Below are 131,647 nucleotides of genomic sequence, written 5' to 3'. Positions count from 1 at the left end.
AGCCACTGATTAACAAACCTCAAGCTACTTTCCTCCATACTTTTTGTCATGTGAGATAACATAAATCATTTTTTCTTGCTACTGATACCTTGTTACTTGGAGTCAAAATAATCGTACCTGATGTGGAAAAAAAATAATCCTATTTAGCATGGCATACTTTTGGGAGAAGTTAGAACTTCTGCAGAAGTGCCTGAATAATCTAGGAGTTGTATGAAGCACTGGATTTAGAACCCAAGAGAATTTCAAGGGATCAAAAAAAGCAATATTTGTATACTCCTTTCATTGTAGTACCTACCAAGAACCAACTTTGACCTACAGTTATCCTTTTGAAAGTATGTAAAAATTTTCCCAAAATAGAACGACAGATAATGAATCATATTTGCCAAAGTTATGTAAAATTATCCAAACTAACTAAATCATAGGTCTGGTGGTCCAGCATGCCTTTGTGAATGTGTTAATATTTTAGACTTCTAACCAACAACCCACTTAAGAGATGGGCCAAGGACTTCAATAGACATTTTTCAAAAGAGGAAATCCAAATGGCCAACAGACACATGAAAAAATGTTCAAGATCACTAGCAATCAGGGAAATGCAAATCAAAACCACAATGAGGTTCCACCTCACCCCGGTTAGAACGGCTCACATACAGAAATCTACCAACAATAGATGCTGGCGAGGATGTGGGGGAAAAGGGACACTAACCCACTGTTGGTGGGAATGCAAACTGGTCAAGCCACTATGGAAGTCAGTCTGGAGATTCCTCAGAAACCTGAATATAACCCTACCATTCAACCCAGCCATCCCACTCCTTGGAATTTACCCAAAGGAGTTTAAATTGATAAACAAAAAAGCGGTCTGCACCCTAATGTTTATTGCAGCACAATTCACAATAGCCAAGACCTGGAACCAACCTAAATGCCCATCAATGGTAGACTGGATAAAGAAATTATGGGATATGTATTCTTTAGAATACTATACCGCAGTAAGAAACAACGAAGTCCAGTCATTTGCAACAAAATGGAGGAATCTGGAACACATCATGCTGAGTGAAGTAAGCCAGTCCCAAAGGGACAAATACCATATGTTCTCCCTGATCGGTGACAACTGACTGAACACCAAAAAGGAAACCTCCTGAAGTGAAATGGACACTAGGAGAAATGGTGACTTGATCAGCATAGCCCTGACTGCTAATGAACAACTTAATACATTATCCCTCATAGTATTTTTTTTTGTCTGTTCTACTTAATATGACTGGTTTAATTCTGTAATTATCACACAGTTATTCTTAAGTGTTGAAAATTAACTGAAATGTGATCCCTGTTAAACATAAGAGTGGGAATAAGAGAGGGAAGAGATGTATAATTTGGGGCATGCTCGGGCTGACTTGCCCCAATTGGTAGAGTTGGAAACATACCAGGGGATTCCAATTCAATCCCATCAAGGTGGCATGTGCCAATGCCATCTCACTATTCCAAGTGATCAATTTCAGTTCACAATTGATCATAATGAAAGGACTAAGAGTCAAAGAGAGCACATAAACAAGTCTAGTATCTGCTAACACTAACCGATAGAATAAAGGGGAGAGTGATCCAACATGGGAAGTGAGATACTCAGCAGACTCATAGAATGGCGGATGTCCTAAATAGCACTCTGGCCTCAGAATCAGCCCTAAAGGCACTCAGATCTGGCTGAAAAGCCCATGAGAGAATTTCAGGCATGGAAAGCCAAGACACTCTGGCAAAAAGATCTCTGTGAGTGAGATCCCAGTGGAAAGAACAGGTCTTCAAAGAGGGAGGTGCCTTTCTCTGAAGGGAGGAGAGAACCTCCACTTTGACTATGACCTTGTCTAAACAAGATAAGAGTCGGAGAACTCAAGGGGCTTCCATAGCCTTGGAAACTCATGACTGGTGCATAGGGAGATTACTGATGCCATAAACAGGAGTGTCAATTTGTAAAGTCAACAACAGGAGTCACTGTGCACTTACTCCTCATGTAGGATCTCTGTCCTTAATGTGCTGTACACTGAGGCTTAATGCTATAACGAGTACTCAAACAGTATATTTCACTTTGTGTTTTTATGGGGGTGGGTGCAAACTGTTGAAATCTTTACTTAATGTATACTAAACTGACCTTCTGTAAAAAAAAAAAAAAAAAAAAAAGAAATTATCAATTCCCAACTTGACTCTCACTGGGATTAAACATGACAATAGGTCTGATCTGATTTCATCATCATTTAAAAAAAAGCATCTATTATTTTTCACTTTATGTTTCTGTGTGGGAGCAAACTGTTGAAATCCTTACTTAAGGTATACTAAGCTGATCTTCTGTATATTAAGATAATCGAAAATGAATCTTGATGTGAATGGAAGGGGAGAGGGAGTGGGAAAGGGGAGGGTTGTGGGTGGGAGGGACGGTTTGGGGGGGGGGGGGAAGCCATTGTAACCCATGAGTCGTACTTTGGAAATTTATATTCATTAAATAAAAGATAAAAAAAATATTTTAGACTTCTCAGATCAAGTATTTCTATACTATAGGGGCTGTTGCTGTGGTGTAGTGGGTAAAGCCACCGCCTGCAGTGCCAGCATCCCATATGGATGCCGGTTCAAGTCCCGGCTGCTCCACTTCTTATCCAGCTCTCTGCTATGGCCTGGGAAAGCAGTACAAGATGGCTCAAGTCCTTGGTCCCCTGCACCTGTGTGGGAAGACCCAGAGGAAGCTCCTGGCTCCTGGCTTCAGATCAGCGCAGCTCCAGCTGTTATGGCCAAGTAGGGAGTGAACCAGTAGATGGAAGACCTCTCTCTCGCTCTCTCTTTCTGCCTCTCCTCTCTCTGTTTAACTCTGACTTTCAAATAAATAAATCTTTTTTAAAAAAGAGTATTTCTACACTATTCAAATCATGAATCTTCTCAACTACTCAATACTCTCAATACTTTCAACTGTATAAAATAGAGAAGTACAGTTTATAAAGTAAAAATAACACCAGATTTAAAAATCAGAAGCCCTAGTAGTGAGTTCTTGCTCTATTGATTGTTTTTATGACTCCTGGATTAAATTTTCTCAGATGATAAATGGCTTAACAATGGGCATACATTCTGAGCAGTGCATCATTGGGCAATTATGCCACTGTACAAACATAGTGTGTGCTTACACAAATAAAGATGGTTATATCACTAGGCAATATAATTTAATAGAACCACTGTTGTATACGCAATCCTTCAGTAACCAAAACTTTGTTATACAGCTTAAGACTTGTCTTATATCTTGAGGTTTTATGAAGATTATACTTATAGCTCTGAAAATGTTGTATATTTTGTAAAAAAAATAAGCATTCTAGACAAGCTGTTTAATAACATAGTGTAGGAGATGGCTGAAAATAAATGAACGATTCCTTAGTTAACTATAAACTGAAGAGCAGACATGACAGAAGTGAATCATTTTTTCAAGTTTAAGAAAGCTTCATGGCTTTCTGTGCACACTATAGCCACTGCCCTTGCACAAAGCCAACACCAACAAAATCTCAAGTTAAAATGCATTTATTTTTGAAGACCCTACCTATCATTATATTTTTATTTTATGCTACTAATATGATAATATACCATTTATGTACCCTGAAATTCATGATACCAAAACCAGAGTCTTTACAAGGAAAAAAAGTTACAAACAAGTATTTCTTGTGGATGGAAATTTGAAAACTGAACAAGCTTTACACAAATCAAACGCAAAACATAAAACATTATATAATGACAAAGTGGAACTTTCCAGGAAAACAAAAAGTTTAACATTCAAGATTCAACTAAGTAGCAGGCATTTTGCTTAGTTGCTAAGCAAATGCTGGTTATGTCCTCATATATGAGTGCCAAGGTTCAGTTCCTGCCTCAAGCTCCTGACTCCAGCTCCCTGCTAACACAGACCCAGGAAGGAAGTGGCAATGGCTGAACCAACTGGGTTCCTGCCACTCACTCAGGAAACTTGGCTTGAGTTCCTAACATCCTTTGTTGATCCTGAAGCAGCCTTTGTGAGCATTTGAAAAGGGGCCTCTCTCTCTCTCAAATAAATAAATAGATAATCCAATTCATGAAATTAGCCACAATATCAAACTATAAGAGGAAAATCTATAATGATTGCAACAGATGTAGAAAATCACTGGGCAAAAATCTTTATCAACTCCTAATAAAACTTCCGCAAACTGGTAATACAGGATAAATTTCTCAACCTTTGAAAGGAAATCTATGAAAAACACACAGCAAACATTATACCTAATATTAAAAGATCGAATAGATTCTCATTGAATCAGGAAATGGTAAGTATGCCCACCCTCATCACTCCAGTTGAAGATATAATTGTGTAAATACTGGAAATGTAAAATATAAAATAACTATTAGGTAAAACTATAAATCTGTCACCAAAATTCCCACTTTGCATTGTACATGACTTATATCATTGCCTTCCCTTGAGTAACAACACTATCAGAATAAATTTCACTCCTGTGATTATGACATTCATGACAAAAGGAAATCTGTAGATGTAATTAAAACTCCAAATCAGTTCATACTGACTTTAAATCGAGATTATGTGTGGGTCGGTCTCTCTTAGGCAGCAGCTCTCAGAAAATATGAATTTGCTTACCCAACAGACCTCAGTGGAGATAGAAGTCACATGAATTTTCCAACTGCAAGAAACTGAATACTGTTAAAACATGAATGAGCTTGGAAGAGCACTGTGATCCTCAAATGAGAAAGCAGGCTGGCGCCGCGGCTCACTAGGCTAATCCTCTACCTGCAGTGCCGGCACCCCGGGTTCTAGTCCCAGTTGGGGCGCCGGATTCTGTCCCAGTTGCTCCTCTTCCAGTCCAGCTCTCTGCTGTGGCCCGGGAAGGCAGTGGAGGATGGCCCAAGTGCTTGGGCCCTGCACCTGCATGGGAGACCAGGAGGAAGCACCTGGCTCCTGGTTTCAGATTGGCGTAGTGCACCCGCTGCAACGCAATGGCCGTAGCGGCCACTTGGGGCTGAACCAATGGAAAAAAGAAGACCTTTCTCTCTGTTTCTCTCTCTCTCTCTCTCTCACTGTCTAACTCTGCCTGTCAAAAAAAAATTTTTTTTAATTAAAAAAAAAGAGAAAGCAGTCTTGGGTGATCTACTGATTGCAGCCATCTGAACCCTGAGCAATGGAGCTAACTAGCTGGTACCCAGACTCTTGACCAATGGAAACAGTGAGAGTAACAGGGTATTGTTTTAAGTTATTAAGTTCATGGGGCTAGAGCTGTTGCGCAGCAGATTAATGCCCTGGCCTTAAGCACCGGCATCCCATATGGGCACTGGTTTTAGTCCCGGCTGCTCTTCTTCCGATCCAGCTCTCTGCTGTGGCCTGGGCAAGCAGTAGAAGATGACCCAAGTACTTGGACGCCTGCACCCATGTGGGAGACCCGGAAGAAGCTCCTGGCTCCTGCCTTTGCATTGGTGTACCTCCAGCCATTGCTGGAGAGAGAGGAAGACCTCTCTCCCTCTCTCTCTCTCTCTTTCTCTCTCTCTCTCTCTCTCTGTGTGTGTGTGTGTAATACTGACTTTTAAAAAAAGTTATTAAGTTCATGAGTTTTATTCAGCAATAAAAGCTAATAGAGGTACCATTCACAATACCATCAAAAATATGAAATCGGAAGTAAATCTGAAAAAAGATGTAAAAAACTGCACAGTAAAAAGTTTCAAAGTATTGCTGAGAGAAAGTAAGGATCTAAAAAAAAGATATACATTGGCTTCATGGATTGAAAGACTCAATATTGGTGAGAACCAAATCTCTTCAACTTTACCTATAGTTTCAATTGAATCACAATCAAAATTGCAGTAGGATTTTTTTATAAATTTTAAAATTATTTAGGAACCTTACTTGGAAACGCAAAGGACCTACGAAAAACAAAATGATTTTTTTAAAGAACACAGTTGGATCAATTATATTGCAAGTATGTAGGAATTACTCCACAGCTTTAGCAGTCAAGATCATGTAATGTTGATGTAATCATTGTCAATAAAACAATGAAACAGAACACAGACACAGAAATAGACACTCACACATACCTATAACTGATTTGCAACAAAAACGAAAGAGATATTCTTTCCAGCACACGATGCTGTAACAATTGGATATTATTCACTTGCAAAAATGAACTTTGCTTTTGACCTCATACCTCATTAAAAAGTAACATAAAACGTATCACAGATATAGATGTAAAACCTACAACTATGAAATCTGAGGAAAACATCACAGAAAAGAACATTTTTAAACCCTCACTTTGGTAAAGATCTTTTTTGTTGACAGGGAAGCACAATTTATGAAAATGTAAATGGATAAAATAGATTTTATAAATATTAGTAACATGCACTCTTCCAAGAATATTAAGAAAACTTAAAAACAAGCCACAAGCTAACAGAAAATATTTTTCAAATTACACATATGGCATTGGACTTGTATGAGAATTCATAACTGACTCTGAAACCTCAACAATGAGGAAATAACTCAACTTTTATAAACAGCAAACAAAAGATTTAAGCACACAGATATATAGTAGAAGATATACAGATGTCAAGTAAGTACATGAAAGATGATCAACATAATTTGTCATTAGATAAACGCAAATTAAAACTACAATAAGTTATCACTATACATCTATTAGAAATGTTAAATTAAAAATATTGATCACACCGATTGCTTTCCAGGATACAGAAGAATTGAAAATCAAATAAACAGCTGAGAATAAAAAATAAGACAATCACTTTGGAATATTGACAGTTAAGTTTAAATATATTATCTTAATCCAGCTGGGTGGCCATAACAAAATATCATAAACTGGGTAGCTTGTTTACAACAGAAATTTATCTCTCACAGTTCAGTAGGCTGGGAAGTCCGCGGCGGCCATTGGAGGGTGAACCAACGGCAAAAAGGAAGACCTTTCTCTCTGTCTCTCTCTCTCACTGTCCACTCTGCCTGTCAAAATAAAAAAAAAAAAATACTAAATGTAAGACAAGAAGTACATCTTCCATATAAAATTCTAAATAAATTCTACAGATATGCCACTCTAAAGGAGGAGGAGCATAATTCTCTACTCCCTTATACCTCTTTAAGTGACTCATAGTGACTTCCTTTCTAAAAGTAAGGTTAGGAAAGAAAAACAGTAATTGTTCTGTAGAGAGACCTGGCAAACACTACTTCAGCCACGTGATCAAGGTCAATTAGGTAACCTAAGTTGTAAGTCATGTTAACAGCAGGTACTCTTGATATGACATAAGTATGGCACTTTACCTCTTTGATTTTCTCCCATCTCACCCCCCAATTCATGACCTCAATCAGGAAACTACCAAGTTCCAGTAGAGGAACATCTTATAATACTTTTTAGGACTGTCAAGGTCATGAAATAGATGAGAAGTCTGAAAAACTGTTATGTCCCATAGAAGCTTGAGGAGATATGACAACAATGAAATGTAGGTCCTGGATGGGATCTTGTGAAGGAAACAGGACATGAGGTTAAAACCAGGAAGTTTGAACAAACCATTGATATTAGTTAACAACAATGAATATATGTATGTGTGTATGAATATGTGTATATACATATATTAGTTCATTAATTATAATAAATAGACTGTCAATATAAGAAACTAAAAATAGAAGCAACGATGTACAAAGAATGTGTGAGGACTCTCTGTATTATCTAATTTTTTCTGTAAATCTAAGACACTCTTAAACAGTAAAATCTATTAATAAAACATTTAAAGAAAACACTTAGACCTGAAAAATGTATAGGGGTATACAACTTAACATAATATTTAATAAATCAAATACGAATCTTTATTAAAACCCTAATTCATAGTTGCAGAAAGAAAATTGATGGTTGCTAGGGAGTGGAGGTGGTATTAGGAGGAGTGGATCCAAGAGAGAAATAAGAAGGGATTAAAGAGCAGCAAGAGAGTGACAGGCCCTCACCCAGCAGTTAAGCGGCCTGCCTTCCCTATCACAGTGCCTGGGTTCAATTTCCGGCTCATCTCCTGACTCTAGCTTCTTGTTGATGTATACCCAGGGAGGTGGTAGGGTTCTCGCCACCCATATGGGAGGCCTGGGTTAAGTTCCTGGGTTTTGGTTTCAACCTGGCCCAGACCTGGCCATTGAGGGCATGTGGAGAGTGAACCAGAGGATGGGAGTTTCCCTCTCTCTCTCTTCCTCTCCCTCTCTCTCTCTCTCTCTCTCAGCTTCTCAAATAAATAACTAGATTTACTTTTAAAAAGTGGCATGAAGAAACTTTTGGAGGTGAAGGGTATGTTTATTATCTTGTTTGTAGCAATGATTTCACAGGTATATACATATTCAAAATGTCTCAAATGTACAGTTTAAATACATGCAGCTTATTGTATGACAATAATACCTTAGTAAAGCCTATTTTGAACTATGGGGAGGAGGGGGACTTCCCAATTTAAATTTTATTCTCCAATAAATAAATAAATAAATAATCTTTGGGAATATTTGGAGTTAGCCCCACCACATCTGAATTTAACTAGTGAATTCTCTTTCAATCAAAGATTCATATATTCAGGAAGTTCCTGTGCCAACCATTATCATCACTAAGCATCAAATCTTGTGGAATAATGGTGATGCAGATATGCTGGGCACCTTTATTATTATTTTCCCACTTCAAGATTTTCAATCTTGTGGAAATAAACTAGCAGGGCCAGCGCTGTGGGGTAGCAGGTTAAGCCGCCGCCTGTAGTGCTGGCATCCCATATGGGCACCGGTTCGAGCCCTGGCTGCTCCATTTTTGATCTAGCTCTCTGCTATGGCCTGGGAAAGCAGTACAAGATGACCCAAGTCATTGGGCCCCTGCACCCATGTGGGAAGACCCGGAGGAGGCTCCTGGCTTTGGATCAGTGCAGCTCCGGCCACTGCGGCCAGTTGGGGAGTGAACCAGCAGATAGAAGACTTTTCTCTCTCTCTGCCTCTGCTTCTCTCTCTGCATAACTCTGACTTTCAAATAAATAAATAAATATTTTAAAAAGAAAAGAAACTAGCCAGACTCTCCGGCTTAGAGGGAAGATGTAAAATCAACCACAGTTAAATATAATTTGTCAGATTTAGGATGAGGTCAGGTGCCAATTTTACGGCAGCAACCTAGAAACCAAGTCTGAGTCATCTGATATTTAAAATCACACTCCTAATAAGATACTTTGGCCATTTGGCATCAAATCTGTCAATGCTACTTACTATATTTATAATAGTGGGTAACTTTGTGTCTCACTTTTCCCAACAAGGAGAGAGATAATAGGACCTATTTTGTGGACTGTTGAAGTATTAAATGAGTTTTCACACATATAGGGCTTAGAAGATTACTAGGCAATGCTGTCCAGATTCTAATATTTCTACAGATTCTATGGCCCCGGCCATCAAGGATACACAAATCAAAGCTTCTGTGAGATACCCCTGCATACAGCAGAAGACCAAGAATAAAAAAAAAGTACAGTTCGTAAGCATTGCTAGTGATGTAGAGAAACTGAATCCTCGTACACTGCTGGTGGGAACATAAATGCAATCACTTTGAAGAAACAATCCAGCAGTCCTTGTACGCACACATTGCAATATATCCTGGCAATAAAAAGTAATGACGTACTGATACATACATATGATAGTTGAAACTAACATTATGCTAAGTGAAAGAAAACTGTCAAAAAAAAAGATCTCATGGCATGGTTAAATTTATATAAAATTTCCAAAATATGAAATTCACAGAGACATTAAATTAGTGGCTGCTGGGAGGTTTGGGGGGAAGTAGGGAATAACTACTAACAAGGTATGAGATTTCTTTTTAGGATTCTATAAATGTTTTAAAAGTGAGAATGATGATAGTTTTGCAACTGTGAACATGCTAAAACCCATTGAATTTTATGTGTAAAATGGGTAAACTGTATGTTACCTGAATTATATCTCAATAAGACATTTGTGTTTTAAGATGTACTGAAAAGAGGAAAAGCCTGATAAACATTATGAATAGTAAATTAGTTTGTCTGTTGGGCTTATGTACTTCCATTCCCATACTTTCTCTGTACTCTTTTGATAATGATCCTCTCACAGTTCCTACATTATGTTTTCCTATTCAACACCCTGTGACCACAATGGCTTCCCGAGATTTTCTTTTCCTCTCCTCTACCTGCCTAACTTCTTTGACACATTTAAAATTAGCCAGTCAGGGAGCATTAATTGCTGGAACAATCAGTTCCCAAACCCAGTGACCTAACATGGTAAAGGTTTATTTCTCATCCATATAGCCCCTCCCCAGGTGATCCAGGGTCCTCCCCTCCAGTGGCTCTGTCCATCCTGGAGTCCTGGAGCCCTCCACTAGACCCTCCTATTTCTGGCTGAGAGAAATTGTGAGTAGCAGGGGTGGTCCTACAAGGAGGTTTCCAAATGACTAACTCTATCTTGAAGATGATGCCAGGACACCCAATGATCCTGGGTTTGGCACAAGCTTGTTACTTCATGGCTCTCTCTCTCTCTCTCTCTCTCTCTCTCTCCCTACCTACCTACCTATCTTTTGCCACACTTACCTTTCTCTGCTGTGTATTCAAGAATTTAGAGGTGATCTGTTTAAATAGCTGAAAGACAACAATTCCTAAGAGTAAGAATATTGCAGGGAGAAAATACTATTCAAGCAGTCTTTGGGGAATCTTATGATGTGGCACAGAGTATCAAGGAAACTCCTTAAATATTTATTAAGAATTGGATTGTGTTCTGTAAGACAGATCAAGACACAGCATACAACATTCAAGCATCCTGCATGGGTAGAAAGGTGTTAGCAACCATCTCCCACTTCCAAATTTTGGTCACATCAAGGACTGCTTAAGTGAAGCAGGTCATGTCGATTGGAGTGAGAGAAATTTGAAAGCACTCACTTTCATGGGACTCATAAGGGAGAGACTCTCTTAAAGATGATTTAGGATCATCTCTGATGCATGTATTCTAAAAGACAATGTTGCCAGAGGTCTCTCTCTGTACAATCTCTATAAAACCAGAATCCTGAAAACGGTGCAAAAACGGTGCTTCTGACAGAATCTATTCGCATTTCCAATTAATTGGGTATGCTTCTTAACTACTAATACAAAACCTCATATGCTTACGGGGCTGCATCCCAAAGCACCTGCTATTGGGAGTTGATTTCAGACGAGTGGGTGGGAAAATCAACTCTAGAGTTTCAGCTCTGGTCCGTAATTGGGATAGGGAGGGGCTTTGGGCGGGCCTCTCTAGAGGGAGGAGGCGTTTGTTAGAAAGCCATGGGGCCAGTCCACGCTGTCACTACTCGGGTTAAGCTTTGTAGCACTTGCGTGTGTGAGGATTCTGGTGTGTGGGGAGCCTTCTCAATGAGAACGAGCTTCACCTGTCATCGGAGACTTGGCACCAGAGGCGGCTCTTCCTCCCGGAACGCAGGGAACCGAGAGAGCAGCGGAGACCAGTGTGGCCCGCTGTAGGGGGCCGGCAGAAGCCCATTCCTGGGAATGGGCTGTACCGAGAGGGTCAGCTAGCCGCAGAGTGCTAGAGAGAGGGGCAGCGGAACGCAGTCAGGGGCTCGGAGCTTCGCAGCGTGCACGGGTTTGAAGCCTGGGGAGAAGTCGGGCGCGTTAACTGAACTGCAAGCGCTGCCGCAGCCACTCCGGGGCGGGACTTGTGAGTACTCCGCGTCGCCCGCGCTCGGACAGAAGCCAGAGGACTTCCAAATCGGAGACGAGAGCCCTGCAACTACCTTTCCCTGCTCTTCCCACTTGCCGCAGGGACTGAGCGACCGCAGCCCTGCCCCTGACCACAGGATGCAGGGCGAGGGCCAGAGCTGACCGGCACCGCCCCCTCCCGACCCAGGAGGTGGAGATCCCGCGGGTCCAGCCAAACCCCACACCCATTTTCTCCTCCCTCTGCCCCTATATCCCGGCACCCCCTCCTCCTAGCCCTTTCCCTCCTCCCGAGAGACGGGGGAGGAGAAAAGGGGAGTTCAGGTCGACATGACTGAGCTGAAGGCAAAGGAACCTCGGGCTCCCCACGTGGCGGGCGGCGCGCCCTCCCCCACCGAGGTCGGATCCCAGCTCCTGGGTCGCCCGGACCCTGGCCCCTTCCAGGGGAGCCAGACCTCAGAGGCCTCGTCTGTAGTCTCCGCCATCCCCATCTCCCTGGACGGGTTGCTCTTCCCCCGGCCCTGTCAGGGGCAGAACCCCCCAGACGGGAAGACGCAGGACCCACCGTCGTTGTCAGACGTGGAGGGCGCATTTCCTGGAGTCGAAGCCCCGGAGGGGGCAGGAGACAGCAGCTCGAGACCTCCAGAAAAGGACAGCGGCCTGCTGGACAGTGTCCTCGACACGCTCCTGGCGCCCTCGGGTCCCGGGCAGAGCCACGCCAGCCCTGCCACCTGCGAGGCCATCAGCCCGTGGTGCCTGTTTGGCCCCGACCTTCCCGAAGACCCCCGGGCTGCCCCCGCTACCAAAGGGGTGTTGGCCCCGCTCATGAGCCGACCCGAGGACAAGGCAGGCGACAGCTCTGGGACGGCAGCGGCCCACAAGGTGCTGCCCAGGGGACTGTCACCATCCAGGCAGCTGCTGCTCCCCTCCTCTGGGAGCCCTCACTGGCCGGCAGTGAAGCCATCCCCGCAGCCCGCTGCGGTGCAGGTAGACGAGGAGGACAGCTCCGAATCCGAGGGCACCGTGGGCCCGCTCCTGAAGGGCCAACCTCGGGCACTGGGAGGCACGGCGGCCGGAGGAGGAGCTGCCCCCGTCGCGTCTGGAGCGGCCGCAGGAGGCGTCGCCCTTGTCCCCAAGGAAGATTCTCGCTTCTCGGCGCCCAGGGTCTCCTTGGCGGAGCAGGACGCGCCGGTGGCGCCTGGGCGCTCCCCGCTGGCCACCTCGGTGGTGGATTTCATCCACGTGCCCATCCTGCCTCTCAACCACGCTTTCCTGGCCACCCGCACCAGGCAGCTGCTGGAGGGGGAGAGCTACGACGGCGGGGCCGCGGCCGCCAGCCCCTTCGTCCCGCAGCGGGGCTCCCCCTCTGCCTCGTCCACCCCTGTGGCGGGCGGCGACTTCCCCGACTGCACCTACCCGCCCGACGCCGAGCCCAAAGATGACGCGTTCCCCCTCTACGGCGACTTCCAGCCGCCCGCCCTCAAGATAAAGGAGGAGGAAGAAGCCGCCGAGGCCGCGGCGCGCTCCCCGCGTACGTACCTGGTGGCTGGTGCAAACCCCGCCGCCTTCCCGGACTTCCAGCTGGCAGCGCCGCCGCCACCCTCGCTGCCGCCTCGAGTGCCCTCGTCCAGACCCGGGGAAGCGGCGGTGGCGGCCTCCCCAGGCAGTGCCTCCGTCTCCTCCTCGTCCTCGTCGGGGTCGACCCTGGAGTGCATCCTGTACAAGGCAGAAGGCGCGCCGCCCCAGCAGGGCCCCTTCGCGCCGCTGCCCTGCAAGCCTCCGGGCGCCGGCGCCTGCCTGCTCCCGCGGGACGGCCTGCCCTCCACCTCCGCCTCGGGCGCAGCCGCCGGGGCCGCCCCTGCGCTCTACCCGACGCTCGGCCTCAACGGACTCCCGCAACTCGGCTACCAGGCCGCCGTGCTCAAGGAGGGCCTGCCGCAGGTCTACACGCCCTATCTCAACTACCTGAGGTGAGGGCTGGGGCAGGCCCCGGGCGCGTCTGCGGAGCAGCTGTAGGGCGGGCTCCGGCCGGGGCCGCTCCGCGAAGGGGGCCCTGGGGGGGTGGGCTGCCCGGACGGGCCACGCTGCCCAGACTCGGGCACCGGGGCCATTTGTCTCACTCCTTCTGCCCTCCTTTCCTCACTCTTGGAGACATGAAAGGGACGTAGACTATGCCTCCTCAGAAGCCCTTGTTTAAAAAAAAAAAACAAAAACAAAAACAAAAACAAAAAAACTCCCAGTCATCGAGATTCTGAAGCAGGTGCGACCCTGTTTTGAAATGTGCAGCGTCACAGCAGGCCCGCTGTCGTCCCGCGGAGCGGAAAGGGTGTGGTGGGAGGAGTGGGAAGTTTTATGAAATGCTTCTTTTCTTAGAAGAAACACACTGACCGTGACTGTCTGGAAGAGGAGCTAAGGCACCGCTCTCCTGGGGGTGGTGGGACTTCGGAAGGGTGGTCCCCCAGAACCTCCGTAGGGATTTGGGCATGTTAACGGTTTAGTTTGCAGAATGAATCTTAGGTTGAAGTTAAAATTAGGTGTGGCACCTTTAAATTGTGGGTTTATACATCAATTCCTGCAGTACTCCGCATGCTCATATTGTTTCGGATGCTCTACCACTTTCTTCATTTATTTTCAAAAACATTTTAATTTACATACAGGAGAAATGGAATCAATACTATGTAGTCTTATGTGAGGTGAACAGACAAAGCATTGTCGGTGTGCTGAGCAGTACTTTAAATGCTTTTACTTGTGTGAACTATCCTTACAGGGTAAGTTCTCAAAACTCAGTGCAAAAGCCTGGCTAGCCCACAAGCCCCTAAAGGGGACCCGTGTTTGTTGTCACTCAGCCTACAGGAAGGGTATAGCACTTCCTTTGTCAGAGAGTAAACTGCTTCTATATAAGGAGTTTTGTAGAAAGATTTTTTTTTTTTAACCAATAGACTGATAGCTTTCTTGGACATCAGATGGCACACTATTTTATGTCAGTGCTACTGAGGAATGGCTAATAATTGGCAGGTGTGAGGAATCCACTTGCCAGTAGTCTGTTACACTCAGCTTCGTCTGCATGTTCTTCAAGTGTGAATACATACAGCATTTACTCTGTGCAGCTGATGTAAGAAGCCTTTATTATAAGATAATAGTGCACCTGATGGTAAAGTGACTACTTTGTTTTGCATTTCAAGGCCGGATTCAGAAGCCAGTCAGAGCCCACAGTACAGCTTCGAGTCACTACCTCAGAAGATTTGTTTGATCTGTGGGGATGAAGCATCAGGCTGTCATTATGGTGTCCTCACCTGTGGGAGCTGTAAGGTCTTCTTTAAAAGGGCAATGGAAGGTAGGCCCATTTTCCCTCATTCCTGATTATTGGTTTGCTTGTAAATGGAAACTATTCAACATTTTATAGATATTATCCTTTGCTTCTTCTAGGAAACATTGATATTTCTACATAACTTAAAAAAGCATGATGATATAATTGTAGTACTCAAAAGGAAATGTGGCTGGATTTATATATATATTATATTTATTATATTTGTATATTCTTTAACAAACACTCTCACTGTTGGACATAAGCGATAACCCTGAGGACAGTGCTACTATTTTTTTTATTAACTTTCACTTTGTTCTACTCCTATTTTTATGTCCATTATATATGTATAGCACTTTAAAATTATGACCATAGGAAAAATGGCAGAAGTAGTTAAAATTACATATGTACATGATATGTATGTGTGTATATATAAATATATAATACATGTATGATAATTTCAAATGGATAATGCACAGATATGTGTACATTTCTATAACACACATATCAAATGTGATAGTTAAAATTTTCTACCTGACTTTACCTTTTCCTTACACACACATTTATGTAATACATATGTAATGGTAATTTTAAACACATTTTTATTTTCTCTTGTGAAATGTATTTTTGTAAATGTACAGAGGGTGGAATTTTGCTTTAAGTACAACTTTCATGTTTTTCAAATCTTTATAATACCTATTTAATCATTTTGGATTGATTTGCATAGTGTATTTCAACTTTTACAGAAAATATTTTTAAATTTCTCTTCCTACCTACATGAAACTAAACAACACATTTATATTGGAAGATAAAAATACATTTAAAGAGCATTTCACATTTTAGTACTTGCAAAAAGTGTATTTTGTAACAAGCTGAATGGAGTTCAGGGTTCCCACTGGAGTGCTGAGATCACACCTCAGCAAGGAACCAAAGAACTGAATGTGGGCTTTTCTTGTTACTGCTTCTGAGTTTTCTGGTCCCAAGAGGCCTCTGATTATAAGCAGGGAAGGAAAGGATGCAAATTGTCACTTTCAGGGGTCTTTGAATGGACTTCTTCGTTTAAAAAATGCTTTTTATATTTTAGAATGTGATTTCTTGTTCACAAAACATGAATTTATATAACTGAGTATGAAAATCTTCAGCTGCAAGGGGTTTTAATTGCATTCTAAAATAATTGAGGCCCTGTTAAAAGAGGACACTTTTAAAAGGGTGGTGACTGAGCATGGCCTTTACTTTTCCTCTACATCATTTAGTCATAGTTGCAGAAGGAGCTTCTTTGTGTGGAAGAGTCAGTTTTCTGTGGGTAATTGGAGCTATCATCCCTATCTTTCTTTGACGCTGGTTTTTTGAACATTTTCTCTGCCTTATTATTTCTTCTACTCTTACAGTTTGTCAGAATATTATAATCTTACAAGTGAATGAAACCTTTGGACTCTCCAAAAGACAAATTTATTCTGACCCAGATTCCTTTTTTGTTTGTTTGTTTGGTTTTTCTTATAGGTAAGCAAGTCCCAAAAGCATAAGTTTGAGTTTCTCAGGATCACAGGACTAGCTAGTAACTGTTACTAAACCTAGGTTAGCAAATGTTTATTTAAAAAGTAAAATAGAATTTAAAAAAGGAAAACTAGAAAAAAGGAAAATGTATAACAAAAATAAACAAAAACCTAAGTTAGCTGCTTTTAAATTGCAATGCTCATAAATTGGAGATGGTATGAAGAAATATGTATATGGTAAATGGCTGTTTAATTCTGTTACTTCATAAAGTACATATATGAAAGGAAGAGCATCATGCCTGTGAAATACAAGTGCTTTCACATCATTATGATCATCATAGCATCCAAAACCAGAAAAGATGTTTTCCCAACTGATACTTGGAAAGCAATTGTTGAACCCCTCCAGTTGGCACTGTTCTATTGTTTTAGTCTTGAAAAGTACAGATGAAGCACCCTATTCAACTATATTTACAAAGAGAAACTTAAGATAGAGATTGACAAGCCATTCCTGAAACTAGAGCAAAGTAATAAAACTATGAGTAAATTCATTCATTCAGCGATTATTGTATACCTGTTATATTTTGATTTATGCCAAAGATATTCTTTCCCTGATTTTGCCTTTCTCTTGCTTAGATCTAAATTGAAGATAACAACCATAGGTACTTCTTAGGGTTGCTATAATGATTAAGTTAATACACATAGAGTATTTGAAAGAATGCTGGCCATAATTGTGAGCATCTCTATTAGTGGTGTTTTTATATATAAGGAGTTTATTATGGTGTTATAGTATAATAACATCTATGGATGTTAAACATTTAGGCAAAGGCTCTCACTAAATGTCTTAATAATTCTGTAACATGAAAGGGATTGGTAAGGTCTGTGAGTTTGGGCAGAGGAAAGGTAGTTGTGGGTTGGAATGATAGAGGAAGACTTCATGGAAGATATGAACCTCCCCTGGTTTATAAAAAAATAAATAAAAGTCTGAGGATTGAGGAGAGATTTTTAAGTGTGAGAGTTTGCAGGAATGAGAAAGATTAATAGAAGAACTATCACAGTTAGACATAAATACCAGGTTTGAAGTCCTAATGTAAAGCAGTGATATGTGATGGGCAATGAGCTAGTCCAAAGTAGAGCTACATATGGATGCCAGTATGGCCAGAAGTTGAAAATCAGTAGGCAACAATATAGATACTAACATTACCAAGGGTAGTGGTGAAGTGGTAAAATTATAAAGTGCTTTCTGTATGACAGTGACTAGTGTTTTACAGGTGTCAACTTATTCCTGATAATGTGGGTATTCTTATTATCACATTTTACAAATGAGGAAACTAGGGACCTGCATTCAGCTGCTTTAATCACAGTTAAGGAAGTGGTGGCATCAGTATTTAACCCCACCAGCTGTGACTCCAGAAACACTGCTGTAGACCACTGTACATCCTTTCTCATGTTAGGAAATATGGCCAAAGAGAAATAGAGGGGTGGAAGAGAAAACATGAACCAGGTGATGACTTGTCTTAGAAAGGTAAAAGGAAATCTTAAAAAGGAGAACATAAGACCAGGTGGGATGAGCAGGATGTGATACAAATGAATGAATTATATCCACTTCACATTTAGGATGAAAATGACATGACATAGTCAAGGCTCAAGAACCAGTTTCCCCCCTCTCCTCCAAGTTAGTAGTGCAAAAGGATAAAGCCTGTGAAGTCAGCCTGGAGAACTGAAATGAGACAGAAGATGGAATAGGTGGAAAGAAAAAAAGATACCACTCAAGAAATAGGATACAGGGGTGGGGAGAGATGACGTCTCTTAACCTAAGTGAAACATTTGAGACAACAAAAAAGTGAATAGCTCAAAAAATGGTTGAATAGTTCATTGTATTGCTTTATCTAGACTTGTTGGATTGAAGTGAACCAGGAATTGGTGAGGAATTGTCTTTCAAAGAGATGAAATAATAGTGACCTGCCAGTCCTACAAATTCAAGCAAGTTATCCGGTGTTACGAAAAAAGACTAATCCTCATTGGCTTTTCTTTGCACTGAGACTAGTCGAGTGCTAGCAACAACTAGGCTAAGTGAACAAAATAATAAACGGATACTGACATGCTCTTTTTCTTGATTTTACTCCACAACAGCATTTGTGATGAATAAATTTGATGTAATATGGTTGAACACATGTTATAACAGAGTTGTAATGTATTATTATAAGTCATTAGGGTAAGTAGGCATTGTTGGACTTAATTGTATTGTAATATTATCTATATTATTTTATACAGGTTTTCATTACTCATAAATTGCCTTAATTACATTAGTTCATGAATTAATTTGTTGAGCACCTGCTATGTGGAGGCACTATACTAGATGCTGATAAGAGAGCAATAGAATGGGACAATCCTGACGGTGGAATTTATAGTGTAATAAGAAAGAGGGAAATTTTATCAATAAACATGTGCATAACTAACTGAAGTGGTAAGTAATTAGTTTATGCAGTGCCTGGACAACTAGAAAGTCTTGAACATTTAAAAAAATTGTGTGTGTACTGAGCATGTATAGGCTACTTTTCTTATTATTCACTAATATAATATGGTATAATGAGTATTGATAAAGTATTTACACTGTATTAAACATTATAGATAACCTAGATGTGCATAGATTGTATGCAAATACTATGCCATTTTATATAAGGGGCTTGAGCATCCTTGAGTTTGGGTATCTGCAGGGGGTTCTGAAACCAATATTCCATGGATACTGAGGGACAACTGTATTTACTGAGGAGGCCATGATTACACATCAACCTGGTGCCCAACTTTCCTCCATACTGCTTCTACTTAAGCAGTAGAAGGGGGGGAAGGTAAGCTGCCTTCACCCCCACAGGTGTCTAGGGGCCAAATACAGCACTTTTGTTCTTCAGATACTCTAGAACATTGAAATAGACTAACATAGAATGAACCTTATGGTAGAAAATTGGGGAGAAAAATTCGAGGTCACCCTGCATCATGAATGAAGGAAAAGAGCCTGGCTAGATGCAGCCAAGAACAGACAAAGATCGGCAGTACTCACTTGAAATCTCAATATCCGGAAAGCCCTGAAAACAAGTTTTTTTAGTTACTTGTCAACAATACCTAACTTGCATTCATTTGACAGCAAAGCTTGATGCAAACACACATAGAGATTTTGTGTTCTGTGTGAATATTCGTATATATTGTTGCATAAATGTTTATTTATGAAGTATTGCTGTATTTTATCTTTCTAAACTACATATGATTCTGAATTTTGAGTCAAACCTGGTCTAGAAAGTTTTAGCTAAGAGATTTTGGACATAATACTCAGCAATGAATTCATATATTGTTAAGAGTTGAGAGTGGTGCCTGCTGGCATCTTGCTAAGTAGCATTTCTGAAAATCAAAATGAAATGATTATAAACATTATTGCTATTCTTACCATATTTGATGAACTCTTATTACCATGTTGGTTTCTGCAGAGGACTACAAAAATAAATGAATCATAATACCTAACTTCATATAGTTTCTAATTCCATCAAAGAGATAAGACAACCCCATAAGCAAGTATAACATTGGTAATATAAACTGAATGTAGTCTTGATTTCAAGGAAAGAGATAATATTTAACTAGGGAGACAAAAAATATCTTTATGGAGAAGAGAGCATGTTACATGAGCTACTGAGAGTGCATGAGATTTTTTATAGCAAGAGTTTTAACAATGTACTATAAACACAAAGCATGGAATGAGAACAATTACAATTTGGCTAAAGCCAGAAACAGTCTGTTGTAACTTTATATATAAATTGTTTGTGTTTTTTTTTTCTAGGATGATCACTTTCATGGAATTTTCAAAGGCATTACTCCTCCCCCTTGTCCCCTCAAAGTTAGGTACCACTGCTTTAAAAGAGTGATGAGGATTATTATTATTAAACAGAAGGTTTACCAAAGTGGAGTTTGCAATTAACTGAATAGTTAGGGAGTAAGAACCCCCCTAAAGATTTTTGAGCAGTGTAGGAGCATATTCCAATGTATGCCTTAGGAAATTAATACATCAGCTGTGTATTGGAGGAATAGAAACAGTCTAGGGATAGCCCACTGAGAAGAATGCCTTCAGTGGATAAATTGGAGCCAAGTTTATTCGAGTAATTTAATGCAGAGAAATTAATTTGGGGGGTGCAGATAAAGGAATGTTGACCTAAGGAAGTAGGAAATTCATGATTACTTTATTAAATACAGAAATGATGTTGAAAGTAGTACTTGGAGGACAGATTATCCTTATGGCAATGGAAATAGACTTGAACAAAGATCATATGCCTTTGACTCGGAGAGAATATCTTGAAAACCAATATATGGCTTCTTTGAGTGTAGTTGATTTCAAATTATAATGAGGAATCTTCAAAAAAGTCATGTAAAAATGTGTATTATGAAAAAACTATACCAAAATAAGCTGCTTTTTATTTAGATTTTTGTATGAGCATTTTGAAGTACCCTCATAATATTATAGCTTACATAATAAACACCAGGATTTTGAAACAATATAATCTTTTGAGTATGATGAAACTTCTGAGACTTGAGAACATCGTAATATGTCAGTTCACTCACTCATCTGCTCATTTATACATTCATACAAAAACAACCTAATGCCTTCTCTGTGCCAGGATTTGTGTTATATGTTGGAACTCACTAACAAGCCAAATTTATAACTTAGTGAAAAAGATACTTGAACACAATATTAATATTAAAATAGAAACAATTCATGATAGGTAGGCACCAAGGATTATGGAAGATGGGAAACAACTGACTCTGGTGTGTAATTATTGGGGTTGAAGTGGGAAAGGATGAAGCCTGATTAAGCATTAGATGAAAGCACTAAATTTTAAAAATTAGTTTAATTGTACTTTGTAGCAGTGTTTGTGTTAACAGTAAAGACCACAGTTGTTGGTCTTTTGTTAAACTGAGCATTTTAGTGAATGTTTCTTTATCCAAAGATCAGTCCAGAATTGGAAAGATATGAAGAACTGAACTTTTCTGTATACAATTATAACAAAGTGGGGGAGTGCTATGGTTTGACACTTGATCACACCGAAACTATGTTGAAATTTAATTACTGATGATATGGTATTGAGAGGTGGTTGGGCCTTTAAGAGGTATTTGGGTGGTGGAACCTCCACCCCCATTAAAAGATTAAAGAGAATGGGCTAGTTTTCTCAAGAGTGGGTTACATATAAACCATCCATTCCCCTCCCCCTCACACACATGTACCTGCTTCCCTTCTGCTTTCCACCGTGTGTTGATGCAGGGAATCCCTCAGCAGATGCAGCTCCCCAGTCTTAGACTTCCCAGGCTCCAGACCTATGAGCCAAGTACACATCTGTTCTCTTTAAATTACCCAGTCTCAGGTATTCTGGTATAGAAGGGATTAGGTCACGAGAACAAATGCTTTGGGTTAATGCTGTTATGAAAGATACCCCCAGAGAGCTAGCTCACCCCTTCTACCGTGTAAGGACACAGTGAGAAGATACCATCTATGCCGAATCATCCAGTGCCTTGTTCTTGGACTTCCCAACCTCCAGAATGGTGAGAAATAAATTTCTGTTGTTTATAACCCACCTAGCTTATTATGTTTTGCTATAGCAGCCCTAATGGACTAAGACAATGTAGAACTCAGAACCTGAAGCAAAGTGCTACAATTTTGTCAGCAGTGGTTAAGGACATGTGATATAGGTCTTTGTCATTCACAGATTTCACTTAATCCAATGAAAAAAAATTTAGAAGCCCCCTTTGCATGTTCCTAAGTACTAGTGACAGATAGAAGTCCCAGTAAACAAGTTCTTGCTCTTTCTACTTTGATACAAGTAGCTGAAATAATACATGTTAAACAAGCTGGTGGCAAGCTAAATGCATTCAGCAAATATATTTGGAAAATATGTAGAACATACTGCTGAAGATTTAAAGAAATAAGTATTAAGAAAAGGTATTGTGTGTAGGGTTTACTAGACCAAAGAAACAACTGAGCTTCACAGGTCTTGATTTATGGTGAATTACTGCTATAAAGTGATCAAAAAACTCAAGAGAGGTGAGGTCAAATGACTATGGGGCTAATGAAATAATTGGGGGCAAGTTTGCACAACATGGTAACTGGTGACTCAAGGGCCCATGGTTCAGCACAAATCCCTCGTCAGTAGAACATCAGTAGAAAAGATCCTGGACTTCCTGAGCAGAGAGTCCAGGAAATATACTTAGTTGGTATGGATTTTGTCAGCTCTCCAGGGGAGGTTGGAGCAAATTACAATGGAAAGAGGCTGCCTGCTTTTTCTCAATTTAGCTTCATTCTCTTCTCCACTTTTGGGAATAGGAACCACCAATGACAGGAGCCATGGAAGGGTTCATTTTATCTGAGTTAACATTATCACAAGATGTGTTATGATTTTTTTACTGGTTGCTAGGCTGTTTCAGTAATAAAATATACCAGAAATGTTTAAGATGATTCAATAAAGCAAAGATAAGTAGGGACAATATAGTCTCAATAGTAACTGCTTTCTGTACTTCAAAAGTTTTTATGAGAAAACTGTGCTAAACACTGACAGCATTGTGGCTGTGATGTTAAAAAGATTTCCAGTTAAGGGTTAGGTAGTGTCACATGTAAAATTTATTTACTGCTTCTTTCAGAGGCAAGCTATATATTGTAGCACATAGGTTGAAGCCTTAAGTGAACAAAGCATTGCAAGATGTCATTACTGTGGTTAGTTGTTAACACAGGGCCCAGATAATACAGTAGAACCTTAATGATACATTGCAACGTGATGTGTTATGGCCATGAAAACTATCTCTTGCCACACAATAGCCTTTGACTGTACAGTACTTGCAAAGAGTTGTTAAATTTAAGACAAGCTACATGTTTAAGGGAAGGATGTGTTCTGTAAATTGCTGACATTTTGTATGACAAGTGTCTCGGTAGTACATAGGAGGTACATATTTAGCAGAAAAGATGCTTAAGTTGCCTGTTCAAGTTTAAAATGGTGTTCTTCATATAGAAAAAGGAAATAACTCTTTTTGAAAATGTGTATAGAGCATTTTGAAAAATAGGTGTTGTGGATGATTATGTTGCTATTTGATTTTGTCATGAAAGCATTATACAGGATCACAAATTTCATCACTACATAAACACATAGAAGCGGGCTTTTCTAACATGTTAAAAAAGAAGTTTCAATGGTGAGGTTCTGAAGATATTTAACAATAATAATAGCATTGACTGAATACTTATTACATGCCAGGAACTTGGCTAAATGAGACTCAAAGTGGTTGAATCACTCGCATAGGCAAATAGAGAATTAATGGCAGAGCTGAGATAGGAACCCCAAAAACCTTCTCCCTTATCCATTACATGACATCTTACCCATTACCTAGTGTCTCTGTCCTAATTTTTTGTAATAAACACTGACATCAGGGAGGAGAGAAGTTTGTTAGCTGAATTTCTGGAGAAAAGAAGCCTTGCATAACTGGTACATAGGCTTGAAAGATGAAGATCACGACTAAGGGAACTGCCCCGCAGTCTCAGTCTCCATGGCTTCTGGACGGCTGCCTTCTACCTTCTCCTCACTTTTCTGGCCTCTCTATCAGCTGATAACCTTGCTTCTGAATTTTTGGGAAAAAAATTTCTAAAACTCCTGCCACTACTTGTACTCCTGTGGCATCTGGCCCACAACCCATTTTTCTTTCTCTTAACTAGGGATCTGCTCCACTTCACTGGCAGCTCACCCCCTGTGCACTAGATCCAGACTCCTGCCCACTCAGAAGCAGGCTCAAGTAATTCTTCCCTCCCCTTAGGTCATTTTGTTACCTCTCCACTGGGCCATGACCATCAGCATGCAAACATCTTATTATTTCTCTCTTAAAACCAAAATACATCTGGTGATTTTACTCACCTGTCAGCCACTAAAAGTTTTTGCATAAAGTTCTACCAATGAGTTTTCTTTCCCCATTATCTCTTAAACCTAATCCAATGAATTTTTTTTTTTTGCCTTTGTCACTCCACCAAAACTTCCCTTGTTAATGTTTCCACATTGCTAAATCGGAGAGCCATCCTGAGTCCAATGTTATTTAACCTACTAATGCTGTTTGACAGTTGCTCGATCACCTTTCTGGAAGTTCTTCACTGGATTCTCGGGAGACTGACACCAGTCAGAATCTTCTTTAGCTTTTGAAGTGGTAGGGCCCATTGCTCAGTGTTCGGATCTCTTCCCTTCTGTTTATAGACTGACTTCTGTGGCGATCTAATCCAGTCTCGCAGCTTTAGATAATTCATCCCTATTGTGATCCCTCCTAAATGTCTGTCTCCACCACAGAACTTTCCCCTTAACTCCCGAGTTTTAGGTCTAAGTGTTTACCTGTTATCTTTATAGTATGAGTACTAAACAACTCAAACTAGTAAGTCCAAAGATTAGCTTCAGATCTACTTTGATTTTGTCTGGTAAACCAGTGCTTTTCCTTTGATATTCAAACTGCTTGGCAATCACCAGGGGTACTGGTTTAAGTGAAGATTGCTGAGCCCCACACCAGGCGGAGGAAATCAAGGTATCTAGAAAAGGGTTCCAGAAATCTGCCTTGCAATGAGCTATTCAGGTGTTTGCTTATGCACTCTTGACTCAGAGAGGAGCGAGGGACTTTCAGCTGTGAGGTGCCCTTGTCCATTTTGTTTTGGAGAAAGCCAGCTCTAGAATCAATGGGAAGGTGCACACAAAGGCTTGTCCAAGAGGCCAGTTCTAAGATTATTTAAACTATTCTCAGGTCTAGATCAGAGGATCTCCCATCCTTTGCTGAGAAAAAGCTACTTTTCATTCCCCAAAGCAGTAAGGTTAAAGTACAGAGGGCAGAGTTCTGTTGCTGCTACCAAGAAGGCTCCCTCCTCCAGAAAAAAATTCTAAAAGAGCCTACAGGGAGGGAGGATGGAGGCTTACACTTTTTGTGTCCTTATTATGTGCCAGACACTGCAGTAGACATATTATACTGTATTTAGCTCTCAGGAGTTGCTTGAGGAGTTACTACTATCCCTCTTTTCAGACAGAGGACTTGAAAAAAGGAAGGGAAGGTTAGTAACTTCTGTAATGTCACCCAGCCAGTAAGTAGTGGAGCTGATAAACGTAGTTCTGCCACACTGCCAAGGCGAAACTGCTTCTGCTACACCAGACCTCTCAGCACTGTTTGAAGTAAGACGTGCTAGTAGCAATTGATTTAAGAGATTTATGAGACTTGAAACTCTGATAGAAGTCTGGTCTTATATTTGAGGGCCTAGACCTAAATTAGGAAAATGTTAATTGACTATTGCCATAATTTACTTTTTTACAAAGCCAATTTCAGATGAGGTTGAGGAAACTCTGGAGAAGTGGAAGAGCATCTTGATTTCACCTGAAATCAAAAAAAGCAGAGTTTGCATATTAAACAATGAAGCTTAACATTCATAAATTCATGGGTTTTGTACTCAAGAAGAAAATATAAACTGCGTGAATATGAGATAAAGAATGAACAAATTACATGTGTGTTGTAATCTTATATTACAGTAGCACAATGATTTAAGCCACCTTGTTGGCAAACAGCGTGGTAATTTTCATGTTTTTATGTGAATGTTTTAAACCTCTTTCTCAATGGTATGTGTTATTTTTTTTAAAAAAATGTGTGTAGCATATTGTGCCTTTTCCTAAATGCCTACTGGCTAGCTAAATACATAATTGTAGGTGTCAGGTGTGGCTAGTTAGATGCTGCCTATAATTTGGTGTTTTACAAGTGAAAAGATGTGTAAATAATTACAAGCATCTCAAAGAGAGCCAGAAGGATGGTTTTGTTGAGAAAAGAAGTAGGAAAGCACCTTCAGGAAGGATGAAGGAGAGGCTGTTCTGTGTCAGAAAGAAATTAAATTTAAGAGAAATAAAGGAAAGAGGGAAAAATAATTCTGAGCAGTAACAGGAAGGACTGTGTTCCTTAAAAAAAATTCAATACTGGAATGTGTCATAAATAGAGTTCTAGAAACTGCTTGGCTCTGCCTTCAAAATATATCCAGGTCTGACCTCTCCCCACCTCACTGACCACTTTGGTTCAGGATACCGTTATGTTCCTTTCCATTTATTTCAATATCCTCTTAATCCCATGTCCCCCCTTGCCTTCCTAGAGCCTGTTCTTATCCTAGAAGTGAAAGTGATGCTGTTAAAATATGAGTCAGATTGTATCATTCCTCTTCTCAAAGCCCTCTACTTGCACTGTATTTCTGTCACAGAAATAATCCAAGTTTTCATAGGACACCAAGCCCTATTGCACTCCTGATCCTACTTTCTACTCCTGTTCTTTCTGGCTCTATCAACTCTCCCATTACCAACTTCCTGAAATGGTCCAGGGCACCGCTCAGTATCTTGGCAATTGGCTCTTTCCTCTCTCCTTCCTTTTCCCCAAACTCTTCCCACATCCAGCTCAACCTAACTTCCATCTCCAGTGGATGTCCTGAAGAATTCCAAACATCAATGATTGCCAGTTTCTCATTTAATTGTTAGCATTCTCCCACTAAGAGTGCTGTCAAGTTGTCTAATTTAATACTTCTATCAATAACAGATTAAGAATGGGCACGTGGCATAGCAGCTGAGAAGATGCCTGGGACACCTGCATCCCATATCAGAGTGCCTGGGCTCAAGTTCAGGTTCTGCTTCCAATTCTAGCTTCCTGCTAATGTGTAACCTAGGAGGCAGCAGATGATGGCCCTGGTACTTTAGTCTTCACCATGGGAGAGACCTGCATTGGGTTTTAAGTTCCTGGCTTCTGTGTGGCCCAACAGTGATTGTAATGGGAACTTGGGGAGTGAACTAATGGATGGAAGATTTCTGTATCTGTCTCTGTCCCTACCTTTCAAATAAATAAATACAGCAATTTTAAAAAGTATTAAGCAAATTAGATCTTAAGACTAGCAAGTTCAGCAAATGTATGAATCAATCACAGAAAATAGCCACCTGGGGTCTTTTTTATACTGTATAATCAGCAGCTAGAACAGTGTTGGCGCAATGGTTAATATTCAAAAGGTATTTGTTTACTGAATGGTCATTATCATTACCTTTTAAGGATGTATCTTTGTCTGTTATGGTGCCACAGGTTTTATGTTATTTAAGGCTCAAAATGACAGCTGACCTGTTATTTCCCAGATGAGGGGTATGAAGCACCAAGCTGTTAAATCATCTATTCAAGATCATAGAGCTAATAGCTGGTAGAACTTGGATAACAAAAGTAGATTTAGCCATAAAAGAGACATTTCACTTTGTAAGTCGAAAGGAATCACTGCTTCCCAAGAAAATACAATTTTAAATGCTGCTCTTTTGCATTTATTGGAAAATTTACAGTTTTTCTTTAAAAAGAAAATGTCAAACATGATTTTAAATGAGACCAAAAACCTGGTTAACTACCAAGAAAAAAAAGTGGGCAGACCTCAGACTCCCTTTTTGAAGTACTGAATGGCTGGAATAGGCTAGAGTTCTATCAAGTTAAGTTGCATTTCATGAGTGAAGACACTATATAGTACGTGCTTAGATATCTAAGAGTTTAAGCATATGCCCAATGTTGTCTGAAGCACTTGTCTGTATGATATTTGAAGAACACTGGGATTCCTGCTGTGGCCTGTGGTTCAGGGTGTAGCTTAGCAGATTTCCTGGTATAAGAGACAGGAGCGGGGCCAGTGGTGTGGCACAGAGGGTTAAGCCTCTGCCTGCAGTGCCAGCATCCCATATGGGTACCAATTTGAGTCCCAGCTGCTGCACTTCTGATCCAGCTCTGTGCTATGGCCTGGGAAAGCTGTGGAAGATGGCTTGGGACCTGCACTCACGTGGGAGACCCAGAAGTTCCTGACTCCTGGCTTTGGCCTGGCCCAGCCGCAACTCTTGTGGCCATTTGGGGAGTGAACCAGTGGTTGGAAGATTGATCTCTCTTTATCTCTGCCTTTCAAATAAATTGATAAATGTTTAAAAAGAGAGAGAGAGAGAAAGAGAGAGAGAAGGGGGGGGGGGGGGACAGGAGCACCCTCCTCTGCTTGCTCTGCTGACTGCCAGGCTGTTGTAGTTTGAGCCAGGAGCTCCTTTCAGGTGTCATGCGCTCATGTCTTCGTGTCTGGTACCCAGTGCACATTTCTTTGCTGACATGTTCTGTATCACATCAGTTCCTAGTTCAAGACTCTTTAGGTCTACTTTTCTCCTTGGGGAAACTAAATAGCTATGTAATATCTATTTTGTTGTATGAACACATGAAATAAGTTGGTTTACTTTATTGTTGCATTAGTCTATAATGGTGCTCAATGAGATTTTGTTTCCTTCCATTCTTCTTTCCCTTGGCCTCTCTTCTTTTCTTTACTTTTATTAAGATACTCTAACCAGTTCCTTATTGCACAGCCCTCGTTCACACCCTGCCAAGTGTTCATTCCTCCCTTCTGTCTTTTTTTTTTTTTTTTTACTTGTTTGACAGATAGAGTTAGACTATGAGAGAGAGAGAGACAGAGAGAAAGGTCTTCTTTCCATTGGCTCACCCCCCAAATGGCCACTCCGGCCGGAGCTACGCCAATCCAAAGCCAGGGGCCAGGTGCTTCTTCCTGGTCTCCCATGCCGGTGCAGGCGCCCAAGCACTTGGGCCATCCTCCACTGCCCTCCTGGGCCACAGCAGAGAACTGGACTTGAAAAGGAGCAGCTGGGACTAGAACCTGGCACCCATATGGGATGCTGACGCCACAGGCAGGGGATTAACCAAGTGAGCCATGGCGCCGGCACTCCTCCTTTCTCTTTTAACTTCAGTTTTATGTGACCAGCTCCCAATTAACTATTGGGAAAAACTAGTTGCAAATTCCGTCTCTTCTATGTGCATCTTTAGAATACTTTGGATTTTTGAAGAAGGCACTAAAAAAAAATTGTACAGTGAACCTTTTTACTCAGTTATTTGAAAGTAAGGTGCAAACATCATGATATTTTACCTGTTAATACTTCAAAATTAATATCCTAAAGACAAGGATATTCTTTTTTAAATATTTATTTATTTATATGAAATGCAGTGTTATAGAGAAAAGGAGAAAGAGAAATTTTCCATCTGCTGGTTCACTCCCCAAATGGCCACAATAGCCAGTGCCAGGCCACTCCAAAGCCAGAATCCAGGAGGTTTTTCCAGGTTGCCCACATGAGTGCAGGGACCCAAGCACTTGAGCAATCTTCTGCTACTTTTCCCAGGCCATTAGGAGGAAGCTGGATTGGAAGTAGCACAGCTAGGACTCCAACCAGTTCCAATATGAAATGCTGGTTCTGCAAACAGCAGCTTTACTTGCCATGCCACAATGCCAGCCCCAAGGATATTCTTTATTATAACAGCAACATTGTTACTCCTGATAAATTTAATGTTGATACAATAATTTTCTAATATTTATTGAATATTAGAATTTCTTTCTATGTTCCGAAAACGTGCTGTATAGAATCATTTTTCTCTATTCAGAATCCAATGAAGGACTATGCGTTTCTTTAGCCAACAATTCCATTTAGTTTCCTTTAACCTAAAAAAATCTTGGATCTTTTTTGTCATTCAGGACAGGCTAGCTGTTTAGTAGAAAGCCCCACAATCTGAATTTGTCTTATTTTTCCCCAACATGATTAGATTCATATTAAACTTTTTGACAGTAGTACTACACAGGTCAACAATGCTCAGACACTCCAGTCTCATGATGATCCCTTTACTTGTTTAAACATTGTTGAGAGCCTGAAAATTATCTTGTATGTGGATTACATCTGCCAGTATTTATATATTAGAAATTAAAACATAATTTCTGAACTTTCTATTAATTAATTCTTAAAATAACAGACCTATTAGATACTCTTTTTTTCAAACCAAAGACTATAATGACAAGCATTGCATTGTTTTAGAGTTTTAGAAGTCATTCTAATGTCTGCTTTAACAGAAGTCAGCTGGATCCTCATATTTACATCCATATTCAGTCTGTTGTAATATGTTGTTTTGGTTGAAGAATGAGAAGAAAACGTGACCTCACAGAGACATGTAGTTGGAAAACAGAGAAGTATTTTGTCTTTCAGACTTGATGAGTGGTGATCCTTTTTTTTAAGGGTTGCAAAGGATGATTTTCTGATTTTATTATTGTTTCTGATTTTATCAGTTATACGTTTTTTATAGTTCTTTCTTTGTTCCTTTTAAAAGGCAACTCTAATTTATAATAGAAAGCCTAATATATTCTTGATGATTTACATTTAATTACCAACTTTTAAGCTAATTTTAAAATGTGCTCTAGTAGCTGTCAGTGGTTGCCAGTGAATTTTTTCTTCTCTTATTCTTTTTTTGTTTGTTTGTTTGTTTCTCTTATTCTTTCCATTCCATGTGTCATTATGCATTCATGACTATTTGAATGAATGCTGTGTTCGAACTGTCTTAAGTCATTTTCTGTTTCTAACACTACAACATTATAGATTGGGTAAGTTATAAAGAAGAGAGGTTTATTTTGACTTACAGCACTGGCCCAATTGGGAGCCACTTCTGGTGGTGGCAGAGTCCCAAGGCAGCACAGGGCATCACATAGTGACAGAAAAGGAGTAGAGAAGAGAGCTAGTCAAACTGGCTACCCACTCTTGAGATAACTCATTCACCCATGAAACCAGTACTTTCCTTGGAGGATTAATCTATTTATGAAGGCAGAGCCCTATTAAAGTCCTCTTTAAAGTCCCATCTCTTAGGCCAGCGCCACGGCTCAATAGGCTAATCCTCTACCTGCGGCGCCCGTTTCTATCTCGGTTGCCCCTCTTCCAGGCCAGCTCTCTGCTGTGGCCCAGGAAGGCAGTGGAGGATGGCCCAAGTGCTTGGGCCCTGTATCTGCATGGGAGACCGGGGAAAGCACCTGGCTCCTGGCTTTGGATCAGCCACAGCGGCCATTGGAGGGTGAACCAACGGAAAAGGAAGACCTTTCTCTCTGTCTCTCTCTCTCTCACTGTCCACTCTGCCTGTCAAATAAATAAATAAATAAATAAATAAAGTCCCATCTCTTATTACCTCATATTGGGAATTAAATTTCAACATGAGTTTTGAAGGTGACAAATCATACGTTTTTATACAATTTTATTAGCCCTCAGTCAAGTCAAATCCTCAAATCCTCTGTCACAACAAAGCATCTCAGGCTTAACGTGTACATTTATTTAAAATAAAAAACTTATTTGAAAGGGAGAGTTACAGAGAGGGTTTGGGGAAGGTGGGAGAGGGAGAGAGTGAAAGTGAGCACATGAGAGAAAATCTTCCATCTGCTGGTTCACACTCCAGATGGTCACAAAGGCTGGGACTGGGCAATGTTGAAGCCAAGAGCCTGGAATCCATCCATGTCTGCTTTCCTAGGCACATTAGTAGGGAATTGGATTGGAAGTGGAACAGCTAGGACTCGAACCAGTGCTCATATGGGATGCTGACATCGCAGCTGGTGGCTTAACCTACTAGACCGAAACATTGGACCCTCAAGTTAAACATTTCTTTCCCCAGTCCCAGATCATCCATTTCTTATGTGATACAAAATTGACACTAGGCATTGCCAAATGTCCTATAAAGGATGAGAGAAGGAGGTAAAATTACCCCTTGTTGAGAATTATTGGCTTACATTTATATTTCTAGCAATATTAAAATATTTACCAAATTGTTCCATCTATATGCATATGAGGGGGTCTTCAAAAAGCTTATGAAAAATGTGTGTTATGAAAAGAATATGCATGGATTAGAAATTTTTTCAACAAAAGTGGTCTTTAATTACATTTTCCATGAACTTTCTGAAATACTTTTGTATCTGTACGCGTATTTGTATGCATATGCATAATATCTGTGTGACCCCTAACAATAAACACACTTTGTAGCTTGTCTTTCCATCCCCTGCATGAAATTTTACACCAGTCCCAGAGTTTTTAATCAAAAGAACAATCCCATGTCTATAATCAAAATGCCCAGGCCAACGTTTTAGTCAAAATTCCAAAATCTCATTTCTTTTCGGATTTCCCCCTTGCCCCAGTGCAGCAGCACATGCTTGGGCTTGAAGTTTCCAGGGTAAAATGAACACGATCAGCTTCTTCTCTGTTTATCCAACTATACTCCTATGGACCCATTAGTACTTTAGTTGACCTCTCCAGGACCAAGGATGAGAAGTGAGGTTGGAGAGGGGCAGAGTTGTCTCCAGCAGGTAAAAGTGTAACTCTCACCAGCATTCCCGGCATTTGGTAGATCCTTAGAGCCTCTGCTTCTCCTGACTGCCTCTTCTGGTGGGTCCATGGAGCTGTTTCGCTGGGAAGTTCCAACTGTCATCTGACAGTGAAGGTGATGCCTCTCTTCTCTGCCACTTCTGATTGTGACCCTCAGCTCTGGACTCTGAGTGGGCAACCCTCTGTAGCCCTGTTGGATCACAGTGTCCTCCAGGTTATCCTTTTAGAACAATCTTTTAGCAGAAAGAAAGAAATTTTATTGACAAATATTGTCAGAAAAATACTCAAATTAAACACATGAAGCTTATGAAGTATTACCAAGTAAATGAAGCCATGTTACTATCACCCAAATGTATAAAGTTAAAAATCACTGGGCTTCCTGAAGCCCCATTTTGCTCTCTCTGGCCACTTTACCCACCACCACTCCAACTTCTAACATCAGAGATTGGTTTTGACACTTTGAGAACTTTATACTAATAGAACAATACAGTATTTTTCTGTGTCTACTTATTTCTCACATTATACTTATGTAACCCAGCCACATTTTTGAATGGGTTAGATAGATATTCATTCATTCTCATAGCTGTATAATGTTACACTGAATAAAATAGTTTATTTACATATTATGTACATTATTCTATAGATCATCATTTGCAACCTTTATGTCATTGTTTCATATTTGCACATGTGCTCAAACTTGTCCCTAAAGGTATTTTTTGTATTTATTTCTTATAGAATTCCTAGAAAATTTCAGTGATCCTATACCAGTCTTTGTTTTTTGGCACAGGTTCTTATACCATGTGGTAGTGAAAATTCACCCTCTATTATAGACTAAGATTTTATATAGCTTGTTTTGTTTTTAGTCATGGTTGATTTCTTCCCCCATCCAATGTTTTGGATAGATGTGTAATTTTTAAAATATATTTATTAATTTATTTTCATCTATTTAAAGGCAAGGCAACAGAGATCAAGAGCAGGAAGGAGGGAGGGAGGGAAGGGGGAGACAGAGATAGAGGTCTTTTACTGGTTGGTTCATTCTTCCAAATGTCTACAACTACCTGGGCTGGGCATGGCTGAAGCTAGGAACTCAGAACTCCATCTGGGTCTCCCATGTGGGTGGCAGGGACCCAAGCACTTAAGCCATCATCTGTGTCTCCCAGGATGCATTAACAGGAAGCAGGATTAGAAGGAGAGGTGCTGGGACTTGAACCAGAACTTCAATGTGGGATGTAAGGGTCATAAGCAGTGGCTTAAGCTGCTTCCTTACAATGCCTGCCTCCAAGAAATCATAATTCTTCAAGACTTTGGAAAAGGAGAGAGAAATATGTAGTGAAATGAGAAAAGAATTGAATATATATGTTTAATACATAAAGGAATAAAATAGAGAAAGTCAGTTTAGTACTCCCTGCAAATTGCAGACTTGGGAGCTGGTACACAGAGGGCAGATTCTTTCTACCACAAACTCACTGAATGTTGGATACAATTTAGAAGCATGCTTCCTGTCAGGGACAGAAAGAGAGAGAGAGGTGGGGTGGGGGCGGGAAGGAAGGAAGGAAGGAAGGGAGGGAGGGAGGAAGGGGAGGATCTCTGTGAACCATAAATGAAAGCCAGTCCCAAGAAGAACGAAATCTGTACTGTTGCAAATTTTAGTTATGAGTTCCTCAGGTTTGGAGAGGGGCTTAGGGAGAGCTAGACAGTATCTCCTAATTGAATGAACTCTCCTATTGTTTATGACTATGACATGCTTCTTGTTAGTGGTGGCTTCTAGCTTATAAATGCTTTGAATGTCTTCTGACTCCAGATGGAGAAGGTGTAGGGAGACAGCAAGAATGTTAGAAAATGGAATGTTGCAAATGAGTTATTTAATAGTGACTTGTTAAATACTGGCAATTTTATGTTGGACTAATGAGAAACAATAATGTGCAGTTTGAGCCCTCAACCTTTGGTTTATGAGGAATGAGCAAGTGTATCTGGACAAGGATGAATTTTTCAAAACAAGAGTATAAATTGAGGATTATTTTCTGAAGAAAAGTGCTAGCAGAGGTGGTTATGTTGGATTTGCAACCCACCAAGTTTAATATTTGACATATTTCCAGGATAATATTGTGACATGGTCAACAGATTTGTGCCTGAGATTTCTTCATCTGCATATACAGCCAGGTACATGATGGGATGGCACATGGAATAGGTGGCTCTTTCTGTATTCCTTGCATTCTTGGTGGCTCTGAGTCCTGACCAAGTGTTGTAGTGGCAGTGCCTGGGCGTCATGCCAAATTATCTGAGTCAGCTCCAGTTAGAATTGTCTGGCTGCAAAATTGCTTTGGCCAAAAGAAAAAAAAAATGCTTAGAGAAGACTAACCTCTAATTACACCCCTTTATTTTGCTTGCATGATGATTTGCTCGCACTTTGGCAACCCATGACATAGTGATAAAAGTGACCATAGCTGAGGGTAGACTGAGTTTCCATATTTCTTTAAGGCTTTCCAGATCTCAATGATATGAGTAATGCCAACCCTTTAACATAGTGACTTCATGCCAGTGGTCTCAATCACTTCACAAATATTAAAAATGTTCCTTTATACTCCAAGCATAAATACTGTACTTCTAAGCTCTTTTTCTCCCTCAAGATATGTAAATATTGCATTTTTAATGTAACTTTAATTTCCTTAATTATACTTGAAAATGTTTAAATTTATTTAGTACTATCAATTCTTTCATACAAGACTTCGTATGCTCTCTATCTATTGCTGACTGGGTTACATCTTCAGGAACCTCTTTAGGAAAATTGAGGGACCTTATTTCTTCATTTTATGTATATTTGAGAATATTTTTTCCTTGCCTGTATGTACATGAACATCACAAACACTAACAAACAGATATTAAGTGCCCTTGAATAACTTCACTTGATATGAAAATCTTAAATCACATCTACAATAAATCTAACTATATGTTTGGGAGTTAGCCATGTGATAAACATGATTATAGCATGAATTCATAATGTACTTGCTATTCGCCAGACCATTCTATGTTCTTATGTGAACACATGTAATCCTTAGATGCAACCCTAGGTATTAATATTATATTCATTTGTTTGCTAAAGATCTTTTAGCTAATAATAAATTGTGAGTTTTAATTTCAAATTTAAGTAGTACGGCTCCCAAGTCCCTACTCTTAACATCCTGTAATACCTCTCAAGAAAATTAGCCTAAAATATTTAGTAGTGTGACTTTAGGGATGTTATTTAATGAAAATAATAATCCTCTCATAATTTCTGTGATAATTAAATGAGTTAATACACATAGCTCATAACAATGCCTGGCATATATAATAAGTGCTTCTTGTTGTTATCTCGAGAATATTAAGCTGCAGATCTGAGCCTAGAACAAACAGTTACTGCTCTTTAGCACTAGGTAGAGTGTCAACAAATAACAGACATTTTAATTTAGTAGGAAAGAGGTGGATTATTTAATGCTAGCATTGTATTATAGCAGATACTCACTAATCAATTCTTATTGAATAAATAAGAATTTTGTGAAAGTGTAAAACCACTTCATAAATATTAATCAATAGATATTAAGTATTCTTTTGGTCTGACTAGACAGAATGGAAATATTTTGGTCTTTTCCTGTTGCAATCACAAAAACACATCAGACTGAATATAAACATGAGAACTTGCTTCTCACAGCTGGAGAGGATGGGAAGTCCCAGGTCGAAGTGCTACATATTTGGTGTCTTGTAAGGGCTTGATCTCTGCTTCTAGGATGGCACCTGTTGCTGTGTTTTCACATGGCAGAGGGAAAGGGAGAATAAGCTTGTGCCCTCACGCCCTTTTATGAGGACACTGATTGCATCAGTGAGGCTGGAGCATTCAGAACTTCACTCCTAAAGGCCCCTCTTCTTGATACTGTTGTACTGGGTGGAATTCAGCTTTCAGAATGAATTTGGGAGAAACACAGGCATTCAAACCCTAGCAGGAAGGAAACATGAAAATGAAAATAGTTCCATGGTAATGAAATTGTAGCTGATTTTCTGTTTTGAATTTCCTTAGTTTGTTTGAAGAATTCTCTAACAATATAGTGTATGATATTATAACCAGATAACCACTACATTTGACCTCACTTACGTTGAAAGCCTTGATTATGCTAAGCCACTTCATAAGAATAGTGAATGTACAAGGCAAATTACTGTATGCCAAAGAGTAAATGAAATTGTTAGAAGACATCAAATGTTCAACAGCCTCATTCAGTGACTAAGGAAAGTGTGGAGCCAGGGAATTCAGAGTGAAATAGATTTCCTTTCCTCTGCTGCTGGAATTTTGGGGAATGGAAAAATGTGATGAGAAAGCAAGATATCATTTGGAAAGAGAAAATATTTTATGAGGAAAGGGAGGTAAAATGATGGTACAAGATTTGAAAGCTGGGGGAAGGAATGGTTTTAGGAGGACAGAGAGCCTGAGAACCTTGGTAAAGAAATTCTTTTTCTGAGACAGTGAAGAAGGAGGTGCTGTTGTCAGTAATTGAAGAAGCAGAAGTGAAACAAATCAGCAGCACTCTACATGCAGTTGTTTTCACCAGGCTTGTTTTCTATGTTTATGGCCAAGGTGTATAGGATAGTACCATCTCCTTTCAAACAACTGTTACATCCTTGTGCACTACTTGCTTTGTCTTCTGTATAGTATGGAAAAATCTATTTTCTGTTATTTCTTCTGAAAGATTTGTATAGGGGATACACAGACAGATAGGCTGAGTGACTTACAAACATCATTTAGCAGAGATAGATTGATTGACAAACAAATATCTTACTCCCACAGTCACTCCTTTAACCTGGGTATATAACTCATGGGAAAGTCTAATCAGAGTGGTGTGCAGTACATTCTGCTAACCTGTAGTACAGGCATTATGTGCACAGAAGTGAGCATGAATATGAAGCTTCATAACTACCCTTATTAAAAAGAAAGCCCAACTCCAGGGACCCCAAATAAGACAATGAACATTAAGATGTGGCTGTACACAGACATAAGTTCATGGAGGAATACGTTTTAAGAAAAGAATATATTTTTCTAAAAATGCCCCAGATCAAGAACCATTGTGTCATCAGCTGTGGAACAGATATGGCCTTTTTGGGTTTTTGCCCTTTGCTACTTGTGCATATCCATCCTTTCCTCTGCTTGATTAAGTACATGTTTAAGGACCTCTGTAATCTTTCCTGCAAGCTTTGCTTGAAGAATGACTGTGATTTCTGATTTTGATGTTGACAGATGTAAAATACTGCAGGGAAATGTCACGATGTTTTAAAAAAATATTTATTTAACTTGGAAGGCAGAGAGAGAGAGATTTCCCATCTGATGGTTCACTCCCCAAATGGTTGTAAATGGATAGGGATAGGCCAGGCTAAACTCCATCCAGGTCTCCCATGTGGATGGCAAGGGCCCAAATACTGGAGCCATCTTCAGGTTCTTTCCCAATAGCATTAGCAGGGAGCTGGATGGAAAGCAGAGTAGCTGGGACTTGAACTGACACCCAAAAGGGAATGCTGTTACTGTAAATAGCAGCTTAACCAGCTGTACCACAATGCTAGCCCAATTTCATGATTTTTTTAAAAATTATCTGTTATACTTAAGGGATATGTGTAGTCTTGTAGTGTCAAAAGACAATCTGATTTAAAGGTATTTTTGGAAAAATAGAGTGCAAACAGTAAATTTTCCACTTAATTGATGGTTGCACATTTCAGCTGATATTTTCTCCAATTTCATTCAATCTTAACACATTAGATTGCTTCATACCATATTTAATGGGACATATTTGTGTTTTAAAAATCATCATTGTTGGCTGGCGCCATGGCTCACTAGGCTAATCCTCCACCTGCGGTGCTGGCACCCTAGGTTCTAGTCCTGGTTGGGGCACTAGGTTCTGTCCCGGTTGCTCCTCTTCCAGTCCAGCTCTCTGCTGTGGCCCAGGAGGGCAGTGGAGGATGGCCCAAGTGCTTGGGCCCTGCACCCGCAAGGGAGACCAGGAGGAAGCATCTGGCTCCTGGCTTTGGATCAGCGCAGCGTGCTGGCCGTGGTGGCCATCTGGGGAGTGAACCAACGGGAAAAGGGAGACCTTTCTCTCTGTCTCTCTCTCTCTCACTAACTCTGCCTGTCCAAAAAAAAATCATCTTTTTTTTTTTTTTTTTTTTTTTGACAGGCAGAGTTGGACAGTGAGAGAGAGAGAGAGAGACAGGTCTTCATTTGCCATTGGTTCACCCTCCAATGGCCACCGCGGCCGGCGCGCTGCAGCCAGCACACTGCGCTGATCCGAAGCCAGGAGCCAGGTACTTATCCTGGTCTCCCATGGGGTGCAGGGCCCAAGTACTTGGGCCACCCTCCACTGCACTCCCTGGCCACAGCAGAGAGCTGGCCTGGAAGAGGGGCAACCGGGACAGAATCCGGCGCCCCAACCGGGACTAGAACCCGGTGTGCTGGCGCTGCAAGGCGGAGGATTAGCCTAGTGAGCCACGGCACTGGCCCTATCATTGTTGAATATTGAGTTCATATTCCAGACTGTATCAAAAGCATAAGTAGTTTCCCTTACGTGAAATGACCCCAGGACAATGTGTTTGATTTCTATTTCTTCTATAATTCTTTCTTCTCCTTTATTGAGTACTCTTTTCTATTTTACATTGTTCTTTCATTATCATGGTTACTATTCACAGTGTTTTCTAATTTGTGGTCAAAGTAAACCAAGTACAGTAGTCAGTATAATAAAGGTTTTTTTTTTTAAATATGCTATTCATAAACATTAAATCCTTTAAGAGAGAATCAGCCCCAGATAGGACTAAGTGGGTAGATTTTTAGGAAATCTATTTCAGAGACCTCTTTAATTGTCTAATCTTTATCTGTTTCCTTAAAGTCTTAGAAGTCATAAAGAAGGGTTTTACTAAGGAGTCCACTATCTTTCACAAATAGTGTTTATCAGCACCAAACCTGAAATGACAGAAGTAGCTAAAGGCAGTGTGGTGGTGACCAGCATTCAGAAGGTTCACAAAATGTACCAAATATATTTTAAAGGAGCCCTGGAATTGATTTTTATGCCATATTCCTCCTCTCATTTAGGCTTCTGAAAGCACAGGTGAAGTATTGAGCAGATTTATGACATCACCAACATTCATCATGCTGAGCTAAAGGCTGACTGAGAGATTCATACACTTGCTGATGTGCACCTACCCCAGGGTATTTCAATCGTTGCATAGAATTTCCAGGGGTCTTTAGATGTTGTAAGTATTTTTCACTTTTTGTTTGTTTTTTATTTTAGGGCAGCATAACTATTTATGTGCTGGAAGAAATGACTGCATTGTTGATAAAATCCGCAGGAAAAACTGCCCGGCGTGTCGCCTTAGAAAGTGCTGTCAAGCTGGCATGGTCCTTGGAGGTAATTCTGATGTTTTCATCAATAGTGTACTATCTAGTATTTATGCTATCAGACAGTGCAGTAGAAAAATCCTAATTGTTCTTATTTATTTTTGTTCTTCCTTTTTTTATGCCTTGATTGTTGGTAGTAACTTCATCCTTGACTATGTAAATTAAGCAATGTATACCATTCTATTACCTATAGATTTCCAGCATATTGAAATCTGTCATGAGAAAACTCCATTAATCTCTGTTCTCTATAAGTAAGATTATTAGAAGTGCATTGACCTGTTTGAATCACATGAATTGGAGTCTATGCTTTGTAGCTCAGTGCTAGTGTGGCCTTGAGCAAATCACTAACCTTTTTTGGGCCTCTGTCTCTTCATATGGAAAATGAGAGCATTGAATCAGCTCAAAAATTGATTCTGCAGATTGGTCAGGCGCATTGCTTTTCAGATCCTATAAATGATTGATTCAAGCAAGGTCGGTGGAACTGAAGTCTGACTCCATTTGATACTTAAATTCATAATTGCTCTTCCCCATATTTTCATCATTATTAAAATATCTAACTATTTCAGTAAATCAACAAACAATAAATACTGGCAAGGATGTGAGGGAAAAGGTACCCTAATCGACTTTTGGTGAAAATGTAAACAGTACAGCCATTGTGGAAGACAGTATGGAGATACCTCAGAAAGCTGACAATAGATCTACCATATGACCCAGCAATCCCACTCCTGGGAATTTACCCAAAAAAATAAAATAAAATAAAATAAAATCAGCAGATGAAAGAGTTTTCTGTACCCCCATATTCATTGCAGCTCAATTCACAATAGCTAAGATATGGAGTCAATCCAGATGTCCATCACCTGATGACTGGATAAAGAAATTATGTTATATATACACTATGGAATACCATTCAACTGATAAAAAAAGTGTGAATCCTGTTTTTTGCAACAAAATGAATGAACTGAAACAATTATACTTAATGAGATAAACCAGTCCCAAAAAGACAAATACCATATGTTTTCCGTGATCTGTGGTAACTAATAGAGTACCAAAAATATATACAAGTGTATAGAAGTTAACATTTTCAGATTCCATGACTGTTTACAGCCCTTGTCTTTACTGTTGAGGAACAGTGTTTTTTCTTCTTACTATTTGTTGAACTCTATACTTAGTGTAGAGTTAACCTTATGAGTATAAAGTAAACTAAAAGTAGATCCTTGTAAAAATTAAAGAGAGGGAACAAGAGAGGAAGGATGGGAGCATGGGTGGGAAGTATCACTATGTTCCTAAATCTATATCTAAGAAATACATGAAATTCGTATACCTTAAATTTAAAAAAGAAAAAGGGATTAATTTTATATAATGACTAATGTCTTGAATGAAATAAAACAGAATAAGGAAGATGAAGAGCTCTGGGTCATGAAACCCAATCCTTTCTCCTACATTTCCTTTAGTTAGCCATATCCTATGTAATACTATCTGGGAGTCATGGTTTTATTTCTATTTCTTTTTTGAGATTTACTTATTTATTGAAAAGCAGAGTGACAGAGAGAGAGGGAGAGACAGAGAAAGATATTCTATCTGCTGGTTCGTTCCCCTGATGGCTACAATGCTATACCTCAGTGCCTGCCCTGGGAGTCATGGACTTTACATCTAAATTTGAATTCTCTAAAACATAGTAAAATGTGTACATAATTGTTGAAAAATATTTCTAAAAGTGCTTATTCAGTATGCCATCTAAAAAGCTTGTGTTCTATCAATGTGCTGTGTATCTTCAGTTGCGAAATGCACTATGCAGACCAATATTTGTCAAGTTTGAAGGCTACCGAAACGTTACCTCCACTCTAAAGCCTTTGCCCACATGCTCAGACAAAACTAATGCTCCAGGCAACACACTGGGCATTCTACAATAATTCACTGAAATCAGATCACTGGCAGGGTTTTATAAGTTCTTGATTAGAGATCTGTATCCCCTAAGTTAAGGGCAATCAATGAGCAGTTCTCAAGCTTATGTGTGTCTACAACAGTGCTTGACTTAAAAAAGCACTTGCTAGTCATTAAATGAATAAATCCACTATCTCACCAGATTAAAGGTTATTTTTTAGTCCCACAACTCAATTTCCTCCTCTTTTTATTTCTTCTTTACCCTTCGAAGTCTTCAGAAACTTCCTAAATTTTAGAAATTAGGGCTTTCTCACGATATCACATATCTAGTTAATATTGGACTGAGGAAAAAACCCAAAGAAATTCTGACTCCTGGCACAGTAATTGTGTTTTCTACATCTTACTTGCCTTAGAAAACAGCAGAACTCGTAGCACTGAAGCTGAGATTTCATCAGGATCTTTGACCTTTAATGTTCTCGCAAATGGCTTGAAAAATTTCTTCAACTTCATAGCAGAATAGGAATGGCAGAGTTATGGGTTGAACCTTCGAGTATTCCTAAAGAATTTGATGTTTTCTCAATATTCTAGACGTCAGCCTATCATTTAAGTTTCTGTAACCTTTCATTATCTTTCATATCCTAATTCCTTGTTCTTTTGGTGTACGGTTCCAGTGCTCCCTATGTCATACTCTACCACCTCCACAGTTATTACTGTATTTTCACATCGTCTCTATCCTTATTTATTTTAATTAACTTTAGCTTTTTCTCCCTTCCTCCCTTTTTCCTTCCTTTCCTTTCTACTGCCCCCCTCCCTCCATTGTTCATTAACTGTGTATTGAGTCCTTCCTTCTTATCAGATTCTATTCTAAGATCTGGGAGTAGAACAACAAACACAATGAACATAGCCTTGCCCTCATACAGCTTATACTCCAGGGGAAGAAGTGACAAGCATGTATGTGAAATGATGGTAAAGACCATAGAAAATGTTGAGTAAGTTGTGTTAATTGGAAATGTCAGGAAGGGTGTCAGTGCTGGCCACTTGATGCTGATAAATGTTTTCAGTTCACTTAGTCATTTGTTAAGCATAAGATTGCTAACATCATGTGTTTGATACACTGTAGTTTTTCTAAAACTTAAAAATGCATTCCTAATTCTTAAAATACTGCTTAAAACTAGCTCATCTACCTAAAAGCAGCTCACCGGAGTAAGTGTTTAGACTAGCAGTTGAGATGCCACCGGGGTGCCCACTTCCAATATCAGAGAGTCTAAGTTCACATCCTGCCTCTGCTCCTGATTCCAGCTTCAGGCTAGTGTGCATGCTTGGAGGCAGCAGATGATGACTCAGGTTTGGATCCCTGCCACCTGTGTGGGAGATATGGACTGAGTTCCTAGTCCCTGTCACTGTGGGCATTTAGGGAGTGTATCAATGGATGGGAATGTCTAGTACCTCTGCCTCCAAAATAAATACATAAAACATAAATTTAAAGTATCAACAGTTCACCTGCCACAAGTGGTGTGTGTTCCACTCTGGAAAGAGTGTATGAGCCTAAGATTTTTTGAATATCCATTGTATTAAGAACCCTACTTAGTCCTGTCATGGCTGCCCTTGTGCACAGTACTATACAATTCTTAATAAGATCATTGTAAAGAAGAGGAGTGTCATAAAAGTAGTAACACACATGCTATGCAAAAGAGAGAAAAGGAAGGAAATAATTCTGAGAGAGTTAGTAAGAGCTTCAAAGACTCTCAAAAGGTGAATAAATTTTTAATAAGTGGAAACAGAGAAAGGTGTTTCTACAATGAAAATAATATTTATCTGACAAAAACATAGACATTCCAGTGATGATTGTTTTTCTGGAAAGTAAGTTATTTAGTGGGAACAGGAAGAAGTGAAGCTTGAAAGCTAGGTTGCATCAGATTCTGGAGTTTGGCCTTTGCTAGGTAGGCAAAGGACCAGTGATCTTTCCAAATAAACTCTCCTTGGTCTGTCCATGAATAAAGCCCAGCAAGCTAAATGCAGCACCTGGTGCCTCTCATTGATAGCAGCTGTGTCCTTTGTCGAAGCCTTTCTCCCACTGATCCTTTGTGTACTTTCCCCTGTCTTCACATGTTTTACTTTCACCTTTCACGATTCTCCCTTCACTCCTTGTGAACTCTGACATGTTTCATGCTAAGTGTGACTTTTGAAAAACCTTCCCATTTCCTCACTGCAGGGACACAGGTTTTGTGGGGACCCAGTAAAATGTAGTGTTTTTCATCTCTGGGTCAGTGGAAGGACTTTGAGCCAACTCAGATTGGAGTTCGTTCTGAATCTTCTTATTTCAGCTTTCCTTCTCCTATAATGGAAGGTTGACCCAATGGGCCACAGTGGAAATGATAAGGGACCCAGCTACCCAACCCCTCTCCCACCCTACATGAGACATTGGGAACTGACTCTCCCTCTTCCCATTATATGCTTAGTTCATTGTTTTATAACTGTGTATTTACTGGGATGAAAGGGGCAGAGACCCAAGCAGCTCAGAGCAGGGTCACCTTTTTGGGTACAAAGCTGTCGTCAACTTCAGTTTCTGTATATTTCTTCTGCTTAAGGGCAGAATTGGTTCCATGATAGGGCAGAACTTAGTGCAGGATGAAATGTCCCCACATCAAATATAGAAGTGATGAATAGGCATCATTGTGAGCAGAGTTATCATTGCCTAGCAACATGGTCCCTAAGTTTCATGTCCTCCAGTCTCATGAGGGTTCTGAGTTCCCTGTGGCCATCCTGTGCTCTACTTCTCCTGAAATCTAAAGCATTTTTCCCTTGATTGTCCAAATCAGGACAACTTCTGAGAATGGAAGAGAATGCTGTCAATAATTGAACTGGGATAACAGCTATCAATGGAGACAGTCCCAAACTAACTGGTCATATGGGGAACCTTCATTTTCCCAGTTAAAAGATACAAATGTGTGCTGGCCAAAACAAATATACATTTCTGGGGATAAGAATAAAATGTCAAATGTTTACATATATAATACTTAGCACACTAATTTAGCTAAATATTTAAATTGAAGACAGAAATGTACTGTTTAAAAGTGCTGCTACTCTGCATTCACATTTCCTTTCATTAATGATTTCAAACACGTTTGAAAATAGGGGCCTGAGTGTCTAGAGCATCTTTAAAGTCAGCTCATCATTTTGAAGGGAGTACAATTTTATTTATTTAAATTATTTTATTTATTTATTTAAAATGTTTTATATATACACTTTTTTATTTTTTTTTACAAAGTAGCAAAGTTTATTGGGGATAGGGCATTCATCAAAGCAGATGGGACAGAGAATGACCAGTTACTCAGACTGGGGAAAGCCAGGTAATGTGGTTAAATGGAGAGAATACACCTGGCAGGCCAGGCGGGTGGCTCAGCAGAGACTTGAGAGCTGAGAGTGCAGTCTGGGGCTCATAAGGTAAAGGGTCCAGTTTTTCCTGCCATTTGTGTTTCCCTCCATGTCAAAGAAGATTCTTCTCAGGTTTTACTACTCAGGGCTGTCAGACTGGAATCCATGCACATAACCACAATTAGAAGTTTATCAGCCTGCTGGTGCCCCCACGAGCATCTGTGCTTTTGTCTTTGAACCAGGAGTGGTTTTGGCTTTAAAGCAGGAGCTTTGGAATTAAGCCTAGCTTCCAAATATTTTTTTAACTTTCATTTAATAAATATAAATTTCCAAAGTACGGTTTATGGATTACAGTGGCTTTTCCCCCCCATAACTTCCCTCCCACCCACAACCCTCCCATCTCTCACTCCCTCTCCCATTCCATTCGCATCAAGATTTATTTTCAATTATCTTTATATACAGAAGATCAATTTAGTATAAATTAAGTAAAGATTTCAACAGTTTGCTCCCACACAGAAACATAAAGTGAAAAATACTGTTTGAGTACTAGTTATAGCATTAATTCACATTGCACAACACATTAAGGACAGAGATCCTACATGAGGAGTAAGTACACAGTGACTCCTGTTGTTGACTTAACAAACTGACACTCTTGTTTATGGTGTCAGTAATCACCCTAGGCTCTTGTCATGAGTTGCCAAGACTATGTAAGCCTTTTGAGTTCTCTGACTCTTATCTTATTTAAACAAGGTCATAGTCAAAGTGGAAGTTCTCTCCTCCCTTCAGAGAAAGGTACCTCCTTCTTTGATGACCTGTTCTTTCCACTGGGATCTCACTCGCCAATTCGAGTCCCCACTGCTCCACTTCTGATCCAGCTCTCTGCTATGACCTGGGAGAGCAGTAGAAGATGGCCCCTTGGGCCCCTGCACCCGCATGGGAGACTAGGAAGAAGCTCCTGGCTCCTGACTTCAGATCAGCAAAGCTCTGACTGTTGCAGCCAACTGGGGAGTGAACCAGCGGATGGAAGACTTCTCTCTCTCTCTGCCTTTTCCTTTCTCTCTGTGTAACTCTGACTTTCAAATAAATAAATAAATCTTTAAGAGAAAAAAAAAAAGAAGTGGGTGGAAGATCTCTCTCTCTCTCCCCTCTCTCTCCCTTTCTCTCTCTCTCGCTCTCTCTCTCTCTCTCTCTTTCTCCTCTCTCTTTGTTATGCTGCCTTTCAAATAAATAAAATAAATCTTCAAAAAAGTTTATCATATTACCAATTTGCACGTGTGGGGGACATCAAAAAGTTCATGAGAATGAAAAGTGGAATTAAAAGAAAATACACATTTTCCATGTAAAATCGTTATTTATTTATTTATTGACAGGCAGAGTGGATAGTGAGAGAGAGAGACAGAGAGAAAGGTCTTCCTTTTTGGCACGCTGCAGCCGGCTCACCACACTGACCCAAAGCCAGGAGCCAGGCGCTTATCCTGGTCTCCCATGGGGTGCAGGGCCCAAGCACTTGGGCCATCCTCCACTGCACTCCCTGGCCACAGCAGAGAGCTGGCCTGGAAGAGAGGCAACCGGGACAGAATCCGGCGCCCCGACCGGGACTAGAACCCGGTGTGCCGGCGCCGCTAGGTGGAGGATTAGCCTATTGAGCCACGGCGCTGGCCATAAAATAGTTTTTATAAAAAGATTTTATTTATTTGAAAGCCAGGGTAACAGAGACAGAGGGAGACATAAATAGAAAGAGATCTTCCATCTGCAGCTTTACTTTCCAAATGGCTGAAATGACCAGGCCTGGGCCAGATAGAAGCCAGGAGCCATGACCTCATCCAGGTCTGCCGTATAGGGGCAGGGCTACAGGCACTTGGGCCATCCTCTGTTGGTTTCCCAGGTGCATTAGCAGGGAGTTGGATTGAAAGGAGGGCAGCCAGGACTGGAATCAGTACTCAAATAGGATACTGGCATGGCAGGCCTTGGCTGAACCCACTGTGCCACAACACTGGCCCCATAAAACTTTTTTTTTTTTTACAGGCAGAGTGGACAGTGAGAGAGAGAGACAGAGAGAAAGGTCTTCCTTTGCCGTTGGTTCACCCTCCAATGGCGCCCCTATCGGGACTAGAACCCGGTGTGCCGGTGCCGCAAAGCGGAGGATTAGCCTAGTGAGCCACGGCGCCGGCCCCCATGAAACATTTTTAATAGTTGTCATAGAAGAGTTTTTTTGTGATTCCCCTATAATTTAAAAACTTGATGCATAATTAAGGAATGTACCAAATCTACCCAAAACATTAAAAGTAAGTAAATTATACATCACTCAGTTTATAATAGCTGATAACTGTTAATGCTTCTTTCATTTTTGTTGTGTTTTATAAGGAATAAGGCACTACAGATATTTTGATGATTCTGGTGTGTCTTTCCCTAAACCCATTTGAATCATTCTTTCCTCACAGTTAACTATTATGTTGAATTATTGTTCAGCATTTTTATACTTGTAGTTCATGTATATGAATATTTAATGTAGTAGGATCATTTTGGATATTTTAAGTCCATATGCCATCCATCACACTAGATTTGTACTTCTCCAACTTGCATTTTCCTCTCAGTGTTGTGTTTTTGAAGTTGGTTTAGATTATCTATGTAGCTATGTTTTAATTTTAACTTCTTGGTAATATTTCACTTCATGAACATTCCATAGTGCTTTTCTCTTTTCTTGTATTAATGGTATTTACTTGCAGTTTTCTCATAATTATGAAACGTGCTTGTGCTTGTATCTTTGTGCATGTGCTTGAGAAGCTCTCTAGTGTACACCTGGAAGGAAGATTTTTGGCTCATTGACAGAGCGTGACTCTTCACCCTGTCACCAAGTCAACCCCCAAAATGCCTGCTTCCACAAACGTGTGAGAATTCTTGTTGCTTTGTATCCTTACCTGTACTTGGTATTTTCAGACTTTATAATTCCTTCCTTCCTCCCTCCCTCTCTCACTCCCTCCCTTCCTCCTTCCAATTTTCCTTCCTTCGTTTCCCACTCCTTCCTGAAGTTTCTCATTTCTGATATACAGACCATTTGAATAACAGAAGATGAAATATGAGAAAACATTGAAAAATTTTTAAAGATTTGATAAAACCTTAAAATACAATATCTGAGGTGTGAAACATGTTTTTGAAATATTGTGATACAGATTTTATTAAGAAGTTTGTACCTGTCTGCTTCAGTGACTGTAAGAATTGTGTTTGAATTATTTGGTCTCTTCTTTGTATACCATTCCTATTTTTAATGAATCATTTCCCTTACCTTCAGTAGGTCACGGTGATCTTTTGCATTCAGTTCATTGCTGTGCAGTACTGTGTAGGAAGATAGTGATATCCTTAATTTAGATGTCCTGCTTCTAACTTCTTTCATTTAGAAAGCACTGTAGTTTAATGATTCACAAATATTTTTTTCCAAAATGAATACAGCTCAGTATTTGGTATTTGTGGTAGAAATGCTAGGCTATTATAAAATTAATTAGTTCTTTCAAAAATATTAATTTTCCATGTAAGGGAATGATTAATGAATGTGTTATGTCTGCTGAAACGTTTTTAAAGCCACAGACTATTTCTTTTTTTTTTTTTTTATTTTAGAGACAGCCTTATCCTCAGACCTCAGGAGTGAGTATTTAGAAAGTGTGTTTCTCACTCTTTCCTCCTGCTCCTCCACATAGATTCTCCTCCACTTCTCTTGGCAGAGAGGTAATTTGCTAGGCTGAAGGATTGTGGAGTAAAGGATATTTTTGTTTGTTAGTTAGGTTTTGTTCTCTTCTTGAAAGGCAACAAAGCTTCAGCTATTTTTCTGAAGAATTCCAAGATTTCTGCATTTAGGACACAGTGATACATTCTAAGGGAGTATAGAGGCCTGTTCTGTGTCTTTAATTATTATGACTACAAGTCATTTACCCTCTTTACTTAAGAATTGCTGCGGGTGGTGGCTGCTACCTGCCTCTTTAGACCTCTCAGTATCTTTCTTACAAGCAATTCTTTTTTGTAACTTTTAAAAAAGTTATTCATTTATATAAAGGGAACAAATTTCATGTATTTCATGTATACAGTTTTAAGAACATAATGATACTTCCTATCCTCTCTCCTCCCCTGCAACCCCTCTCCTCCTTCCTTTCTTATTTTTCTTTTAATTTTTGCAATAATACTTTCAATTCACTTTATAATCACAGGCTTAATCTCCACTAAATAAAGAATTCAACAAGCAATAAGTAGAAAATCCGTGTTCTTTGGGAGTATAAACAATAATCAAATCTCCAGATGTCAATTTCTCTACCAAAACTTTGGCATTTGAAGCAGCAAATCTGAGAGATGGTACCCCTCCCATTATGCCCAGTCTTCAGCATTGAAGCCTGCAGCCACATGAGACCTCCTGGTCACCTTCTGGTTGTGTACCCAGAACACCATCTCTTGCACACCAACTGGAGGATAGTCCTTTGAGTATTCATTCTCACTTCCTTGCTTAAAATGTTTCTGTATTTGTTCAGGACTGCTTTTGTGGCTGCCAGCTAGGACTGATCAGTGGTTACTTTCAGTATCTATTCCTTTCTGAGGCTGCAGCTGGGATCCAGGAATTAAATCCAGCTCTCCCATGTGGGTGGTAGAAACTCTATTACTTGAGTCAGAGTTACTGCCACCTGTGGTTTGCATTAGTAGGAGGAGGAATGAGCCAGAGTTGAGAATTGAACCCAGGTACACCATCATGAGATGTGGGAGTCTTAGCCACTAGGATCTATGCCAGCCTCAAGACATATATTTTTAAGGAGTCAATTCTCGAATTCTTTCACTTTTGTATTTTTAATTGGCAAGCGCCTATGTTTTCTTTGAAGTATAAATACAGGAACATTCTGTTTTGATCTGGAAAATGAAGGTGGATCCTGAAAAATGGAAAGCAAACTGCATCAGTGCTATGAGGGCTTAGTGAAGCATAGCCCCAATGGACTGATTTCAGTGCCACACAATGGTCAGCATCCTTTGTCGATCTGAAGTAATCATACGTGTCTCCCATAATTTTATACAGGAACTGAAGAGATTATTGTAAATCCACCCAAACCACAGTGATGCTTATTATGGCCTTATAATGTCTAAGGATTTACACTGGCCCTTAACTGCCTGCTGATCCTTATCTTCTGTTTCCTCATCCATTTCCCAGAAAGCCTCTGGCCACCATCAAACTTACATTTTAATAGCCAGCATAATGATTTTCCCTTGCTCCTACAAAAGAGTGAGCACTTTCTGGGAACCCTTCTGTAATCCATTGAAAATAAAATATGTTTTCCAGAAATAAAAAGTAATGTCAGAGAGGGAAGTGATGGCAAATAAACAGTATTCATTTCAGAGCAGGATCCAAAATTAGCAATCATTCATTTTTTATTCAATCTGTTTGCCCACATTTAACTACCAATAGTGGAACAACCATACCAATATCCTTCAAATATTGCTTCCTTCCTTGTTGCCTGTTTCTACCTCCAGAGCAATTACTAGAGATATATTAGAGTATCCCATTTTATTATCCACATTTCTTAAGTCTTTTTATTGTTTTAACAATGTTATCTTCTATGTTCTGTGCAATTTAATCAATTCTGTCTTTCTGCTCACCATTATTTCTAGGGCTATGTGCTGGAATTTTTTTCCAAAATTTTTAAAAATTTAATTTAATATACAAGTTTCATGTATTTTATATATATGAATTTAGGAACATAATGACACTTTCCAACTTACCTTCTCTCCTGCTTACACTCCATTCCTTCTTCCTCCCTCTCCTGTTCTAACCCTTAATTTTTACAAAGATCTATTTTCACTCTACTTAATGATCCTAATGTTATCCCCTACACTAAGTAGAGTTCAACAAACAGTATGAATAAAAAACGTTCCTCAACAGAAGAGACAAGGGCTGTAAACAGTCATCAAATCTCAAAATGCGCATTTCACTCCAATGTATTACCTTTTTGATATTAGTTACTACCACAGATCAGGGAAAAATATGATATCTGTATTTTTGGGACTGGCTTATTTCCCTAAGTATAATGCTTTCCACTTTCATCCATTTTGTTGCAAAAGATAGGATTTCATTTTCTTTTACAGCTGAGTAGTACCCCATAGTTATATATACCATAATTTCTTTATCCTGTCATTAGTTGATGAACATCTGGGTTTATTCCATATCTTAGCTATTGGGAATTATGCTGCAATGAACATGGGGGTACAGATCACTCTTTCATATGCTGATTTCTTTTGGTTTTGGTAAACTCCCAGGAATGAAATGGCTGGATCATATGGTAGATCTACATTCAGATTTCTAAGGTATCTCCATACTGTCTTCTACAGTGGCTGGACCAGTGTACAGTCCCACCAACAGTGGATTAGGGTACCATTTCCCTACATCCTCACCAGCATTTGTTGTTTGTTGATTTCTGTATGAGAGCCATTCTAACTGAGGTGAGGTGAAAATTCATTGAGGTTTTGATTTTCATTTCCCTGATGGTTAGTGATTCTGAGCATTTTTCAAGTGTGTGCTGGTCATTTGAATTTTCTCTTGAAAAACGCCTGTTCAAGTCCATTGCCTATTTCTTAGCTGGATTGTTTGTTTTGTTGTTGTTGGATTTCTTGAGCTCTTTATAGATTCTGGATGTTAAACCTTGATCAGTTGCATAGTTTGCAAGTATTTTTTCCCATTCTGTCAGTTCTTTTTCACTTCACTGAGTGTTTCTTTTGCAGTGCAGAAGCTTCTCAGCTTGAAGTAGTCCATTTGTCAATTTTGGCTTTGATTGCCTGTGCTTCTGGGGCCTATGCCAATGCTTTGCAGAGTTCCTCCAGTGTCCTCTAGTAATTTGATGATATCGGGTCACAGATTTAGGTTTTTGATCCATTTTGAATGGATTTTTTTTAAGGGTAAGGTAGGGATCTACTTTCATATTTCTGCACATGGAGATCTAGTTTCCACAGCACAATTTATTGAAGATGCTGTCCTTGCTCCAGGGATTGATTTTAGCTTCTTTGTCAAAAATAAGTTGGTTGTATTCTTTATGTCTTACTATTGAAAGTTTGAGTAGGCTGGCACCGCGGCTCACCAGGCTCCTGCGGCGCCAGTATTCCAGGTTCTAGTCTAGGTGCCTGTTCAGTCCACAGAGAGGCAGGCATTCCTCAAGCCAGGTGTCTGTGGGTGTTCCACCCAGGTGGCTTGAGCCCCAGAGCCTGTAGTATGTTGGGAAGCCGGGGGTGCCTCATAGTCTTATGTGTGTCCCAGCCCCTGTCAGTCCTCCCAGCCAGGCTCAAAATCAGTGGAGACCACAGATTTTTCGCTCTCACGCAAACACAGGTGCCACTGGCCAAATATTGCCTTCTCCCTGCTGCTGCCAGTACTGCAGAGAAGACGGCATCCTGTCTCTGCCAGGTGCTATATGCATGCACAAGGGCTTCCTCAGCTGCCACTTTTGCCCAAAATGGCATCCGCTGTCTCCCCGATGGGCACTGGGCACTGTTGTGGGAAGGATGGGATGAGAGAAACGTGCCCCTTTTATTTCCACAGGATCCATGGGTACCCTCTAGCCCCTAGGACTCTGGTCCAGACTTGTGCCATGCTCTTCCTCTGGCTATATCACCATGGATTGCTGCAGTCTGACCTCATCTCCATCTCCAAGCTGGCGTACTCTCCAGCTGTCAGCTGCTGGAGTCATGTGTTGTATCCATGTTCATGTTGCGTGCCTGCACCTTCCACACAGGCCCGCTGCATTCCTATTCCTTCTGTAGAATTTCCACTGTGTTCTTCTTTCTAACTCTCCTCTGAGAGTGAACTTTCTATACTTTTGTTTGCTGTTTATACCTAGCTTAGCACAGTATGGTTTTTCCCATTCTGCCATCTTGCAGTCCTTGTTTTAATTGTTTTAAATAATTGTTTTTTTAAAAAATAGATATTTTACTTGTTTCATTTATATGTGTCTGTTTCTTTTTACAGTAACATTTTATTTCATTTCAAGTATTTATCACATATCTTTAGTAATTGTAAGCAAACTTATTATAAATAATAATTCTAAAGTCCTAAAACTCAGGATGCAGTTATGTAATTGTACTATGTTAGTAAACCAAATCTCTTTATTTATAAAGAGTTCTGATTTTTTAAAGTATTTTTTAGTTATGGTGGTTTAAAAACTCTCCTGGCAAATATCAAGTTACTAATGATTTAATAATTGGTTCCCCAAATTCCTGAACATTTAACAGTCAGCACTTATAAGCCAGTTTGAACCAAATCCAACACACTGTTTATTGTTTCTGCTATTTCTGATTCACTATTTCTTTAATTTTTAAAAATTGCTGTGTAGTTTTAATTGAAGGTATTTCTCTCCAGAAAAATTGTATTTCATTCTTTCAGGCACCTTAGAAAATTTATTATTGAAGAACCACTTTTAATATTTACTGTTCACCTCTATGTTTCCTAAAGCTTGTAAGCACATTAATTCGAAGCTGCATAGCCTGGTGAGAGAGACCTAACAACATTATGAAGTACCAGAAGAGGTGCTCTCACACCCACTAAACTCAGGTTGACACTAGTATGCCTTCTTCCCATGTCCTTCTTCTATTCCTACCATTTTCTTCCCTCGGGGATCAGATTAGCTTCAACAACTGCATTTATTATTGCTGAAATTACATATCTACCTTCAACATTTTGAGCTCTGAGACTTAACTTAAAATTGCCTACCGTGGCAAAAATACAGGAAAATGTTTCTCTGTACTTTTCACTCTAATGTGATAGAATAAAGGCAATTTAAAAAATCAGATCACTGCAGGTGCCCATGTGTCTTTACAGCTCTTTTGTTTGAAAGTCAGAGTTACAGAGAAGGAGATGAAGAGGCAGATGCAGAGAGAGAGTGAGAGAGCGAGCGAGAGAGAGAGAGGTGTTCCATCTGCTGCTTCAATCCCCTAAATGGATGCAATGGCCAGGAAGCTGGAGCTTCATCTGGGTCTCCCAAGTGGGTAGGGGGGCCAAGGACTTGGGCCATTTTCTGCTGCTTTCCCAGATGCATTGGCAGAGAACTGAATCAGAAGTGGAGCAGCTGGAACTCAAGCCAGCACCCATGTGGGATGCTGGCACTGCAGACAGTGGCTTTACCTGCTGTGCCACAGCGCCAGTCCCTTACTTCATACAATATAGAGAATTATTATGATTAATAGTAAATTGAATCATAGGCTTGATCTCAAAAGCAAATCTCTTCAAGAAAAATATTCTACAGTAGTGTTTTAAAAACTGTTAATTTCATGAGATATTTTTCCCCAGAAAACTCTTATTTAAGGTATACAAAGTTCATGCATTTCATAAATGCAACTTTAGGAACATAGTGATTCTTCCCACTGTACTCACCCTCCCACCTGCACTCCCACCCTTCTCCCTCTCCTATTCCCATTCTTATTTTTGCTAAGATCTATTTTTAGTTAACTTTTTACACATAAGATTAATTCTATACTAAGTAAAGAGTTCAATAAATAGTATAAAAAATACTTCCTCAACAGTCAAGACAAAGGCTCTTCAAAGTCATTGCATCTCAAAGTGTCATTTTCACTTCTATGGACTACCTTTTAGGTGCTCTGTTAGTTTCCACAGATAAAGGAGAACATAGGGTATTTGTCCTTTTGGCACTGGCTTATTTGACTAAGTATGGTTTTTTCCAGTTTCATCTATTTTGTTGCAAACAACAGGATTACATTTTTTACCACTGTGTAGTATTCCATGGTATACATTTCCCATAATATCTTTATGAAGTTTTCAGTTTATGAACATTTGTGTTTATTCCATCTATTAGCTATTGTGAGTTGAGCTGCAATAAACGTGGGGGTACAGATAACTCTTTCATATGCTACTTTTATTTCCTTTGGGTAAATTTCCAGTAGTGGAAGCCTGGGTCATATGGTAGATCTGTATTTCAGATTTCTGAGGTATCTCAATACTGTCTTCCACAGTGGCTAGATCAGTTTACATTCTCACCAACAGTAGATTAGGGTACCTTATCCCACACATCCTCACCAGCATTTGTTGTTTGTTGATTTCTGTGTGAAAGCCATTCTAACAGAGGTGAGGTAAAACCTCATATAGTTTTGATTTGCATTTCCTTGATAGCTAGTGATCTTGAGGATTGATTTTTTTTGGCATTTGGATTTCCTCTTTTGAAAAATGCCTGTTAAGTCCTTTCTTATGCATTTCTTACCTGGATTGTTTTGTTGTTGATGAATTTGAGTTCTTTATATATTCTGGTTATTGATATTTTATCAGTTTCATAGTTTGCAAATAATTTCTCCTGTTCTGTCAGTGGCCTCTTCACTTGGCTGTTTCTTTTGTAGTACAGAAACTTCTCAATTTAATGTAATCCCATTTGTCAGTTTTGCCATTGATTGCCTTTGCCTCTAGGGTCTTATCTAAGAACTTTTTGCCTATGCCAATTTCTTGCAGGGTTTCCCCAATGTTCTCTAATAATTTGATGGTATCAGGTCATTGATTGTATTAGGTCATTGATCCATTTTGAGTAGATTTTTCTGTAAGATGTAAGATAAGGGTCTTGTTTCATACTTTTGCATGCAGAGATCCAGTTTTCCCAGCACCATTTGTTGAAGAGACTATCCTTGCTGCAGGGATTGATTTTAGCTCCTTTGTCAAAAATAAGTTGGTTGTAAATGCATGGATTGATTTCTGGAGTTTCAGTTCTGTTCCATTGGTCTACCCATCTGTTTTTGTACCAGCACCATGCTGTTTTGATTACAACTGCCCTGTAGTATGTCTTGAAATCTGGTATGGTGATGCCTCCAGCTCTGTTTTTGTTGTGTAAGATTGCTTTAACTATTCGAGGTCTCTTGTGCCTCCATATGAATTTCAGCATCATTTTTTTCCAGATCTGAGAAGAATGTCTTTGGTATTTTGATTCATATTGCATTGAATCTGTAAATTGCTTTTGGAAGAATGGACATTTTGATGATACTGATTCTTCCAATACATAAACATGGAAGATTTTTCTATTTTCTGTGTCTTCTTCTATTTCATTCTTTAATGTTTTGTAATTCTCATGGTAGAGATCTTTAATGTCCTTTGTTAAGTTTATTCCAAGATATTTGATTTTTTTGTAGCTATTGTGAATGAGATTGATCTTAGAAATTCTTTCTCAGTCATAGCATTTTTTGTGTATACAAAGACTATTGATTTTTATGTGTTGATTTTCTATCCTGCCACTTTACCAAACTCTTTTATGAGTTCCAATAATTTCTTAGTGGGATCTTTTGGACCTCTTCAAGAAAAATATTCTAAAATAGTGTTTAGAAAACTGTTAATTCCAAGAGATTTCTTTTTCCATCAAGTCAAAAAGCCAGATACACTTGGGAAATACTGCATATTAATATTTTTCTCTTAGATAGTCATAGTCCATACAATGTTTTTAAGTTTCTGAGATGGACTCAGAAAGGATATTGGTTTAATTTTTCTAATCTCAAAGATCTATGACCATAAAAGCCTTTGTTGTTTGGTTGATTTTTGTTTGAAGTTTGTTGGAGGTAAAGGGATTTGGGGTTTTTAGAAACTATTATGAATTCCAGAAAAAGCAAAATAAAAAGCTTCTCTTCCTCTCTCACTTTTTTCTAATCAAGTTTACAAGTGACAACCAACATTAGTGAATGCCACTATATAAGTATCTCACATATTTCTTATCTAGGCCAGTGGTAAAATTGTGCGGTCATTGTTATATGCTCTGTTATATGCTCTACTCCAAATCTACAACTATAGTAAAAAACACATCTACTTCCAAGATTGTTGTGAGGCTAAAAATATGTTTTAAATTCTGACATATGGTACATGGCTTGTAAATGTTACTTTACTTCCTTTCACTGTCTCATTCCTTCTGCAGGGAGCCATTTGATCTGTGCACACACATCTGAATCCTCGTCATATACTGGCTTGGCCCTCACAATGGGTGATTTCTTATCACAAATTCTAGTCACCATTCAGGCTTTATGGAGCAAGTTTAATGCTCCCTCCCTTCTTTTCTTTTTCTCCTTTTTCTTTATAGGCACACATGAGCTCAGAAATCAGAGAGGCAAATATTTGTAGAGACCAGACAGGTAACTTAAATTAAGTAGAGTGGCAGAGCTTAAAAGGAAAGTGATCACTGGGCCTTCTGCCAGTGTGTGGTGGGAGATGGGAAAACTGAAGTGCCCATGCCACATCCAGAAGCAGCAGCTACAGCTCAGCTTTAACAGATTGTAGCCACCCAAATAATTCAGAGATATTTTCATAACCATGTTCAGCGCTGTGTAAGCCAGACAAAACATGGCTAGGTGCCAGATCAGACTGCAACCTCAGTTTAGATAATTGCAGTCTTCACACCTTCCATAGCTAAATGGCACAGTAATTTCATACTGGTAAGTATCCGATGCCTGGCACTGAGAATGTGGGGCAGAATTGCCATCTGTCCTCCAGGCATCTGTGGTCCAGCCATAGCCTGGATAAGCATCTTGGTTATCAGTTATTTCTCCTAAAGTAGATTCTGTTTGTCTGTCAGGCTTTTTCCCCCTTCCTAATACTGAACAATTCAACAAAATAGAAATGCTAGAAATTTTCTAGAAATATAAATGTGGTTCAACTAGCACAGGGTATAGACTCAATTTTCTCCTGATTTAGAAAATGTATTTCTAATTCTGGGCCATTAGATCTCATAATAGTTCATGAATTAATTTTAAGGGCTCTGTGAATCCACTGAAATAGTATAAAATATCTTGTTGCATTTGCATAACCTTAAAACAGTTCATGGAAAATGAAATCATAAGATAAATTTATTTTGGTGCAAAAATGTTTGAAATCTGTGTGTACAAAGTGTTTTCAAAAAGTTCGTGGAAACTGCATATTATGAAAAATTTAAATTGCACCATATTAAATATATCTTTTAATTCTATTTCCATGAACTTTATAAACTACTCTCCTATTTACATACCTTTCAATAGATCCTTTAAAATAAAAAACCTTGTCTTTTCATAACCCTCTGCAGGATACTAGTGCAATTACCACACCCACCAACCCAATGAATGTGATGCAGTTTTTTATCCAAGTGTGAAACCTAATATTCTTATTTATCCTATTTCATTTTATTAGATAATGCTATGATTCTAAGGCTTGAAAAATAATATACTGCTGGGAAATTTAGTTCATATGTATTTAAATGCATTTCTTTTCTTCTTTTGTTCCTCTCTATAGGGCGAAAGTTTAAAAAGTTCAATAAAGTCAGAGTCATGAGAGCACTCGATGCTGTTGCTCTCCCACAGCCAGTGGGCATTCCAAATGAAAGCCAACGAATCACTTTTTCTCCAAGTCAAGAGATACAGTTAATTCCCCCTCTAATCAACCTGTTAATGAGCATTGAACCAGATGTGATCTATGCAGGACATGACAACACAAAGCCTGATACCTCCAGTTCTTTGCTGACGAGTCTTAATCAACTAGGCGAGCGGCAACTTCTTTCAGTGGTAAAATGGTCCAAATCTCTTCCAGGTAATAATACTTTATATAAAATACATGTAAGTAAAAATATGCTGTGGTTGTTGTCCTAGCAGATTGTTAAATACAACAGTTTGTTAGGTAAATTAACTATAATGCAAATGCCATGTTATAGTATGCCTTTAAAAAGTTCATTTATTCTCTTTTTTTACATTAACTTTTTTGCTGTGACCTCCAAGTGTTTCAGCGGTTCAAACTGTCTGGAACCCTAATATGTGCTATGGAAATACAAAGAAGCAGAGAACACAATGAGTCTTGTTGATGACTCATGAATTACATGCATGAAACAGTTAAGGAATATCTTAAGTTTATGTATTCAACCACAGATGTCATAGTAGTCCAGAGAAAGACAAGTTGATAATTTTCTTAAAAATGTATAGTTCGTCCTAAGCCCCAGTTTAACCAACCTGAGTTGGTTGAACATAAAACTGAATTATGTATTCATATAAGAAATGAAAATAGTATTTTGAGAATGATGAGGTATCTATAGTCAATTAAGAAAAAGATTCCTAGACATAAGGGAAGATAGTCCAGCAATGCTGAGAATTTTGATTATACCATCATAAAAAGATTTTGGTTATTTTACTTGTCAGCTACTTTAGCTTTGTAGGAACCAAGTGGTTGAAAAAATTTCAAGGGTGAAATTTTCAGTTAGTTAAATCTGAGACTGCAGAGCCAAGAGAATTACGTGTAGTAATTGTTTGCAGAGGTGTTAATCTCAGAATTAGAATTAGAACTTTTTTTTAAATGACATCCTTTTCACATCAATATTATACTCCTTTTAGACTAATTTATTTTTCCAATATCTGATTAAGAATTAAACATTATGTTCTTCCAGTCCCCAAGTAAATTCAATAGCTCTTTTTTTTAATAAAAAATTCTTTCCAAACTTTTCTTAATATATTTCTCAGTTATTCTTCTACCTGGAAAGTTTGAAGTATAATAGATGAATTGTTATTAAAAATTCAAGGTTACATGAGAAAGAAAGGAAAATAGATTCCTGTTTGTTGAATCCTTTTCAAAAATACACATTGAGCAAAGTTAATAAAATTCAGTATTCTAATCTAGATGAAGTAATTTTATAGGAAAATCAAAATGTCCTGGTTGTTATTAGCTTCATTCTTGCTGAAGATCTTGAGCAAGTAAATTTTTTCCCCATTGGGAAAGTTGTAAATGCTTAAAACTTACTGTTATGGTGGTTATCAAATTTTATAGATGGTTATTAAATAAATATCATTAATTACATAGATGAAATTTCTCTGTTTAAAATAGAAGTATTTTTTTAAAGATTTATTTTATTTATTTGAAAGCCAGAGATACACAGAGAGCAAAGAAGAGCCTGAGATAGAGGTCTTCCATCTGCAGGTTCACTCCCCAGATGGCCGCAACGGCCGGAGCTGTGCCGATCCGATGCCAGGAGCTAGGAGCTTCTTCTGGGTCTCCCACATGGGTGCAGGGGCCCAAGGACTTGGGCCATCTTCTACTGCTATCCCAGGCCATAGCAAAGAGCTGGATCAGTAGTGGAGCAGTCAGGACTCGAACCAGCGCCATATGCAATGCCAGCGCTTCAGGCCAGGGCTTTAACCCACTGCACCACATTGCCGCCCCCAAAATAGAAGTATTTAAACAAGTGTTTTTCTAATATGTGGAAAAGGTGATTTTTTTTTTATCATTCATGCTCCTTTTGTTTGCATGTTGGTGATTCTTTACTGTATAAAAATTTCAAGCATTAACTGGCAAGGATGGAAAATAACCAGTTATCATTACAAAGAGAATTTATTCACTATAAATAAAAGCTAAGTGAACATTTTTCCCACTAAGTGAAAACAGTTACCTATCAGATTTTTTTTTCATTCCCAAACAGCCTCAAAAAAAGAGACCAAAATTTTTCATTGAATTTGGTGATAACCTTTACTGTTGCAGACTGTTATATGTATGTAGTGATTCAGAATGATGGCAACACCACTGTTACACAGACTGTTTCATTACCTGTAAAACAGGAAAACATTCAGACTGTTAAAGTTGTGTGGACTGTGGTCTTTTTAAACCATAGTATATGGCTTACATGTTGGTGGGAGCACTGTAGAATGTATGATGAAGATAGTCGGGGAACTAGAGTGACTGTTTTGACCTCTCAAGGCTAAAAAGGACACACAGATACAGTCTGGTATCATGAGCTACACAGACACCAATTGCAGTTGACTTGAAACAAGGTTACAGTTTCTATTCACTCTGTCTTTCAATAAATGCCTATCATATACCTGCTATGTACAAGACATAAGAATTGAGCAGTAGTGTCAGGAAGACAAACAAGAAGGCTAAATGACTGATGTGAATGCATTTTGGTGCAGTGCATTTGGTAATTAGTTTTGAATGCGAGACATCTGTTTTATCCATTCACTCATGTGTAATAAGACTAATAATAGTTTATGGGAAATGGACTTTTGTTCCATGAGCCATATTAAAAAAATTAGCCAGAATGTGAATTTACTAATTCACAGTGCCAAAAATACATATACTGCGAGGTAAACATGTTGATAGAACAGGTCATTTTTTCACAATAGAGAAGTGTGTTTAGGAGTCAGGTTAAGATCACATGCAGAATGATCACCACAGCCAAGTTCTCAACAATATTAGGGGCCCCATGCAAATTCCACAGGTACCCCCAAAATTCCTCTTGCCTTGTCAGCTCATCCTTTGTTTCTATACTCTTCCATTTCTTGGAGCTCTCACAACAATTGTAGCATATCTGACATGTTTCCAATAATATTTCGGAAGTACCCCATTTCATTTAATACATACTGTAGCCTTGTGATAGCATAACAAAAAAATTATGCCTTAGGATACATTGAATCTGACATTTAGCACTTATAAATGAATAATTTGACATTGATTTTTATCTGTAGCTTTGGTGGGTAATATTTTCTTCTAGGTAGGGTGGAGCAACACAATATTTGAAACAAATTTTAAATGAACAAGATATATTCTCTCCATTAAGAAACTTGCAGTCCAATGAGGAAGATATGATAACCAAATAGCAGCATTGTGTGAAAGTGACATGAGATAAGATACTTAGAAAGTGGAGATGGGAGAACATTTTTGGCTTCAGAGACTGGAGAAGACTTCAGAATTAAGATATCAGTTAACCTTCATCTTAAAGAGAAACAAGAAATGAGATTTTGATAAGTCATGATAAAAAGAGTGTTCCAGATAGAAGGGGCAGCGTGACTGATGCCATAGAATAAGGAAGCCAGAGGTGTGCTTGGTGAGTAATGATCGAGTCCAGCCTAAGCCATTGTATCCCAGGCTTTTCAAGTGTGAAAGTTCCACAATAACATCAAAATTTTTAACATGTACTAACCCTGCAGGGTAATAATTAAAGCCGTTAGTAACTGGTGATTGAGAAAACACGTGTGTGCATATGATTTCTCCAGCATTACTGCAGTAGATCCTGGCCTTGTGGGGTGTCTTCACCTCCACAGTCAGAAATCAGTGATGATGAATTTATATTGGTTAGAATAACAGAAAGTAAAGTTCAAGGTACGTTATGGACTGATATATAGGGTCTCAAAACTTAGTGTAGGCTTTAGAAATTTAATTTGTAAGTACTTATTCCCAGTTCAGTTTCACCTTTAAATGGTCTTTCATCCTTTGAATCAAGATATTGTAGTAGAATTGATATGACAGGTAAGTTTGTAGAAAATATTTCCATTTTACATGTTTTCTCTTGATACTTATATTTAGTCAGTGAGAAACCTATTCAGGTCAGTGTTTGGACATTTTTAGACATTGCAATTTTGAATACATAACATATTTCTTGTTTTCAGTAACACAAACTATCTGAAAATTTTGAGTAACAGAAGACTGAAACTATGCTGTGCTGCATTTTCTTTTTTTTTTAAGATTTATTTTATTCATTTGAAAGACAGAGTTACAGAGAGAGGTAGAGACAGAGAGGTCGTCCATCCACTGGTTCACTCCCCAGATGGCCGCAATGGGCGGAGCTGTGCCAATCCAAAGCCAGGAGCCAGGAGCTTCTTCCAGGTCTCCCACATAGGTGCATGGGTGCAGGGACCCAGGGACTTGGGCCATCTTCTACTGTTATCCCAGGCCACAGCAGAGAGCTGGATTGGAAGAGGAGCAGCCGGGACTAGAACTGGCACCCATATGGGATGCCAGCGCTTCAGGCTGGCCCTGCTGCATTTTCTATCTTTATTTTTTTGTTTTTATTTTTTGACAGGCAGAGTCAGAGAGAGAGAGAGAGAGAGAGAGAGGTCTGCCTTTTTCTGTTGGTTCACCCCTCAAGTGGCCGCCACGGCCAGTGCGTTGCGGCCGGTGCGCTGCGCCGATCCGAAGCCAGGAGCCAGGTGCTTCCTCCTGGTCTCCCATGCGGATGCAGGGTCCAAGGACCTGGGCCATCCTCCACTTCCTTCCTGGGCCACAGCAGAGAGATGGACTGGAAGAGGAGCAATCGGGACAGAATCCGGTGCCCCAACCAGGACTAGAACCCTGGGGTGCCGGCGCCGCAGGCGGAGAATTAGCCTAGTGAGCTATGGCGCCGGCTGCAATTTCTGTCTTTAAATATGCCAAAACATCTTTGGAGTCAGTGACAGTCATTGAATCTTTTTTTTTTTTTTTTAATTTGACAGAGTTAGACAGTGTGAGAGAGAGACAGAGAAAGGTCTTCTTTCCGTTGATTCACCCCACAAATGGCTGCCACAGCTGGAGCTACACGGATCCAAAGCCAGGAGCCAGGAGCCTCCTCCCGGTCTCCCATGCGGGTGCAGGGCCCAAGCACTTGGGCCATCCTCCACTGCCTTCCCGGGCCACAGCAGAGAGCTGGACTGGAAGAGGAGCAACCAGGACTAGAACTGGCGCCCATATGGGATGCCAGCGCCGCAGGCGGAGGATTAACCAAGTGTGCTACAGTGCCAGCCCGTCATTGAATCTTGACAGAGATATTTTTTCTTCCTTTCCAAGTCAAATGAGTAAACCCACTTATTGCCTCCAAAATAAATAAATAAATAAAATTGATGACAGGGAAATGAGAGTCACTCACTATGAGTAAAGTTAGACTTTGATAAAGGCTTCTATAAAGACTTTCAAACGCATTTTTTTATTTTTTATTTTATTTATTTTTTTATTTTTTGACAGGCAGAGTGGACAGTGAGGGAGAGAGAGAGAGACAGAGAGAAAGGTCTTCTTTTGCCGTTGGTTCACCCTCCAATGGCCACCGCAGCCAGCATGCTGCGGCCAGCGCACCGTGCTGATCCGATGGCAGGAACCAGGTGCTTCTCCTGGTCTCCCATGGGGTGCAGGATCCAAGGACTTGGGCCATCCTCCACTGCACTCCCTGGCCACAGCAGAGAGCTGGCCTGGAAGAGGGGCAACCGGGACAGAATCCAGCACCCCAAATGGGACTAGAACCCGGTGTGCTGGCGCCGCAAGGCAGAGGATTAGTCTAGTGAGCCGTGGCGCCGGCCCAAAAGCATTTTTCTAACATCTTATTCCACTGAAATTACCACCGCTGTTGTCAACAACTATCTTACCTGGCAAGTAACGTGACTATTTCCAGTCCTTAACATGTTTTACATGCCTCTGGGGCTAGGGCACAGTAACCATTTTTTGCTAAAACTCTTCCTTCAGCATTATCACCTCCCATATTTTCTGACTTTTTTGTGGATGTGTTATTCTACTCACACCATAAATTTGGCAGATCCTGAATTCTGTCTTCTACTCCAGTGGTTTCTCACTCTACGCAATCTGGATGAGCTCACCCATCACCACTATATTCTGATAACTGGTATGTTATAATATCAGTCCAGACAGTCTTCTAAACTATTGAACAATATATTTCACCTCCTTGTTACACATTGCCACCCAAAAGACCTTCTGAGTTAACATGGCCTTCTGTTCCATGAACCTAAAACCTTTTATGATAGTGTGAAATGGCACCTCAGCCAGAGTCTGTGGTATCATCCTTGGCTCTCTTTCTCCTTTATCCTTTGTCTTTTTACTCATCAAACTCTGTCTACTCTATTTACTAAATGTGTGGTTCATTATAAACACTGCTACTGAATTAGTTTGTCCTTATCAGTCTTTTTTTTTTTTTTTTGTAAAAAAAGATTTATTTATTTGAAAGGCAGGGGGCGGGGTCTTCCATCCTCTGGTTCACTTCCCAGATGGCTGCAATGGTTGGAGCTGAGCCAATCCAAAGCAAGGAGCCAGAGCTTCTTCTGGGTCTCCCACATGGGTGCAGGGGCCCAAGGACCTGGGCCATCTTCTACTGCTTTCCCAGGCCATAGCAGAGAGCTGGATCGGAAGTGGAACAGCCAGGTATCGAACCAGTGCCCATATGGGATGCCAGCACTGCAGGCAGCAGCTTTACCCATATGCTGCAGGGCTGGTGCAACATTATCTCTTGTCATTCCTCTTTAAGCAACTCTGAGGACCAGTTATCAAATTGCCCTTTGCTCAGTGTCCTGCCTTGTTCTTTTACTTGTTTTGTTTTACATGTCACTTCCCTGGGAAAGATTTCCCTGAGCCTTCATGGACTGGGTAAAGGAACCATTTACTCTTCCATGTATCTTTACATCTGTCAGCCATAACATTATCACTCTGATTTACAATGATGTTTTATTTCTGTCTGTCTCACCACACTGTGTTAAAGGCAGACTTAGCTTCCTTTTTTAAAATATTTATTTATTTATTTGAAAGGCAGAGTTACAGAGAGAGAGAGGCTTCCATCCACTGGTTCACTCCCCAAATGGCTGCACTGGCTGGAGCTGTGCTAATCCAAAGCAAGGAGCCAGGAGCTTCAGGTCTCCATAAGAGTGCAGGGCCCAAACACATAGGCCATCTTTTACTGCTTTCCCAGGCCATCAGCAGAGAGCTGGATTGGAAATGGAGCAGCCTGGACTTGAACCGGTATCTATATGAGATGACGGTACTGTAGGCAATGGCTTTGCCTGCTATGCCACAGTACAAGCCCCCTCTGCTTCTTTTTTGTCTTTATGCCCAGTTGCAAGCATAATGTCTTATCACAAATGAGTGCTTTAAAAATACTTACGAAATAGAAAATATGGAACTAGCATAAGAAGTTATAATGCCTTACTTAATTGAAACAAAAGTTCTTGAAACTCCTTTGTGCTACTCAGAGTTCATACTAAAGTACAGAGATATTTATGCCCTGCTCTTGTAGATTAGCTATTTCAAATATATTACCTTTCTTTACAGAGTTCCTCACGTTGGAACATTGGAAGTGAGAGGAAAGAACCTACTTGGCCATGCAGGGCATCTCTTTAGTATATACTTTCTTTAAAATTTTTGAGGCATTAAGAATTGGACAGTTATAACCAGGTTTTTTTTTTTTTCAGGAACTATTAGGCTGAGTCAGTTAAAAGGAAAGGATTTTTTAAAACTACTTATTAAACATAATTAGTGATCATCCATCACTACTCCATGAGAAGGTCTTTAATTTTGGTCATCATCTCAAATGTACAAAGTTTACCTGATCATTATCACCTTTGGGCATTTGATCTCAGTGTTCCTGTCTTTGTTTCAGTGTGAGGCAATGAATGATATTACAGTGAATAGGGGAAAATTGCATGTTCAGGTCAATTTAACATTGAACATTTATCACAATTAAGTTCTCTAACAGATGAAATAACTGAAGGGTATTCTCTCAGTTCTATTCCATTCTGTTGGATGAAAATATACTTTCTGTTATGAATATTGGTAATATGAAAAATTTTACTTTGTTTCAATAACATTTTCCTTTTATAATGTAATGAAAATCTTCCTTTGTTTCAAGTTTTTAATAAGCCCACAATGCAAAAATATACAAAAATGCCAATAGAAAAAAAAAAAACGAAGCAAACAGTGAGTATAAAAATGTAAATGTGAACAGAATACCAGCTTTTGAAGAAACAACAAATCAATTAACTGCTATCTAATTTTGTAAAATTTTTAAAATTACACCAAGGTCAATGTAAAAAAAAAAGCCTGCAGTGGAAAAGTATAGCAAAGTTAAGGCAGATATTTATTTATTTATTATTTTTTAAAAAATTTTTGACAAGCAGAGTGGACAGTGAGAGACAGAGAGTCAGAGGGAAAGGTCTTCCTTTAACATTGGTTCATCCTGCAATGGCCGCTGGTGCTGATCCGAAGCCAGGAGCCAGGTGCTTCTCCTGGTCTCCCATGTGGGTGCAGGGCCCAAGGGCCAGGGTCATCCTCCACTGCACTCCCAGGCCACAGCAGAGAGCTGGACTGGAAGAGGGGCAACCAGGACAGAATCCGGCACCCTGACGGGGACTAGAACCCCGGGGTGCAGGTGCCGCAGGCGGAGGATTAGCCTATTGAGCCACGGCGCTGGCCCAGATATTTAAATATTATAAAATCTGCCTTTCAAAACTTACAAAATTGACCAAGAGAGTATAGATAATAGTGGATGTATTCTAGAATATTGTAAACAAACTGTTAATATTTTAATAAATCTGATTAAAAGCCTAATTTCCTATGAGCCTACTGTTTTCATATATATGAAATATATAATTTACATCATTATGTATATACATATATATACATAATATATAATGACATCATTATGTAATATATATTCTGGAAAATATATATATATATCAGAGCATTTAATTTATCTTTTGGATTTTATTTCCATCAATAGCACTTATATTTTAGTTGTATCAGATAGGCTCTGTAATATAAAGAGGCATTCTGAAATATATTTTATCTTATTTTGTTTCAAAATTAGAGACTTCCTATAAGATTGATTAGTGCTTTTCACATAGCCATTTGGCCAATGAGTAATTCTACAAGATTCTTTGATAGACTAATACATATCTGCACAGTATGTCTCGAGTGCATAATTACCCTGTTTGAGTCTCATAGCAATTCATTGAATTAGTTACCATTACTACTGTGATTTTACTTATAATGAAATTTAGGCTCAGAGATGTTAACTGTCTTGCCCAATGTGGCATTCAGTAAGTGGTAGAACCACGACTGGAACTTGGGTCTTCTCTCAGACTTGTAACTTAAGGAGACAGCAAAGCAACAGAAAGGACTTTGAGCCAGTAAATAACAAAGTAAAGACAGAGATCTGGTTACATAGAGATCTGTGTACCTCCATTTAGGAAGTCTTTCTTTTTAAAAATTAGGAAAATTCATTGATCCTTTAACAAATGGTTCTAAACTGTATTAAAGAATTTATTATCCATCTTCATTAAACATGTTAAATATTCAATTTACACAGCAGCATTTGCATACTAGATTTATGATTTAAGAGTCACAACTTATTTAAGGAGAGGTAATATTTAGATGTGTACTTGAAGATGGATTTATGTTTTATAAAAATAAAGCACTGTGAAAACTGCATGCCAAATTTTTCTTGACTGGTTTTTACAGTCTTTTCACACCTGCATAAATCAGGATTCTTGGACTCTAGGAATAAAAACAGATTATGCTAATTATAAAAACAATCAAAACCACTAAAAAACCTCTGGCTATCAAAAATAGGAGAAAAAGTAATTTATTGAAGGGATCCCAGGGATTCCCTGAATAGGAGCTAAAGGACAAGCTTAGAATATGCAAGAAACCAGGGCATCTCTGCAGCTTAAATAAGCAAGCATCACAAATACATCCCCTGGATCCCACTATCACTGGGTAGCACCACCATCAAAAAATAACTAGAAACTCTGTCTTAGCTTTATTATTTTCTGGCTCAAAGTCCTGACAATATGTGTGCCATGGGCCAAACCCAGGCCGCAAGCCCTGAGAAGCAGTCTTTAGCCAGCTTCCTTGATGGGAAGGTGAGGTAGCTGCTCTCACTGAACTAAGACCAGTGAGGAACTCTGTCCACACAAAGAAAGGCAAGTGGAGGTGAGAGGAGAGAGGAAGGGAAGATTAGATGCTGAAGAGAAGCACACACAGAAAAGAAGGGTACATTGCTGCTGTGGCATCCTTAATGGTGCATATGCATTGGTTTTGGTACCCTGAGATCAAGGAGCTCTAAAAAGAGACTAGCAGTCTTCCACCATTCACATGAAAATGGTTCCAAGTGGGGTACAGGGAGGAGCAGACAGCCCTCTGCTTTTCTGCTGCCTGTCTTGAGATGATTGGCATGGTCAAGAAATGGTTGTGGTTTGTTTTGTCCTTGATAACAAGTTTTACTACTTTTGTACTAAGTCATTTGTTAGTGGAATTTGGTGGGTTTTTAGGGGAAATACTTATTTACACAGCTTTAGGGAAAGTAGTGAATGCTTCTACCAGAACATTGGTTATTTTTCCATACTGCTTAATTTTATTGTTTCAGTTACTTTTACATACAAATATTTCCAGATTTATATTTCAAGCCAGGAGGTCTCTCCATACTTCTAATTCATATGTACAACTGGATATATCTGATGGCCCTCAAACACCTCCAAAGTGCACCATTTCTCTTTTGCTTGTTTATCCTATTTTTTTCCCCAGCAATGCTATAATCGCCCTTAACAATTCAAGCAAAAATACTCAAAGATAGACTTCAGTCCTTCTTCCTACCTGCATACCCTTACTTGCCAATCTCTTTGATTTTGCCCTGTAAAACTTCTCTGATGCATTCCGTCCTCTCTGTTCCTCCACTTGACTCATTTCAGACGTTTACTCATCTCTCTCCTCACCTTTGGCAGTGGCTCCCAACTGCTCTCCCTGACCCTGGGACTTACCCCTGCGCGTCCCCCATACTAAGGATCCCTCTGCGATACAGGTAAAGCCATGGAACTTGCACTGCTCCCTCTTAGACATACAAGACCTTCCATGATCTGATCCCAGCCTGTATCTCAAAGCACCTCTTTGCCTCTCCTTCTAAGTTCTTCATCATTGATCTTGTGATCTTTTCTGAAGAGTCAGGAAGAAATGAAGAAGGCTGTGTCCATTACATCAACATACATTTGCCTGTTCCCTGCCATCTCCCTCTGCAGTCAGCATCAGGGTTTAGCCTAAAAGAGGGTGAAACATCGAAGCATGCGCACAGGTGCACACACACACATGCACACACACACAAAACCTGTTAAGCCACATAGAAGTTTAAAGCAAGATTGGCTTAAATTTTAAAAACACAAACATAACCAAAAAACCATGGAGTGTACCAAAGATATGATTAAATTTTGTTAAAGGAGAATTAGATATATTATAACTGAAAACAATAGTTTTACAAAATAAAACCAATTTATGTTTGAATTTTAAAGAACTGAGATTCCTAAACAAATTGATTATCTGGTATGCAAGCATTATCTCTGTCTTTTAGGAAAGGTTTCCTAACCTGGCACATGGCCTTTTAATGCTCTCCATCACAGCTCTCACGTGCTTGCTCAGGCCGAGTTGTGAGCTTCTTTGAGGGCAAGGTTTGGGTCTTATTGTAACCCAGCATTTTAACACAGTGTCTGTCAGAAAAATGATTCTGAATAAATGGGTGTGTTTCATGAATGAGTGGTGATTGATTCAATTAGATACGTCACAAAGCTCTTAAATTACAGTGATTAATTGTAAACAACTGCCAAATTGCCTCCCCCCATTTTATTTTCGAAACTGTCTTACTTATTAAATATTTACTGATTTTAGGGTAAAATATTTCCGTACTTGTAACTAGTTTCAAATATTTGCGTAATTTCAACATTTTTGACACAATTAAGTGATTATTCTGTTCATTTTATTTTTAACATTTATTTTGTAGGTTTTCGAAACTTACATATTGATGACCAGATAACTCTCATCCAGTATTCTTGGATGAGTTTAATGGTATTTGGACTAGGATGGAGATCCTACAAACATGTCAGTGGGCAGATGCTGTATTTTGCACCTGATCTAATATTAAATGAGTAAGTAGTAACTTTTGTTCTTCGTTAGTGTGTGTGTGTGTGTGTGTGTCTGTGTGTGTGTGTGAGATAATTTTGGAAATTTGAGGCCAGCATTGTAATAGTGGATTAGGCACCATTTGTAATGCTGGCATCCCATATCCCAGTGCTGGTTCAAGTCCCAGTTGCTTTACGTCCAATCCAGCGTCCTGCTAATGTGCCTTGGAAGGAAGTAGAAAATGGCCCAAGTACTTGGGCCCCTGCCACCCATGTGGGAATCCAGGATGGACTTCCTAGCTCCTGGCTTCAGTCTTGCCCAGAACTGACTGTCGTAGCCATTTGGATGGAAGATTCTTTCTCATTCTCATTCTCTCTCTCTCCCTCTCTCTCTCTCCTTTCCAAATAAATAAATGAACTTCAGAAAATGTTTGAAAATTGTATTTCAGTAGATGATCAAATATTTAGTTTCCTAAACAATGTAATTTTGAAAAGTTTTTACAATTACTTCAGGACAAAACTTGATGATGGCAATGTTAATAAAATTGTATAATTTTATTGGAAATTAGATATTTTGAATTTTTTTACTTGTCTCATATCCAATCTCTTAAGCTTCAAGAATTTATCAAGAAATATATTTAAAGACAAAATTAATATATTTAAAGACAAAATTAAAAATTTATCAAATTAAAGTTACTACATTGGTACTAATGAATATAATGATGTAAACTTGAAATACTTTTGCTAGATATAGTATTGTCTTACCTTCAACAATTAAAAACATTTCCTGTTTTCCTTCAGGAAAAAATGGGCTGGTAATTTATTGTAAAGATCTAAGGATAAATATTTCAGTTTGTTTTATTATGCTTAAATAGCTGTAATTGATTTTCTACATATAATCTCCTACCAAATAAGAGTATTTTCATGGTAGTATAAATGTTGACATAACTATATAACTTAATAATTACAGTGTGTAAGTCTTCATAGTTTACAGATAATTTTTATGTTTCATTCCTTCTTTACCTAACATCTCTTGAAATAGGTTAAGAATCTACATTCTTCATTTTACAGTTTGAGAAACTAAGGCTAAGAATTTGGATGTCAGGATTATTTTTAGCTCCTCTCAGCTGAAATCTAACTCTCTTTCCATTATTTTGTTTATTTCATTTGACTAATTTGTATATTATAACTGTATGTGATTAAGGAAGCACCTTAGATAAGTTTCGTCAACTTTCGAATTTGTGTTTAACCTTATCATTTAGTGTTTGCTAAGTTTTTGTTCTGTGTTGCCATACATTTCCCATAGAGAAGGGCATACAATCACAGTGTGGTAAATTTCTGTGAACTGAATCAGTTGAATTGCACACCAAGTAATATATAAAAATAGACTTATCTGTGTTTTCATAGAAAAAAATCACTAAACAAAGTTCTGAGCATTCTTCAGCCCCACATTCTCAGCTCCAACTACTTTCCTCTCCTCTTTTAATTTACTGGATATGTGATAATAAAGTGAGCAAAAATATTAATCCTGCTCCATATGGACTCATATTGAACAGTTTTCTAACTTTAATATTTCTTAACCTGAAATATTCATTATTATGAAAATGTTTATAAGATGTTTGAAATTCCAAATATTGAGTATATATATTAAAAGTCATAGTGATAGTGAACAACACATAATTGCCAAATCATACTCCCTGATAAATCATGTAAACTGGCTAAGACACTGTTATGTGTTTCTTTTTTTTTTTTCTTTTCCTGCATGTGTTGTGTGTGGTGCAAGACAGCGGATGAAAGAATCATCATTCTATTCACTATGCCTTACCATGTGGCAGATACCGCAGGAGTTTGTCAAGCTTCAAGTTAGCCAAGAAGAGTTCCTCTGCATGAAAGTATTACTACTTCTTAATACAAGTGAGTGAGTACAAGAAGCTTCTTACAAGATGGTTTCTTAATTTTTACATAATTTGGAAACTCTTCATGCAAGAATATGATCATATAATTATATACAAGTACAAAGTTTAGGTTGTAACTAGAGGAGAAGCACCCAGTATACAAAAGCACTTCAAAAACTTTATGGAAAAATGGATGAAAAGTTTATTTTTGTGCAAATTCTTTCATTATGCATAATTTTTTCATAATATGTATTTTCCATGAACTTTTTGAAGACCCCATATATGCACAGATTTGAACTTTTTTGTCCAAAATGAACATCTTTTAATTCCATTGTATGCAGGCTTTTTGAAGTACCTTTGTACTGTCATGCATATTAATAAAATTAGTTGAAGGGCTGGCACCATGGCATAGCAGGTAAAGCTGCTGCCTGCAGTGCCAGCATCCTATATTGGTGCCAGTTCAAGTTCCAGCTGCTCCACTTCCAATCCAGCTCTATGCTATGGCCTAGGATAGCAGTAGAAGATGGGCCCCTGTACCCACATGGGAGACCTAGAAGAAGCTCCTGGCTCCTGGCTTCAAATTGGCATAGCTGTGGCCGTTGTGGCCATCTGGGGAGTGAACCAGCAGATGGAAGACCTGTCTCTCTGCCTCTGCCCCTGCCTCTCTGTAACTCTGCCCTCAAATAAGTAATTTTTTTAAAAAAATAAAATTAGTTGATTATTTTTCATATTTTACTTACCATATGCTACTGAAATGACTTAGCCAATTCTTTTTTTATTTTGGATAAAATATGATTAAGTGACCTTCTTTTCATAACCATCTAATTCAGTATTATAAACTTATTAGTACTGCATAAACACACACACACACACACACACACATACAAGTCTACCATGAACACAATTTTATTTAGATACACATTTTCTCAAGATAGGCTGTTACAACAAATAACTACAAAGATCTGTAGCTTAGCACTGCAACAGAGTATTTATCACTAATAGAAGGATCAGTGAGTTAGCAAGACAACTCCGGGCTCTTTCCATCCGGTGGCTCTACCCTGTCTTTGCAGCTTGGAGTCCTCCATTGCATCTGAGTAGACATGAGCACTGAGTGAGAAGAGGTTTGGAGGTGAGGCCTGAACCTATCATGCATCACGTCCACCTTCCACAGCCCACCTTAACTGCAGAAGATGCTGGTAAATATAGCTGATCTGTGTGCCCAGAAGGAAAAATGACACGAAGCATAGCATTGGGCAACTGAGGACAGCCAAACATCCATTTCCCTTTTTCTCATTCACACAGAACACACCCACGTTCAGTGGACCCTCAAGAGTCTCAGTGGGTCCCCCAGGGTCTGGATGGGAAAACTTTAAATATTTTTTGAAAAAGCTGCTTTTACCCTTTTCTGTGCCCTTCCTGTGAATAGGTAGTTTCAACCCTAAATTGAAAGAACTGATGCTCCCTTGACTCATACTGATTTGCAAGGAAACCACATGCTGCTAATACCTTGGGTTGAAGAAAGCCAAATGTCGTTCTCAGCTGCATCTTTGCAGGGACTTCTTTCCCGTGACACAAATATCAAGTGACTGGGGGCTTCAGTCAGAAGGAAAGAACCTCTTCAAATGGAAAGTTTCCTCATGCAGAGTTTCTCTGAAAAGGCAGGGACCAGTGTAGGATCTTAGGATTTGTAGCCTTTTCTCCGGTCTTTGGGAACCCTATTTTGACCAGGAGTCTTTAAATCTAATTCGATAAAACTGTATATAATGCAGCCGGCACCGCGGCTCACTAGGCTAATCCTCCACCTGAGGCGCCAGCACCACAGGTTCTAGTCCCAGTCGGGGCGCCCCTCTTCCAGGCCAGCTCTCTGCTGTGGCCAGGGAGTGCAGTGGAGGATGGCCCAAGTGCTTGGGCCCTGCACCCCATGGAAGACCAGGATAAATACTGGCTCCTGCCTTCGGATCAGCACCGTGTGCCGGCCGCGGCAGCCATTGGAGGGTGAACCAATGGCAAAGGAAGACCTTTCTCTCTGTCTCTCTCTCTCTCTCACTGTCCACTCTGCCTGTCAAAAAAAAAAAAAAAAAAAAAAAACTGTATATAATGCACAAAGGGTGTTGATATGGGACTGGCCAAGAGAGTCAACTGAAATACATTTGCTTTTCTTTGCTTGATGGTTATGACTCTTACAACAGTAATGTCACATAATCCTAGATTTCTCAAACTAGTTTTTATTATTATTAACATAATTCTGTGTTTATAGATAGGCTATTATGCTTGGGAACCAACTAACTCACCATGTGTCCAGTGCAGATCAGTAGGAAGGCTGGGTCCATTGCCATCACTCAGGGACCCAAGCAAATGGAGGCTGTATCTTGATGCAGGCTTCCACAATCACTAAGTCAGCAGTAAGCAAAAGATGTGACATACCTATGGCTTCTTGGGTACTTGTTTCATCAAGAAAAGGGATAAACAGAAACATTTGGGGAATAATTCTTATGTTTTTCACAAATTGTAATCAAAATCCTAGTGAGATTTTTGGCTGGGGAGTGAGGTAGAGAAACTTGGCAAAGCTAATGAAAATTCATCTTCAAATTGAGATAAATAAATAGATAAGCATTAGAAAAATAATGGGGTAACTAGAAAAGTATAATAATTTACTAAAGATTTATTTATTTATTTGAAAGGCAGAGTTTATAGAAAGGGAGAGACAGGGAGAGAAAGCTACAATTATTGTAGCGTGGGAAGAGAATAGATTAACTGAATTGTTAAGTCCAAGAAGTATGCATTAAAACTTAAACACTGTAAAGAAACAGAACCAAACAATGAGTATGCAACAAATAAGTATTGGTGAGAAAAATCACTCTACATTTGGAGGAAAATCAATTTGGATATTTAGTTCCAATTACATTTTTAAATAGATACCAGATAATTAAGTTAAATGTAAACACTCAATCATTACAAAAACAAACTGGAAAAATAAAAATTATTTTCAAATCTCAAATGCAATGGGAAAATTGGCAGAGGAAAATCTAATGATTTGATAGTTACAAAGTTAAGCCTCTAATTTGCTATTAAAAAAATCAAACAAATGGGCGTGGTGTTGTGGCACAGTGGGTTAAGCTGCAAACTGGAAAGCAGGCATCCCATATGAGTGCTGATTTGAGTCCCAGCTGCTCCACTTCTGATACAGCTCCCTGATAGTGCATCTGGAAAAAATAGTGAACGATGACCTTGGGCCCCTGCCACCTACATGAGACCTAAATGGGGCTCCTGGCTCTTGGCTCCAGCCTGGCCCAGGCTGGGCCATTGGCAGCCATTTGGGGATTGAACCAGCAGATAGCAGATACCTCTCTCGCGCTCTCTCTGTCTGTCTCTCTCTCTTCCTTTCAAATAAATAAATAAATATATAAACCTTTAAAAATTAAAAAAAAACACAGATCTCAGAAATAGGCAAAGTTAACATATATTTCTATCGTTCTCTCCAAAACTACACTAAAATCTTAGTAAAGGGATTACTAAGAATAAATAATTTTACACTCATGTTTAGGGGTGAGGGAGCTGCCAAGATCTGATTGAGGTGCAGGGGATAAATAGGGCTTTAAAAAGGGTTACTTTTATTCTCTTTGCTGGGCATGTATAGTTGACTTTAAACTGTATGCACATCTCTGTAGAAATGTTGACCGTGAATGTATAGTAGCATGAGTCCAAGAAGTTATATAATTTTTTTTTCAGCATTCTAGGTATGGCTGCACAAAAATTAGATGCATTAAGTACAGTATAATGTTTGTAGCATAATCACAACCAAAGACAAGTGAAGCAAGGAACCTGAAATGTCTGGTAATAAAGTTGCTGGGAAGAGAACCAAGGCATCTCAAATAATTGGCAACAGAAGGATCTAAAAGATGTAGAGGAAACGCCTTGATGAAATTGACAATATAGTGTAAACAAAGACTAGTTGTTAGTTTAGCCTAAAATCTGAATGTAGGAATTAATGATCTCAGAGGTAACCATCTAAATTGCCACTATGGGAAACATGGCATTTCCATTAATAAGGATATTTGTCCATAGTGTTATTATTTAATATTGTTCTGTAACTCCAGACAATGCAATGAATCGAGAAGCAGAAATGAATACTACAACCATTGGAAATGGTAAAAATTAAAATATTATTTGACTATAGTATTGTTATATACCAGCAAAACAAAAGACAATCAACCAAAAAGTGCTAGAATTAAAAACAGAGTATAAAATGGCTGGGTATAAGAAAAATGTGAATTAATAGCTTTCTTCCATGTCAGTAGAAGGCATTGGAAAACTTTATGAAACAATGCTAAAATTAGAACAAGAAAAGTTATCCAGGAATAATGTTGGTGAGAAATACTTGAGTCTTATATGAAAACAAAAACCAAAAACTTAGAAGGAAATTTAAATACTTATTTTAAAAAAATACATGTAGCTGTAAACTGAATCAAGCCAAGTATTTGAGATACAGTTGTAAAATAATGTCAGATGCTAACTAAGTTACATAGCTAACCCATTGATACAAGTCTAAAACAGGTAAACAGGTATGTTCTGGAATCTACCTAGAGTTGTTCTTACCCTATGCTTCCAGTGAACACAAAGTTCCTATTTCTGGATGCTATCAATGGCACTATCTCTTTCCTGTTTAAGGTGTTTTTTTTAAGAGATTTTTAAGAGTTGCAAGTCAAAATAAATTATTAGCTAGCTTGGTAATTTATATTCTAAAAATTGTTAGTGTCATCTTTTTCATTTTTTAATTTTAATTAATTTTTAAGAGTCAATATGATTTGTGGATACAAGTCTAAGAACATAATGATATTCTCCTCCTCCTCCCTCCCATTCAATCTCCTTCCTTTTCCCTTTTTTTTTTTTAGTTTTTAAGATAACATTTTAAATTTATATTACAGTAAAAAGGCTTAATACTTCACTGAATAAGAAGTTTAATAAGTAAAAAGCAAAAAGATCTGAGTTTAGTGGGAATATAGACAATGACTAGGAGTGTATAAATGACCTAGTGTCCTCTTTTTTTAACCTGACTATACTTGCAATTATCTTCGTATAGTTCCTTTGGAAGGACTAAGAAGTCAAAGCCAGTTTGAAGAGATGAGATCAAGCTACATTAGAGAGCTCATCAAGGCAATTGGTTTGAGGCAAAAAGGAGTTGTTTCCAGCTCACAGCGTTTCTATCAGCTCACAAAACTTCTTGATAACTTGCATGATGTAAGTATTTTATGTTACAGAAACTCGAAGATTATTTTCTGAATTTCTATAACTTCTTAAATATTAAATCTAAATTCTACTTTATATGATTTCTTCAGATTCTATTTGTGTTTTTAAAAAAGTATTTGTGTCACACTACTAAGGATTTATATTGTGCTTTTAAAACTTTACTATAGATCACTCAAATATCCTTTTATTGGTATATACAATTTGAGAGTATTTAATAACTGATAGGAATTATGATAGATTTTCCCGAATATGTTTTGAAGTATTTTTTGCCTAAATTTTTTTAAAAAGATGTTATCTGAGTATTTACAGAACAAGCAAAAGTATGGGTGTGGAAAATAAGACTCTCATATCATCTTAGATGGAGTTGTAAATAACATTGCTGATAGGCAATCTGAAAAAGTTAAAATCTGTATGGTTTTAAGTTTTCATTTTTTAGAATTTATCTGAAAAAAATAATTGATTAGGCAGAAATTCAGTATACACTCCTTACGCACAAGGGTATTCATCAAGGCAGAGGGAGGAAAAAATAAACTAGAAATGACCAACACCAGAGCCCAATTAATAAAATAAGATATATGTGGTTAGTCAAGACATTGCATGCAAGTTTTTGTTGTTACTATGTTCAGAAAACACATAAAAAAGACAGGCAATGTGTAAAACAGCTATGTACTCACCAGGTCCAGTTCTGAGACCGCTGCCTGAAAATGAACCAACAGCCAAGATTCTTAGCTGTTTACTCTAAAATGAAAGAAAAAAAGGTAATTTGAAGGAAAAAGCTCTCATGTAGATAGCAGAACATCTAAGCTCCACAGACACATAAGAACGTTAGTGTCCATGAAATGAGAGTGATATTTTGTCCATGAAATTAAAAAACATTTTAAAATGAACATTTGACAACAAAATACGTTTATATTATTAAATACAAAAGAGCAGAAATTAAAACATCCATAAAAGGGATGAAATATAAAGAAAACATCAGAAAAGAGCCCAAAAGACTAATACATGGAAAACTAGAGAGAAGAGGTGGCACATTAATGGGAAAACTACAGGAGATTCTATCCCCCAATTAATCAGGATTTCCAGAATAAAAAATAAGAAAATCTGTGGGCAGGTTTTTAGCATAGCAGTTAAGCTGTTGGTTGGGATGCCTCTCTCCCATATCACAGTGCCCGAGTTTGAGTCTGAGCTCCATTACCAATCCCATCTTCTGTCTAATGTGACTCTACAAAGTAGCAGTGATGTCTCTAGCAGTTGGGTCCCTGCCATCCATGAGGGAGGCTAGGATTGTGTTACCAGCTCCCAGCTTTTACCCTAGCCCAGCTTGAGCCACTGTGGGTATTTGGGAGTGAACCAGTGGATGGGAGTGCCTTGTTCGTTCATTCTGTTTCTCTCTCTGTCTCTTTCTTAAATAAATAAATATAATTTTAATAAAAAATAGAATCAAGGAAAGCATGTAAGAAATCATAAAAAGAAAAGTTGCTGGAATTGGAGGATATGAATTGTCTAACTGTAATGCCAGGTCGGAGTCCTGGCTACTCCACTTCCCATCTAACTCCCTGATAATGCACCTGGAAAAGCAGCAGAAGTGGGCCAAGTACTTGGGCCCCTGTAATCCATATAGGAGACTCTAATGCGGTTCCTGGCTCCTAGCTTCAGCCTGGCCCAACCCTAGCCATTACAGCAGTTTGGGGAGTGAATCAGCAGGTGGAAGAACTCTTTTTCTTTCTATATCTCCTTGTCTCTGTCACTTCACTTTTCAAATAAATAGATAAATATAAAAAATAAAAACAAATTTTGTCACATAACTTGACTATGGCTTTGTGAGCAGTATAGAGAAAACAGTACAAATGAGAATACAGATGATTTGCTCTTGCAATATAGTAACACGTCATATATGGGACCAGTGTTGTGACAGTAGATTGAACCACTGCTTGTGAAACAGGTTAGAGTTCTGGCATTCCAGTTCTGATCCAGCTCCCTGCTGATCAGCCTGGAAAGGCAGTTGGAGCAGGCCCAAATGCTTGGGCCCTTGCCACCCACATGGGAGACCAGGATGGAGTTCCTGGCTCCTAATACAGCCTGGCCTATTCCTGGCTGTTAACAGCCATATGGGGAGTGAACCAGCAGATGGAAGTGTGTTCTCTCTCTTTTTCTCTCTCCCCCTCTCCCTCTTGCTTGCTCTCTCTTGATAACTATGTATATCTATCTCTGTCTAGATCTCTCTCTCTTTCTCTCTCTCTCTATATATATATACATATATATATAGTTCAAATAAATAAATCTTTTTTCGCTTTTATTTAGTAAATATAATTTTCCAAAGTACAGCTTATGGATTACAATGGCTTTCCCCCACCACCATAACTTCCCTCCTACCCGCACCCCTCCCTGCTCCCTCTCCTGCTCCCTCTCCCATTCTATTCACATCAAGATTCATTTTCAATTCTCTTTATATACAGGAGATCAATTTAGTATATATTAAGTAAAGATTTCAACAGTTTGCACCCACACAGAAACACAAAGTGTAAAATACTGTTTGAGTACTAGTTATAGCATTAATTCACATTGCACAACACATTAAGGACAGAGTTCCTACATGAGGAGTAAGTGCACAGTGACTCCTGTTTTTGACACACTTGTTTATGGCATCAGTAATCACCCTAGGCTCTTGTCATGAGTTGCCAAGGCTATGGAAGTCTTTTGAGTTCACCAACTAGGTCTAAGAGTCAAAGGGATCACATAAACAAGTCTAGTGTCTGCTAATACTGATAGAATTAAAAAGGAAGAGAACGATCCAACATGGGAAGCGGGATACACAGCAGATTCATAGAAGGTCAGATGTCCTAAACAGCACTCTGGCCTCAGAATTAGCCCTTAAGGCATTCGGATCTGGCTGAAGAGCCCATGAGAGTATTATAGGCATGGAAATTCAAGACACTCTGGCAAAAAAAAAGAAAGAAAAAAGACCTAAATGAAAGATCTCTGCGAGTGAGATTCCAGTGGAAAGAATGGGCCATCAAAGAAGGAGGTACCTTTCTCTGAAGGGAGGAGAGAACTTCCACTTTGACAAATAAATAAATATTTAAAAACAGGTCATATAAGAAAGAAAGTGTAATCCAACAGGAAACAAGCAAGCTCTTTGTAATCTAAATGCTAGGCATTTATTTAGCCAACTGAAATATAACAATGTAAAGAAAGGGGAGAAGAGAAAATATATGTATTTGAGGAGAAATATTTGTCATATAGGATACCAAAATACTCATTGTTCATAGTAGAAACTTTATTAGAAATAGATACATATCAAAAGACACGTCTAAAACTGTTGAAAGGAGTGTGGGGAGCTGAAATAAGAATAGGAAAAATACATTAAAAAAAACCTACTGGATTTTGTTGTTGTTACTGCTGTTGTTTTGTTTAAAATATTTTTTAAGGCTGGTGCCGTGGCTCACTTGGCTAATCCTCTGCCTGCGGTGCCGGCACCCCAGGTTCTAGTCCCAGTTGGGGCACCAGATACTAGTCCCAGTTGCTCCTCTTCTAGTCCAGCTCTCTGCTGTGGCCCGGGAGGGCAGTGGAGGATGGCCCAGGTCCTTGGGTCCTGCACCTGCATGGGAGACTGGGAGGAAGCACCTGGCTCCTGGCTTCGGATTGGCGCAGCGCCAGTCATGGCGGCCATTAGGCGAGTGAACCAACAGAAGGAAGACCTTTCTCTCTGTCTCTCTCTCACTGTCTATAACTCTCTCTCTGTCTCTCTCTCTCTCTCACTAACTCAGCATGTCAAAAAAAATTTTTTTTTAATTTGTGAGGCAGAGAGAGAGAGATAATGACCCCCATTTGCTGCTTCACCACCCCCTGCCCCCTCAAATGCCCACAGTGGCTGGAACTGTGCCAGACTGAAGCTGGGCGCCTGGAACTCAATCCAGTCTCACACTCAATCCAGGTGGTTAGTGGGGACCCAATCACTTACTCCCCTCACCTGCTGCCTCTCAGTATCTGCACTAGCTGGAAAGTGGAATTGGCAGTGTATCTGTGACTTGAGCCCAGGCACTTAGAAATGGGATGTAGGCATCTCAAGCAGTGTCTTAACTGTTGGACCAAGTGCCTGCCTCTGTTAAGAATCTCACATTACTAACTGACTTTTAAAACTATATACATTAATTACTTTGATCAAAATATTATAATACATTATATATAATATCATATAATATATAATATTATATGTAATATAATATTTATAATATATTATATAATTATAATATATGATATAATATAATACATTAATTACTTTGATCAAAATATTAGAATAGAATTGATTATGTAGAATTATTGACATAGGAAGAGTCAAAATATTAATAAGTAGGATTTATGAAATCATTGCATTTTGAAAAAGTGTATATATTTATATATATAATACTCTGTGTATTTAAGTATGTATAGATAGATGAATAAAAAGGAAAAGAACTTGAAAACATATAAAATGTATACCCTGGTTATCCTGTGGGATTATAAATGACTTCTATTATTTTAAATCTTTCCATATTATAATATTTCATCGTAAGTAGGAATTACTTTCATTTGTATAAGAAGAAAACATTTTGAAAAGTATTTCTATTGTTAGAAAAATGTTATATTTGATGAGCACCTAAGTTTATTGTTTTTCTTATGTTTTTCCTACCCATTTGTTAAAACAACAGCTTGTCAAACAACTTCACCTGTACTGCCTGAATACATTTATCCAGTCCCGGGCGCTGAGTGTTGAATTTCCAGAAATGATGTCTGAAGTTATTGCTGCACAGTTACCCAAGATATTGGCAGGGATGGTGAAACCACTTCTCTTTCATAAAAAGTGAATGTCAATTATTTTTCAAAGAATTAAGTGTTGTGGTATGTCTTTCGTTTTGGTCAGGATTATGACGTCTCGAGTTTTTATAATATTCTTCTGAAAGCCTTACATTTATAACATATCACACCGTGTAAATTTAAGAGGAAGATTGTGAGATCCTAATTATTTTCCTGTATTAAGCATAATTAGAGTTTTTAAAGTGTTTTTCTGTCCCCCATATTTTCTTTAAAAGTTTAAAGAGTTTATAAGGTTGAAAAAGTACTAAAACTGATTATTGAAGTAAGCTATGTCTTACCCATACTATTTCATACCATTTAGGTGAGGATTTTTAACTTTTACATATAACAAATCTTCTACTTTAGAGAAAGAAAATCTTCACATGTAATAATAAAAAGCTACTATTATATGTTACTTCTAGATAGCTCCCTTTTTCTCCTTGACTGTACTTCCAAAAGTGAACCTTTAAAATGGTATGCAAAATTTTGTCTACTAGAGTGTGTGTGTGTATATATATATATATATATATACACACACATATATATGTTTCTGTAAGGAGGAAATTCATAACCTGATTTCTAAGAGTTTTTAATGATAAAAATATAGAGACAAAGAGTTAAAAAAAAAACACTAAACAGATTACCATTTTTCAGACTAGACAAAACAGTTCTATGTTGAAGGGATTTCTTATATTGGAAACCCAAATCTATAAGGAAATTAGTAATGAGTAGAGTTTTACTGTTATGCCAACAGTATTGCAGCTTTTGTAGGGACTTTTTGGTAACTTTTATAGGAGGGAGTTGTCCTCTAACAAAGTATTGTGACTAGAAACCATATCTGTGATCTGACTCTTTACCATCTGTGGCATGCGGAAGTTTTCAATTTCTTCACATTTAATGTGGTACAATGATATCTTTCCTTCCAAATTCTTCTTGTGATCTGAGCTTCTTTTTAACCTCTTCTCAAATCAAAGAAGGAAGGGATGGAAAGAGGGAGATAGGGAGGGAAAGAGAGGGATATAATTCCCTTTCTCCACTCCTCAAAGACTTAAGGATGGTGTCCTTTTCCTGTCAGGTGTAATAGATGAATCTCAGGTTGAAAAATTTTGAGTGCCTTTGATCCAGTTTTATTAGAGATGCTTCAGGAAATACTAGATGGTGTCTTAAAATATTACAACCAATTAACAATAACCAGAAAGCACAAAATTCACATTCTTGTTTGAACTGAAAATATTACTTTAGAAGACAGACAGTTCTTTTCTGAGGTAAATCACTGGAGATGTATTTGTAAAAAAGAAAGGAAGATATATTTATATATACACTATCCATACATATAATACAATGGGAAGAACCAAGTTCATACCATTGGTGAAATTCAGTTGAAACCGGTGTTTTCTTTCTAGATAAAGTTAGTTATACCAGTTTTAGGCATGTATGAGTATACATACTTTTTTAATAACTCAACAAAGCTAATAGGATAAACTTTTTTTTCTAAATTTCCCTAAAATTGGACATATCATTATCTTCACAAATAAAATACATTACCTCATGCAGATTACTAGTTGTTAATTAGAAAATTAAAGTAACTTGAAAATTTTCTACATTGAAAACAATATAGAAAAAATTTGCTGAAATTTCTGAGTTCTTAATGTGTTTTCAATTCTCCATTCCTTTCTATTGGTAAATACTTGCAGTTTACCAAGGGAATAATAACATAAGAATATTCTTAGCAAATACTGCTGTGACCCCTAAAGCACAAGTAAAGCGATTTCATGTGATAAAATATTGGCATAATAATATTACCATAGCTGGTTTTTAAACCAATAATTCTTCAACTTTCAAAAATAATTAGCTATGAGGTGTCTAAATAGTGGGTTTTCATAGGCTATTTAAAATAAGTATTGAAACATGCTTCAGATAGAGCCCTTGGCTTGGATTCATTAAACCTATGTGGCAAATATAATAGGTTATATACATATTTATAATTTTTAGCTATAACAGTCAACAAAAGTTTAACTCAAGTATTCCAAGTAGCCTCAAAGAGTTTAAAATTAGCCGCTTTTTAGTATTTCTGTGTACATCTTTTTCTGTGGATGCATTTGTGTTACATGTGTTATATAGACTCTTGACAGGCATACCCTCACCCTACAGACCAGTTATCATCCTAAAAAGGGATCTACTTATGCCATTTCCTCACTGTGAAACGTTCAGTGATTTCCAGTCACCTGTCACAGTGACTCCAGTCATAGAATTTCCAAATGAACTTTAAAAAGAATGCTATTACCTGAGCTCCTTCCTCAGTGATTATAATGGGTCTACTTGCATTAATGCAGGCACAGAATAAGTATTTTGAAATAGTGTTCAACTGTCAATCCTTTATACTTTGCTGTCTTTACCCTCCACTGTAATGCATGTTATGTCCCAGCCAGGAAAATCCTTTACCCACCATTTTTTTACCTGCCGGAATTCCCCCACCTTTGACAAGACAGCCAAGTATCATTTCTGTAAAGTCTTCCCTTAGTCTTCCAGACAGTGCTTTGCTTCCTCCTACAGTTCACCTACCGTTTTGTGCACATCTGAATGACTGTAGCACAACTGTGATTCTCCTACAAATCTGGAAGCCACTCTGAGGTGGAACATTGTGTCTGTGGACTGAAGAGTTCAATGACACATTCTCTCTGTAACTGGTATCACCATGAAGTTCTATCAGTCTTTGATTACATCATTGCATGTGTCTGCACTTATGTCTTTACCACTTTCTCTTTTCATATTCTTTTATCTTCATTTATTGCTTGTAAATTTTCCAACTTTTTTTCCGGCTTTGAGAGATTCTCTCCCTTTACCAACTATAAATAGGAGAATGAAAGTACATCTTCTGTTTATTAATTAAAGATACTTTATTCTGTTCTAAATTTTAACATTGAATGAATGGAATACTATTTTTCTCCCTAGAAAAAATTCCACAGTTGTTTCTTATGTTTAAGTAGCCCGAAATTGTTTTGTATTGTAAACCTCAGTATGAAATTTGTTATTTTGATTTCATTAAACAAATATTTATTGTCTGTTATTGGCATGAGAAAATATGTTCATACACTTTGTGAGAATTTAGAGCTCAAGAAAGACTATAATTCAAGACAGTGGTAGCTCAGTAGTAAATATAAATGGCAGGGTGATAAATTGTAGGCACTCAAATATATGTTGACATGAGATGTGATAGGTGCAAAGCATTATGTACATATAATTGTACTGAGACAAATGCAGCACAAATATACTAACTTTGAAATAAATTAAATTAAAACCTAATTTAGTCAAGTGTCCATAATTCATTTACATTAATCTATGTGTACATTTGTTTACTAAAAAGCACTTTCCCATATCTTTTCCCCTACCGTGTCATCCCAGTAAAAATACATTTAATAGTTCCCATATGCAATTACTAAAGGAAATATACCTCTGTGGGAGTGGCACCTCTCAGAATGGATTATGTAACATAAATGAATGAATGTATGTGTTTCAGAAAAATAAATAAATGAGAACACTATTGTTAGCCCTTTACATTAAAATTTGGACTTAGGGAACAATTGATGATGTTATCATTTTATTATCTGATTCCTGTTACTTTGGATTAAAACGGTATTTTCATGCTATATCCTTTTTCATCAGTATAAATCTAATTTACAAAAAGTTTATTAAATTTCCTAATTTCATTCAACTATGAGGTAATATGGTATTCATAAGGCTGGGTTTTGTTGCTGAGGATAATGTTGTTTTGCAATATTATAAGAATGTTTGATATTCTTGATGTGAGTATTGATCTACAAAGTAGCTGCCTACACACTAGGAGTTAATATTAGAGGCTAAGCTTAAAAAAATACCTTTTGAAAAAGATCATGACATCGCCAATGGATGATATCTAGTCTCTATTCTCTAAATTCCTATTACCAATGTTTCCATTACTGTCTATAAGCCATGTTCTTTCTCATAGCTCCAAAATAAAATTAAATATAAGAAGACAAGCTATATATAAATATAGAGAGAGGTGAAGTGATACTTGCAAGTTACTGAAATAGATTCTTGAGTTAATAAAAATATTTTCCTTAAAAAAGTTTGAAAAGCCACTTGAGCCTGAAGTAATTACTCCTGCCCTTGCCCAGTTGTTTGCAATTAATAGAAATAGAAACCAAAAAAGTATACAGAAATAATAATTGCTATTTTTTTCAGCAAGCCATAGTTCTGGCTATAATTTTATTAAACTACTCAGCTATGATCTCTAATGATATCAGGAATCCAAAAATCCAGTAATTTTTTATTTCTAATGTCTAATCTTGTATTCCTTTGGTAGAATGTTACATTTTTAAGTTTTCATTGTTTATACTTTAGCAATTTCTGTATTTTATACCCACTCATTAAACAATGGATTTCAGGATATGAATTACTTTCCATGTCTCTACAACTGCAGAGCTTTGGAAAGAAAAAAACAATCAAAACTTCAAAAAAAATCTTTTTCAAGTTTGAAGATATCTCATGTTTCCACTGATGAAGTGAGACAACAGGACAACTCAAGGCCTTTTTTTTCCCCTAAAATATGTTTTTTAAAAACTGCTGGATATGGTAATTTTCCACATCTCTTAAATTTTACAGGGAATACCTAGCCAGACAGTGTAGCAAAGGTTTACAAAGTCCTGAAGTGCTTATCCTTTCTAGTTTGTCACAAAATGATCTTAATGAAAAAATTATTGCCCATACTCAATGGTTAAATTTCAAGATTAAGTGCAAAAAACAATCTCAATCTCTTCCCAGAAACTGGTATTATTCCACACTCCCTGGTCTAAATCAAATCCAAAATGGAAGAAGTAGCAGGACAGCAAATGCCTACTCAATATATTATGGAGTAAAGTTCAGCCAGGTTTGGTCTATGCACCACGATAGAAATCCAGGCTGTACGTGGCCCAGATAATTGAGTTCAGGTTGCATCACATTCCTATTTAAAATCAGGAAAAGGGCCCTGCAGATCATCTTTTCCCTGGGGCTAATAGAACCTTTACCTCCAGACTTTATACTAAATCATTGCAGCTTTAAAACCTGAAAATATGGGGCTGGTGCCGTGGCTCACTTGGTTAATCCTCCACCTGCAGCACCGGCATCCCATATGGGTGCCAGGTTCTAGTCCCGGTTGCTCCTCTTCCAGTCCAGCTCTCTGCTGTGGCCCAGGAGGGCAGTGGAGGATGGCCCAAGTGTCTGGGCTCCTACACTGGTATGGGAGGCCAGGAAGAAGCACCTGGCTCCTGGCTTCGGATCGGCACAGTGCCGGCCATGGCGGCCATTAGGGGAGTGAACCAATGGAAGGAAAACCTTTCTCTCTCTCTCTCTCTCTCTCTCTCTCACTGTCTATAACTCTACCTGTCAAATAAAAAAATAATAATAAATAAAAACCTGAAAATAAGGAGCGAAAGTGTTTCCTCTAGTCATTTTTTGTTCTTGTTACTGGAGATTTAAAAATTTGCGAGTTGGAGGGTGTGGCATGTTAAAGGCAGTGGTTTATATCAGCAACTTCTTGGTTGCTGCTAAGCAAAGAAAAACATGAAGGGGTATGTTCCCCTCCTTGCAGCTGACTGCATTCCAGGAGTGAGCTCTGGGCGCTTGCCTGGAGGCTGCTCCTGGGCTTGTCCACAGACTTATGCAGCTGTGGAGTTTGGAAAACTGTTGCAGGATTGCTGGATTAGTCCCAGAATGTCAACCTCATTTTCAATTTACTGGCTCTTGTTACTTTATGTCACGCTGACCTTATTGTCAAACAGGTTTGTTTGCTTTCTTACCACGCGTGAAGAAATGGGGAAAGTATTACTTTAAGCCAGTTGAAAGCTTTAACTGACAAAGCATTTTGAAAGAAATGTGAATTAGGCAGCTAAGAAAGCGAACTTTGTGACTTTAAAGAAAATGTATGATCTTATTAATTCCGCAGTGTGACGTTAGTGTCATGGTCAAGGTTGAGATAGACACAAGTGAAATATTTAAATGATATGGTAAATAGTTTTCAGGATATACACTGTAGATTACTTTTATTATCTTGAAATCTTTGCTTAGTATATACTGTTTATCATCTGTATATAAAGATAATTGAAAATGAATCTTGATGAAGAGTGGGATGGTAGAGGGAGTGGGAGATGGGATGGCTGCGGGAGGTAGGGAGGTTATGGGGGAAAAAGCCACAACAATACAAAAGTTGTACTTTGTAAATTTATATTTATTAAGTAAAAAATAAAAAAGAGTGGGCAAAGGCATCCTTAAAAAACATTATGCCTGACATATGATCTAAAAGTGGCTTAGGAATTACCTGAGGCTGTGGGGTCAGCACAGCATATACACAAACGTGTTGGTGACAGAGTGGATGTGTGGGGGAGACACTGATGGTGAAGAAGAAACCAAGTCCAGCTCATCAGTGGCCTTGCACATCATGTTAAGGAGTGCAGATTTGATTTTCTTATGAACAAGACAGCAGCATAAGTCATAGGGGTATATTATAAACTTCTTTCCCATCATAATATAGAGAATAGAGTTGGAGATGGCTAGTCCTGGAGACAGAACATTTTTCAGTAAGTTGCAATATTTTGGTGAGAAGGATGGTCATAAACATGAAGAGCTGAAGGTGATCATGACCTCCTCTCTAACTTACGAGCATTGACAGATGATGAAAGTTGATGAAATACATCATATAAATTGCCAAATACACAGCCAGATGTCTAATTATTCTTCTTCTGTGTTGAAATTGCAAATGTTTCACCAAGACGGAAAATGAAAACAAGGAATTTAGTTTTATCAAGTTCCAGAATTCCATCTTTCCAAACAATCTTTGCATGGCTCTCCAACTTCAAAATCCAGGTCTACGTAATACAAGACCAGAACAGCTCCAGGTTCAGCAAATGGGGAGGAAAGTGAAACAGTTGTGATGGGCTAATACAGCAAAAACACATACGTGTGTGCATTCTTCTTCAGATGCCATTACCTAGGAGGATTACAAAGAGGGACAGACCAAAAAAGCAAAGCTTACTGTTTCTGCAGAGGGTCTTGACCGCATGAGGCCTCCAGATGGTGGGGGGTTGAAGAGGGAGAGCAGGTAAGCAATAGGCCTGGGAGACATTTAACCATATGCATGCAGTGGTGGGGAAAGGGATTCTTTCTCCTGCTCTCACAGCAATGCCAGTCTATCTGGTCAGGAACCCACTGCTAGCATCTCAAATTTAATCTGTCATTTGTGAATTTATCTGTTCTCTCACCTCCAGGATTGCAGAGTGCTTTGATGACATAATACTTTCTGTTCCTTGGTAGCTCCGTAGGCTCCTCGTAGGTCCAGCTTTTCCCTTCATCTAGCTTCCGCTGTGGGCTCACCGTGCCCCTTCGGAAGAGCTACTGTTCCCTGCTGCTGCTAAGCCTCCATCCAGCTGGTACTGTACTGAACGTAGGCTTCTCTGAGATATCGCAGACTTTATAGCCAGCTGCATATTTCTTGGGCTCCCACTTACTTGTCTGGATGTTCTGTTGCCCATCCCAGGTCTTTTGAGATTTAGTCCCCAGATGCGGGCACATCTGGCCTTCCTTCTCAGTCACAGGAACCTCTCATTTTCTCTTCCCGGGGAAGTTAAGGGCTTCTCCTAGGTGCAAAATTGACTCTCAACACATGTTCTGAGTAGGAAAAACAACATTTGAAAGTACATTGGAAATTGGCCTCAGCATTTTTACAAGAAGATAAAACTTCATCTGTGCATAGCTGGCACTGGTTTCCTGGTGACGACTGGGCTACAAACTTAAAGTTGTATAAATCAGGTGGTAGTGGGAGCCTAACATCATCACCATATACATTTTTTCAAGTCCAGTGTTAAAAACGCTCTTTTATAAAGGGTGGATTTCAGAGGAATTATTTTTTAATTCTTATAGGAAAACCGAGTCAGTCTGCTCAGTCTGACAGGTTTACATTTACATTTATAATTTATATTAAATTGGCTAATGGTTTCAAAATGAGTCATCTTCAAATAATATATTTTCTTAAATATAAAATTCGGAATTTAAATAAGTTCTTACGTTATAAAAAGAATAAGCTAATTTACATATGTGTATTGCTGAATTAGAGCACCTAACATCTCAAGATAATTACCTGTAAGGTGCATAGGTATCTTTGGTACCTTCTCCTTTACCAGCTATTTAACACTTGATCTTTGTTAGCCAAAAGGCCAAGAAATGTTATTTTAAATAACATTTCAGTTTGTACAACACTGTATGTTACAAAACGTGGGATACTAATATAGACATTTTGGCATTATCTAGACAGTATCCTCAATTGTATATGCATTTTAACAAAGCAAGGAGTGATTCTTGGACAAGTAAATGGAAATCAACTAGTTGTTTTAATCATAAAGACAAAATACTATCAACTCATATCTAATAAGATTCAACCATGTACTGTATTAACTCACATTAATTAAGAGTTTTGATATTTATTCAACAAATATTAAGTTTCATAGAAAGTGTCATTCACTTCACATTAAGGAAAAAGAGAATGCATTCTAATTGTTAATAATAAAGTATTTCCCACAATTACTGTATTAATTTTATAATAGGAATATAATTTAGGATAGCAGCAGAAATATAAAAATAGACTCCTTTAGTTAAACAAAAAACTACCTAGAATTTATGAAGGACCATATTAAGTCTTTGGAGATACAAAGGGTTCAACAGATTTTTTGTTCTAGGTTCCAGTGGATAAAATACCAGCTATTACTAATTGTTTGAATGTAAACATACTTATTTCTTATTCAATCAACTGGATTTGGAGTAGATTAGAGAAACCAGAGAGCTTAATTGGATTATTTGGCCATGAAAATAAAAATGTATTTGATTTATTCCCATTCAGTACTATTTTCAGTCTTTAAGTTAAACATGCCCCATATTCAGGTTTAGAAACTTTAATAATATTTATTTATATATTTATTTAATGTGCTATTTTTTGTACGTACTTGATTTTAACCACTGGTGGAGTTTCTCTAATTTACATTTAACTCTTCAATGAATAAAGAGAACATGTAGAAAATGGCTATGAATGTAAATGCATGTGAGAGTCTGTTCCTTGGTGTCACTCTATGGAAGCACTATACAGATTAAAGAGTTTATAGCTCTCCATAGACTACTAATGCATAAAGAACTATCTAAATATCTGCTTTTTTAAAATTTATTTAAGACTTAGTTCATTTATTTGGAAGGCAGAGTTATAAAGAGAGAGGAGAGACAGAGAAAGAGATTTTCCATCCACTGGTTCACTCTCCAAATGGCTGCAACGGCTGGGACTGGGCCAGGTTAAAGCCAGGAGCCAGAAGCTACATCCTGGTCTCCCATGTGGGTGCAGAGGCCCAAGCATTTGGGCCATCTTCTTCTGCTTTCCGAGGTACATTAGCAGGGAACTGGATCAGACGTAGAGCAGCCAGGACTCGAACCAGCACCCATATGGGTTGACAACATCGCAGGTGTTGGCTTTATCCTCTACACCACAATGCTGTCCCAATCTTTGCGTTTTAAAAAGCACTTAGGGCCAATGTTGTGACACAGCAGGTTAAGCTTCTGCTTGTGATGTCAACACACCATATTAGAGCTCTGGCTTCAGTCTTGTTTGCACAGCTTCCAGATAAAATGCCTGGAAAGGCAGCAGTTGATGGCCCAAGTACTTGTGGGCCTGCCACCCACGTAGGAGACCTGAATAGGAGCTCCTGGCTCCTGGCTTCAGTCTACCACAGACCAGGCTGTTGCAGTCCTTTGGGGAGTGAACCAACAGATGAAAGATCTCTCTCCCCACTCCACCCCTTTCTGTCTTGCTCTGCCTTTCAAATAAATAAATAATATTTCTTCAAAAGTAATAGTTTTTTTTTTTGACAGGCAGAGTTAGACAGTGAGAGAGAGAGAGAGACAGAGAGAAAGGTCATCCTTTTCCATTGGTTCACCCCACAAGTGACCGCTACGCCACGCTGCGCTGATCCAAAACCAAGAACCAGGTGCTTCCTCCTGGTCTCCCATGTGGGTGCAGGGCCCAAGGACCTGGGCCATCCTCCGCTGCACTCCCGGGCCACAGCAGAGAGCTGGCCTGGAAGAGGGGCAACCAGGACAGAATCCGGCGCCCCAACCGGGACTAGAACCCGGTGTGCCGGCACTGCAGGCGGAGGATTAGCCTATTGAGCCATGGCACCGGCCAAAAGTAATAGTTTTTTAAAGTTCAGTTTTAATTTAGGTTACAGGTTATATCCATTACTCTTTTTTTCAGATTTATTCTATTTATTTGAAAGAGTTACATAGAGAGAGGGAGAGACAGTGTGAGAGAGAGAGAGAGAGAGAGAGAGAGAGGAGAGAGATATTTTCCATCCACTGGTTCCCTCCCCAGATGGCCACAATGACAGGACCTGGGCCAGACTGAAGTCAGGAACCAGGAGCTTCTTCCAGGTCTCTCATGTGGGAGCAGGAGCCCAGGCAGCAGAGCCATCCTCCACTGCTTTCCCAGGATCAGCAGGGAGCTGGATCAGAACTGGAGCAGCTTGGACTCGAACTGGCACCCACATGGAATCCCAGGACAGAAGGCAGTGGCTTAATCCACTATGCCACATGCCACCCCTCAAAAGTACTACATTATTTAAATGGAAGGAGTTATATTTACCTGATAAGATGAGGTCAAATCCCATTTTATAAATGACCTAATAAGTATAGAATACACTTATAAAATACAGAGATCTGTGATAAGATTTTTGGGAGCAGTTTGGAATTCTTCAAACTTAAACAACTTAAGCTCTCTGAAAACACAAAATATTTTCATGTCTGAATTATATCATCTGCTCATATTTATTCTGTGTTATGAGAAGCAGTATAGCACAGGGTGCATGTTCTGAAGCTAGACATCTCAATCTCATTCCAAGCTGCCCTGCTTGCTAACTCTATGACCTTATAACCTACTTCAACTCCTTGCCTCAGTTTTCTTAGTCCCTAAAATGGGTATAATAAAGCAACTCTTTCATAGAGTTGCTATAGTATCAAATTAGCATAAGTAAAGTACTTAAAGTAGTGCTTGGTGTTACTGAGCCTTAGCTTTTGTTCCCCTTAAGTGACTGTCCTCAAGAGGTAAATGATTAAGGGTGCAGCAGATATTTAAATGTTATCTTACATGAACTACTGAGCAAAAATAATTTTTAATATTTTAGATCACAGCAGATTTAATAGCATGTACTCACCAAAGTGTTTTTTTCCCAGCAAAGGAGATTAAATTAAATTGATAGAAATAGAAAAAAATCACACACAAATCAATAAAACTACAAATTTGAATAGCCACTATTTTTCAATACTTTTACCTGAAATCGTTTTTACAGAGTAGACTGACCAAATCTATCTCACTTTTACAGATCTGGCTAAATCACCCCCTTAACACACACAGAGTTGATTTCTTTAAAAAGTTGTTGGTAGGAATAGAATTTTTTAATTTATTATTAGATATATTTAGTAAAACGATGATAATGGAAAAGCTTTTTTTAAAGATTTATTTATTTAATTGAAAGGCAGAGTTACAGAGAGACAGAGGAAGAGATAGAGAGAGAGAGAGAGAAAGAGGTCTTCCATCTACTGGTTTACTCCCCAGATGGCTGCAATGGCCAGAGCTGTGCCAATCCGAAGCCAGGAGCCAGGAGTTTCCTTGGTCTCCCATGCAGGTACAGGGACCCAAGCACTTGGGTCACCTCCCACTGTGGAAAAGCTATTTTTAAAAGTTAAGATGAAATTATAACCTAAAGTTTTTTTTTTTTTTTATTAGCACCAAAGGACTTCAATATTGGTTCTATCTCAAAAATTACTATGGGAACCATAAAGTAAGGTCTTTTCTTCAAGAAATATTGTTTTGCTTAGACCTTGTTATAGCACATGATCAACATCCTGGACATCTGAAATAATTCCTTTGTTTTCAAGTGAATCTTGAGTCAGATTTGTGAATGAAATGTTTTAAGGAGAACATAATAAAATGCAACATTACTCATTTTAACCAGTGTACATTGTGTTGTGGGTAGTCTATTTCTTGAATTACTTAGTGTAGTTTTATTCCACTGAAGAAGCCACCTGTACGTACCCTGTAATTCAGGTTCCCTAACAATGTCAGTAGTTAAAAGGAAGTTATGGCCGGCGCCGCAGCTCACTAGGCTAATCCTCCGCCTAGCGGCGCCGGCACACCGGGTTCTAGTCCCGGTTGGGGTGCCGGATTCTGTCCCGGTTGCCCCTCTTCCAGGCCAGCCCTCTGCTGTGGCCAGGGAGTGCAGTGGAGGATGGCCCAGGTGCTTGGGCCCTGCACCCCATGGGAGACCAGGAAAAGCACCCGGCTCCTGGCTCCTGCCATCGGATCAGCGCGGTGCGCCGGCCGCAGCGCGCCGGCTGTGGCGGCCATTGGAGGGTGACCCAACGGCAAAGGAAGACCTTTCTCTCTGTTTCTCTCTCTCACTGTCCACTCTGCCTGTCAAAAAAAAAAAAAAAAAAGGAAGTTATGCAGAATTGTATGAAAACTTATCTTTCCTGCCTCTTGGAAAGATCAGGAAACAACCCTAGCATCATCATATCTTACATACAATGAAATATAAGTATGCACATTCATTTTTCATTAATAGACTTTCATTCCTTCTAGTTTTTTTTAAAGATTTATTTATTTACTTATTTGAGAGAGAGAGTTACAGAGAGAGAAGAGGGAGAGACAAAGGGAAAGATCTTCCAATCTGATGCTTCACTCTCCAAATGGCCACAATGGCCAGAGCTGGGCCCATCTGAAGCCAGGAGCCTGGAGCTGCTTCTGGGTCTCCACATGGGTGCAGGGGCCCAAGCACTTGGGCCATCTTTTACTGCTTTTCCAGACCATAGCAGAAAGCTGGATTGGAAGAGGAGCAGCCAGGATATGAACTGGCACTCAAATGGGATGCCTGAGCCATGGGCAGAGGCTTAGCCCACTATGCCACAGTGCCAGCCCTGCCCCTTCTAGTTCTTTTACCTTATGTTAGAATTAATCCCTACTTATAATATTTAGCTTGGTGAAATCTTCAACTTTAGTAAAAGTGTTTGTGCTATTGATGTAGGAAAGGATGTTACAGGATGTTAGAATTTTTTTAAAATATAATAACCATTAGGTTGATTATAGTTAAAAGTAGACAGGTAAGAATGGAGGTAACAAGTGAAGCAGAACATACCTAAACAGAGATAGATGACTTCAGACTCTTGTTGACAGCACCCATATAGTAGTTTGTGTAGTAACACAGACAGCAGTACTCCACCCAGAATTGGTAACTACTCTGAAATGTAATGCATTGTGATCTTAGTAATCCATCTCCAATGCTTTGGGCCTCCGTGTCCTCACCAAAGCAGATAGTTCACCAAAGACTTGTGCGTTTACCTTTATAAAATTCCTTCAAATTCTAAAAGCCCTATTTAGCATAATGTTTTTACTAATAATCACATGCTAGAAATCCTTAATCATTACAGCATCATTAGAAATCATGAATAAATAATAAATAAAGCATGGGTCACCAAATAGAAGATTTATAACAACCAAAACACACTAAACTTACTGATAAAAATCTCTAAAATTATATATTCAAAAAAATTAGGACATTGATTTGACAAGGAAGCCCATGGCACCTGTGAGAAGGCAGCCAGAGTGGAAGCCCCCTGGAGAATGGATTTCTGAGGTCTTGATGGACCTTCAACTTGCCGCTCTTCCACGTGGTTCTGGAGGTTCCTGTACATGTAGACCTGTGCTCCGCTGCGGAAGATGAAGAAGCTACTTTTTAGGAAATGTGATTTTTTTTTGGAAAAAAATGGATTGTTTGAACATCTAAAATTATATATTTTCCACCTTATGAATGGAGAATCATGTACATCACTATTATATAAGAAGCTTTCAGTTTTTAGCAAAGTTTATGAAAACAAAACTTTTATCTTTAAAGTTCACATTTACAAGACTTCTCTACAATTAAAGAAACCACTACTGGTAGCCCCATGAAGGGTGCTTTCTGAACAATGCAAATTATCTGTAGAGAGGAAACCGGACTAAACAGAGGTTATCTGAGGACAGGAAGAGATTATTGTTTGTTTCTAAATTATCTGAACTGTCTATCTAAAGAGAGTTGAAAACAGCAGATTCTTGGCTGATGGTTTATTTCACTTTTGTGATGTAGCTACAAAATGTTTCTTCTATGACTGAAGAAAAGACTAAACTTACATTTAGAGGCTAATTATACTTAACATTACTTTCAGGATTTTTTTTTTTTCTTTTAATTTAAAAGGTTTCTTTAAGTCAGAGACCTCCTGGCGGGGTGGCCAGGAGGGGGGGCTCCAAGCAAGGCAAAACCCAAAGGGGCTGGTGCTATTGGGGTTTTTAAGCACAGTTTTGGGGGGAAAAAACCCTGTCAATCAGTATAAAGCAGGAGCAAAGCCATCAAAAGACCTGATTTATAATCTTTATACCCTGCCTGGCTTGCTCTTTATAAAACAATACAGCCATCAGAGGGGTGGATACCTAATTTATTTTACAGTAAACCGGGAGTTCAGAGGGGTGGAGTCACCACTCCCTTGCTATTCTCCTAGGATTGGAAGCTCCCAAGGAATGGGGCAGGTGCTTTTGATAACTTTTGGGGAAGCAAGGATTTTGCACCCTAAATTTCCACTGGGACCAAACAGATGGCCTGTTAACCCTCTGACTCTTCACATTCCCTCCCCCTAACTTCTATTAGGGGGTATGGGACAATGACCGCTCTAGCTGCTTCAAGCTGAGTGGGGCAGAGTAGGGGACAACAGTCAAGACAGGGTCCCAGCAGGAGGTGGCTTCTCAAGGGGGGTGCGGTGCCAGCTTGAAGAAACAGCTTCTGTTCAAGGTTTCATGTGCATGGCCATCTAGGATGTCACTGTTTCAAGTATGGAGAAAATAAATTTAACAAGCAGATTAAATTCACAGGATCTGAAACAGAGGACAAAATCATCGGTAGAGGACCTAAGAAAGGTGCTGTCTGAGCCATGAGGAAGTTTTCCATTGAGAGGCAAACAGAAACTGACAGGAGGGGCCTGAGCACAATCAGGTGGGCGTGAAGGGCTGGCCAGGCACGAAGCCCAGACCTATCTGTCTCTTCACATGGGCTGCTGGAAGAGACATCATAAGTGAGGTGTGAACCTCCGTGGGGAAGGCACCCTGTTGACTTCCATTACCTAGCTGGCCTGGGAGGAGAGCTGGCCTGAAATTTCCTTCTAAAAGGACATCTGCAGTTCTGCCTGCAATGTTACTGACCCTACTTGGCTGTCCCCTCCACAGCTGTGGTCACTTTGGAAGCCAGGCAGAATTAAGGACCTTTTCATCTCAGAGCCAACCACATCTGGGGCTCTGACCTTGGAGCCCTTGGACTCCAGGGCAGTTTTATTTCCAGTGGCCCAGCTCTTAGCTGGCAGAGCTGCCAAGGCTCTTCAAAAGCTGACTTCTGTGTCCATCTGAAGCTCTGGCTTTCCACATTGAAAACCAATGCCATTTGGGGTGGACTGGCCTGTTGGGTCCCCTGATGGCAGATCACTGTGGAAAACCCTGGTTTCTGGTGAAGTAGACCACAGAGGCAGCCTTTAATGTCAGCCAAGAAGAGGGTGCGCAGTCCCATCCCTAATCTTGGGTGGCCTGAGCTAGAAAGCTACAGTCACAGGCGTGTTCTGGTAGGGGTTTTCTGTGAGGTAGACACGCCCATGAGGAAAGCTGTGTCCTCACATTACGATCAAACATGATGACCACCTTATCTATATGTTTTGAAATCACTAGTAAAACTTTCTCTCCCTTAGTTTGGTTTGAAAGTGGAGGTTTTGCCTGTTTACTGTGCCCATAGTAGGATAAATGTAGCTGTGAAATCATAATTTTTTTTATATTTAGCCAGGCTATTAAAGAAAATTATTAGCCATCCCTTTTATAAGGTCTAAAGAGCAAACTCTTCCCCCATTTCTCTATTCTCTTCAAGATGGGAAGCTGATTCCATTCTGAAGGACTCTCCAGCATGTAGTTTTATCTTTAAAAATTTTTTTTGCATCGAATTCAATTACGTATTTCATGTGAGCTATATTTTGTTACTGTGTGTTTTCATCCCAAGTATTTCTCCTCAAGTAAGGCTTATATTGAAGTAATGTGAAGAGAGTAAATGGCTGTTCTTAACTCTGCATCCTGGCAGTGACGGGCACAATCTCTTAAACACAGGAAATCTAGAGAAAGATGTAGCCAAGACCATTTTACAAAAGAAAACAAAAATTACTTCAAAGCCTATAAGACAGCTGAAAGAGTGGGAACTTAAATGAACACATAAAAAGCAACTTGAGTTGTAAACTGCATCCCAACACTTCCAAATGACCTGGAATGAGTTACCTAACCTCTCTGAATCTCATTTTTCCTACACACACACACACACACACACACACACACGGATATGTATATGTGTACATGCATATGCAAAATTTTTGGAACTTATAGTACTATTTACTTCATTTTAGACTATTTATGCCTTATATTGAAATCTGGACAATAATTCAATGTAACTTTATTAGATTTTCAAACATTGTGTTCTATAAATTCTTTGCAGCTACTTACTTAATTTTATGCAATTTTAACCTGAATGACTTCATTGAATTATTGGAAAATGCAAAATATCAGTAATTTGAAGTATTTTATTAAATTTATAAAATTCTCTCCTCAAATAATTTTATTCTAGTTTTATCCATTCAATTATAAAATTTGATAGCTATACTATAATATTAAACACTAATATTAAAATATGGATACTTCCATTTGTGATACTTTCAAACCAATGCACTTTTCCTTGAGTAATCCTTTCCAGTTCCTCCATACTATATTATCAGGAAATTTCCATTACCTTTTTAAAAGTACATTTTGTTTAACCTGAAAAAGTTAACTACTTTTGTCTTTCTTCACACTTCCTCTTTACTCTTTCCCTTTAATAAAATTTTGGTTCTGAAAAATAAAGCATGTTTTCCATTATGGTTTCCTAAAATTGATTTTAACATTATAATTCAAAGTGTTAATTTGCATTTTAATTCTATGCAGCTATATTCAGAAAAGATCATTTTTTAAACTGCTGAAAATAAGAAGCAAATAGCTTCACATTATGCTCCAAGAATAAACTATTCGATGGAATATGGAAGTTTATTTTATTGGTTAATCCAAAATTAACTTTGAAATAACAACTGAAGGTTTTAACAAGCATACATGTTGAATACAAAAACTTATTTAAATATAATCTTCAAAGTCTGCATTTCAAACTAATTGGGTCTTCTGTGTTAAAATTGAAAATCATTTTGTGTTAATCTTTTCTTAAAATCACTACATTTTTTATTTGGAACTTTTGAATGACATGAGAAGCACATGTATTGCTAGAGGATAAACTAATCATCTTGTAATAAACAACAATCCTTTTTATTTTTAATTTGACAGGTAGAGTGTTAGACAGTGAGAGAGAGAGAAAGAGAGAGACAGAGACAGAGCCAGAGACAGAGAGAAAGGTCTTTCTTCTGTTGGTTCGCTCCCCAAATGACCGCAGGCTGTCACTGGAGACCGTCTATGTCTGTGTAAGTTCCTTCACTTTAGCGGCTAGACTTCACGGAGCTGCTGCTGCCCCAACAGATGGGCTCGCCCTGCTGCTTCTTGGCCATCTCTGTGGCTTTCGCAGCCGTGTCCGTGATCTCTACAACTGCTTTCAACAGTTGGCTACAGGAAGTCAGAGTCTGCGACACAGACTGGACCGTGGGGCTGCACAGGTACAGGTCAGGGCTGCAGTGGCCGGCGCTGCGACAATTCGAAGCCAGGAGCCAGGTGCTTCTTTCTGGTCTCCCATGTGGGTGCAGGGCCCAAGCACCTGGGCCATCCTCCACTTCCCGGGCCACAGCAGAGAGCTGGACTGGAAGAGGAGCAACCGGGACTAGAACCCGGCACCTATATGGATGCCGATGCCACAGGCAGAGGATTAACCAAGTGAGCCACGGCACTGGCTCCTCTTTTTTTTTTTTTTTTTAAGATTTATTTATTTATTTGAAAGTCAGAGTTACACAGAGAGAGGAGAGACAGGGAGGGAGAAAGAGAGAGGTAGAGAGAGAGAGAAAGAGAGAGAATCTTCAATCCACTGGTTCACTCCCCAGTTGGCCGCAACGGCTGGAGCTGTGCTGATCAGAAGCCAGGAGCCAGGAGCTTCCTCTGGGTCTCCCATGTGGGTGCAGGGGCCCAAGGACTTGGGCCATCTTCTACTGCCTTCCCAGGCCTTAGCAGAAAGCTGGATCGGAAGTGGAGCAGCCAGGTTTCAAACCGGCGCCCACATGGGATGATGGCGCTTCAGGCCAGGGCGTTAACACACTGCGCCACAGCACTGGCCCCAACAGCAATCTTTTCATTTAAAACATAATTTTAAAATGCCTTGTTATCTCTGATATGTTTTACTCTTTTGCATATCAAATTCATTGTTATTATATCATATCTAAACATCATAATCTCATGTCTAAATTGATCTCTTACCCAGATACATGTTGCACTTCAAATATCTTTCTGCTTATAAATATTAACATGTTTCTTCTTTTGTCTGGCTTCATTTTCTTTTCTCAGTCTCTCAGTATACTGTTGAAGGTAAAAGTCTGATGAGAGCATTCCAGGATGTTAGTGCTACACGGGCTGCCAAAAGTCATCTGGTCCATAGGTTCTCCATCTGTGGTTCAGGGACTGCTTTGGAGGCAGCTTAAATCTCAACAAAATCTATGCAGAATTTTAGTATCTGTGTAGGTGTGTTTTCCTTCACTCTTTGAGAGGTCATCGATGAAAAACATGAAACAAATTAATTCTACCACCTCATGTTGCAAATAGAGAACCTGAGACTATACGGAGTCTGTGACTCATTCAAGATAATAGAGGGCTGAGTGTGAGGTTTAAAGCCAGGCACTGATGTGTAGGTTAGGAAAAAACAAACGGTTTTTCCTTGTCTACCCATCTGACAGCAGATGTGTGGGTTTTCTCCCAAAACCATTCCATTTTGCAGTGCTCCCCAGACCCTAACTGGGTGTGCCACAACTCAACTCCGACCCTCTCTACCTGGAGTTAGTGCAGATGTCACAGGCTAAGGGGTCAGTCCCACAAGACTGACCACGTCAGATGCCGGTCACCAGTGGAGGTGGTGATCTCAGCTTACCCACATTTCTGTTTGAGTTGGCTACAAGTCCCCACTACTCTCTCCTTAGCTTCAGTCATTTGCTAGAAGTCCTAGAACTCAGGGAAACACTTCTATTTACCAGCTCATCATACAATAAATGATATGATAAAGATACCGATGAATGGTCAGATGAGGAGAGACAGAGGGTGAGGGTCAAATGGGTACGAAGCACAGGAGCTTGTGTCCCAGGAAGTGGGCTGCACTTAACTCCCTGCAGGTGAATGTGTTCCCCAACCCAGAAGCTCTCTGAACCCTGTACTTGGGATTTGTATGGACACTTCATCACATAGATATAATTATTGATTGACTCGACCTGCAGTAAATCCCTCCCGCAACCCCGCACCTTTCTGGAAGGATGGGAGGTGGGGCTGAAATTTCCAAGCTTTTAGCGGGTTTTGTCTTTCTGATAAGCAGCCCCCATTCATTCAGGGTTCCATCAAAAGTTGTTTCATTAGAACAAAAGATGTTCTTATCACCCAGGAAATTCCAAAAGACCTTTGAACTCTGTTTAAGGAAGCTGGGACAAAGACCAAATATTAGAACAAAAGATGCTCCCAGCACCCTTATGACTTAGGAAATCACAAGACTTTTAGGAGCTCTGTGCCAGAAACTGCTCATATTTTACAAGATTGATTGCAAAATCTTATGAATCAGGCAGAGCTTCCACCATAAGTGAGTTTTCAACTGAAACAGATGCTGAAAAAGTGGTGGTTCCCTTTATTTTGGTTCACATAAAGTTGAAATAGAGAATTTGAACTCTGATTCTAATTAACACCATAATATAACTATACTATAACTGTAATGTGATTTATAATTTATTAATATTTTATACTTTAGAATGTGCATTTATGGAAAATTGAAGTGAGATTCTTAGATTTCTGTATGTATATATTTTTGAGCATAATAAACACATTCTTTTTTCTCAATGAAAAGAAATGGTAGAAGTTGACATTTCTGTGCCACTTATAATGGTCTCTAACCTATTCACTAGTAAATTTTTTTTTAAAGAGTTAATTTATTTATTTGAAAGGCAGAATTACACACAGAGAGAATTACACACACACACACACAGAGAAAGAGAGAGAGAGAAGAGAGAAGAAGAGAGAGAGAGAGAGAATCTTCCTTCTGATAGTTCACTCCCCAAATGGCCACAACGGTTGGGCTGGGCAGGCAGAAGCCAGGAGCCAGGAGCCAGGAGCTTCTTTCCAGTCTCCCATTTGGGTGCAGGGGTCCAAGCGCTTGAACCATCTCCCACTGCTTTCTCAGGTACACTGCTTGGGAACTGGATCAGAAGTGGAATAGTCAGGACTTGAACTGGAGCCCATATGGGATGCTGGCACTGCAGGCAGTGGCTTTACCTGCTACGCCACAGCCCCCTCACTGTTTTCAAAGGCATTAGTAAATATGTTTTGAGCTCCTATTGTGTACTATAGATATAGAAGACAAAGCTCACACTCAGTGAAATTCAGGTCTTATTAGGGATGAAGAATATTACACACAGATGAATTCACAGAAACTCATGGCAAAATATAAATACATCTTAAACTGTAGGCTTCAATTCTCATGTTAGATTTCAGAGAGAACCTACTCTGGAGCTTTTATGGGTTGGGGTTGGATAGGATGTCCCAAAGTAAATAGCAAGTCAGTGTAACAGAATGACATTATTTACATTTGCAGATTTTCTTCAGACAAAATCTTTGGAGTACAAGGGCAATTAAAAGGCTCATAAAAATAGAAAACCAAACCAAACCAAACCAGGATGGGCATTTGGTCTTGTAGTTAAGTGCCGGTAGGATACCTGCATGCCACATCGCAGTGCCTTGGTCTGATTCCTGACTGTGGCTCCTGATTCTAGGTTCTTGCAAATGGGGACCCTGGGAAGCAGTGGTGCCGTCCATGTTGGAGATTTGGATTGATTTGTGGTTCCTAGCCCCAGCTCTGGCCACCTGGCTGTGGTCAGCATCTCAAGAGTGAATTGTCGGGTGGGAGTTCCATTTCTCTCTGCCTCTTAAATTAAGAAAAACCTATAGTGATTGGTGTGGTCTAGTGGTTTAGGCCACTGCCTGTGATGCTGGCATTCCGTATGGGTGCCAGTTGGAGACTGGCTACTCTGCTTCTGATCTAGCTCCCTGCTAATGCCTCTGGGAGAGTAGGGAAGAATGGCCCAAGGATTGGGCCCCTGCATCCACGTGGGAAACCCAGATGGAGCTCTTGGCTCCAGGCTTTAGCTTGGCAGAGCCCTGGCCATTGATGCCATTTGGGGAGTGAACCAGCAGATAGAAGATCTCTCTCTCTCCCTCTCTCTTTCTATAACCCCACCTTTCAAATAAATATTTAAAAAAAAATGAAACATACAAAAAATGCCTGAGTGTCTAGTTGAAACCTTTTTACTAAAAACAATACAACAGTAATCTACAGGGAAGTTAACTAAGCAAGAAAAGAGCAGAAGTAAGATATTGGCGTTAAACAGGACAACAATCATGGTTTGATGGTGTCATTAAAATACACAAATTCAAGAAAATGAGCGATATTAATGAACAGAAAAAGAACTTAAATCAAAAAAGAATTGGACATATAACATTAAATGCCATAGATTATCAGGAAGAGCATTTCATTTAGGAATTATTTAATTAGCAACTGCTATTTCCTCCTCAAAACTCTGTTGCTGCTATTATGACTTATCATTGTGTTTCTTTGCCAAATAAAAACCTCAGCAGTTGAGCAGCTCTAAATAAAGTGAACAAATCAGCAACCTACTTGATGAAGGCAGCCTACCCAAAGAGAGAAAGGGGGGGATGTGTGTTGTGGGGCAGAGAAAGAGAGAGGGACAGAGAGAGAGCGAGCGAGCAAGTTCTCGATTCCTTAGAGATTGTGATCCTGTATAAGGTCACATTCGATTCAGTGCCAAGAATAGCAATTGAAAGAAAATGTAAGAAATCTTAATCACTCTAACAAAGGTTACCACTTTCCATGTGCAGTACTTTTAATGCTCCTCTGTGTTCCAGCTCTGAAGGTCAATGAGCATTCCCATGAATCTTTGCACATTCATACCAAAAGTACAAAGGGAACTGTGGCAAGAGAAGCTGCTCAGCCTGGATTAGCTGGGCTTTTTAGGTTAATATTTTAAATAGAATGGAAAGCTAGGGGGCCAGCACTGTGGCACAGTGGGTTAATGCCCTGGCCTGAAGCACTGGCATCCCACATGGGCGCCAGTTCAAGACCCGGCTGCTCCACTTCCGGTCCAGCTCTCTGCTATGGCTTGGGAAAGCAGAAGAAGATGGCCCAAGTCCTTGGGCTCCTGCACCCATGTGGGAGACCCGGAAGAAGCTCCTGGCTCCTGGCTTCGTATCAGCGTAGCTCCTGCTGTTGTGGCCAACTGGGGAGTGAACCAGTGGATGGAAGACCTCTCTCTCTCTCTCTGCCTCTCCTCTCTCTCTGTGTAATTTTGACTTTCAAATAAATAAATAAATCTTTTTTAAAAAAATGGAAAGCTAGCCAGTTTCACACTGCTGCAGCAGAAGTAAAGAACAAATCTATAAATGGAATCCAATGACTTAGAAGTGATCCCAGAGAGTCGTGGAAGGAGAGATTTATTTTTTTGCACTTCTGTAGTTCTTAGTGTTCTCCCTTCTGTCCCTAGGGCATCCTCACATGTCTGCAGGTCCCTTGAACTTAGCACCAGAGTGCACTAGCCTGGCCCAGCTCAATACCTGCTGTACACCTGTGCCTGCTCACACTTACTTCCTGCAAACCTACTGTCAAGACAACTGCCTCACCAGAGAGTAGCTGATCAATCAATTCTCAAAGGAATTTCTAAACAAGAGAGGACAGCTTCCTTAATATCTGCCTATTAAAGGAGAACATGTTTCACCAAAGAGAAAGCTGTGGTTTCTGTTAGCAGGCACAGTTCTTGGGGAAACGTCCTAAAGCTGACATTAATAGAAAGATTTTTGAATTGATCGTATTTATAGGTGGTAGTGACTATGGCTAGAAAGTGACAATGACAGTCTAATGCTTTCTAATGATAGCTGAGAGAAGATGCAAATATTTGCCAATGAAACTCAAGTTGTTCATATACCAATAAATTAAGATTCACAAGTTGGCCCTGAAATGACTTCCAAATACATGTGCATTTATTCTTCACAAGTCATTCTGAGATTTGTAGAGATAAATGTGGCAGTAAATGTGTTTGACAGTTCACAATTCATGTTTATTTTTAGAAGTGTTCAAACATCTAACAAATAATGGGCTCTAGAACAGGAAAGGGCTAGAGGCCATTCCTTGTTAGTAAATAACTTAAAACACATCCCCTCAAGGAAGTTTCAAAGAGAAGTGAAGGTGAACCTTTCTTTTACCCTTGGAATATTTCTGGGTACAATGATTGGATTTTGAAGGGACAAGTGCTCAAAACGTAGTAAGGTTGGCCCAAACCTTCCGTCTGCTCTATACCTAGAAACTTTGATAAGCTTTTTTATTTCTTTATGCATAAAGATTGGAAAATTGTCTCATTTAGAAGGATGCTTCTTAAAAAAAAGATTTTATTTATTTATTTTGAAAGTCAGTTATAGAGAGAGAGGGAGAGAGAGAAACCTTACATCCGTCGTTTCACTCCCCAGATGGCTGCTTCAGCCAGGGCTGGTCAAGCAGAAGCCAGGAGCTAGAAGATTCATCCAGTTCTCCTACATGGGTAGCAGGGGCCCAAGCACTTGGGCCACCTTCTGCTGCTTTCCCAGGCACATTAGCAGGGAGCTGGATTGGAAGTGGAGCAGTGGGGCCATGAACAGGCACCCATATGGGATGCTGACATCTCAGGCGTTACCTGCTATGCCATAAGCCTGGTCCCTAGAAAGATGCTTTCTTAAAAAACACCTTAAGGCAAGATGGCAGAATAGGAAGGGAGCACACTGATAGTCTGGGGAGAGACAGTTTAATAAAAGTGGAGATACTGCAGGTTCAAGGAAGAGTAGGGGAGGAAACACCAGAAGAAACTCTTCTGGAATGCGTGATTCACAGTGGACCCGCGTGGAGAGCGTGGGAACCCACAGTTCGGGACACCAGCGGCAGATTCAACACACCAGCGCTGGAATGCGAGGTGAGCCGAACCTCAATAGCCCGAGACACCGGCAGGCAAGCGGAGAGAGGAGACTAGAGGGAACGACCCCCGGGGGTGGAAAAGTTCACCAGGCTAACTGGAAGAGAGAGAGAGAGAAAAAAAAAAGGTGACTGGTACGGACACGGGTTTCTCTCTCTCCACTCACCTCTCAAGGGCGATCAAGACAAAGAGCAGGCGCCATCTTGGACATACGTCATAAGCAGAGCGACCTCAGGTCTGCACCGGCCCTGAGCCTAGCAGAAAAACCTGACTCTGGGCGGGGCGAATTAACAGGAGATTAGGACCTAGTAAATTTGTGGTGCTACTGAACTGAGACTGTGAAAAAAGAGACGGTGGGGGAGAGAACTCACGGAATTCATGTGAGTACTCTCCAGAGACACTACAATTCCGTAACTTTGGCAACCCAGTGGGAGACTGAAGGAGAATTTGAGCCCACTCTGAGGGCAGAACAGATTCCCTGTGTGGTCCTTGGGAAAGAGCTTCCGATCTCTGGCTCCTGTGGGTATATCATTTGCCTGCTAACTACCTCCAACTTCGTTCAGCTGTGCGGAATTACTTCCCTTTTGAATCAAAAAAAGAAAGAAAGAAAGAGAGAGAGATCTACCACGCCTAACCTGGGAGTGTCACCTTTGGCACACCAAACAGAGCTCTCAGGCCACACCCATCTCAAGCCTCTAAGGCTCCATCAAAAACAGTCCACTTAATCTAGAGTCATAGTATAAAAAGAAAAAGCACCACAGTGAAGAAACCAAATATCTCCAATATGCCAAATAACAAACGCAAAAACCGAGGTAACAAAAACAAGGAAGTCACCATGACGCCCCCAAATGAAAAATACACCCCAATTCAAGATTATGAAGATGATGACATAGAAGGAATGCAAGAAGCAGATCTAAAAAAATTGATAAGAACATTAAGAAGTTCTCAAAAACAAATTCTTGAACTACAGAAATCCTTAATGGACAAGATAGAACATCTCTCTTGTGAAAATGAAATATTAAGGAGGAATCAAAATGAAACGAAACAACTAGTAGAACATGAAATTGTGATAGTGACGAGAAATCATAATGAAGTGAAGAATTCAATAGATCAAATGAAAAACAAAATAGAGAGCCTTACAAACAGAATGGGTGAAGCAGAAGAGAGAATATCAGACTTAGAAGACAGAGAACAATAAGGAATACAGTCAGACCAAAGAAAAGAAAAGAAAATTAGAAATCTAAAACATATTGTCAGGAATCTTCAGGATACTATTAAAAAAACCAACATTCGGGTTCTAGGAGTTCCTGAAGGCATGGAGAGGGAGAAAGGATTAGAAGGCCTTTTTAGTGAGATATTAGCAGAAAATTTCCCAGGTTTGGAGAAGGACAGAGAAATCCTAGTACAGGAAGCTCACAGAACCCCTAACAAACACGACCAAAAGAGATCCTCACCACGACACGTTGTAATTAAACTCTCCACAGTGAAACATAAAGAAAAGATCCTAAAATGTGCAAGAGAGAAACGTCAGATTACTCTCAGAGGATCTCCAATCAGACTCACAGCTGACTTCTCATCAGAAACCCTACAAGCTAGGAAGGAATGGCGAGATATAGCCAAGGTACTAAGAGAGAAAAACTGCCAGCCCAGAATATTATACCCTGCAAAGCTATCATTTGTGAATGAAGGTGAAATAAAGACTTTTCATAGCAAACAGAAATTGAAAGAATTTGTCGCCACTCGTCCAGCCCTGCAAAAGATGCTTAAAGATGTGTTACACACAGCAACACAGAAACACGGTCATCAATATGAAAGAAGGTAAAGGAAGGAAACCTCACAGCAAAAGATCACAGGGAATTCAAAGCATATATTAGAACTTATCATTGGCAAATGGCAGGGCAAAGTTACCACTTAACATTAGTCACATTGAACGTGAATGGTCTGAACTGTTCAGTTAAAAGACACCGATTGGCTGATTGGGTTAAGCAACAAAACCCATCTATTTGCTGCTTACAAGAAACACATCTTTCCAACAAAGATCCATACAGACTGAAAGTGAAAGGCTGGAAAAAGATATACCATGCCAACAGAAATGAAAAAAGAGCGGGCGTAGCCATCTTAATATCAGACAACATAAACTTTACCACAATAACTGTTAAGAGAGACAAAGAGGGACACTATATAATGATTAAGGGATCAATACAACAAGAAGATATAACAATTATCAATGTATATGCACCTAACTACAGGGCACCGGTTTATCTAAAAGATTTGTTAAGGGACTTAAAGGGAGACTTAGACCCCAATATAATAGTACTGGGGACTTCAATACTCCACTCTCAGAAATAGACAGATCAACAGGACAGAAGATCAACAAGAGGACAGTAGATTTAAATGACACTATAGCCCAAATGGATCTAACAGATATATACAGAACTTTCAATCCTACAGCTAAAGATTTTACATTCTTCTCAGCAGTACATGGAACCTTCTCTAGGATTGACCACATACTAGGCCATAAAGCAAGTCTCAGCAAATTCAAAAGAATTACAATCATACCATGCAGCTTCTCAGACCATAAAGGAATGACATTGGAAATTAGCAACTCAGGAATCCCTAGAGCATATGCAAACACATGGAGATTGAACAACATCCTCCTGAATGAACAATGGGTCATAGAAGAAATTAAAAGAGAAATCAAAAATTTTCTGGAAGCAAATGAGGATAACAGCACAACATACCAAAACTTATGGGACGCAGCAAAAGCAGTGTTAAGAGGAAAGTTTATATCAATAGGTGCCTACATCAAGAAATTGGAAAGGCACCAAATAGATGAGCTTTCAATTCACCTCAAGGATTTAGAAAACCTACAGCAAACCAGACCCAAATCTAGTAGGAGAAGAGAAATAATTAAAATCAGAGAAGAAATCAACAGGATTGAATCCAAAATAACATTACAAAAAATCAGCCAAACGAGGAGCTGGTTTTTTGAAAAAATAAACAAAGTTGACACCCCATTGGCCCAACTAACTAAAAAAAGAAGAGAAAAGACCCAAATCAATAAAATCAGAGATGAAAAAGGAAACATAACAACAGACACCACAGAAATAAAAAGAATCATCAGAAATTACTACAAGGACTTGTATGCCAGCAAACAGGGAAACCTATCAGAAATGGATAGATTCCTGGACACATGCAACCTGCCTAAATTGAACCAGGAAGACATCGAAAACCTAAACAGACCCATAACTGAGACAGAAATTGAAACAGTCATAAAGGCCCTCCCAACAAAGAAAAGCCCAGGACCAGATGGATTCACTGCTGAATTCTACCAGACATTTAAAGAGAACTAATTCCATTTCTTCTCAAACTATTCAGAACAATTGAAAAAGAGGGAGTCCTCCCAAATTCTTTCTATGAAGCCAGCATCACCTTAATTCCTAAGCCGGAAAAAGATGCAGCATTGAAAGAGAATTACAGACCAATATCCCTGATGAACATAGATGCAAAAATCCTCAATAAAATTCTCGCCAAGAGAATGCAACAACACATCAGAAAGATCATCCACCCAGACCAAGTGGGATTTATCCCTGGTATGCAGGGATGGTTTAATGTGCGCAACTCAATCAATGTGATACACGACATTAACAAACTGCAGAAGAAAAACCATATGATTATCTCAATAGACGCCGAGAAAACATTTGATAAAATACAACACCCGTTCAGGATGAAAACTCTAAACAAACTGGGTTTGGAAGGAACATTCCTCAATACAATCAAAGCAATCTATGAAAAACCCACAGCCAACATCCTATTGAATGGGGAAAAGTTGGAAGCATTTCCACTGAGATCTGGTACCAGACAGGGATGCCCACTCTTACCACTGCTATTCAATATAGTTCTGGAAGTTCTAGCCAGAGCTATTAGGCAAGAAAAAGAAATTAAAGGGATACAAATTGGGAAGGAAGAAGTCAAACTATCCCTCTTTGCAGACGATATGATTCTTTATTTAGAGGATCCAAAGAACTCTACTAAGAGACTATTGGAACTCATAGAAGAGTTTGGCAAAGTAGAAGGATATAAAATCAATGCACAAAAATCAACACCTTTGTATACACAGACAATGCCATGGCTGAGGAAGAACTTCTAAGATCAATCCCATACACAATAGCTACAAAAACAATCAAATACCTTGGAATAAACTTAACCAAGGACGTTAAAGATCTCTACGATGAAAATTACAAAACCTTAAAGAAAGAAATAGAAGAGGATACCAAGAAATGGAAAAATCTTCCATGCTCATGGATTGGAAGAATCAACATCATCAAAATGTCCATTCTCCCAAGAGCAATTTATAAATTCAATGCAATACCAATCAAGATACCGAAGACCTTCTTCTCAGATCTGGAAAAAATGGTGCTGAACTTTATATGGAGGCACAAGAGACCTCGAATAGCTAAAGCAATCTTGTACAATAAAAACAAAGCTGGAGGCATCACAATACTAGATTTCAGGACATACTACAGGGCAGTTGTAATCAAAACAGCATGGTACTGGTACAGAAACAGATGGATAGACCAATGGAACAGAATTGAAACACCAGAAATCAACCCAAACATCTACAGCCAACTTATATTTGATCAAGGATCTAAAACCAATTCCTGGAGCAAGGACAGTCTATTCAATAAATGGTGCTGGGAAAACTGGATTTCCACGTGCAGAATCATGAAGCAAGACCCCTACCTTACACCTTACACAAAAATCCACTCAATGTGGATTAAAGACCTAAATCTATGACCTGACACCATCAAGTTATTAGAGAACATTGGAGAAACCCTTCAAGATATTGGCACAGGCAAAGAATTTCTGGAAAAGACCCAGGAGGCACAGGCAGTCAAAGCCAAAATCAACTATTGGGATTGCATCAAATTGAGAAGTTTCTGTACTGCAAAAGAAACAGTCAGGAGAGTGAAGAGACAACCGACAGAATGGGAAAAAATATTTGCAAACTATGCAACAGATAAAGGGTTAATAACCAGCATCTACAAAGAGATGCAGAAACTCCACAACATCAAAACAAACAACCCACTTAAGAGATGGGCCAAGGACCTCAAGAGACATTTTTCAAAAGAGGAAATCCAAACGGCCAACAGACACATGAAAAAATGTTCAAGATCACTAGCAATCAGGGAAAGGCAAGTCAATACCACAATGAGTTTTCACCTCACCCCAGTTAGAATGGCTCACATACAGAAATCTACCAACAATAGATGCTGGCGAGGATGTGGGGAAAAAGGGACACTAACCCACTGTTGGTGGGAATGCAAATTGGTCAAGCCACTATGGAAGTCAGTCTGGAGATTCCTCAGAGACCTGAATATAGCCCTACCATTCGACCCAGCCATCCCACTCCTTGGAATTTACCCAAAGGAATTTAAATTGGCAAACAAAAAAGCGGTCTGCACCCTAATGTTTATTGCAGCACAATTCACAATAGCCAAGACCTGGAACCAACCTAAATGCCCATCAATGGTAGACTGGATAAAGAAATTATGGGATATGTATTCTTTGGAATACTATACCGCAGTAAGAAACAATGAAATCCAGTCATTTGCAACAAAATAGAGGAATCTGGAACACATCATGCTGAGTGAAATAAGCCAGTCCCAAAGGGACAAATACCATATGTTCTCCCTGATCGGTGTGACAACTGACTGAACACCAAAAAGGAAAGCTGTTGAAGTGAAATGCACACTATGAGAAACGGTGACTTGATCAGCATAGCCCTGACTGTTAATGAACAACTTAATACATTATCCCTCTTAGTATTTTTTTTGTTTGTTCTACTTAATATGACTGGTTTAATTCTGTAATTAATACACAGTTATTCTTAAGTGTTGAAATTTAACTGAAATGTGATCCCTGTTAAACATAAGAGTGGGAATCAGAGAGGGAAGAGATGTATAATTTGGGACATGCTCAAGCTGACTTGCCCCAAATGGTAGAGTTAAAAACATACCAGGGGATTCCAATTCAATCCCATCAAGGTGGCATGTACCAATGCCATCTCACTAGTCCCAGTGATCAATTTCAGTTCACAATTGATCATAATGAAAGGACTAAGAGTCAAAGGGAGCACATAAACAAGTCTAGTACCTGCTAATACTAACCGATAGAATAAATAAAGGGGAGAGTTATCCAACATGGGAAGTGAGATACTCAGCAGACTCATAGAATGGCAGATGTCCTAAACAGCACTCTGGCCTCAGAATCAGCCCTAAAGGCATTCGGATCTGGCTGAAAAGCCCATGAGAGTATTTCAGGCATGGAAAGCCAAGACACTCTGGCAAAAAAAAAAAAAAAAAAAAAAAAAAAAAACAACAACAAAAAACAAACCTAAATGAAAGATGAAAGATCTCTGTATCTCTGTGAGTGAGATCCCAGTGGAAAGAACAGGTCTTCAAAGAAGGAGGTACCTTTCTCTGAAGGGAGAAGAGAACCTGCACTTTGACTATGACCTTGTCTAAACAAGATAAGAATCGGAGAACTCAGAGGGCTTCCATAGCCTTGGAAACTCATGACTGGTGCATAGGGAGATTACTGATGCCAAAAACAGGAGTGTCAATTTGTAAAGTCAACAACAGGAGTCACTGTGCACTTACTCCTCATGTAGGATCTCTGTCCTTAATGTGCTGTACATGGAGACTTAATGCTATAACGAGTACTCAAACAATATATTTCACTTTGTGTTTCTGTGGGGGTGCAAACTGTTGAAATCTTTACTTAATGTATGCTAAACTGATCTTCTATAAAAAAAAAAAGAAATTATCAATTCCCAACTTGACTCTCACTGGGATCAAACATGACAATAGGTCTGATCTGATTTTATCATCATTTAAAAAATCATCTATTATTTTTCACTTTATGTTTCTGTGTGGGAGCAAACTGTTGATATCTTTACTTAATGTATACTAAACTGATCTTCTGTATATAAAGAGAATCGAAAATGAATCCTCATGTGAATGGAAGGGGAGAAGGAGTGGGGAAGGGTAGGGTTGCGGGTGGGAGGGACGTTATGGGGGGAAGCCATTGTAATCCATAAGCCGTACTTTGGAAATTTATATTCATTAAATAAAATTTAAAAAAAAATTCAGCATAGGCCGACAGAAGAAATTAAAGGCAAACCAAAATTAAAAAAAAACCACACCTTAATTCAGATAATACTTACATTCTGTTACATAAAATAATATTTCAGTGAACAGCAATGGCCCACATGGCAGGTAGTTGCACAAATAAGACACGCTGTATTAGTTATAATTCTTACGTTTAAGATAGGTAAAGAGAAATAAAAATGTAATCAATGATGAAAATTTCAGTGTCAAAATACTTACACTATCTCTTCTTTACCATTGCTATATAAAGTGTCCCTTTTTGCTCTAAGTCTTTTTCATCCTTAAAAGTTGAATCAAATTTCTGCTTTCCCAAGATGATTTGTTTCACGTTCTTAGGAGAAGCAGTATCACCTCCTTAGAAAGACATTTTTTTTTAACTTTTATTTAATGAATATAAATTTCCAAAGTACGATTTATGGATTACAATGGCTTCCCCCACATACCGTCCCTCCCACCCACTACCCTCCCCTTTCCCACTCCCTCTCCCCTTTCATTCACATCAAGATTCATTTTCGATTATCTTAATATACAGAAGATCAGCTTAGTATACATTAAGTAAGGATTTCAACAGTTTGCTCCCACACAGAAACATAAAGTGAAAAATAGATGATTTTTTTTAAATGATGATAAAATCAGATCAGACCTATTGTCATGTTTAATCCCAGTGAGAGTCAAGTTGGGAGTTGATAATTTCTTTCTTTCTTTCTTTCTTTTTTTTTTTTTTTTTTTTTTTACAGAGGATCAGTTTAGTATGCATTAAGTAAAGATTTCAACAGTTTGCACCCCCATAGAAACACAAAGTGAAATATATTGTTTGAGTACTCGTTATAGCATTAAATCTCAATGCACAGCACATTGAGGACAGAGATCCTACATGAGGAGTAAGTGCACAGTGACTCCTGTTGTTGACTTTACCAATTGACACTCCTGTCTATGGCATCAGTAGTCTCCCTATGCTCCAGTCATGAGTTTCCAAGGCTATGGAAGCCCTCTGAGTTCTCCGATTCTTATCTTGTTTAGACAAGGTCATAGTCAAAGTGGAGGTTCTCTCCTCCCTTCAGAGAAAGGTACCTCCTTCTTTGAAGACCTGTTCTTTCCACTGGGATCTCACTCGCAGAGATCTTTTGCCAGAGTGTCTTGGCTTTCCATGCCTGAAATACTCTCATGGGCTTTTCAGCCAGATCCGAATGCCTTTAGGGCTGATTCTGAGGCCAGAGTGCTATTTAGGACATCCGCCATTCTATGAGTCTGCTGAGTATCTCACTTCCCATGTTGGATAACTCTCCCCTTTATTTATTCTATCGGTTAGTGTTAGCAGGTACTAGACTTGTTTATGTGCTCCCTTTGACTCTTAGTCCTTTCATTATGATCAATTGTGAACTGAAATTGATCGCTTGGATTAGTGAGATGGCATTGGTACATGCCACCTTGATGGGATTGAATTGGAATCCCCTGGTATGTTTCTAACTCTACCATTTGGGGCAAGTCAGCTTGAGCATGTCCCAAATTATACATCTCTTCTCTCTCTTATTCCCACTCTTATGTTTAACAGGGATCACATTTCAGTTAATTTTTAACACTTAAGAGTAACTGTGTATTAATTACAGAATTAAACCAGTCATATTAAGTAGAACAGACAAAAAAACTACTAAGAGGGATAATGTATTAAGTTGTTCATTAACAGGACATTTTTTAATAAGGAAGCCACAGAAAATTGACACAAAAGGCGAAGAAGCACTAGAGAGGCTTAGCTGAAAACCACAGAGGCCAACACTTCACGGTGTTGCTCCTCCTAAACATTGCTGACTCTTTATTAGGAGATATTTACAGGAACTATCTGCAAACTTAAACCCTATAGAAAAGTGTTAGCAATAAGATTTTTATTTGGGGTAAGCATTTAAAGAAATTGTAATCTAAGTATTTTAAGATGTTTCTCCCTACTGTGTCCTCTGTTTATCAGCTAACATATTTATTGCTCATAGGATATGGTTAAATGCAAGATAACTCTCAAATCCTACTGAGGTTTAAAGTATCACACATAGAAACAAAGTTATTAACTCATGAAATACAGATAGCAATTCATTCACCTACCTAAGGTTATGGAACCTTACATTGTTCAAATAAAATTTTAGCTTAGCATGTCTTCACTTTTTCTCAGTAAAACAGCTGAAATGTTAATCATTCCTTATATTTGTATTGATGGCCAAGTGAAAGCTTCCACTTTGACTGTCTCATGTGCATCTTTTCTTCTGAAAAAAGCTCCCTAATGGAAGGCAGAGGTTTATTACTCCTGCCCTTTGGAGAAAAATGAAGCTCAAGGAGACATGCCTATCAAAGGGCAGTGACAGCTCAGCTTGAGGAGTGAACGTGGTCTCAGCCGCTCTCCCGCTCAGTCCCCACCTCTCCTTAGGCTCCGCGTGTTTTTAGTAAGTTGGAAGAGCCTCTTCCTTTTTAGAGCAGGTCAGTTTGAAAGACAAGTGTTCCCTGCTCTAACTATTAAGAGACACTGGCTGCCGGTCAAGCTGCCTCTTAAGAGTGATACTGTTCAATTGTTTCCTAGATTTTTTTTAAAGCTTCTAAAAAGCTTTGAGCAATTACATGTAATCATGATTTTTCCTCTCCTAGCATTAAATAAAGGTTTTGAAAGTCAGATACTTGAAAATATGTGTATTCATCACTGCTGTGCCATCCAGCAGTCTGGCAACACAGAAGGTTCTCAGTTAGTGGTTTTCAATCCTGCACCTGAAAACCCACATCTATTAAATTTTTATTAAGTTATCATTGACAAATAAAAGTTGTATATATTTAAGTGTACAATGTGATGTTTTGTTATATGCATATTGTGAAATGATTAAATCAAGCTAATTGACACCCTGAAATTGTTGTGCATTGTTTTTTTGCCATGTCATTTGATACAACCAAGAAGCCTAGCATACCACTAATCTGGCCCCAGCATCACGATGGACATGAAAATGATCATTAATTTTGGTGGAAACTCTATCCCTTAACTAAGTCTAAGCAACAAGAATCTTTAAATTCCTCCAAGAATCTAGATAATTTTGAGGAAAACATAAAGAATTTTTAAGACCATTGCACTTTTTTGTTATTGCAGTTCCTTAAATTATTTCCACATACACAAATGTGGATAACACTTATTTTTCCCGAAGTTGAGATAGGGAACAAATATTAAAAAGGGTTACTTTTTATTCAGGACTATTTTATATAACATTAATAATCCATGGTGTATTTTATTAACATTCCAATGTTACAGGTCAGAAAACTAAGGTTTTAAAAATCAGGATTTAAAACTACAAAGCACAAGTTGGAGTTTAAACACTACCCTATATACCCCCTATGAGATAATATATTGACTTAGACTAAAACCCTCAACATAGGTGACTCTTGGAAGTGAGAGAAAAAAAAAATCAAATAGAATTCCAAGGAAATGTAAATACATCCAGTCCTTATCCAAGAACCAGAAGGTTTGCTTTCTTTATTCTTTCACTGTAGCCTTCTCTTATCACTGTAGAAGGAAATAGACAAGCAGCTTACCCAGTTATTTCTTCTCTTGAATTAGAAGGGTTCTGGAAATATACACATCTGAAATGAAGTTGCTCAGGGGGATCGACCAGCACAGGGCTCGGAACGGTCTCAACACCCAGTGGTGCAGCCCCTGCTTTCCTTCACACTGGGTAGTTCTGTTCCCATAACAGCTCCAGTCCTACTCAGAATCAAGCAATTCTACACCATGAGGAATTTGGACCTTCAAAGACTTGATGCTAATAGATTCAATCTATGTTTCAAGAAGTATCTGCTAAACTCCACCTCAGACTAATTATGTGGCTCTTTCATCACCACAAAGCAGCAAACTCTTCCCCAATTGGTGCACCAAAAATCAGAACTAAAAATAGAGGTAAAAATCAAAATACTTAAACAATAACATTTCAAAGAAGTGAGATTTGCATTCACAAAGAACTGAGACTACTGATAAGAATGAGTCCTAAACCTGAACAAACAGCTAGACATCTGGAAAAAAAAATTCAAGTTTTTTTTTTTTTTTTTGTGATGATCAAATGAGCCTATTTTAGATGACCTTTTAGAAAATGTTCATGTTCTTGGTCATTTCCTGATCAATCTTCCTTACTCCACATATGAAGTCAAAATTTCCTCTGGCCTTTCATTGTTCCAATGAAATAATGCAACTTCCTCTCAACACCTTAAGCTTCTACTGAGCTCTCCTGTGCGTTAGCAGCTGTCTGCACCCAACACTCTGCCAGGCCATCTTGTACTGTTTCCCAGGCACATTAGCAGAGAGCTGGATCAGAAGCGCAGCAGCTGAGATTTGAGCCAGTGCCCATATGGGACGCTGGCATCACAGCTCAATCTGCTGCACCACGGTGCTCACCCCTTTCTCTGTCTTCTGATGGGGAAGTGGAAGCTTGTTGATAAGAGTTGCACATAATTATACAACTAAGTCTACAACTTAGCCAGGATTTTAAAAAGGTTTTCTGCTCCAAATCTAGCCCCAATTCCATTAAACAACTTCTCTAGACCAGGGAAGCTATAAAAAATGTCCACTATATTAGGTACGTTACATCTACAGGTTCTGCATCTGCATAATCTACCAATTATGGATCAAAAATATTTTAAACATTTGAACATGTATAAACCAAAGAGCACTGAAGCCAGTTTGAAATACGTTAGTGTGAAGTCCCAACTCTACCACATACATAGCCATGTGACTTTAATTCATCACTAAACATCTTAATTGGCTTACCTGTAAAATGAGATGGTTCAGTTTTCTATTTTGCAAGACTTGGAGGAAGACTTTACAAGTGAATTCATATGAATTTTAACCTACAAAGTTAAAACACTATATAAAATAAGGTGCTTCAACAAAAAGAATAAATATTACCTTCTGTGTCCAAGGCTTGGGCAGGATGAAAATAGGGTATCATCCCCTTGTAGAAATAAGAACAGCAAATCTCTAAAAGGTATTACCTCCCCTGGGCCATCAAGTGGACATCATGTGTCTCCCAGCAGCCACAGGCTAATAGTGCCTGCTTGTCTCTTCTAACCCATTTGGAAAAGTCAAAATCACTACAGCAATAAGAATAAGGCTAGGGTATTCAAAGCCAGCTGGGAAGGAGTGAGTTATCTTGGTGAGGTGGGATAATCCTGGTTCAATTTCAGGAGTAGTTGTTTTATATTGGGATTTGTCTCTCCTGTTTCCTCACACAGCACACACATGAACTCATTCACATCTGCCTGCTTTCTTGACCCTAGTCCTATCTCTTTCTTTGAAACTCAGCTAAAAACCTCACCAACCGAGACTCATAACCATGTAATCCTATGCACTGAATGGTTTTAGTTGCTTCATTGGACTGAATTTCTCTGAAAGGGTCTTAGTCAAGTTACCTTCCAGAAAGCAAACTGGAGACTTAAAGTTTGAATTTAAATTTAGTTACATGGGCAGGTATTTGGCACAGTGGTTAAGATGCCATCCCATGGTGGAGTGCCTGGGTCCGAGTCACGGCTCTGCTCCCGATTGCTGCTAACGTGCACTCTGCAAACAGCAGGTGATGGCTCAAGTACACGGATCCCTGTCCCTCACCAGGGAGACCCAGGTTGTGTTAATGGCTCCCGGCTTTGGTCTGGCCCAGCCCTGGCTGCTGTGGGCAACAGGAGAGTGAACCAGCAGATGGGTGGATGATTTTTACCACTTTGTGTGAACCTCTGCCTTTTAAATAAATTTTTAAAACGTAACATTGAAGTAGTTCTGGACATTAAGAATATTGCACCTTTGTAAAAGTGCTGTTTATGAACTATTTAAACTATGAAATACCATGTTATATGGGCACATCTGGAACATATACATTTATATCAGTGCTCTCTTCTTATAATACAATTCCCCTAAACTGGAATACTGGGGTCCAATTACAGAGATTATGGTATATGTATTTTTAAATTTTGCTGAATATTTGGATCAAATATTGAGATAATTAACATAGAATCTGCAGATTAAGTGTTTCAATCTCTCTGCAGCCTCCACAGAACTAAGATGTCATCTCTATAGTTTCAGCAGTCAGTCATCCAAGTGGAGAGAGAGACAGAAGGATTGCCTCTGCTGGTTAAGACAGTGGCTGCCAGATTTCTTTCCTGTAAGGTTATGTTAGTTGCCCACACTCTACATTTTTTTTTTTTTTTTTTTACAGGCAGAGTGGACAGTGAGAGAATGAGACAGAGAGAAAGGTCTTCCTTTTGCCGTTGGTTCACCCTCCAATGGCCGCCGCGGCTGGCGCGCTGCAGCCGGAGCACCGCGCTGATCCGATGGCAGGAGCCAGGAGCCAGGTGCTTTTCCTGGTCTCCCATGGGGTGCAGGGCCCAAGCACCTGGGCCATCCTCCACTGCACTCCCTGGCCACAGCAGAGAGCTGGCCTGGAAGAGGGGCAACCGGGACAGAATCCGGCGCCCCGACCGGGACTAGAACCCGGTGTGCCGGCGCCGCTAGGCGGAGGATTAGCCTAGTGAGCCGCGGCGCCGGCCACTCTACATTTTTAAAATGAGTACTAATTCTAGTTCATCCTTAAGAGGGGAGGCTTAAACCCTACCTCTTAAAGGAAAGGGTAACTACAATTCCAATTATTAATTTTCTTTTTTTAAAGATTTATTTTATTTATTTGAAAAAGTTACAGAGAGGTAGAGACAGAGAGAGAAGTCTTCATCCGCTGGTTCACTCCCCAGATGGCCACAACACCAATACAAAGCCAGGAACCAGGAGCTTCCTCTGGGTCTCCCACATGGGTGCAGGGGCCCAAGGACTTGGGCCATCTTCTACTGCTATCCCAGGCCATAGCAGAAAGCTGGATGGGAAGAGGAGCAGCTGGGAGTAGAAGTGGCACCCATATGGGATGCCGGTGCTTCAGGCCAGGGTGTTAACCCACTGTGCCACAACACAGGCCCCTAGAATATTTTTCTAAAGAAGATTCATCCCAACTCCCCTTTATTTTATATAAATGAAATTTATTGTTATTTACTTATATCACTGTGAAGTTACATATATATATTCATATTATACTTTGGATTATAAATCATTTGACACTATATTATGTATTTTGGTTCTCTAGTCATTCCAGCTTTGGTCATTGGGAACCAATCTTCATTACTTGTAAAATATCAGCTATGAGGGGTTCCAGGTAGGCCAATTCCTTTTAATTCAACATTCTTAAACAGTAACTCAACTACAATGATCTCTAATACCTACACTAACAGCCCTTTCTAGCTTAATCATACTAGAATTGAGTAGCATTAGTCATTTTGTCTATAGGCATTATAGCATAAATTTATTGCCTCTTCTCTGATGGTGCCAAGAATTATAATTCACTTGATAAAATCAGGTCGTATGTATATTGCTCAACATGTCAGGTTTAGTTTTGGTGGCCTGATTTGCTCAAGCTAACAATCCATTCAGCAATACAAAATAAATACACAATCCACCTTCTTTGGTGCAGAAAAACACAATTTTAACTTGACATCAATTAATGATTAAGAGGGTCATAAAACTAGTAAAATATAAGTATTTGAATGTGGATTCTCATTCCATAGCACATATGTAAACTTTTGCAAAGATGCATTATTTTTTCAGGTAAGTCTGTGTGCCCATTATAGTTGATATTTTGCTTATGTCCCATTTACCTCTCTCTTCTATAGAGACTTGCGTTATTAACAGGGATCACCAGTAACATTTTCCTGATCTTTCTTAATACCAAACAGTTATGAAAAGGTCACCATATTCTGCCATGATTTTCTACCTAGCTATACCCCAAATGATTGTTCGCAGTACTGGAAACCTTGGTTTTCCTTTCTTTGAAACCAAGATAGCCATCCTCCAACACAGTAGGTCTTCAACAGAAATACTATATTCAAACATGCTTATACAGTTTATTTTAAAGTAATTCAAAACACAGTGCAAACATACATTATTGTGGCAATTCAGATAAGGAATAACATGAGATTATTTACATATGCATGTGTGTGAATATATATATATATACAAAAAGTGCAAATACAGAAACACTACAAAATAAACAAAAAATTCAATATGATAATTTACTGACAATCATTTTCATATTTATCATACTTAATTTGTCATGTTAGTGGCTGCAAAGAAGTTTCTAGTATTGCAGTATATCTAAGTATCCAACTTTTATAGAAACTATAGTATCTTAAAATTTACCAGTATATAAATAGCATTCTGAATTTAAAACTCAGACATCTTTCCCATCCAGTTCCCTATTTGTAAACGTTTTGGCTCAGAGTTCTTGAAATCCCAGCTTTGACCATGTGGCGATCCCTTGGATTTTAAGCATCAATCATGTGACGCCAGTGTTCTTAGCTTAGTTCTAGTGGGTATCATTCTCTGCAAAAAGGAGGTGGCTGAGTATATTTTGGCAGACAAAAACCTCGTCTGCTGTCAGAGATAGAACAACATACACTTTTAATGTAAAAGTGATTCAAGGTGGCATTGAGCTCTTCTTAGCCATGGAAGCAGAAATACCATAGGCAGCAAGAAATAACAGGTGGTACAAAGGGGAGAAGGTGGTTATCTCATTGATGTGGTCTTAGCATATTCAACCTCATTCCCCTCCAATATTTAGGTGCTTCAAATAGGGACTTGAGCATCTTGAATAGTAGAGAAAATTTATGTTTGTAATAATTCAAAATGGTCCCCGCCTTGTGAAACTTTTCATATAGACTCTTCTCCCTACACAGTCAGTGTTCAGCTCACTGGAACTTGTCCTCTCCGAGTGACAGAAGTGATGACCTGCCAAATTCCCAAACCCATGTTCAGTTTCTAAGCACTGGTTGTTAAGACATGAAGATCATTTTTTCTGCCAGTGGCTTATTGTAGGTGCTGTCATCATTCTCACGCGAGGTTATTTAAAATAGTAACTAGACTACAAAAAATGCAAAATCTTTGCCATTGATCTAATCCTGTAAAAGTTCACTTCATTCATAAGCCTGAGTTCTCCCAGGGTTACTGCTGGCAGAACCTGCACATTATGGTTGCAATGGATGGATACACTTAATGTGTTCAGGAAATTGAGACTAGTGATAAATACCTGATATTAAATTCGTCAGTGGTAGGAGACAGGCAAAATCTAGACAGTTCAGAAAAACTAACTTAATTTTTAAGTGTTCTGATATTGTGTAGGAGGCAAAATTAAATAACAATTTCTACCTAAGGGGGAGACCTTTAGTCAAGAGGAAAAGAACTTCTAGACAATAGGCAAGCTTCTGCCTTTTTCTCTATCAGGAGATATGATTAGGTGTCTGCTCAGTGATGTGAGGTCACAGTAACATTTACAGTTTACCTAGGTATTTTAAAACCAAAGATAAAAATCTCTTCCCAAATTGTCTTCCTCTGATTTGAGTCAGGGAAGTCTGAGTCAGATTGGGGCTCTAAATGCTAATTAAAACATCCTTCATACATAACTGAGGGTATTACATGTTGAGTATCCGTAATCTAAAAACCTGAAATCTTAAAATATTTTTGAGCACCAACATGACAGCATCATGGAAAATTCTAGAAAAACTATTAAACCCATTGTATAAAATTACCCTCAGGCTTTGTGTATCAGGATTATGTGACTTGCGTTCCATTCCTAAGAGAACTCATGTATTTAAAAAATTTCCCAAATCTGAAATCCACATACTTCTGGTCCCCAGAATTTTAGACAAAGGATTTTTCAACTTGTTCTACAAATTGAAGTTGTTTAAGGCAAGGCTGTGAGGGACTCTCAAGTACCTCCAGGTGAATGATATCCTTTTTGATGCAGACTGACCTGAGGAATAAAACTACCAGTAAGGAGGTGGCGCCATCTTTGTAGGAGTTTGGTAAAAGATTTGTTTTCTTCACAACATGGTGGATCTTTAAAAGGCAAATCATAACATATAAGGCTCGTTACCATGGAATAAGAATAAAATGAAAGTTGTTGCATCTCTTTATTTTTTCCTATTTGGGAACTGGGATAGTTTGGAACTGAAGGATTGTTAAGTACATTTTTCCCCCACCATTCCTGAAAGAGTCAGCAAAGGAGCCAGTGTTGAGAAGCCTTGTTATGCTCCTGTACATTACAAAGCACAGAGAACCAATGCAACAAACAAGCGAAACCATTCACATCAAACAAGGAGAAACAGCACTTCTCCATACTTCATAGACGTTTAGAGGAACATTACTTTTCAGACATGAACACAGAACACAACAGAAAAATCCGTCAGTTGACTGAAAAGCTTCTATAATTTTGGTGGTGTTATGGAACAATAAAAAAGTCATCTGTGAAACTCATAAAAGTTTATTCTCAGGGATGTTGTCATGTAACACGCGAGATCCTTGATTAGGCCTCTCAATGTCATCCTCACACTGATTATATCCTAAACTGTGATCAGGGTACACTTGTTGCATGCTCCAACGTAATGGATTTGGCAATTCTAACATATCTTCACATTGTCTCTGAAAAGCTCAAATTCTGTTATTACAATACTATTACAATTCTGAAAGTGGTCCTATTCCAATGAGTAGCTTTGTTTTCCTGTATAATTAATACTCCAGGTGTTTAATTTCCATGATTTTCTCCATGCTCAAAATACCTTATCTGTAGGAAACTTAACAACAAAAGACAAGCAGCTATAGCCTGTCTCCAGTATGTAGCCAGGTCTTGCTTACATACGTAATCCATATGAAGAAAAAGAACCCTCCTCACAAATCTGCAAGATGAAAACTTCAAACAAATGCATAACTTGAACCAACACATTTGTTGCTTGCTTCAGGAAAGGGATCACTGTAGGGACTGCCACAAAGCAAGTATCATCATTAGAAGGAGAGCTGGATGACACAGCCATGTTCTAGAAGCAACGGCTTTTGTTTCTCATTGAGCATCAGTGTTACTAGCTAATAGGGACACTCTGGTCTGTGTTAAAGTAAAATGAAGGCTGAGATTTCTTTATGCAGCAGCAAGTGAAGTAGGATTCTGAATCTCTCTTTGGAGTCAAGTTGGTCTTTGAAAGAAAGCCAATTTGCCTGGAGAGGTTCTAATCCAGCAGAATGCCAGGTAATGGCAAGAGTGCTTAAAACGTGGGTGCCCTAGCCACTAAGGGCTGGTACACTGGAAAGGCTACCTTCTGTTCCCGCAGAAGGTAATTAGACTGGCAATGCTGTCAATACTACTAATGGCCACCAAGGACTTTGGCCAAGAAGCTCCGGCACCTTATTATAGTGAACAGAGTCAACAGCAAGAGGGAAAAGAACAAGATACACTTTCATCAGATCTTTCCACTACATCACCAATTTTTATGCTGTTAGAATGTTTTTCATTATTTTGATTCACTGATACATTTTCCCGGCTGTGACTCTGTTCACTACTATGCTCTTCACTGGTTAATCCTAATTCTGGCTATTTTTATTACTTTTCTTTTTAAAAGCATAAATACTGAGACATGGTTTGTATGTGTATGTGTTTAGCCTATTAGTTCTAGTAGTATTAATTGAACATGAAAGAGATTGAGGCTACAGATTACAATATCATGTAAAAAAGAGATTTAAAAAGTTAATACCTGAGTGTCTATATAGGGGAAAGTCTGAAATATCAAGTAAGATATCAAGGCCGAGTAGGCAGCCACATGGTAAATAACCACTTTTTGGAATCCTAAGAAAGTTTCTTTTTTGTTTCTTTTTTTTTTTTGCCACATATAGATATTTATAGAAATAATATATTAGAATTGTTGAAATAGAAATTATAGAAACAATTGCTGCATGACCAAATGTTGATGGGTAGTAAACATAAATTTTTGTTCTCTATAAATCCAGAAAAAAATCCTAATAAAGGATGTTACACTTATTGGCATAAAAGAAAATCACATACAGATTTTATTACTGTTAAAGATGATGACACAATTTCAAATTTTGTGACTCAATATGATTGAAGAGTCCTGTGTCTTTTTGTTTATTTTCTGTTTCAACTAAACATAGACTTTGAGGCATAGCTTCCCTACTAGTATCATCAAACATCTTTATCATTTGTAAAACAGTGTCCCCAAAGCCAATGCTGGGTACCATTACAATATTTTGACACTTTAGAGTGTTACAAGTGGAATTTAAGTAGTATGCCTTTGTACTGTGCTTTTACAGTTTATCCATTATTATAGCTATACTTTTGTGATGCCACTATTCTGCTACTAGCAGAGAGTATATGTGTATGACTTATCAGTATTTATATGTTAATGCAGTAAAATTTTATAAAATCCCAAAGTTATAAAGAACAATTTCACACATTCTCTAAACTAAGGGTCAGCAAACTATGACCCACAAGCCAAATCGAGCCCACCACAAACCCTTCTACTAATAGTCTTTAACAGAAACAGTTTGCTGATCCCTCCTCTACACCCATGGAAGCTATCTGCAATGCTGGATGGACTGTTTACAGTGGAATCAGTGTATGACTTAAGTTGGCTTTCTTTACAGACATCATATACATTATTGCTTCTGAATATTATCATCTATTTAGGAAACAAAATAAAATTATGTTAGAACGAAGACTTATTTCCTTGAAATGTTTAGGACCAGCAAAACAATCACATATAAAAGCAGTATATTTTTAAGAAAAAAATAATAAAATGAACAATTTAAATTACATTTTTAAGTAATGAGTTCAAGGTTGCTCAGAGAATGCCCGACAGTAAAAGACGCATCTCAAAATCCATATAGCAGGTTTCTGGTTTTCAAATTTTGGGGATATAATATTTTAACATGGTATTTGAGATTCCACAGTTACTATGGAAGAGACATTGTAGAGAGTGACTTACCGTTTTTTTTAAAGTAATATTTTTAAAATAAGAAACCAGCCAAGAAAGAATGGTAAATAGTTTATACTTTCTTATTTTCTTTTTCCATTAATATGGAGCTACATAGTCTGCAGGTGAAGAACTTGATAGAAATGGACTGTTTTCATTGAGTGGGCTGATCCCCATATCTGTGTCAGATAAAATCATCGCACTTCTTATTTGTCACCATGGATACCATGAAGATACTGCCATCCACTAAACAGCATTAGAGGAAGACAACATAATTTTCTGGGACTAGTCCTGTTTTGCCTTCATAAGTTGCCTTTAACCATCCGGGTTCCACTGATGGGTACACTGGCAAAATAAATAGAGAAATAAATATCACTCAATCACCACTAGATTCCAATAGTTACATAAACAAATGAGTTAAAAATCCAATTCAGATTGCATCAGTACAGATTTTTGTCTCAATAAAGCAGTTTTATTTAAAAAGGGAAAAAAATAACATGTACACATCCAAAAAATTTCAAACCATCTAGGAAAGTCGAAAGTTAAGGTTTTCCTTCCCATCCATCCTCTGATCTCTAGTTCTAGTCTCCAGAGTAGCAATTCTAGAAGTATCTGTTTTCCCCCATCCCAGGGGTGTTCCTGTTTTGACATTAAATACTATAATTAGCCTTCTCTTAACTAAGCTGCCATTTTAAAAAGTATCTTTATCATTTTACTGTGGAAGAGAAGGTAATTTAAAAAAAATTTTTATTAATATAAACAGAACAGATCTCACGTATTTCATAGGTATAGTTCCAAGAAGACAACCATATTTCCCTCCTTCTCACTGCCCTTCCTTCAATCCATACCTCCTTTCTTTTTTTAATTTTTACAAAGACATAATTTCAATTCCCTTTGTAATCACAGGCTTCATTCACCACTAATCTTAATATTGAACAAGTAAAAAATAGGAAGACCACAGTTCCAAAGGAGTATAAACAAGGGCTAAAAACAACAATCTTCGGGCTGGCGCACTGTGGCATGGCAGGTAAAGCCTCCGCCTGCAGTGCTGGCAACCCTATGGGCACAGGTTCAAGTCCTGGCCACTCCACTTATGATCCAGCTCCCCACTATGGCCTGGGAAAGCAGTAGGAGATAGCTCAAGTCCTTGGGCCCTGGCACCCATGTGGAAAACCCCCCCAAAAAAAGCTCCTGGCTTTGGATCGGCACAGCTCTGGCCGTTGCAGCCAACTGGGGAGTGAACCAGCAGATGGAAGACCTCTCTCTTTCTTTCTCTCTCTGCCTCTCCTTCTCTCTCTGTGTAACTCTGACTTTCAAATAAATAAACAAGTAAATATCTTAAAAAAAAAAACAATAATCGTATCACAAGATATCCCAGTATGTCATTATAAAATGATGTGAAGGCAGAAAAATCTAGCAAAAGTAGAAAGGAAATCCGAAGCAAACAATAGGAATATTTATGGAAAAATGGCAAGACCAAGTCGTTATTTATCAATATGAACCTTGAATGTATGTGCAAATTTTCAGAACAAAAAATCACAACCCTTTAAAGTTGGAATGGCTTTTGCGCCCACATAATCAATAAAGCAATCTCTTTCTCACACATGCAAGTAGGTGCCGGTGTACACATATGCACACAAACGTGTGCATCCACAGAGGAGTGAATGCGCTGAGTCCAGAGGGGTCATACACGTTCACTAATGCAGGTTATAAGGGGCAGGGTCTAGCATTGAGTTCGGGCCTCACGGCCGCCACTTTCAGTTCTTTACCACTATAGCATTCCTTCACGAAGACAAACGCAAGTTCTCGAAATAGACAGACTTACCGTTAGAAAATATCGCCCCTTGGGGGAAGGAGAGCTCATGGCTGTGCTCAGCTTTGCAGGAGTACATGGCTTTGGCTTGGCTGAAAGGGTAAGATGATTTGTCAAAACCACGACAATCAACCAAGTGTATCTATCTATACAGTTAAAATTTGTCTTCAAGAATTCTATTAATTTTTAGGTGTAACTGGAATGTAATACCCACAGAGAAACCACACATGGAGAGGTCTATCAGTGCATTTTCCACAAACTGCACACAATCAAGAAATCAAAAGTTACCACCACACCAAAAGCCCTTTTTCTGTTTCTAAGGCAGTGTCCTCCATGGCTGAGCACCTGGCTTATGACACAGCTCAGATCAGTTATAAAGGCTGCTCTGGGCCGGCATAGTGGCATAATGGGTTAAGCTGCCGTTTGAGACGCTGGCATCACATATTGGAGTGCTGGTCCAAGTCTCTCTTGCTCTGCTTCCAATCCAGCTGCCTAGGAAAGCAGCAGAGGATGGCCCAAGTGCTTGGGCCTCTGCCACCCATGTGGGAGACATGGATGGAGTTCCTGGCTCCTTGGCCTGGACATGGCCCAGTCCTAGTCATTGTAGCCCTTTGGGGAGTGAAGCAGAGGATGAAAGATCTGTACCTTTACCTTCTCTCTGTCACTCTGTGTTTCAAATAAATGAACACATTTTTTTTTTAACTGGGAGCATTTTTTATTTATTTTTTTTATTTAATGAATATAAGTTTCCAAAGTACGAATAATGGATTACAATGGCTTCCCCCCCATACCGTCCCTCCTACCCACAACCCTCCCCTTTCCCACTCCCTCTCCCCTTCCATTCACATCAAGATTCATTTTCGATTATCTTAATATACAGAAGATCAGCTTAGTATACATTAAGTAAGGATTTCAACAGTTCGCTCCCACACAGAAACATAAAGTGAAAAATAATAGATGATTTTTTTTAATGATGATGAAATCAGATCAGACCTATTGTCATGTTTAATCCCAGTGAGAGTCAAGTTGGGAGTTGATAGTTTCTGTTCTTTTCTTTTCTTTTTTTTTTTTTTTTTACAGAGGATCAGTATGCATTAAGTAAAGATTTCAACAGTTTGCACCCCCATAGAAACACAAAGTGAAATATATTGTTTGAGTACTCGTTATAGCATTAAATCTCAATGCACAGCACATTAAGGACAGAGATCCTACATGAGGAGTAAGTGCACAGTGACTCCTGTTGTTGACTTCACCAATTGACACTCCTGTCTATGGCATCAGTAGTCTCCCTATGCTCCAGTCATGAGTTTCCAAGGCTATGGAAGCCCTCTGAGTTCTCCGATTCTTATCTTGTTTAGACAAGGTCATAGTCAAAGTGGAGGTTCTCTCCTCCCTTCAGAGAAAGGTACCTCCTTCTTTGAAGACCTGTTCTTTCCACTGGGATCTCACTCACAGAGATCTTTTGCCAGAGTGTCTTGGCTTTCCATGCCTGAAATACTCTCATGGGCTTTTCAGCCAGATCGGAATGCCTTTAGGGCTGATTCTGAGGCCAGAGTGCTATTTAGGACATCTGCCATTCTATGAGTCTGCTGAGTATCTCACTTCCCATGTTGGATCACTCTCCCCTTTATTTATTCTATCGGTTAGTGTTAGCAGTACTAGACTTGCTTATGTGCTCCCTTTGACTCTTAGTCCTTTCATTATGATCAATTGTGAACTGAAATTGATCACTTGGACTAGTGAGATGGCATTGGTACATGCCACCTTGATGGGATTAAATTGGAGTACCCTGGTATGTTTCTAACTCTACCATTTGGGGCAAGTCAGCTTGAGCATGTCCCAAATTATACATCTCTTCCCTCTCTTATTCCTACTCTTATGTTTAACAGGGATCACATTTCAGTTAAATTTCAACACTTAAGAATAACTGTGTATTAATTACAGAATTAAACCAGTCATATTAAGTAGAACAGACAAAAAAACTACTAAGAGGGATAATGTATTAAGTAAATGAACACATTTTTTAAAAGACTACTATTATTTCATTGTTAGTGAGCTGCTAAATAGGCTGTTTTTTTTTTTAACTTTTATTTAATGAATATAAATTTCTAAAGTACAGCTTATGGATTACAATGGCATCCCCCCCATAACTTCCCTCCCACCCGCAACCCTCCCCTTTCCCGCTCTCTCTCCCCTTCCATTTACATCAAGATTCATTTTCAATTCTCTTTATATACAGAAGATCAGTTTAGCATATATTAAGTAAAGATTTCAACAGTTTGCACCCACATTGAAACACAAAGTGAAAAATACAGTTTGAGTACTAGTTATAGCATTAAAATACAATGTACAGCACATTAAGGACAGAGATCCTACATGAGGAGTAAGTGCACAGTGATTCCTGTTGTTGACTTTACCAATTGACACTCTGTGTTTATTGCATCAGTAATCACCCTAGGCTCTTGTCATGAGTTTCCAAGGCTATTGAAGCCTTTTGAGTTCACCGACTCTTACCTTATTTAGACAGGGTCGAAGTCAAAGTGGAAGTTCTCTCCTCCCTTCAGAGAAAGGTACCTCCTTCTTTGATGACTTGTTCTTTCCACCGTGATCTCACAGAGATCTTTCATTTAGGTCATTTTTTTTTTTTTTGACAGAATGTCTTGGCTTTCCATGCCTGAAATACTCTCATGGGCTTTTCAGCTGGATCCGAATGCCTTTAGGGC

At 39.0% G+C, this 131,647-nt stretch overlaps 2 protein-coding genes across 8 annotated transcripts in view; one reads left to right on the top strand and one right to left on the bottom strand.

The window, feature by feature from the left end:
- The first annotated feature begins 11,250 nt into the window (after window positions 1-11,250).
- On the top strand, window positions 11,251-82,814 carry PGR (progesterone receptor). 3 transcript variants are annotated; one of them, XR_517023.4, is made up of 8 exons: window positions 11,251-13,658; window positions 14,871-15,022; window positions 40,004-40,120; window positions 58,610-58,903; window positions 70,638-70,782; window positions 72,539-72,669; window positions 73,721-73,846; window positions 77,731-77,865. XR_517023.4 is itself a non-coding variant. In NM_001082267.1 (8 exons), exons 1-8 carry the CDS (start codon window positions 12,019-12,021, stop codon window positions 82,739-82,741), a joined length of 2,793 nt encoding a protein of 930 aa, NP_001075736.1. In that variant the 5' UTR covers window positions 11,894-12,018; the 3' UTR covers window positions 82,742-82,814. The 3 variants fall into 3 exon arrangements, 2 of the variants coding, with proteins under 2 accessions (XP_017206170.1, NP_001075736.1); NM_001082267.1 differs by lacking the exon at window positions 73,721-73,846 and adding an exon at window positions 82,586-82,814 and having other exon boundaries at window positions 11,894-13,658; window positions 77,731-77,888; XM_017350681.3 differs by lacking the exons at window positions 73,721-73,846; window positions 77,731-77,865 and having other exon boundaries at window positions 72,543-72,673.
- Window positions 82,815-124,237: 41,423 nt separating this feature from the next.
- The window catches only part of ARHGAP42 (Rho GTPase activating protein 42), a 304,390-nt gene continuing 296,980 nt past the window's right edge, over window positions 124,238-131,647 (bottom strand). For all 5 annotated transcript variants that reach the window (XM_051820336.2, XM_017343749.3, XM_002708607.5 and 2 more), the window contains 2 exons: window positions 128,937-129,016; window positions 124,238-127,456 (listed from right to left, as the gene is read on the bottom strand). In XM_051820336.2, coding sequence (XP_051676296.1) covers window positions 127,368-127,456; window positions 128,937-129,016 — 169 coding nt within the window. In that variant the 3' untranslated portion in view covers window positions 124,238-127,367. The remainder of the gene's footprint in view (window positions 127,457-128,936; window positions 129,017-131,647) is intronic.

This window comes from Oryctolagus cuniculus, chromosome 1 (assembly GCF_964237555.1).
Source record: "Oryctolagus cuniculus chromosome 1, mOryCun1.1, whole genome shotgun sequence".
NCBI classification, from domain to species: domain Eukaryota; kingdom Metazoa; phylum Chordata; class Mammalia; order Lagomorpha; family Leporidae; genus Oryctolagus; species Oryctolagus cuniculus.
Note: the sequence above shows the minus strand (reverse complement) of the source record. Positions and strands in the feature narration are given on the sequence as shown.

Coding starts and splice junctions, on each gene's coding strand:
- PGR (NM_001082267.1), top strand. CDS start 12,019: ATGACTGAGCTGAAGGCAAAGGAACCTCGGGCTCCCCACGTGGCGGGC. Junction 58,904..70,637: donor ATGGTCCAAATCTCTTCCAG/GTAATAATACTT, acceptor TTTATTTTGTAG/GTTTTCGAAACTTACATATT. Junction 72,670..77,730: donor ATTACTACTTCTTAATACAA/GTGAGTGAGTAC, acceptor ATCTTCGTATAG/TTCCTTTGGAAGGACTAAGA.